The 121,896-nt window shown below is 47.6% G+C and overlaps 7 protein-coding genes and 2 long non-coding RNA genes across 13 annotated transcripts; 6 read left to right on the forward strand and 3 right to left on the reverse strand.

Moving 5' to 3' along the window:
* Positions 1 to 7,140: 7,140 nt before the first annotated feature.
* On the reverse strand, positions 7,141 to 8,825 carry PVRIG (PVR related immunoglobulin domain containing). The gene is made up of 5 exons (XM_070362197.1): positions 8,678 to 8,825; positions 8,239 to 8,592; positions 8,030 to 8,153; positions 7,871 to 7,931; positions 7,141 to 7,769 (listed from the first exon to the last, which is right to left on the reverse strand). The coding sequence occupies exons 1-5, from the start codon at positions 8,736 to 8,738 to the stop codon at positions 7,431 to 7,433; spliced, it is 939 nt and encodes a 312-aa protein (XP_070218298.1). The 5' UTR covers positions 8,739 to 8,825; the 3' UTR covers positions 7,141 to 7,430.
* An 11,166-nt stretch (positions 8,826 to 19,991) lies between these two features.
* On the reverse strand, positions 19,992 to 50,837 carry STAG3 (STAG3 cohesin complex component). 5 transcript variants are annotated; one of them, XM_070362158.1, is made up of 34 exons: positions 50,613 to 50,837; positions 48,966 to 49,154; positions 47,591 to 47,693; positions 47,097 to 47,210; positions 44,241 to 44,337; positions 43,481 to 43,557; positions 42,997 to 43,201; positions 42,428 to 42,579; positions 36,184 to 36,257; positions 35,134 to 35,257; positions 34,545 to 34,643; positions 34,258 to 34,337; positions 33,828 to 33,935; positions 33,467 to 33,581; positions 33,209 to 33,314; positions 32,923 to 33,026; positions 32,592 to 32,684; positions 32,393 to 32,482; positions 31,936 to 32,136; positions 31,746 to 31,816; positions 31,566 to 31,653; positions 31,027 to 31,107; positions 30,849 to 30,956; positions 30,536 to 30,704; positions 30,291 to 30,427; positions 29,266 to 29,367; positions 28,601 to 28,749; positions 28,228 to 28,356; positions 27,971 to 28,128; positions 22,575 to 22,749; positions 22,223 to 22,324; positions 21,839 to 21,917; positions 20,739 to 20,798; positions 19,992 to 20,508 (listed from the first exon to the last, which is right to left on the reverse strand). In XM_070362158.1, the coding sequence occupies exons 2-34, from the start codon at positions 49,142 to 49,144 to the stop codon at positions 20,464 to 20,466; spliced, it is 3,774 nt and encodes a 1,257-aa protein (XP_070218259.1). In that variant the 5' UTR covers positions 49,145 to 49,154; positions 50,613 to 50,837; the 3' UTR covers positions 19,992 to 20,463. The 5 variants fall into 5 exon arrangements, with proteins under 5 accessions (XP_070218259.1, XP_070218257.1, XP_070218256.1 ...); XM_070362156.1 differs by lacking the exon at positions 50,613 to 50,837 and having other exon boundaries at positions 30,849 to 30,941; positions 48,966 to 49,379; XM_070362155.1 differs by lacking the exon at positions 50,613 to 50,837 and having other exon boundaries at positions 30,539 to 30,704; positions 48,966 to 49,379.
* Positions 50,838 to 51,225: 388 nt separating this feature from the next.
* Positions 51,226 to 57,241, forward strand: GPC2 (glypican 2). Its single transcript, XM_070362490.1, is given in 11 exon segments — positions 51,226 to 51,619; positions 52,282 to 52,440; positions 52,767 to 53,089; positions 53,866 to 53,946; positions 54,679 to 54,841; positions 55,097 to 55,227; positions 55,462 to 55,614; positions 55,705 to 55,844; positions 55,941 to 56,044; positions 56,047 to 56,112; positions 56,858 to 57,241. Coding segments are annotated over 11 exon segments (1,734 nt in total). The 5' UTR covers positions 51,226 to 51,453; the 3' UTR covers positions 57,106 to 57,241.
* Positions 57,242 to 58,285: 1,044 nt separating this feature from the next.
* Positions 58,286 to 64,031, forward strand: GAL3ST4 (galactose-3-O-sulfotransferase 4). The gene is made up of 4 exons (XM_005893146.2): positions 58,286 to 58,389; positions 59,567 to 59,879; positions 60,054 to 60,357; positions 62,557 to 64,031. Exons 2-4 carry the CDS (start codon positions 59,755 to 59,757, stop codon positions 63,577 to 63,579), a joined length of 1,452 nt encoding a protein of 483 aa, XP_005893208.1. The 5' UTR covers positions 58,286 to 58,389; positions 59,567 to 59,754; the 3' UTR covers positions 63,580 to 64,031.
* A 212-nt stretch (positions 64,032 to 64,243) lies between these two features.
* TRAPPC14 (trafficking protein particle complex subunit 14) lies at positions 64,244 to 68,642 on the forward strand. Its single transcript, XM_070362153.1, has 11 exons — positions 64,244 to 64,839; positions 65,053 to 65,148; positions 65,245 to 65,374; positions 65,540 to 65,626; positions 65,770 to 65,890; positions 65,995 to 66,142; positions 66,289 to 66,371; positions 66,482 to 66,645; positions 67,172 to 67,326; positions 67,538 to 67,731; positions 67,845 to 68,642. Exons 1-11 carry the CDS (start codon positions 64,429 to 64,431, stop codon positions 67,996 to 67,998), a joined length of 1,743 nt encoding a protein of 580 aa, XP_070218254.1. The 5' UTR covers positions 64,244 to 64,428; the 3' UTR covers positions 67,999 to 68,642.
* A 204-nt stretch (positions 68,643 to 68,846) lies between these two features.
* LAMTOR4 (late endosomal/lysosomal adaptor, MAPK and MTOR activator 4) lies at positions 68,847 to 72,187 on the reverse strand. The gene is made up of 4 exons (XM_005893145.3): positions 72,084 to 72,187; positions 71,515 to 71,595; positions 69,525 to 69,642; positions 68,847 to 69,176 (listed from the first exon to the last, which is right to left on the reverse strand). Exons 1-4 carry the CDS (start codon positions 72,084 to 72,086, stop codon positions 69,079 to 69,081), a joined length of 300 nt encoding a protein of 99 aa, XP_005893207.1. The 5' UTR covers positions 72,087 to 72,187; the 3' UTR covers positions 68,847 to 69,078.
* A 75-nt stretch (positions 72,188 to 72,262) lies between these two features.
* On the forward strand, positions 72,263 to 83,152 carry LOC138985539 (uncharacterized). Its single transcript, XR_011462569.1, has 3 exons — positions 72,263 to 72,346; positions 77,943 to 79,951; positions 82,119 to 83,152. It is a non-coding gene; the product is annotated as an uncharacterized lncRNA (long non-coding RNA).
* Positions 83,153 to 83,990: 838 nt separating this feature from the next.
* LOC138985538 (uncharacterized) lies at positions 83,991 to 93,613 on the forward strand. The gene is made up of 3 exons (XR_011462568.1): positions 83,991 to 84,252; positions 90,693 to 90,807; positions 93,378 to 93,613. It is a non-coding gene; the product is annotated as an uncharacterized lncRNA (long non-coding RNA).
* Positions 93,614 to 94,879: 1,266 nt separating this feature from the next.
* On the forward strand, positions 94,880 to 101,618 carry LOC102268328 (NXPE family member 3). The gene is made up of 6 exons (XM_070363100.1): positions 94,880 to 94,901; positions 95,358 to 96,051; positions 98,352 to 98,425; positions 98,531 to 98,740; positions 99,085 to 99,098; positions 99,612 to 101,618. The coding sequence occupies exons 1-6, from the start codon at positions 94,880 to 94,882 to the stop codon at positions 100,134 to 100,136; spliced, it is 1,539 nt and encodes a 512-aa protein (XP_070219201.1). The 3' UTR covers positions 100,137 to 101,618.
* Positions 101,619 to 121,896: the final 20,278 nt, after the last annotated feature.

The following is a 121,896-nucleotide window of genomic DNA, read 5'->3' on the forward strand; positions in this document are numbered from 1 at the left end:
GGTGCTCGTAGGCTAGAGGGAGGATTCCGACATGGTGCCCGCCAGTGCGGGTGTTACCCCGATGGAGTGAACTCCAGAAAAGGCGGCTGCCAGCATCTCTGTCCTTAGGGGGAGACCCAGTTGCCTTCGGCCTCTCTAGGAGGCTCGCCAAGATAAGCGCGTGGGACTGACCCAGGCTCCTTTCGAGCTGGGTCAGTTGTTTTCTGGTTGTTCCTTGTTTTCTGGTTGTTTTTGTGGTTCTTCTTTTAGTTTCTTCCCCATTGGCTGATTTTCTTTAGTGGTGTGGTTGTATTCCTTTCTAGTTTTTGTGTGTCTGTTGTAGATTTTTGTGTATCTGCCTCTCTACTGGGACTCTGTGTGAGATTTTGCACTTGCCCTTTAAGAATGGAGTCTGTTTCCTACAGCCTTCATGCTCTCCTGAACGTAAGTCCACTGGTTTTCAAAGCCAGCTGTTCGGGGGGACTCATCTTCCCGGTGTAGGACCTCTGGGACTGGGGAGCCTGATGTGGGGCTTGGACCTCTCACTCCCTGGGGAGGACCTCTAGGATTGTGGTATTCCCTCCATAGGTGGGTTGTCAACCTGGGGTGTGGGTCCTGACTGCACTGCATGTCTGCCCCTCCTAGCCATCTGTGTGGTTCCTTCTTTGTCTTTAGTTGTGGGGAATCTTTTCTGCTCATTTTCAGGTCATTCTCATAGATAGTGGCTCTGTAGGTAATTTTAATTTTGGTGTATTCATGGGTGGAGGTGAGTTCAGGGTCTTCCTTCTCCACCATCTTGGTCACCTCTCTCCTGTATAGTTTATTTTTAAAAATTTTTATTGTGATAATTTCAGATGTATAGCAAAGTGAGTGATTCAATTATATGTGTAAATAAATACCTATATTCTTCTTTTACAGTCTCTTCCATCAGAGGTTAGTCTAAGATGTTTCACATAGTTCCCTGTGTTATACAGCAGGTTCTTGTTGATTATCTGTTTTATATATATAATGTATATCTGTTAACCCCAAACTCCTAATGTATCTTTCTCTACCCTTCCCCTGTGGTAACCATAAGCTTATCTTCTGAGTCTGTTTTATAAATGAGTCCATTTATATCATTTTTTTTGATTCCACATACAAGCAGTATCGTATGATATTTGTCTTTCTCTGTTTGACTTCACTTAGTGTGATAATCTCTAGGTCTATCAAGGTTGCTGCAAATGGCATTATTTCATTCTTTTTATGGCTGAGTAATATTCCATTGTATACATGTATGCATCTTTATCCATTCGTCGTTGATGGGCATTTACTTCGGTTGCCTCCGTGTCTTGGCTATTGTGAATAGTGTTGCAGTGAACACAGGGGTGCATGTGTCTTTAAAAGCGTGGTTTTCTCCAGATGTATGCCCAGGAGTAGGATTGAAGGATCATATGGTAGCTCTATTTTTAGTTTTTTAAGGAAGCTTCATAATGTTCTCGAATTTACACTCCCACCAACAGTGTAGGAGGGTTCTTTTTCTCCACATCCTTTCCAGCATTTATTATTTGTAGATTCTTTGCTGTTCTATACTTTCTTCTCAACCATCTTGGCCACCTCCCTCCTGTACACTTTAAATTACCTCTGGATCACTTATAATACCTTATACAATATAAATGTTATGTAAAGAGTTGTGAACATGTGGCTAATTCAACTTTTGCTTTGTGGAAATTTCTGAAAATTTTTTGCTAAATACCTTTGATCCACAGTTAGTTGAATCTGCAGATGTGGAGGGCTGACTGTAAATATACACGTGCGGGGGTCTATTTAAGACTATTCTGTTCCATTAATCTACATCTATTCTTCTCCCAATACTCCTCACTGGCTTGATTACTTTAGCTTTACATAAGTTTTGAATTCAATAATATGAGTCTCCAACTTCGTTTTTTTCAGAATTGTTTTACTTTTCCAAATAAAGATATAATTGCCATATGATATAGGAATTTTACTTCTATATTTCCAAATACATTTTAAGTTTTAAAATCAGCTGGGCAGTTTCTACAATGCAGCCTGCTGGAGTATCAATTCAGAATGCTTTGACTCTGTAGATACATTGCATGCTATGCTCAGTCACTTCAGTCGTGTCCAACTCTGTGCGACCCCATGGACAGCAGCCCACCAGGCTCCTCTGTCCATGGGACTCTCCAGGCAAGAACACTGGAGTGGGTTGCCATTTCCTGCTCTGGTAGATACATTAGGTAGAAATAATCTTTAAACAATGAGTCTTCTGATCTATAAACATAGTATGTCTTACCATTTACTTAGAACTTTTATTTCTTTCCAATATTTTGCATATTATTCTTGTCCCTTCCAAAGACGCTGCCTGGGCTGTTAGGAGGCACTGACATAGCCGCACGTCATTCGAGCTCAGGCATCTCAGCTCTCTCAACTCAAGCGTTTATTGGCCCCTTATCGCCTTTTCCCTGGGACGTGCTGCTGTTAGTCTTCCATCTCAGTGAATGGCATCTCCCCCTACCTAGTTGTTCAAGCTGGAAAACTGGGCTTTACCCATAACACCATCCTGATCCCTTCTTTCCACAGCCGGGAACAACCCTCTGCCTCCAAAAAACATTTTTAATCCATCCACTTCTTTCCATCTACTTTTCACCATCCTTTACTCAGACACTCCATCTCCTGCCTGGATTATGAGGTAGCTTCCTAACTGTTCTCTATTCTCCCTCTCATGCAAGTGTTCTCTACCCAGCACCAGAATGATATTTGTATAATGTAACTCTGATCATCTCACTGTTCTGCTTAAAACCCAGCAAGAGTGACTCCTGCCCTAACAATAAAATCCAGATCCCTTTTTTGGGCTTTGCTTACTGCTCTCTCTTTCGCCTTGTTTCCTGACCTTCCTTGGGCCATGCTAGTGCCAAGCTCTTCTTAACCATGGCGCCTTTGTACGTACTTTTTCCTGCCTGGAACGATCTCGCCACAATCTTTGCATAGAGAACTACCACTCGTGTTCAGGTTTAATTTTAATTTGGGGGGCAGGTGCTGCACCGTGTGACATGTAGGATTCTAGTTCCCTAACCAGGGATCGGGCTTCCCTGGTGGCTCAGAGGGTAAAGCATCTGCCTGATGTGGAAGACCCAGGTTCGATCCCTGGGTCGGGAAGATCCCCTGGAGAAGGGCATGGCAACCCACTCCAGTATTCTTGCCTGGAGAATCCCATGGTCAGAGGAGCCTGGTGGGCTACAGTCCATGGGGTCGCAAAGAGTCGGGCACGACTGAGCAACTACACTTACTTACACTTAACCAGGGATCGAACTTGTGCCCTCTTCCTGGGAATCGTGGAGTCCCAACCAGGGACCAGGGAAGTCCCTCAGGTTTTATTTTAAATGTCATCTTGCAAAGGAAAATGACTATGAGATACCACCTTAATGCCTGTCAGAATGACTGTCACCAAAAGGACGGAAAATAGCAAATGTTGGCAAGGATGTGGAGAGAAGGGAACACTTAGGCACTGTTGGTAGGAATGTAAATTGGTGCAACCACTGTGCAAACCAGTATGGAGGATCCTCAAAAAATTAAAGATATAATTGCCATATGCCCTCAATCTTTCCCAGCATCAGGGTCTTTTCAAATGAGTCAGCTCTTCGCATCAGGTGGCCAAAGTATTGGAGTTTCAGCCTCAACATCAGTCCTTCCAATGAACACCCAGGACTGATCTCCTTTAGGATGGACTGGTTGGATATCCTTGCAGTGCAAAGGACTCTCAAAAGTCTTCTCCAACACCACAGTTCAAAGTATCAATTAGTACACCTGGAATTACCATAATATTGTTCCTCAACTGCATTTCAACTTTTCCCTTAAAAATGACTCATGTGGTAAGTTTTGTATATTTTGCTACAAGAAAAAAAATTGGGGAAAAAAGGTCATCCCAGAGGAGCCCTACTCCTCCTCCTCAGAGCACCCTAATCTTTTGTAATGTCTGTTTATTTTATCCAAATAGCTTTCTGACCCATTTCATGGATGCTGAAATGAAGCTGTTGAGGGGTCACTAATGGAAATTCCAGACGTCATGCCCACCCTCAGCAGGGTTTGAGTGGAACCTGAGGTTGGAGGGCCTTCCCACCCCTGGCTTTGCCAGCAGACATAGTGTCCTGTGCTTTGGGGAATCCCCGTGTTGGGGATGGGGCACAGCCTGTGCTTTCTCTCTGGAGAGTCGCTCCCCCAGGGCCTGGGAGAGGCCCAGAGACCAGCAGGGAGGCCAGAGGCTCCCTGGCTCCGCAACTCTGGCCCCTTCCAGCCCCCGGCTCATCCAGGCCAGCCCTTCTCTCTGGAGGTGCTGGGGCTGGTTAAGCCCTCAGACACCACGTCTGATTTCTGCTCCCTAGGTCCCAGACCCCTCCCTTCCTTTGCTAAGGTCAACCCCAGGTGGTGGGCTCCTGGACTGGACTGGGGGTGAGGCCACGACGTTGCCCAGCCCCTACAGCTAACCAGCAAGGGTGTGAGGCTCCCCGGACCCACAGGAAGCCCGAGGTCACACCAGCAGGTGGTGGTGATGCCCAGGGTCCAGCGCTCAGTCTGGGTGGGCAGCAGCACTGGGCACTGGCAGCCGAGAGTCGGAAGCCTAGAAAAGCCGTGGGCTCCCCGGAGGGAGGGTGGGAGCTGCGGCCCACCGGGACAGGTGGCAGACCGGGTGGGGAGGAGGGCTCCTGAGCGCTGGGGACTGGGGGTGGTCTCAGGGCGGGGCCGCGGGGCGAGCCCGAGGGTGGGTAGGGGCTGAACTGCAGAAGGGGAGCTTGTGGGTCGCCGAGGGGGGAGCAGGTTGGGGTGCGTCTTCAGGGGCCCCCTGGCCTCGCTGCGGTGGGATGGGAGAGGGAGGAGGAGCAGGTGGCCGGGGGTGGCAGGCAGTCACGGGGAGGAAGGGTCCCCAGGGCTGTCTGAGGGTTGGGCTGGGGTCACAGGCTCTGGGGCGGGCTCCTGGGCCAGGTGAGGGGGGCGGGGATGCGGGGCTGGTTAGAGAGGATGGGGGTCCCGGGTGGGGGCTGGGCCCACAGCTCTGTCGCGCCTTGAGTTCGTTCTTCGCTCCCGCTGGCTGGGCTGGCGGCTTCTGTGGAGGGGCCTCCGGACCGCCTCGCGGGGCCGCACAGTCGTGTCGGTGGCGCCACCTGGTGGCCCCCGCACGCCCGGCCGGCGTCTCCGCCGCGGTCTCTTTCTGCCACTCCCCGAGCCCAGCGGCGAGCGTCTCCCCTCCTTCCCACTAAGAACGCCTCTGCCTCCCAGCTGTGGGACCTGGGGCTCTGGCTCCACATCTCTTAAGTGGGCTGTTAAACACCCCGAGTGGCAGGTGTTTTCAAAGTAGTAAATAGGATGCTCCGGGCGGAGTTGCTTAGTGCCTGGGCCTGGTTCACCATCTCCTCATGCCCCTCGGGCCTTACCTCCCTCCCGGGAGGCGCAAAGTGAGCCTCTTGGAGTTGAAGTGAGCCCCCCGGGTCTCCCAGGTGGGGCGCGGCGCCTGGGATCAGAACCCAAGCCTTATGCCGCCGGATCGGCTGAGGGCATGTCCCTGATGCCCAGGGGAAGTTCTGGGGCTGGCTAAGTCCTGTCCCTTGGCGCCAGTCCTCGCCCCTTTGGGCCTCAGGGACCCCAACTGTTGAACGAAGGCTGGGTTTTGAGGGGGCTGTGCGCAGCCACACCTCGGCTCTCAGCCGGGCCCCTCACCACCCCTGGCTCTGACTTGGGGCCGGCTAGGAACAGGCCCGCGGCGGCGGCGACCTCCTGGCTCCGGAGGATGAGGGTTTCATGGCCTCCTGAGCTGGCGGAAGGCCGGCTCAGGCCGCGGGTGGCGGGCTCTCCCGACTCTGATGGGCCGGTGGCCTGGCTGGGGGCCCAGGAGCCCTCAGAGCGGTCCCCTCCTCCCATGAACAGTCTCTTCTAGGCAAGTGAACCTTCCTTCAAGGCCTTTCCTCAGCCCCACTGCCCACCCCTCTGTCCTTGGTCTTGACGTGGTCCCACGGCTGCCCGGCCCCAGGCTATTGCCTTGCTTACATCTCTATCTTGGTTTACCATCAGGGCCCTCCTCAGCACCCCCACCTCTTTCCCATGAGCCCCCAATCCTACATGGACCACTGAGCTGACAAGCCAGTGCTGAGGGCTCCTCAGAGGATGCCAATGACCCTCAACCACCCCCTCGCCCTATCTGGTTCACCCTCTCCCCTGTGTGGTGTAGAGCTGCTGGCTGGTGGGGCTCCCATGGGTTCATTGAACAATGCCTGCAGGAGTAAGTGAGGTTTCTGGAAGATTCTGTGGTTGGACGTAGTCTCTGAGCAGACCCTCCCTGAGCCAGGCAGAGGAGGCAGTTCCTGGGATAGAGGTGGCACTCCTGGGGTTTCCCACAGGCAGGACCCAGGAAGGGGCCAAGAGCAGCAGGTGCCCCCGCCTGGCTGGGTGCTGTCCGAGCCCGGCTCCAGGCCCATTCTGCGGCCCCCACCCCACCACCCAGAATCCTTCACGGCCCGTGGGTCCTTGCAGTTACAGGGTTCTCACCATGTCTCCTGTGGCAAAGGTGTGAGGAGGCCCGGGCCCAGCTGAGGGCCGCTGGGCCTGTTTACAGGAGGAAAACTGCTCCCGGGGGGTGGGGGGCGATCGTGGGTTCAGGCCGGGTCTGAGCGGCCCCTGCCTGCCCCCACCACCCTTCAAGGTGGCCAGTGGGGAGCAATCCTGGTGCCCAGGTAACAGAGAGGAGCCGGAGGAAGCCGGTGTGGGCAGAGCTGAGGTGGGTCCCCTGCCTCCGAATGTCAGCTCTGGAGGGAGGGCATCAGGGCCCCACCCCCAGGCCATCTCGGGGAGCCCCTGACCTGGGCACTTTTCTGAGGTTGAAGCCCCAGAAGCCTTTGCTGCGGTCCAAAACATAGTGGGATTTGCGGTTGGGCCACCAGACCCCCAACCTGTCTTTGCACCTGGCGTTCCTCAGCCAGACCTGCAGGGCCAGGACACCCCCACCCCCTACCTCCGCCAGGGGTGGGGCAGAGGACAGGTCCCCATGCTGACGCCCCCTCCCCTCCGGTCCTAACCTGGCCCCTCCCAGGGGTTGAAACGCCGCTAAGCTCTTACAAACCTGCCCCCCCGCCCCCCACCGCCCGCACCCCCAAAGAAGAAAAGGCCAGGTCAGAGAAACCATTTTTGTTGACAGTTATCGCCCTCACCTGGGGAGCTGAGGACTTGAAAACAGGAAACCACCTGGGATGGGGTTTTGTCGCCTCACACATACACCCGGGTGCCCACGCTTGCACACGTGCTGCCCACATCCGCAGCCCGCGGGGTCTGTGTGGAGACGCTCGCTGGAAGCCTAAGGATAAAACAAGCTGTGCAAAGACTGTGGCCCCCAGAACGCGGACATCCAACAGGGGGGGGGGTGGTTCCCAGAGGCCCGGAGAGGAGAAAGGCAGAGTGACCCGGGGTCCCTCTCATCGCACTCCTGAAGGCCCCAAAGCGGCTTTGCGCCCCAGACGGTCCGGGAGCGAGATGTGGTCGGCGCCGGCGTGGAGCGGCCGCTTTTCCGCCTGAGCGTAGAGTCGGTTCTCCACCGAGACGAAGCTGCTGCGTGCGGAGGCCGGCGGGGGCGCCCAGGGGCCGGGGCTCTGGGGTCGGCGCGCGGCGTGGGTGAGGGGCGGCACCCACCCGGGCAGTGGCTGGGGTGCGGGGACCGGGTGCAGGGTTGCCGGGCTGAAGTAGTTGGAGGTCGTGGCGGCGGCGGCGGTGGCGTAGGGAACGTGGAAGGAGGTCAGGGAGGCTTGGCCGGCTGCCTGCAAGGATGATGGGGACGGAGGCCCGAGTGAGGCTCCATCTCCTGGCCCCCCAGCTGCAGTTCCCTCCGTTCCCCTCCGAAACCAGCCCCCATCCTCACACTGGTTCTCCCGTCTGTCTGGGGACTGCCGTGTCTCGGCGGCTGAAGCTTCATGACGGACCTGGGGAGAGTGAGGATGGTCAGAGGCAAAGCGTGTGGCCGGCCTGGGATGGGGGGAGATGGGGGGGTGGACTGGGCTCAGCGGGGGCTGCATCTCACCAGTGCCTCTGCCGACGCAGGAGGTAGAGAAGGTAGATGCAGCCAGAGAGGAGGACCCCCGAGACCCCCAGGATCCCGGCCAGGTCGGCCCGCAGCACGGAGGCTGGACTGGGAGCAGGGAGCTCTGTGCACAGAGAGACATACCAGTCAGGTGGCTGGCGTCCCAAGTCCCTCCCTGTCCCCCCAGCTTCCCTCCTCATCCGCCCCACCTTGGTCTGTGCTGGTGGACAGTTTCCCACAGGCCTCCTGGGAGCCCTCAGGGAAGGACGTGAACTTGCAGCAGAAGGTGGTGTTGGGACTGGAGTCCCCTGCTGCGGTGGGAGCCCTTTCCAAGGTGAGGGAGATGCTGGTACTGGTTTCCCAGCGGGCCCGGCAGGCAGCTGTCCAGTTCTTGGTGCCGAGTGTGGGGTGCAGCACAGCCAGCGTGGTCCCCCCAGCACTGTCGGGGCCCCCATAGCTCACAGTCACCAGGGAGATGGAGCCCGAGCCCAGGAATCCACAGCGGACGGTGAAGGAGGCCTCGGTGGCCTCCCTCTGAACCTGCAGCCACACCTCCGGAGTCCCTGCGGGAGAAGGTGCAGGGACGAGGTCCGGGCCTGGGTCTCCACCCGCACCCAGGGCCTCTGCTCCTCTGCGGCCCCCACTCACCAGCAGTGAGGCAGAGAGTCAGCAGCGCCCAGAGCAGGCCCAGGGCCCGGGGCCTGTCCATGGCTCCCCTCTGGCCCGGGCTCCAGGGGGCTGTGGTCGTGGGGACAGCACTTGTATTTCCGGTGTCATCGCAGGAAGTTTTACGTATGAGGATGAGCGGTCCTGGGAGCAGCTGCTGGGTACTCTCAGCAAATCTGCCCCACTTCCTTCTCTGAATCTGGGGTCGAGAAACAACGCCCCCCAAGAAATTTAAAGTGATAGTGACGAGGTTTTCCCTGTTCCCACGCTGCGCTCCAGTGTGAGCGGGACGGTGGCTCAGGTTCCCAGCCCTGCCCTGCCTGTGCGTACCAGCCCTGGGGTGGGGGCGGCTCTGAGGGGAGATATGCTGCAGGGGGACCTGAGACGATGTCCTTCCCTGGAGAGGGACAGACCCCCTGGTTTGTCTTTAGGAAGAAGGCTGAGACACACACAACCCCCCCAACCTCCCTGAAGGGAATGTGGCAGAACCTGGGGAGAGGAAGCGGAGCCTGCCAGGCACAGCTGGGCTGTGACCTGCCTGCAGAGCTCTGCTCCATCTGCACCTTCCTCCCCACAGCTGAGGGCAACTGGCTTCCAGCTGCTAAGGCCAAAGGCACAGTCATCTAAACTCTTCACTCATCTCAGCCCGTCAGGAAATTCTGAAGGCTTCCCATCCTGACCACCTGGCCTCTCTTTAACCACCCTCACCCCCACCTCTCGGGCTCAAGCTGTCTCTCCCCCTAGGAATCACTCTAAATCGCTTTCCTGTGTACCTTCATTTACAGACCACACACTGACCAGAGTGCTGCTGTCAGCAGTGACAAGTGCTCAGGATGCTTTGCGTCCTGTCTTGTCTTCCGCTGAACTTGCATCTGGGCTGAGAGTGGCTTGTTGAGCTTAGGGGATAGAGCAACGGGTCTGTGTGGAGGACTCCTGTCCGGGGTGTGGTGAGAACTCAGAGGGCAGTGCTGCCGAGGCCTGCCCTGGCCATATGCCCCTGATTCAGCATCTCTTCAGACTCCGTGGTGCCAGCCATCAGCCTGTCAGTCTCAAGTGAACCATCCACACCCAAGAGCCAGAATAAGCAGGGCCTCCGGGCCAGTCACTTCAGGGCGCCCAGCCCAGGTGGCGTGCATTCTCTTACTCCTCGACCTTCTCTCAGGCTGGGTGCTGGTCTCCAAACCTGACTCAGACCTGCTCTCACCCGCCTTCTCCCCTCCTGTTCCCCTGAGGTGAGGGAGACCTGTGCAGAGCTCGGCCACTCCACGGAGGCCCAGCCCAGCGCGGGTGCCGAGCGCCAGGGCGCACGGGGCCATCGATTTCAGCCTCTCTAGCTGGGAGGACCCTTTTCTTCTCCCCGCTTTGCGAGGCCCAGGTCAGACCCCACCCACTCTAGGAAGCTGTCTCTCCAGAGTGCTTTTCCTTCATGGATAACCTCCCGCCCAGATGGCGGGCCCTGGTGGTGGCTCTTTTATTAACCTCCACACGGTCCAAGTACGTAGAGGAGCTCAACACTGGGTGACCGGTGAATGAAAAGCCACGGCACAAAGTTAACTATTCAGCATTTTGGGTTTTTTTCAGTCTTGTAAGTCACGTCGTCCCCAGTAAGTTCTCATCGTATGAGATTCAGACGCCAGTGTGGTGTTTGTTGTTGTGTTGGAAGAGCAGAAAACATTACTGTTCTCAGCCGCCCGCTCCCTTTCCCTCTGCATTTTAATCTTCAGTAAGGTTAAGAATGTCCATCTTCTATTGATTCTGGATTTTGTGTGTTGCTTAGGAGGGCCAAATTATAACTTCATAGCTTTGTTTTTATGCTTAACTCTTATGAGGCTTTACGTTTGATCCATGAAGAATTTTGATTTGGAGCTGGTGTTATTTTACAATTTAGGATGCCAGCCAATGTCTCCAAACCCCCGTTGAATAGTCACTTGCCATCTTTTAAAATTATTATTGGTAGTTGAGTTATAACATTAGTTTCAGGTATACAGCATAGTGATTTACATTTTTTAGAGATTTTACTCCAGAGGGATGGTACGGGGAGGGAGGAGGGTTCAGGATGGGGAACACGTGTATACCTGTGGCGGATTCATGTTGATATATGGCAAAACGATACAATATTGTAAAGTTAAAAAAATAAAATAGTAAAAAAAATAATATTGTAAGCTAAAAAAAATAAATAAAGTTACAAAACATTGGCTATATTCCCTGTGCTGTACAAACCTTGGAGCCTTATTTTTTTAAATTGAGGTATAGTTTATGTACAATATTATATGTTCCAGGTGACAACATAGTGATTCACAATTTTAAAAGGTTCTATTCCATTTATAATTATAAACTATTGGCTATATTCCCTGTATTACATACTAATATCATTCTGGCTTATTTAATTCATAGTAGTTTGTACCCCTTAATCACCCGCCCCTATCTTGCCCCTCTACCATCCCTCTCCCCACTGGTCACCACTAATTTTTTCTCCATGAGTGCTTTTTTGGTATATTCAGTAGTCTGTTGTATTTTTAAAATTCCATTTATAAGTGATGTACAGTGTTTGACTTTCTCTGACTCTTATTTCACTAAGCATCAATACCCTCCAGATTCATCTATTGTGTTGCTGTCAACTTCCCCCTTTATGTCGGTTAATATTCAGTTCAGTTCAGTTCAGTCGCTCAGTCGTGTCTGACTCTTTGCGACCCCATGAATCGCAGCACGCCAGGCCTCCCTGTCCATCACCACCTCCCAGAGTTCACTCAGACTCACGTCCATCGAGTCAGTGATGCCATCCAGCCATCTCATCCTCTGTCGTCCCCTTCTCCTCCTGCCCCCAATCCCTCCCAGCATCAGAGTCTTTTCCAATGAGTCAACTCTTCGCATGAGGTAGCCAAAGTACTGGAGTTTCAGCTTTAGCATCATTCCTTCCAAAGAAATCCCAGGGTTGATCTCCTTCAGAATGGACTGGTTGGATCTCCTTGCAGTCCAAGAGTCTTCTCCAACACCACAGTTCAAAAGCATCAATTCTTCGGCGCTCAGCCTTCTTCACAGTCCAACTCTCACATCCATACATGACCACTGGCAAAACCATAGCCTTGACTAGACGGACCTTAGTTGGCAAAGTAATGTCTCTGCTTTTGAATATGCTATCTAGGTTGGTCATAACTTTTCTTCCAAGGAGTAAGCGTCTTTTAATTTCATGGCTGCACTCACCATCTGCAGTGATTTTGGAGCCCAAAAAAATAAAGTCTGACACTGTTTCCACTGTTTCCCCATCTATTTGCCATAAAGTGATGGGACCAAATGCCATGATCTTTGTTTTCTGAATGTTGAGCTTTAAGCCCTTTTTCACTCTCCTCTTTCATCAAGAGGCTTAGTTTATGTATTGAGGTGTTCTGTGGTGGGTGCATATATACCTTTAATTATTGTTCTTGGAGTGACCCCTTGGTCGTTACATAATGTCCTCCTTTGTCTCCTATTCTGTCTTTGTTGTAAAGTTGGTTTTGTCTGATATTAAGTGTTGGTGCCTCAGCTTTCTTTTGATTTCCATTTGCATGGATACCTTTTTCCATCCCCTCTCTTGGTCTCTGTCTCTTCAGATTAGAAGTGAGTCTCTTGTAGGCAGCACATATATGAGTCTTGTATCCATTTAGCCACTCTATGTCTTTTGATTCAAACATTTAGTCTATTGACATTAAAGTAATTACTGATAGGTATGCACTTATTGCTGTTTTATTAACACATTACTGACTGGGGAATTTCTGCAGAAACTAACACCCATGGTGTTAATGTTGACTGGGGGATTTTTGCAGAAACTAACACCTGTGGCATTAATGTGTCTCCAGTCCAAGTGTTGTTTTCTGCTTGTTTTTGTAGTTCTTTTGTTCTTTTTTTGCCTTATTCCCTTGTGAACTGATGCCTATCTTTAGTATTTGAATTTCTGTGTGTGTGTTATAGATTTTTGGTTTGTTGTTACCATGAGGTTTACACATAGCAGTCTATATATATATGTGATTAACTTGCTGATCTCTTGATTTCAAACACATTTTAATATCTTTTTGTTGTATATCTCTTAACTACTTGTTATGAGTATAGATGATTTTTACTACTTTTGTCTTTTAATCTTACTAGTAGCTTTGTATGTGGCTAACTTCCTACTTTTCCTGTATATCTGCCTTTACTAATGAGGTTTTTCCTTTTGTAATGTTCATGTTTCTAGTGTTACCTTTTTCTCGCTTGGGTAAATCCCTTTAAGGTTTCTTGGTTTGGTAGTGCTGAACTCTTCCAGCTTTTGCTTGTCTATAAAACTTTTGATCTCTCCATCAAATCTGAACAAAAACCTCGCCGGGTAAAGCATTCTTAGTTGTAGGTTTTCTCTTTTATCACCATTTCACGCATCTCCCTTCTGGCCCGCAAAACTTCTGAAAACTCAGCTGATAGCCTTACGAGAGTTCCCTTGTATGAATCTGGTTCCTTTTCCCTTACTGCTTTCAGTATTCTCCAGTTTTGCCATTTTAATTACAATGTATCCTGGTTGATCCTGTTTGGGACTCTGTGTTTCTTGAACCTGAATGTCTGTTGCTATCCCCAGATTATGGATGTTTTCAGCTCTTATGTCTTCAAATATGTTTCCTGCCCCTTTCTCTCTCTCTCCCCACCTTCTGGGACCTCTGTAACGTGCATGGTAGCGTGCTCAGTGTTCTCCTGGAGGTCTCTTAAAACTGTCCTCATTTTTTATTTTCTGTTCAGCTGTAGCAGTTTCCACTGCTGTCTTCCAGCTCACTGATCCATTCCTCTGTATCATTTAATCTGTTGATTTTTTTCTAGTGTATTTTTCTCTTTATTATTCAGTTTATATTTTCTAACTCTTCCTTAAAACTTCTTCTTACTCTGTTTTTCTATTTTTCTCTGAAGTTCTTTTTTATGACCATTACCTTCAACTTTTTATCGAGTAGACTGACTGTCTCCACTTCAGGTAGTTCTGCAACTTTGTCTTTTTCCTTCTTTTGTAACGTTTCTCTGTCACCTCACTCTGCTTAATTTGCTGTTTTTATTTCTATGTAGGGCCAGACTCTTTTTTATGAATGTATTGGAATTCCTGGGCTTCCCTGGTGGCTCAGACAGTAAAGAATATGCCTGCACTGCAGGAGACCTGGGTTTGATCCCTAAGTTGGGAGGATCCCTTGGAGAAGGGAATAGCAACCCACTCCAGTATTTTTGCCTGGAGAAGTCCATGGACAGAGGAACCCGGTGGGCTACAGCCCATGGAGTCACAGAGTTGGACATGACTTGAGTGACCAGCACACTATCTGGTAGATTGGTTACATTTCCTGGTCTTGGAGAAATGGCCTTTTGTAGGAGACGTCCTATGTATCCCAGCAGTGCACTCCCCTCTGGTCACCAGGGATACACGCTCTAGGGGTGGCCCTGTGTGGGTTATGGTGGCAGGCTAATCACTGTGGGCAGTCTGGTGAGCATAGCTGGCCCCTCGTTGGGCTGGCTTCTAGGCCCTGTCTTGTGCAAAGCCTACCAGCTTCTAGTTGGGGCCTGATCACAAGGCTGCTAGCTGACTGCAGAACCCCAGGGATCCTGGGCTAGTGCTGGTTTACTGGTGAGTGGAGATGGGTCCCAGGGTCTCCAGTTACTGGGCCCTGTGGATCCTGACATTGGTGTCAGCCTGCTTGCTGGGTGGTGCTAAATCCCAAGTTCTCTGGCCAAGGGCCCAAGGTGTCCTAGAACTGGTGAGCAGGGCTCAGGGGGACGCCAGGGCTGTGCCTATCTGCCTGCTGATGGGTGGGCTGGGTCCCACTATGGCAGGCTATGGGGCTGCAATGGTCTGGGGCTAACATCTACCTGTTGGCAGGTGGGGCTAGGGCCTGCCAGCTCGCTACTAGCTGGACCCAGAGCCCAGGGGTATTGGGGCTGGTACTTGCCGACTGATGGGCGGAGTTGCATCCCAGAGTTGGAGTGTGAGGTGAAGTCGGGTCCTGCGCCCTTCAGTGGACAGTGACTGTGGGCTCTGGGGGTCTTAAGGCAGCCTGCCAGGTGCTGGGGGTGGGGTGCCCTGGACCCCCGTCCAGCCCACCAGTGGGCAGACACCAGTTCCAGGACCACAACCCTGCAGCTTGCTATGCCAGGACCCCATGAGCCCTGGCAGTTGCCTGGCCTGAGGCTCCCAGCGCTGGTGCCTGCAGGCTGTCGGGGGTGGGGGCAGTGGTGGGGCCAAGTCCCAAGGCTGATGAACTAGAGGGAGGAGTCCACGTGGAACTTGCCAGCGCCAGTGTCCTTGTGGTAGAACAAGCTCTTCTGCCAGCACTTATGTCCCCAAGGTGGATGCCTGTTGCCACCTGCTTCTCTGGGAGGCTCTCCGAGGTGGCTCTGCCTCAGACTCTTCTGCCCGGAGTCCCCCACCATGTGTCTGTATGTGCCCTTTAAGAGTGGAGTCCATTTCCCACAGCCCTCTGGCTCTCCCTCAAGCAAGCCCCATTAGCCTTCAAGGCCATTCTGCAGGCCCATCTTCCCAATGGCTTTGGCGCCTGATGTGGGCTGCCAATCCCACCCTCCATGGGGAGAACCTCTGCAACTATAATTACTTTTGTATTTGAGGGTTGCTTACTCTGGGTCGACTCTGTCCTAACTCTGCCCCTCTTATCCATTTTGGGGTTCCTTCTTTATATCTTTAGTTGTAGAAGATCTTTTCTGGTAGATTCTGATCTTTCTCATTAATTCTTCTGTAAATAGTGGTAATTTTGGTGTGCCCATGAGAAGAGGTAAACTGAGGGTCTTACTACTCCATCTTGGCCAAGTCCCCTCAGTCTCTTGGTGTCCTAATTATTAATTCTCACAAAGGGGCCTACTTCTAGATTCTTTCCTAATCTATCCATTGATTTATTTGGTTATTCCAGTGTCAATATCACATGGTCCTAAGTAGAATGCTTTTATGTTCTGATGTATGTGAAGGTGCTCATCCTTTCTCAGAACTTTCTTGGCTATTCCTGAACAGTCTCCAGAATTTTGAGCTCTGGAGACACAAAGGTCATTAAAATCTTTTAAGTACAGTGAGCCCTGTATTCACCACTGTTGGCCTTTGCCCTCTGGCCTGGAGGTACAGGTTAGATAACACAGGTCTGGTACTGGCCACCTCCTGCTCTGACACCTCTTGGTGAAAGCCCTGTGGCCACAGCCCTAGTCCTCCTGCAGAGCAAGCACCACCTATGGTCAGTCTCTGGAAACCTCGAGGGTTTGAACTGGGGCTAGGATTTCCCAGGTCTTCATGATCAGGCAAAGCAGCGGGAAAGCTGCTGGAGTGTGACTGGAGGACCAGGTAAATGGCGCGGGGGCAGCACTCTGCCCACGACAGGCTCCAGACCTCTCAGTGGATCCTCATTTTGAGTTGGTAGAGACAGACTCATTTTTACATCTGTTTTAAATGTGTGTAATAGGCCACTTAAGTTCTTACATCAAAATAATGTAAAAGATTATATCTGAGTGTATACTATGTGCTAAATTTGTAACTATGAAACTAACGTATGTGAATTGCTCACAACTACCTGAAGAGCAAATACTTTATCCAGCGTCACAAAGCTAGCAGTACACAGCGAACAGAAGTTGCAGCTCCCAAATTCACTCTACTAACCACTATGCTCAGCAGCTTGTCCCAGTGAAAAATTTAAGTGGAATTATAAGGTTTTTGTCACAAAAGCCACAGCATCTGCCACCTCAGCAGAGAACCTGTGCTGAGTTCCCGCCTCAGGCGCCCTCGCCATCCTGATGGGGGGGCCAACACACGATCCTGTTTTTCCGCTTCTACCACCCCACTCAGCCCATGACCAGGTCTAATCTACTCAAGTAAATGGACTGTCCTTTGGGTCTCCCCCAGCATTCTGAGCCCTGCCCTCTAGTTTCCTGAGGTTCCTGGGTTCATCTCTGGTGAGTTTGCTGGGCTTTCCATTTCTCCCCTCCTGCCTGAGCACTCTTCAGGGCCTATTTCTCAGCAATCCCACTCAACACACAGGGTTTTCAGGGAATCTGTGCTAGAGAGTGAATTGCTTTGTGGCTTCTTCTCAGGATCCTGATGTTCCCCTCCTTTTCCCTGGGAAGGAACTACAGAGAAGGCCTTAAAATGTATTTATGAAAATACCACCCCATTCTCTCACGTCATCCAAGCACAAATTCTTTCATCCTGTAACCCCCAGGGTCAGTGCTGCCTGGAGTTCAAAGGACAAAATGAAAATTTTAAATGTTTCTTAGCAGAAGGCTTTTCTCAACAAACTGGAAAAACCCTCTTCACTTTAGGAGAGAACACCAACTCCTCCAGGGCTTCCCTGGTGGCTCAGATAGTAAAGAATTTGCCCGCAGTTTAGGAGACCTGGGTTCGATCTCTGGGTTGGGAAGATCCCCTGGAGGGAGGGCATGGCAACCCACTCCAGTATTCTTGCCTGGAGAATCCCATGGACAGAGGAGCCTGTACAGTCCATGGGGTCGCAAAGAGCCAGACATAACTAACACTTTACTTTTTTTTCAGCAACTCACCTTCTGACAGAGCTCATGGTTGCAAGGGAAGAAAAAGTCTTACTGAAAAATATTTAAAATGATTTAAGCAGTGATTCAGCAGCCAGGACAGGCACAGCAACGCCAGTCCCCTGCAAACATTCCTATCAACACGGGAAGGTTCAGCCGTGCAGAGGCCTCCACCTCTCCTGCCGGGACTGGCCTCAGCTGTGGTTCCATCCTGACCTGGGCCTGACTGACCCGAGCTGCTGCTTAGGAAGCCCCAGTCCTGCCTCTGCCAGCTCAGGGCTTACTGGCACAGAACCCTCCAGAGCTGCTGCTGTCAAGGGCGGTGCCTGCAACTCAGGTGGTACAAAATATCCACTGGTGTCATGCAGGAAAAATGAAGATTTCTAAAGATAACTAATAAAAAGTTAAGTTCACTGTATTTTCAAGTGACCCTGGTGCCCTCACTTGGTTACACGTGCCATGGTTCACGGCTAACAAGGTCAGTGTCATAAGGTCAGAGAAGTAAACTCAGCTTGCGTGACCAACTGCAACTTAACGTGCTGCAGGATGTAGTGGGTTTTTTGTCCCAGTGTGTTTCTCCCTCTAAGAACGCTGTTGTTTCAACTTGGAAATCACTTTCTCACCTGTTGACAAGTCTTCCAAATGAAGAATCTCAGTGCGTTCTGACTCATCAAATGCAGCCGAAGCAGCACTTGTTCCATTCGGATTTAAATGTTTGAAAGATAATCTTTTCAGTTAAGAAGTTCAGTTTATTTTGATAGTTTTAAACACACTTTTAACTAGAACTTCAGAAAATAAGCGGATTTTAAAAATGTTTCTCAAAATAGGGGCGGAGATAAGATGGTGAAGGACATGAACTGACTTCCTCTCATAAAAACGCCAAAATCACAGTGAACTGCTGAACAACCACTGGCAAATGCCGGGACCTGCCGAGGAAAGATGCCCTACGTCCAAAGGCCAAGTGACCGCAGGAGCCGGCAGGAGCGGCACAAGCACAACAATGTTCTCTCGTGTTTCTCACTTTGCTCTCAGTATAATGCTTCTTTTAGAGCAAAAAAGGGGTTTTTGTACTGTTAACCAATAAAATATTTTAAAACATTCCCTCATAAATTCATCCATTACGTGTGAATGCATAGAAGAGATGGTAAATTTTCATTTAATATGTAAGTAATTTTTAAACTGACAAATATGCCCAAAGCATCTTATGACTAAGGTTCTGTTTCAGTTACTGATGCTACATAATGAACCCCCAAAGTGGTGTAAACACCATCGTTCAGTTATGCTCTTGGATTTGTGGGTCAGGAATCTGGAAAAGGTACTGGGAAGATGGCTCGTCTCTGTTCCCCGATGGCTGGGACCTTAACTAGAAGACTCAAAAGCTGAGCATTAGAATCACCTGATTCACATCTGAACCACGCCTGGCAGTTGGTGCTCAGTACAGGCCAGGACCTCGGCTAGGGCTGCTGGAGGGACACCTCCACGTGACCTTGCCACATGGCTGCTGGGGCACCAAGAGTGAGTGTCTCAAGAAACAGGATGTGGAAGCTGCCAGTTTCTTCAAGGTCTGGGCTCAGAAATTGGCCCAGCATCACCCCACCGCATCGTGTTTACCTAGCACTCACAGAACCCGTGTTCAAAGGCAAAGGACTGAGACCCAAAGTCTCAATATATGAAGAGTGGCAAAGAATTTGGGGATCATGATGTAAAACACACACAGATTCTAAGGTTGGGACTCAACCTCCTACACCAGTCTGTCGGCTGCATAAAGATCTCCACATTTCCAGAGCTTCCGACTTTCTTTTGATCTCATGAACTACCAGCTTAATGGGTATTCAAGTAACTTGGGATTCTTTCTCCTCCTAGACCCCTAGTGACCTCTGTGTCTTCACCTTGGTCTTCCCACTCTGCTCCCAGACCCACAGAAAAGGCTCCTCTCTGGAACTGCTCCACTGATTACAGGTGAAGGTGCCCGGGGCACTGGCACTCTGCCTCTCTAAAATGGGACTCACAAACCCAACTTCTAGCTTTTATCTGGAGGGAGGGAGGAGGAGGAAGAAATGAGTTTGGTTGAGTGACCTCATCACAGGAAACCATGCATCCTTCTGCAGAAACCACTAGACCGGCTGGGCAGCCTGGGACACCACACAGCGAGAACTTGAGATTACAGCAGATGCCCAGGACAGGGAAGAACTGAAGTTGTATCTAAAAGGAGAGGCTGAAGAGTTCCTTAAACCACACAAGGAAGCAGTCACAGCAGAAAGGTGACAACAGTTTCAGGTATTTGATTACTTGTTAGAGGGAACAGAGAACAGTGTTTTAAGAAGCAAAATGAGAACAAGTCAGTTTCAAGAAGTCCAGTAGCCAGAGGCTATTCTATGGAGTCTGGGTGTGAGATGACGGCAGCACTGACAGGAAAGAGATCAGAGAAATTTTGGAGAATGACTTGCCAGGGCTTGGTGAGGAACTAGCTGGGGAATGAAAGGACGAGGAGAGGGCGGTGGTGAGGGTTTGGGGTTGGACATTCAGAATATCTTCTGAGTTTCTTCCCAACTCTCAGATACTGAGATTCTGTAATGAAGTTCAAGTTACAACAGCTGTCTCTGGGATGAGAGCGTGAAATTATCCCTAGAAAGCAGCACATGGGTGAAGCCTGCCAAGACACGGGAACTGGCCTGGTCTCAGTGGAGGCACATGGTCCGCCCTTCGGGACGCTTCCCCTACCTTCCCTCTTTGACCTAAACTCGTTCCACCAGACAAACTATTCGGGGGCAGCCAGTATCCCATTGACTAAGCAACACATCCCCGAGAGCCAGTGCACAAAGCATCTGCCGGGGGCGGGGGCAATGCCAGCACCTGTACATGGGACCACAGGGCTGGGCAGAGCTGCTTAAGGCTCCAGCAAAGAACCTGACCTCCCATCAGTTTAACAGTCTCAAGCCACATCCTGCAACTGACTCATACGTGTTTATTGAGCTAAATCAATAGGGCACAAAAGCGGCTCAGAAACTTTCCTACAATACAGAAAAAATTATGGGCTCCTTATTTTCAACACAGGTGTGCGGTGCCCCTCTCCACGACTGAGGTGATGCCCCCAACTCCAAACAGCAGAAAATAGGCACTCTGCTCAAACAGAGGGATGGAGCCCCAAGGACAGGGGCTTCTGACTGCCCCAGCCTAGCATCGTCAGAGAAGGCCAGGGAGCAAGGCACAGCCCAGCTCTTCCCCCTCAGAGACCAGGGGTGGGGAAGCAACGATTCCTTTCATTCCATCTTCTGCTGGGTCATGTCGTGGAGATGGGGGAGGACCTAGGGTTACATCAGAAATCCCGTAATGAGAAAGATTAAAGTAAAATACAGAGACCTAACAATGGACCAGGGGTCAAAGAGATGACTGCAGTGTCCTCCAGGTGACACTCTCCTCCTCTTCCCGTACTGCCCCTCCCCCAGGACACGCTAAAGCCCCAGGTGACTGAGACGGCAGCCCGGGGCTGAGGCCTCTTAACCTGCCTTCTGCAGTCTGTTCTGGGGACACTCACCTCAGTGTTCAGCTCTGTAGAATCTAAAAGGTCCAGCCTGTGCTCACTGGAGGAGGAGGACTAGAGAGAACGGGGTCTAATGTCAGAACAGTCCTCCCCACTCCCATCACCTGCAGACAACAGAGGGCCCTTTCCCTCTCACGTGGCAAATTTGAGGCCGAGTGGGTCCCTGAAGCAGCCAGGAAGGGCAGAGGAGCAAAGTGAGAGTCATCAGGGCAGTGCCCCCTCTCCTGGCCTGCCGACGGAGACCTCCATTTGCTCAGCGCTGGAACCAGAGGTCGGGTCTTCCTGGGGGAACTTTAGTACTAAACACCTAACAGAGGTCCTGCTGTCTAGGCTCTGGGTGAACATTTTGTCTGGTTTTGCCTTCAAGCACAAGACAGCACAAGACCCCCAAGCCCCACCCCGCTCCGCTGTGCCCGTTCCTCCTCAAAGAGCAGAGCAGGGAGCGAACAGCCGCAGAAACACAATACTCTTCTGTTTATACGGTTCCTTTTCTCTGTATCTTGCGTAAAAGGTCCATTTTAAAGATGAGGCCGAGAGGGGTTATGGAGTTAACTTGATAAAGTAGGGGAACCTAGGACTCCTACGAGACATCTCATTTGAATTCAATGTGTTTCCTACTGAACTGGCAGCATTTCCTCCTGTGGAAGCAGGCAGGCAAGGGCAGAGGAGTGAGTGGAGGAGGGGCTCGGGCAGCCCTCTCAGGAGAGGAGGTCAATTGAGCCTGCGCTGGGACAGGAGAGACTTGCTGCCAGGCTCTAAGCACTGGGTAACTGCCCATCTCTCTCTAGCTTGAGGGCTCTCTTTAGTTCTGGGGCAATTAACAAACAAAATACTTACATGGGGATTGGGAATGGGAGTGTGGTTCCAGTCCTTTTTGGTACTTTACTTTTTTAAGAGGATAGGGGAGAAAAATTTTAAGTCCAAGCAAAGTGAATAGAAACTTACAAACCGTTACTCTTTTATGACTCTTTGAAAACGTCTGGGGCAGCTTCCAGGGACAAGGCATCATCAAGACAAAGGAGAATCACTCTAGGTTCTTTCCCTTGCATCTGCTTCCAGTTCTAAAGGGAGAAGGGACTGTTGGGTCCACTCACCTTGCCTGAACCTTGCCAATCTTCACTCAAGTCGTCGTGAATTTCTAATTCTTCCTCATCCTCTTCCATCAAGCTGAGCCTGGAAGCAGTGGCCAAGAGTAGAGGTTTTCAAGGACCCAGAGTTTCTTGGCACCCCAGGGGAATGGGGGAGCGGGGGCAGGGCAGTAAGCAGACCAGGGGTCCAGATTCGCACCCCTGCTCCCATCAGAGCAGCTCTACTTCCATCCGTTTTATACACTAGGGCTCCACATTACACTGGAAGGAAGTGCTGTGTGGTTAAGAACAGTCTAGAAAGCACCAGCACAGCAGCACTGATCAGGGAGAATCCCCTCATAACGGGGGACAAACTTGAAGTGAAGACAGAAGATGATAAGAAAAGCTCACCGGGTCAGCTGCTTGCCCAGACCAGGACCTGAAGGGTTGAGCGGAGTCTGGAAATGCTGTGGACTCAAGGACCTTGACCTTGGGTTGCCTAAAAGGTACAGGCTGTTGGGAATGAAGTTGGATCAGTGACAAGGGATAAAAATATAGGGTAAAAAGAGGAGGTAAAGTGGCCAGCATTAAAGCCAGCAGAAAGTTCAGAGTGGAGGGAAAAAGAGAAAATGAAAAGCTGAAAAAAGGGGAAAGGACCTGAGAAGAACCAAGAATGAGGGGATCCTGTGGCAGGGAACAACACAACAGAAACGGGGAGACACCAGACTGGGAAATCAGAGCCAGGTTTCCCCGGGGGACGCACCCTTGGGGAAATGCCAGTTCTGAGCTGCCGCCTTCTTCCATCTCCTCTGATGCCCCAAGGGGCTGCCCACTCTTCACAGCTGTGGAGGTGAGCATAGGTGTGGCTGGGATGCTGTTTGGCTGTAGGCTTTCCTCCTGGGATGCAGAGACGTCTTCTCTGTGCTGCCTGGAGGGCCCTGCAAAGCAGCAGAGGCACATGCTTACTGGCGACCAGGTACCACCAGACACTTCAGTTTTTCAAGATCTGCTCAGTCAGGATTTGGTAACAAAAAGTTAAATAAGAAGGCAATAAAAAAAAAAAAAGGCAGTGGAAAATCTAGATGGTCTCATTACGACATGACTAAAACTGAGCACAGCCCTACGTACTAAAAAGTAGGGTTTATAGAATTGTATCAAGGGCTTGTCCAGGAGAAATTCATACATAGCTTAGAAAACAAGATGGAAAGAGACATACATTCCACAGATAAACGTAATATACAAATGTGAGAGAAGGCTGGAGTCGCTGAGACTGAGAGGTCTCAGTTAATCAATGGAGAAATCTGAGATTCCATTCATTCAAGGTTTCTGTAGTGAGAAAAAGTTTAGAATGGCCTGAAATGAGGCAGGAAGCATGAGAGTTAAGGAGAAACAGAAAAGTGAAAGACTGGGTTTTCTAAAAGCCAGAAAAAAAATGAAATGACCGTAATGTCAGCATAGTTCTAATATGAAGGGTAAGAGGAAAACCTGGGGCTCAAAATATTAAGGACTGTCTATAAGAGATTGAGGAAGACAAAGGAGAAAGAAGCCAAAATGTTAAAAAAAAAAAACCCAGGTAAAGCTATTTTAAAACATAAGTCAAATTGATATTAGTATTTATCAACTGGAAACACTCATACACCCATTGTCTCCCTCCTCACAGCCTTGTTTGCACTCTGAAACCAGTAACTGGAGAGTGAGCTGCTTCTGGTGTAAGCATTAGAACATTCCCTAAACAGGGAAGAGCCACACCTGTGAGCTTGTCTTCCCAGAGAATAAACCTGAGCCCCCAGGTGACTCCTAATCTTCCAGCCTATTTAACTGGTGTCATGTCCAAGGATTCAGTCCTAGGACCTCTCCCCATCTCCATCCTCAGTGGCTTTCTTAGCCCTTCAGGTTCATGACTTTAAGTACCAACTCGAACATCTATCTCAAGCTTCTCCCTCCCCCCACCCTGCACTCCAGACTCCTGTCTCCAGCATCTCCACCTGTAACATACCAAAGTCCCGGTCTCACTTCTTACAGACTTCCCCATCTCAGCTGCTATCAACTCCAGTCTTCCAATTGTCAGGCCAAAACCCATGGAGTCATCCGCAACTCCTCTCTCTCTCATATTTTACATTCTCTCCTATTATGAGGCCCTATTAGTGACAGCTTGGAAATATATCCCGAGTCTGGTCACTTCTCACATCTGCCTCTCCCCAGTTCACCCGCTCCCGCCTGTCTGGGCCCCTATAGCAGCCTCCTCAGCAGTTCTTTGCCTTCAAGCCCTGCCTCTCCGTCAGTCAGTTCTACACACAGCACCCAGGAACCCCTTAAAATGTGAGGCGGATCCTGTCACTCCTCTGCTCAAATCCCTCAGTGTTTACCCATTTCACTCTGAGTAGAAGCCAGAGTTTTTATTCTGACTTATGCTTGGGACCCCGACAACCTCTTTGGTCCTGTATCCTACACAATCTCCACTCAGCAATACTGGCCTTCTTAGCTATTCCTTGAACAAGCCAGAGACACCCTGCCATGGCCTCTGAACCACTCGCACCCGCCTGTCTGCTATTCCCTTAGCTGCCCCCTTTTCAAATTTTTGGCTGTGTTGTATGTGGGATCTTAGTTCTTCGACCAGGGATTGAACCCACAGCCCCTGCATTGAAAGCACAGAGTCTTAACCACTGGACCTCCAGGTTAAGTCCTCATCTGCTATTCTGATATACACCAGGCACCCCCTCTTTCTCCAGTTTTTGCCCTGCATTCATACTCTCTGTGGCTTTCCCTGATCACTTTTTGTAAGACTTTCTCCACCCTCTTCCACAGCACATCGCTATCTGACACTATTCCAAAGAAAGCTCACTCCTGCATTCCAAGCACAACTGAAGGCAAGGAGCTCAGTAAGTATGATGAACAATGGAACCAATTTTTTCAGTTTTATCCTAACTTTACAAACCCTCTGTTTTAGGCAAACCAATCTATGTATTCATGTGCTTTGGCAAACACTGACCTGTTTTGCTTGTGCTGTTCTGCTTGTCCGTGGTACTTATTCTTCTTCTGTTCAGCTTATATAAATCTTACCCATTTCTCAAGATCTAGCTTAAATACCATCTTCTTGATAAAGCCTTCATAAGATCAACGGAACATGAAAGGATACCTTTCTTCTCTGAATTCTGTAGCAGTCATCTGTCCAACCCCGGGGAAGTTATCACTTACTGGTGACTTCACAGCTCAGATTTTCTATAAATGTATTTTCTTTCTTTTCTATTAGATGGTAAGCTGCTTGAGAATCTATCATGGCCTCTAAAACACCTAATACAGTATCTTGCATATGGTGGGTCCTTAACAAGTATTACTTTACTGGTTAAAAGCAGAGTTTCCTGGTGGTATGAAAGATAACTTTAGGTGGCATACAGAAGACCTTAAAAATAATTCACACCACACACAAAAATTAACTCAAAATGGACCATAGACCTAAATGTATTAGCTAAAATTAGAGAACTCTCAGAAGAAAACACAGGAATAGATTTTTGTGACTTTAGATGAGGAAAGTTTAAGATATGACATCAAAAGCACAAACAACAAAAAAACAGGTAAGGTGAATTTCATCAAAATTAAGAACTTTTGTATTTCAAGGACACCATCAAGAAAATGAAAAGACAACAAAAAATGGGAGGAAATTTTTTCTGTATATCTGGTAAGAGACAACTCAACAATAAAAAGACAACCCTATTTTTAAATGAGCAAAGAATTTGAATAGATATTTCTCTAAAGAAGATATACAAATAGCAAATAAGCATGTGCAAAGATGCTCAACAGTACTTAAAGAAATACAAATTTAAGCTATAATAGATGAGATACCAATTTAGTCACTAAGAGATGGATAAAATAAAAGATAGACAATAACAAGTTTGAACGTGTAGAGAAACTGGGGCCCTTGTCAACTGCCGTAGGAACTGCACAACAATGCAGGCACTTTGGAAACTAGTTTGGTAGTTCCTCATAAAGTTACACATAGTCACCATACAATCCAGCAATTTCATTCCTACATATATCTAAAGAGAAGTGAAATCCTACATCCATGTGAAAACTTACACATGAATGTTCACAGGAGCATCACGTGTTAACAGTCAGAAAGTTGAAACAATCTAAATGTCAAGTAACTGATGAATGGATAAAATGACATATCCATACAAATGGATTATTCAGCCATGAAAAGTTATGAGGTACTGACAGATGCTAAGAATGGATGAGCCCTAAAAACATGCTCATTAAAAGAAGACACAGGCCACAGACTATGATTCCAGTTACATAAAATGTCTAAAATAAGCAAATCCGGAGACAAGAAATAGGTAAGTATACTACCTAGACCTGGGGGAATGGGGTATGACTACTAGTATTTTAAAATGTACACCAGAAAACTAACTTACACCTCAAGTTTGTGATTTCTGGGGTATTATCACAAAACGAGACTATATCTAACACCATATACAAAAATAAACTCAAAGTGGATTAAAGATCTCAACGTAAGACCAGAAACTATAAAACTCCTAGAGGAGAACATAGGCAAAACTCTCTCTGACATACATCACAGCAGGATCCTCTATGACCCACCTCCCAGAATATTGGAAATAAAAGCAAAAATAAACAAATGGGACCTAATTAAACTTAAAAGCTTCTGCACATCAAAGGAAACTATTAGCAAGGTGAAAAGACAGCCTTCAGAATGGGAGAAAATAATAGCAAATGAAGCAACCGACAAACAACTAATCTCAAAAATATACAAGCAACTCCTACAGCTCAACTCCAGAAAAATAAATGACCCAATCAAAAAATGGGCCAAAGATCTAAATAGACATTTCTCCAAAGAAGACATACAGATGGCTAACAAACACATGAAAAGATGCTCAACATCACTCATTATCAGAGAAATGCAAATCAAAACCACTATGAGGTACCATTTCACACCAGTCAGAATGGCTGCAATCCAAAAGTCTACAAATAATAAATGCTGGAGAGGGTGTGGAGAAAAGGGAACCCTCTTACACTATTGGTGGAATGCAAACTAGTACAGCCACTATGGAGAACAGTGTGGAGATTCCTTAAAAACTGGAAACAGAACTGCCTTATGATCCAGCAATCCCACTGCTGGGCATACACACTGAGGAAACCAGAAGGAAAGAGACACGTGTACCCCAATGTTCATCGCAGCACTGTTTATAATAGCCAGGTCATGGAAGCAACCTAGATGTCCATCAGCAGATGAATGGATAAGAAAGCTGTGGTACATATACACAATGGAGTATTACTCAGCCATTAAAAAGAATACATTTGAATCAGTTCTAATGAGGTGGATGAAACTGGAGCCTATTATACAGAGTGAAGTAAGCCAGAAGGAAAAACACCAATACAGTATACTAACGCATATATATGGAATTTAGAAAGATGGTAACGATAACCCTGTATACGAGACAGCAAAAGAGACACTGACGTATAAAACAGTCTTATGGACTTTGTGGGAGAGGGAGAGGGTGGGAAGAATTGGGAGAATGGCATTGAAACATGTAAAATATCATGTATGAAACGAGATGCCAGTCCAGGTTCAATGCACGATACTGGATGCTTGGGGCTAGTGCACTGGGACGACCCAGAGGGATAGTATGGGGAGGGAGGAGGAGGAGGAGGGTTCAGGATGGGGAACACATGTATACCTGTGGTGGATTCATTTTGATGTTTGGCAAAGCTAATACAATTATGTGGAGTTTGAAAATAAAATAAAATTAATTAAAATTAAAAAAAATCACTTTAAAGAAAAAACATATGTAAATATGACAGGTATGATCTGAAGACTATAAAAATCATGAAGACCGTATAAAATTTTTAAAAATTGCAAAATAATATGTCAACAAGAGGCATCATAAATGTACAGATTCTTTAGTTCAATCTTTGGTTTTATCATTAGTTTCTATTTAATTTTTCATAGAAGTTGGCTATTTTTACTTGGCTAGATAAACCTTGGAAGAAAATGAGTAGCCTTAATGATAGTAGGGGCTACATGAATATTTATTTGACCAAATGCAAGACTCTGAAAGGGGCAAAGACCACATGCTGCTTCCCTAAGCAGTGGCTATCAAGGCAGTAGCGCTGAGCACCCCGATACCCACACTCATTGCACTTTACCTTCAACTCGCCTCTTCTTGGAGCGGGGGTAGCCCTGAGGGCTGACCTCTGCCGTGTTCTCTCCGGGGCTGAGGGAGTGGCAGTAGGTGGTGACTGGACCCCAGGGACGACCAGGTGCCTGGGAGACACGCTGCAGACACTTTTCCAGGTAGGACAGTCTGAGAGAGAGGCGGGATGGAGCCTGTCTGAAGTGGTCACAGCCCTCACCAGACCCTTCCTCTCTCACCCACGTCTTTATCCACCCACCCCTAACTTACAGCAGCTGCTTGTCCTGATGGAAGAGTCGGGGGGAGAACTCCGCGAGGAGCTCCAGGAATGCCAGATTTGGGGGCTGACTGGAGGAGCCAGCTGGAGGAAGCTCAGACAAGGAGAACTTGATGCCTTCCCTTGGTTGAGCAGAATCATTTTAGGAAGACAGGCCCCTCCCAACTATCTCCCAGGGCTGAGGCATCCTGTCCCAGTGCTTCTTCCTCCCCCTGGACCCAGCCTGTCGCCCAGGGATACCCGCTCACCCACGTGACCGCTACTCCCGGACCTCATGACCCTCCCTCTGAGACCTCACTCCCAGCTGGTCCTGTACACAGAGTCTGGAAGAGTCAAGTACCTTGCCTTCTACCAATACTTCCTTACTTGTGTAGCATGACCACAAGGTCACGGTTCTGTAGCTGCTGGGGTCCAAAGCTCAAGGCAAATCTCCTGGCCAGGTCCCTCATCTCGATGAAAGCTGGAAGCTCATTCAGGCCCTGGGGCCCTTGTTCCTGCAGCAGTTCTGTGTATAACTGTCCAGGAGACATGGCACACGGGAAAGGGGGAACAAGACAGAACAAGCAAGTACAGCATTCCTTTCTCTGTCCTTTAGAAATTCTAAAGGGCTTGGGACACCATCTGCTGTTTTTACTTTCTTTCCTCTGAGGACACTGACCCTATTCCTGACTGCCTTGCACCAGAGAAGGCTTCACTGTGCTCTGTAAAAATAAATTAAAATGCCTGTAGTAACAGAAGGATCTGAGAGACGACAGCCAGAAGAAAATTAGGAATTCCCTGTCACTTTATTGTGGTGCTCCCATGTGCTAATTCACACAGGAGATCTATGGGATTGGGGTAGAAACTGCCCTGACGGTTAAAATAAATTACTTTTTATGGATCTACTAGTTACGAAGGAGACTGTCACGTGAAATAAAAGTCAAAATAAGTTAGAAACGTCCTGCTCTGAAAGAGCTCACGTTCTGAACAGCTGGGGGTGGGCTGCAGTGGGGGACACAGAAGGCCTGAGGCCCCCCAGGCAGAAGGGGTACCTGCTTGAGGCTCAGCAGCAGGATTCGGGAACAGTGGCTTCGGTCAATCTGCCTTGCTCTTGTTAATGTTTCCTTGATAATATCACCATAGTCATTGTAGAACTGATGGGAAGGAAGTAGACAAAATGATGTTGACCACAGAAAGGGACTGTTTCTATTTTGATTTTTTCTTCCCTTTTTTTTCTTTTCTGGGTGAGCAGGTATCCCTGGGCGACAGGCTGGGTCCAGGGGGAGGAAGAAGCACTGGGACAGGATGCCTCAGCCCTGGGAGATAGTTGGGAGGGGCCTGTCTTCCTAAAATGATTCTGCTCAACCAAGGGAAGGCATCAAGATTTTTTCTTTCCTTTTCCTTCCAAAAGGACCTGAGGTAGGGAATATGAATCTACGCATGAAACAACTCATACTAGACCATATCTCCGGCCAGCAGAGACAAAGCCCCAGAGAAATCACGGTTTAGGCAAATAACGAAGGGAAGAAACCCTGCCTGGAGTCCATTTCTCAGAGAAGAGTAGGAACCTGCCAGAACACACTGCCACTGCACTGAAACCTTCGCTGTTTGTCTCCCCCAGAACAGAAGCTCCAAGGAGCAGGAACAGTTGACTGTTGTTCACTGAGGAGCCCTTAGTGCCTGGGATACTGGGTACTCAATAAATAGAAATCAACACGATGGTGGGTTGAGGAGACCAAGGTAGGTATCTAGGTACCTTGGAAGGACTGAACCCTCTTCTGTTCTTTTTATTCCCCTTCTTACATTACCCCATTCCACAGACTAGGCTCACAGAAAGAAAAAAAAAAAATTCTGGACAGGAAGATTAAGGCATTTTCCCTCCAATGAATTTCTTCCTAACAGCTTTTCCTCCACAGTTGTTTTCTAAGGCTCTTTTCTTTGTCCCTTTATTCCAAACCACAGGCCTTCCCCTGACTTTTCCTTTAAGCTTGGTACTATCATTTCCCCCACCCTTTCTATAGTGCTACAGGGTCTGAGGTCATGAGTCAGCCATACTCAGCCTGGCGCCCCGCTGTACCTTGCTGTAGTGCTTGAAAACATCCGAGGCCGCGTCCATCTCCAGCACCCCATAGAGCAACAGCTTGCAGAACCCAGCCAGGAGGCGGCGCCGCTGGTGCAGCTGCTCAATCTGTAAGTGATCCTCCTGGGAATGACCTGGCTCCCCCCAAGCACAGAGTGGAAGTGTCAGAATCACAATTCAGGCCCCCTGCCCTCCAAGCCCAAAGCAGGCCTGAGCCCCAAACCCTTCCCGAGCCCTGGTACCACCGCTCAGCTCCCCAGGCTGGATGAAGACATGGTCCATGAGGAAGCTGGCCAGCTCAGACTGCAGAGTGGCTTCAGGAATAAAGACAAGGGGCCTGAGGAACTCTCGTCCCCCTATAATCATCTGAGGGCTGAAGATGAGAAGCAGATCACTTAACAAGACAAAAGCCTGTTGGGGGAAAAAAGAGAATGCTTAAAAAGGACAGAAAAGTGACCATGACAGAAATTATATTGCTAATTTCCCCTCAGAATGGGTTTCCCCAGACCATGGGAGCCGGGCTACAGACGATGTGCGTCCTTGACGAACGCTCACCTGCTCCTGGATCTCAGAATCCACATCTGACAGGCAGCTCTGGCAGAGTTCGCAGAAGGCTACCATCCTGCCCTTCAAATCCAACAGCTGCTTCTGTGGAGACAACGACTTCAGGGGAAGGAATGAAGGAAGACACTGGTACTCCATTCCTGTTCCCCCTCCTCAGGCCCATATTCACCTGGGAAGCATCTGACCCAGAAATGTGGGTTAGTGTCCAAAGAATGGAAAAATAGACAAGAGTCAAGGCTGGCAGGGTCACCTGTAAGAACCACATGTTAAAAAGCAAAGATCAGTAGAGTAACGGGCAGGCGGGGAGACACAGACAGGCAGATACACATGAAGGAAAGAAGAAAAAAGCAGACCAGAAGAGAGAGAATGAGATGAGGAGACACCTACTTCCTTTTCTGGTGAGGAAAAAAGTGATTCTCGACAGTCTTCAGAGAATTCTGCCCTGAGCAGGAATGCCATCTCTTCCTGATTTAAAGTCTCCTATAATCCCTCAATATTATCCTTGACTCCCCAGAAGCCAGAGAGAATGACTGTTTTCAGGTGCTGGGAAAGTACATTCACTTCCGAGAGTGGGACAGAAGGAACGACACGCACGCTGGAGCTCTCATTCACTCCACACCCCTGGGACTGGAACCACCTGCAAGGCGGCCACCTGGGACACGGGGCCCCTAAGACTCCTGCTTCCACATTTCCAACTTGTCTACTTGCCTGGTGAGGAACTTCTCCTGTGTCCACAGCCTTTCGGAGGAGTTGGTAGCAGGGCTCATAAAGCTCCCAGCGGGTTAGGTCGTGGGCACTTTGTGGGGGGTGGGGGGCGGAAGAGGGAAATGTTACACTGGAACGGACACCGGCAGGAATAGAAGAGGGAGCAGGCAGGGAGTTGCTCACTTGTAGAAGGCAGAGAGGCGCTTCAGAGTGGCTGCCAGACTGTACACCTCATCTTCATCTAGGAAGGACGACTGAGGAAGAAAGGAAGTCCATGTGGCATTTCCCGAGAACTCGCGGATCCACACCCCCATATCTCATGGCCTCTCCCACACAGGTCTGGGGAGTCCTGTCACATAGCCCTACTTCCAACCTGAAGCAGTTCTTCAAGCTCCTGCTGGAAGCGGTCGGTCAGGAGATCCACCAGCTGGCTGCGGGCAAAGTCCACGCGGGTGAAAAATGTGAACTCAGGATTACACAGCAGATAGAGGGCATGAGCGCCTGCCTCAAGCACCGCAGGCTCCGCATGCTTCACCACCACCTCCTGGAGCTGCTGCAGGAGCAGCTCCAGGTGCTGAGAAAGAAAGGTGGGAGAAGACAGTGTCGTGGGGGAGCTGGGGAAGAGAACGCCTCCTGAGGGGACTAGACACGGGGAGAAAGAAACAGCATTGACAACATTAAACTTCAAGGATAAGATGCCTAGGAGAAGGAAGGCTTATTGGTTTTTCTAGAATCCATGTCCTTAAGAAAAAGCAGGTACTGGCAGTAGAATCTTTGGCTCTGGGACAAAAGCAGCAAGCAAGAGGGAATGTGTCGTCCTCTCCCCTCACTTTCTCCAAGCGCCTGGTACAGTAGATGTTGAGGTCGAAGTAGTTGAGAAGCTGCAGCAGGGGAGCCACCTTCTCTGCATCAGCTGAGAACTGCGGTGATTCAGAGGGAAGCCTACTTACAACCTGCCACACTGCTAATTTGGAGGCCACTTCCTTCCACCCGCTCTTTCCCAGAGGCTGAGCGATGAGGCACCTCTACCTTGGCCAGGAGCTGGGGGAGCAGGGGGATGAGGTGCTCAGTCAGCTTCACCTTGTCATCGGCTTGGATCTTACGTTCTTTTGGGGTTAAGCCCTGAAATTAATCATTTGGGGATGGGGGAAAGGTGTATGTATGTGTATTCCTCTGCCTGATAATCTTATCTTCCTAGGAAGATAAGCAGCTCCCTTGAGATTTCTTTTGCTAGAAATGGAATTCTTCGACAGGCTGAGGAGGGAGCACCCTAACCTAAGACTTGAGGGTAAGGACAGACAGTACCTGCCTGGATTTAACATTGCCAACAACCCTCACCCCCGCACCCCTCACGCTGTACCTTCTTCCCTGTGACCCGTCCCACAGGTGGGTGGCCCTCTGAAGCTTGCCGGACACTGGATACAAGGATTTCTATCAGCGTACTCTCTTGTACATCGCCCAGGTCTGGGTTGGCAGGCGGATGGAAAACACAGATTCATAGATTATCCACACCTGATCCCTAAGAACCCCCTCCATCACCCCCATCACCCATTACCTATGCCTTCTACAAGTCAGGAGAGAAATCTCTCCTGGTTTCCTACAAGGAGGGGAGAGGGCCCCTTCCCTGGCTACCAGCTGGCACATACTCTGGTCCTTCTCCAGCAGCAGGCTTGTCAGACTCTCCCAGTCCTTCAGCAGAGGCCCTGCACAGTCCCACAGGCTGTCAACTAAGTACGCGGCGTGGTCATGGAGCTGTGGGAGGAGGCAGATGTTAAGTCACCGAAGCCATATGTTAACACACTAGAAGTGGCTCCCGATGAATCATTTCTCCACCGCGTGTAGAGCCAGCTCCCATCCTTCTCTACCTGCACATCTTAGCACAACAGCTCCTTTCCATACGTCACCTCACTCTCCACGAAAAAGGACAGCAGAAGGTAGAAGAAAGTCCTCTGGGGGCGTGGACTTCGGCGACGCTCTCTCCCACCCACTGCTCTTGTCTCACACTCAGGGTAGAAGAGCCTGGTCGAAGGGGCACAGGGAAAGGGCACAGCACAGGAGAAAGGAAGGAGTACAAGTTACCTTGGAGGGAGAGGATTAAAGGAGAAAGAGACAGAGCTAAGGAAAGTCTCCAGGGATTGAGGTGGGAAGGAGACACCAAGGGAGACTAATGGGTTGGGGAGGGGAGCTTAGAACAGCAGCAGATGATGGAGAGAAACCAAGAGAAGACGGCGTTATAAAGAAACAAACAAAAGGAGCCCCACTCACTTCCAGTACAGAAACTCCCCTGCAGCAGAGGCCAGGGCTCTGTTAGAGGCGTACACGACAGGGTAGATGCTCTCGCAGTCTGCATCCGTCAGCACCCCATCCATGCTCCTGCCGGGAGAAAAGCAGAACGAGCACGTGGATGTGGATGTCGTCCTCTGGCACAACCAAGGTTAGAAACATGGCAAAGCCAACAAGGATTAACTCACAAAGAACTTGCAAATAGAAGATTGGGAGACAGAGGGATATGGAGTTAGAGAAGATGGGAAATTTCCCCCCGGAGCTCTTGCAACTTGGGAATGATCTCGGTCTTTCAACCTGTACAGACAAGAGTCAACCTACAATGCGTGAAGGGAGAGAGACTCTGGAAGGGCCTGTCTGATACTGAAAAGATAACCCTGAGATCCCTGTCTCTCCACTGCCCAGGACTCACTTGAGTATAACTATCAGCAACCTAACGGCCTCCACTGCCACATCATACTCTCGGTCCATGACCATGGAAACCATCCGGTCCTGTAAGAAGGAGAACATCACTTAGTACCTCCTTGCATCCATCCCCAAACACCAACCTCTTAGAATCTGAGAGATTCCTAAAGAGGGGGTGTAGAAGCAGATACTGGGATAGCCACAGATACATAAAAGCAATACAAGTGGGAAAATGAGGTGCGGAAATGGGAACCACAGACTGGGCCAAGCACAGGAGCACGGTCCTGATTCTACCTTAAAGCGGCTGGTAAAGAGCTCCAGGCGCGAAGTCAAGTCTTGGTTGCCATACAGCCCTTTCAGAGCCTTCAAGCACTTCAGACGCACGTCTCGATGCTACTGAGGAGAATGGAAATATGAATGACTCCTCCTCTACTTACCCCTACTGGATCTCCATACTTCCCTCTCAGGTTGCTCATCCTGGGCCTGGGTATCCTCTATATTGAAGACTCTGAGATGCCTCAAAAAGAATGAATGACTGTCTTCTCACTTAAAATCCCAAATTCTCCTTTTCAGCAGAATTAAGCAATCCTGCTAAGAGGATCTTTTGGCTACCACCCCAGCACTTGTATCACCACCCTATCAGTAACTGTCTTGCCTTTTCCTAGGGAAAGTCTTTCTTCCCTCAACTCTGTTTTAAGGCATTTACTCCCCTAAATATATCCTTCTCTCCCCTAACTTCTCTTACCCTCCCCAGGACTAGGGGAGTTTTGAGGTTCAGTGCCTTGATGAGTTCATCACTGATCACTAGTGAAACACCTAAGTGGCAAGACCAGGAAAAGCTGAAGCACCCTGGGGCAGGGAAGAGGACTGAGTCAACTCTCACCTTATCATGCAGGGTCCAGCCAATGTATTTTAAGTAGCTGTCAGTGAGGAAAGAGGTGCTGTAGCTCTGCATCCAAGACCCAATCTCCTCGATGCAGATAGCACGGATCTCAGGAAGGACATCCCTAGGCACAGAGAGAAAGCTGACCCTTTTCACCTTCTCTCCAAACTGACTTTCTATCCTAGCAGATATCTGTTTGTCACAGAAGAGTCTATTTTCTTGGCTAAACATCAAGTACTAGCCCTTTCACTTCCTCGTCCCAATGTAAATAAAATACATTAAAAAGTGAACAGTTCCCTTCTGTAACCAATCATTAAAACTTATCCTCTATGCCCCTTTTAAAAACTGATTTTGGAATCTTAACTATCGGCCAAACTGTGTGTGTGGTGAACTGAGATACAGCTGATGTACAACATAAGTTTCAGGTGTACAACAGTGATTCATAATTCTTAAAGATTATGTTTCATTTATCATAAGACGATCATTTATATTCCCTATGTTGTACAACATATCCACGTGTGTGTGTTGATTCCACTTCAAGAAAAGATTAAATCAGCTGAAGGGTTCTGAAAAGGCAGAGCCTGAAATCTAGGTAAGAGTGAGACACAAACATGGACACTCTTTAACTTAATTCTACCAGCTATTTACCCAGTATAAAACTCCCCTGCCTTTAGCACAGTGAAAGGCAGGGTAAAGTGGGCTGGGGAAAGGCCTGAAGAACTGTAAACCCTCAGAAAGGCCCTGCTTTTGGCTCTCTCCTCTTGTCCTCTCAAGGCTCAAGCCCCATGAAGATGGGGGAGGGGAGGTCTTGGGCAAAGGTGGAGCAGAATAATACTCATCAATGCCTGATGCTCTTATCTTCCCTCCCAGAAGAGTTTATGCAATCCTTTGTAGGCAGGAATAAATTAAACCCAATTTGGAACATTTGTTAAAGAGTTTTTTCCGAGCTGTGGGACTACAGATAACAGGGTTAGGAGGGGACCTTGTTATTTCTATAGACTCCGTAACTGAGGACCCAGCTGCTTCAATGAAAGGAGCCCAGTAACTCACCTGTACCGATGTACAAAGACACCCCTGAAAAGGGCATTCATCATCCCTTCAATCTCCTCTTGATGCTCTTGAAGCTGGAGGATGGGGAGGAACAGGTCAATCTCTCATGTCCCCCAGCAGTATAAGGCCACAAAAATATTAGAAAAATATGACATTCACCTGTTTCCTATTAATTACAGGGCACAGTCTGAACCTCCTGTATCCTATGTTCCCTTTTAAACCTTTTTTTATTTTCAGGTCATGTGGCTTTATTTCCCACATGTTCACAATACTTCTATCTCCCCAAATCACTTTTTTCTCCATGTGAAAAATACACATCTATAAATAAGGTATGAAAGCTACAAGCCACTCTCCCTCTTTCCTTTGAGGGTATGGATTAGATACCTTAGAAAAGAATACCACCTACTCATCCACATGTGATACTGGATAGCCCGGTGAAGTTAGGCAGTCAGTAAGATACCTCTAAAATACAAAGCTGATGAGAAAGCTGGAGTTGGCAAATGAAAGTAATTAAGCTAATCAGTCTAAAGCAGAGAAAAAGAAAATGAAGCCAATAAGTTATCAGAATAGAAAAAGGTTAAACCTTCTAATTCTAAAAGAAGCTGTATAGTCAACTAATGCTTCAGAGATTTGTTTTGAAAAAATATCCCTTCTGTGTCTTGTTATTTTGACCATCTTTGGCTATTCAGAGGTCCTAGCTGGTAGTTATACAAGTTTTTTACGAACATCAACTGGGGAAATTTTTTAAATAAATGCAATTTGTTTGATAAAAGAAATTGAACAAAAAAAGAGAAGGAAGCAATTAGATTCAGTTCAGTCGCTCAGTCGTGTCTGACTCTTTGCAACCCCATGAATTGCAGGATGCCAGGCCTCCCTGTCCATCACCAACTCCCGGAGTTCACTCAAACTCACATCCATCGAGTCAGTGATGCCATCCAGCCATCTCATCCTCTGACAGAATGTGGTCCACTGGAGAAGGGAATGGCAAACCACTTCAGTATTCTTGCCTTGAGAACCCCATGAACAGTATGAAAAGGCAAAATGATAGGATACTGAAAGAGGAACTCCCCAGGTCGGTAGGTGCCCAATGCTACTGGAGATCAGTGGAGAAATAACTCCAGAAACAATGAAGGGATGGAGCCAAAGCAAAAACAATACCCAGCTATGGATGTGACTGGTGATAGAAGCAAGGTCCAATGCTGTAAAGAGCAATACTGCATAGGAACCTGGAATGTTAGGTCCATGAATCAAGGCAAATTGGAAGTGATCAAACAGGAGATGGCAAGCGTGAATGTCGACATTTTAGGAATCAGCGATCTAAAATGGACTGGAATGGGTGAATTTAACTCAGATGACCATTATATGTACTACTCTGGGCAGGAATCCCTTAGAAATGGAGTGGCCATCATGGTCAACAAGAGTCCAAAATGCAGTACTTGGATGCAATCTCAAAAATGACAGAATGATCTCTGTTCGTTTCCAAGGCAAACCATTCAATATCACAGTAATCCAAGTCTATGCCCCAACCAGTAACACTGAAGCAGCTGAAGCTGAATAGTTCTATGAAGACCTACAAACCTTTTAGAACTAACACCCAAAAAGATGTCCTTTTCATTATAGGGGACTGGAATGCAAAAGTAGAAAGTCAAGAAACACCTGGAGTAACAGGCAAATTTGGCCTTGGAATACAGAATGAAGCAGGGCAAAGACAAGAGTTTTGCCAAAAGAACACACTGGTCATAGCAAACACCCTCTTCCAACAACACAAGAGAAGACTACATGGACATCACCAGATGGTCAACACCGAAATCAGATTGATTATATTCTTTGCAGCCTAAGATGGAGAAGCTCTATATAGTCAGCAAAAACAAGACTGGGAGCTGACTATGGCTCAGATCATGAACTCCTTACTGCCAAATTCAGACTTAAATTGAAAAAAGTAGGGAAAACCACTAGACCATTCAGGTATGACCTAAATAAAATCCCTTATGATTATACAGTGGAAGTGAGAAATAGATTTAAGGGACTATATCTGATAGACAGAGTGCCTGATGAACTATGGACAGAGGTTTGTAATACTGTACAGGAGACAGGGATCAAGACCATTTCCATGGAAAAGAAATGCAAAAAAGCAAAATGGCTGTCTGGGGAGGCCTTACAAATAGCTGTGAAAAGAAGAGAACCAAAAAGCAAAGGAGAAAAGGAAAGATATAAGCATCTGAATGCAGAGTTCCAAAGAATAGCAAGAAGAAATAAGAAAGCTTTCCTCAGCGATCAATGCAAAGAAATAGAGGAAAACAACAAAATGGGAAAGACTAGAGATCTCTTCTGGAGAAGGCAATGGCACCCCACTCCAGTACTCTTGCCTGGAAAATCCCATGGACGGAGAAGCCTGGTAGGCTGCAGTCCATGGGGTCGCGAAGAGTCAGACACAACTGAGCGACTTCACTTTCACGCATTGGAGAAGAAAACGGCAACCCACTCCAGTGTTCTTGCCTGGAGAATCCCAGGGACGGGGGAGCCTGGTGGGCTGCCGTCTATGGGGTCGCACAGAGTCGGACATGACTGAAGCGACTTAGCAGCAGCAGCAGCAGCATCAGAGATCTCTTCAAGAAAATCAGAGATACCAAGGGGACATTTCATGCAAAGATGGGCTCGATAAAGGACAAAAATGGTATGGACCTAACAGAAGCAGAAGATATTAAGAGGTGGCAAGAATACACAAAAGAACTGTACAAAAAAGATCTTCACAACCAAGATAATCATGATGGTATGATCACTCACCTAAAGCCAGACATCCTGGAATATGAAGTCAAGTGGGCCTTAGAAAGCATCACTACGAAGAAAGCTAGTGGAGGTGATGGAATTCCAGTTGAGCTATTTCAAATCCTAAAAGATGATGCTGTGAAAGTGCTGCACTCAATATGCCAGCAAATTTGGAAAACTCAGCAGTGGCCACAGGACTGGAAAAGGTCAGTTTTCATTCCAATCCCAAAGAAAGGCAATGCCAAAGAATGCTCAAACTACCACACAATTGCACTCATCTCACACGCTAGTAAAGTAATGCTCAAAATTCTCCAAGCCAGGCTTCAGCAATACATGAACCGTGAACTTCCAGATGTTCAAGCTGGTTTTAGAAAAGGCAGAGGAACCAGAGATCAAATTGCCAACATCTGCTGGATCATGGAAAAAGCAAGAGAGTTCCAGAAAAACATCTATAAATGACTATGCCAAAGCAATTAGAATAGTGATTCTCAGTTTGGGGTTCCCACAGGACTTTAGCAAAGTCTGAAGACAGTTTTGTTTATTACGACCTGGGTACTACCGCCACCTAGTGGATACAGGCCAGGGATGCTGTGGCTTTGATCCCTGGGATGGGACGATCCCCTGGGGGAGGAAATGGCAACCCACTCCAGTATTCTTGCCTGAAAAATCCCATGGACAGAGAAGTCTGGGAGGCTACAATCCATGGTGTTACAAGGAGTTGGACACAATTGAGCACATCTGCTGAAACAATGCCAGGACAGCCTCCTAAATGGCATTGTTGAGAAACGCTAGACTAGATGTTACCTGTTACCCTAACAGGTAACAGGGAAGCAGAATTGCAAGGTGACATTCTTGAAGACAACTGACCCAACTCAATAAATCAATATCCTGAGGGGAAAGTGGAGGCCGGGGCAGAGGTTCTGTACAAGATTAAAAGAGACTTAAGAAACACAAAAGACCAAATGAAATGCACAATCCTTAACTAAGCCACAGTCTGGCTGGAATTAACCAGATATAAAAGACATGGAAACAGTGAGAGATTTTATTTTCTTGGGCTCCAAAATCACTGCAGATGGTGACTGCAGCCATGAAATTAAAAGATGCTTGCTCCTTGGAAGACTAGCTATGACCAACCTATACAGCATATTAAAAAGCAGAGACATTACTTTGCCAACAAAGGTCCATCTAGTCAAAGCTATAGTTTTTCCAGTAGTCATGTATGGATATGAGAGTTGGATTATAATGAAAGCTGAGCGCCAAAGAATTGATGCTTTTTAACTGTGGTGTTGGAGAAGACTATTGAGAGTCCCTTGAACTGCAAGAAGATCCAACCAGTCCATCCTAAAGGAGATCAGTCCTGAGTGTTCATTGGAAGGACTGATGCTGAAGCTGAAACTCCAATACTGTGGCCACCTGATACAAAGAACTGACTCACTGGAAAAGACCCTGATGCTGGGAAAGACTGAAGAAAGGAGAAGGGGACAACAGAGGATGAGATGGTTGGATGGCATCACTGACTTGATGGTCATGAGTTTGAGCAAACTCTGAGAGTTGGTGATGGAGAAGTCTGGAGTGCTGCAGTCCATAGGGCTGCAAAGAGTTGGACATGACCGAGCAACTGAACTGAAAAGGCATTTTGGGGACAAATGGAAATTTTTAAATGGGAGTTGGGATTAGAAAATATTAGGGAATCACTGTTAATGTTTTTGGATAGGAAAACAGTATAATACAGGAACATGTTTTTTTAGAGGACATATTCAAATCTTTAGGTTAAAATATCCCCAGGTGGCACTAGTGGTAAAGAATCTGCCTGCCAATTCAGGAGGTGCAAGAGATGCGGTTCGATCTCTGGGTTGGGAAGATGCCCTGACGTTAAGAAATGGAAGCCGGCTCCAGTATTCTTGCCTGGAGAATTCCATGGACAGAGGAGCCTGGAGGGCTACAGTCCATGGGGTCGCAAAGAATCGGACATGACTGAGCACACACATACACATCCACAATTTAGTAAAAAATACCAGGGAAAAAAAAGTAGATGAAGTATAGTGAAATATACGACTGAGTGATTGAACGAAATAATAGTTGTTAAATCTAGATAGTTCATATGTTGTGTTCATTCTACCAATATATCTTTTTGAACATTTGAATATTTTCAAAATTAAAGAAAAAGGCAAAGAGAGGAAAGGAAGAAAGGTGGGTCTATCAATACCAAATTTTACGTTAAGTCAAAAAGGGAGACTGATAAAAGGCCATTGGCTATAGGGATTAAGAAGTTACTGGTTTGGAGAGAAAAATTGGAAAGGAAAAAATGGGTATAGAAGCTAGGTAGCAAAAAGGATTCAGCTGGATATTAAGGAAGGAAGGAAATACTAAAAGGATAGAAATGGAGTAACTGATAGAGAAGGATTAAGGATAGATTCAAACGCTTATATACAGTTATAACTGGAAAGAGGAAACCATTGGGGAGGGAGAAATTAAAGACAGAAAAGTAAAACTACAACTGATGAAGCAAGAGCCAGAGAAGTCCCAATAAAACAATCACACGAGTGTATATAAGATTTGAGACAGACTTAATACATATACTGTTTAAGATCACACTGACAGTGAAAATAGCAAAAGAGAATCCGGGAAGTAGAACATTCCCTCCTCTAATGATTTAGCATGGAAGAGATCTTTGATGAGAGCTGGAAAACAGTCAGTTGGCACAGTTAGACATGGTGAGTCCTGCCAACCTCATAGCTGGGGAGGTCTCAGATACTCTGGAGAAGTAAGGGGAAAATCAGTGTTAAGTTTCATGACATACACAGCTGTTTGAAGGTTTACACAGTGTAAGAGATTTTGCTGGGGGTTATGTCCTCTGGTGGTGGTCTTCAGGTTTAAAAGGAATCAAAGCAAGTACCTACTATGTGCCTGGGTAGGCAATTTACTCGTCTCATTTAGTCATCACAAAAACAATTACCTCCTTTTGAAAAGAAAGGACGCTGAAGCTTAGAGGTTACATAAGGCCATGGAGCTAGTAGCTAACTGGAACAGAATTTAAATCCAGGAGTGAACGACAGGCCTGTGTCCTTTCCATTCCTTGAAAACTTGGCCTCCTCCACCAGCAGTTGGCCTCCCAGCACTCCTGCATACCATACACTTGAGATGAAAGTCAATGCTTAATTCCTTGCACAAGATGCAGGCACAACACTTAAATACTTGTGATAATGAACGCAGACAATAGAAACCGAGCAAAAGTGGAATTACAGAGAACTTTTAAAATTTACTCTAACTAGAAATGCTCTCTTGAGCCCAAATCCCAGAAACAAGCTGAACATACAATGACCTCTAACAGGATGGGTCTATTAAACTACTGCCAAACTCCATCATCACAGTCTGAAAGCTTGCCTGGGAGAGAGAAGCTTGGGGGCTGATAAGGCGGTGTGATAAGCAGCTGTGATGGAAGCGCGGGAGCGGAGCAGGAGGCAGGGAAACAGCTCACCTCTCTGCGTTTCTCCAGCAGGCTCTCGAGGCGCTCAGGCGCTCTCTGTCCCGGCCCCTTGTTCCGTTCAGCCTCGTACTGACGCTGATTGTTGTCCTTGTGCAGACTCAGCTGGAGGGCAACTCTTACCAGGGAGGTCATCAGCTTCATGGCTTTGAGTCAGTAAAAACAAGGTAAGAAAATAATTAAGTCAGAGGAGGGATGGTATGTTCAAAAAAGAAGGAAAAAGGAGCAGTGAAAAAGAAAAGCTAGAGCAGGGTGACCCTAAAATCCTAAGACTCACTGTTCTGGAGTGGGCTTTTTCTCTCCCTCTTTTGGGCTGCTTTTAATCCTTAGCCTGTTCTCAGTGAGCTCTGAGAAACATGTTAAAGCTGGAAACTGTCACTGTGATCCACCCCTTTTAACAATCCCACTAGTGAGAAACTGGATGAAGGTTCAGGACAAAATAAGCATGACCCTGAAGTAAACAGCTAGAATGCAGGCAGGAAAGATGACCCAGGACTAGAGAACAGAGGGAAGTTCTACCAACCCCCATGAGAACACTTACAGAGTTAACAGTGACTGCTTACCAGCCAGGGTGCTGGTGTGACGGAAGGCACGGACCTGGGAGTCTGAGAGGCCAGTGAGCAGGGAGATGAGGTTGTCCATGGGGAAGCCATCGTAGAGGAGGCCGTACTGGCACTGGTAGACCAATGTCCTCACAAATTCACAGAAGCTTCCCTGGAACTTCTTCCAGGATGGGCCTGAAGCTGTCAGAGGATAGTCTCCTGAATCCTAAAGAAGAGTTCATGAAAAAGATGGGAGAGTTACTACCAGATCCATAGAGTCACAGAGACTGGATGTCAAAACCCAACCATATAGTAAAAAAATATATATCTTATTCTCAACTCTGTAGGCATATTCGGATAATGTGTATAGGTCCCTTTTGCTCCCAAGAGATTAAATCCCTCCTTCCAAAAGCTATCCTATTTCCCAGAATCGAAAAGAAGAGGGTAATGGGCCTTGTATTTTGCAATAACGGTGGCTAGAGAATCCTGGATAGTCTTCCTCCACCTCATTAAACTGTTCAGTTAGGTGCCGGATGATCTCTGAGTTAGACATCTTCTTGAACATCTCAGGGGTCACAGTGCCTGAGGAATGGAGATGAGATACTTAGAAGGGAAATAACAGATACCATGACCATTTACATAAACATTTGAAGATGATCTTAAAAATATACTGAAAAGAGCTCAGGTGGGGAATCAGAAGACCAGAATCCTAGTCATAAATGTGCTACCATCTAACTGGAATATCTGATATAAGGCAACCTGTCTAGAAAACCCCAGGGAATCAAACAGCAGAAAACTACAGTTAAAAAGAAATATTCCAAACAAAAAGAAAGCAAGAAAACTATGCCAGGTCCTTATAATACAACCTGCAGTCTTATAAGACTATCTGCCCCAGTAAATTAGGTCATGGCCTTTGGGGACCTGGGGCCACAGTTTCAGTAGAGAAATATGAGATGAAATGGCTTAGAAATAAGGGATAAGAAAAGATTATTTAGAGGAAAGAAAGGTCTGATGGTCCAAATCTGTAAACATCATCACTTTAGTATGTTTATTTTTCTCCAAAGGATTCTGTCTCCAAACCAATACATTCCATTACTGGATCACTTCCCTGTTTACCAATCAACAGTGTAGTTGATACTAGTTAAATAAAGGAAACTTTTCTTACACTTTACCCTCTCTTTTTAGGAATGCCTAATCCTACTCATATTCACAAAGAAAAAGTTTTATGAGAAAGGCTGGGGGTTAGAAAAGGGTAGTTTCCTCACCTTTACATCCACAAGACCGGATGAAAAAGTTAACGAGCTCCAGGAACGCTGCATCCTGGTCTTGCTTGTAGCTATCCAGCCACTCATCAACCAAAGACTAGGAAAACAGTGTGGGTAATTTCTATTTCTGGCAATATGATAGACTAGAAATTCTGTATAAGCTTCCTAACTGAAACATCTAAACTTCTGATTAAAATATTAAAAACATCTTTTGAAATGATGCACTACTAAACAAGAATGAAAGGTAGAATCCCATAAAACCAAAAACGGAAGTGAAGGTAGCAATTCTGGGAGATAAGCAAGCTGACTTTTGCTGAGGGTCTACTAAACCCCGGGAACCCTAACTTTCTGTCCAGATGGATGCATAGAATGTAGAGCACAGGAGACAAAGGCTAAAGGGCTTCCAAAGAGAGTAGTCCAAAAGGAGGCTCCTGCAAAGAGGCATACCTTCATGAAAGCAAGAATGAGAAATAGATTTACAGGTCTGAAGGGAAGCAAGACAACTAGCTTGTTATGACCTTAGTGTGGGGTAGAAGAAAAAAAGAATTCTTCCTTCAGAATTCATAACCATAAGCCAGTCCTCACATCTGGATTTGCAGTCCAGATCCACCTTACCAATAAAATCAAAATAATTTCAATCAGAATTTAATTAAAAGTGATTCTTCAGACTTCCCTGGTGGTCCAGTGGTTAAGAATCCACCTGCCAATGCAGGGGACACGGATTCAGTCCCTAGTCTGGGAATATTCCACATGCCATGGGGCGAATAAACCTATGCATGCCACAACTACAGAAACCTGCACTCCACGGCCCGTGCTCTGCAACCAGAGAAGGCACCACAATGAAAAGCCTGCGCACTGCAACTAGAGAGCAGCCTCTGCTTGCCACCACTAGAGAAAGCCTGCACCCAGCAACAAAGACCCCAACAAAGAAACAAGCACTAAAACTAACAACTAGCCGAAAAACAGACAGAATTACACTCACAGGCTTCAAACACTGAAGTTACCACAGATTATAAAATTATTATTTCCATGATTAAATAAAAGAGAAGCTTGAAAATACAAGAAAGAACAATTAACTTTGGAAAGGGGTCAAAAAAATGTGTAGAAGTGCATGATATAATAAATAAAATTTGAAATTTCAATGAATGGATTAAAAACAGATTGGATACAGCACAACATGAGTGAAGTAGAAAATTAAGTCAAAGACTTAATATAGCCCAGAGAGACAAATAAAAATAAGGAAAAAAGTTATTAAGACATGGAAAAGAGCAAGAATTTCTAATGATGTCTAATTGAATTCCAGAAGGGGATTAACAGAATGAGAAAGAGGCAACATTGAAAAAGAATTCTGCATAGTTGTCAAAAGACACCAGTCCTCAGAGCCTGGAACCTAACTGACCTCAAGCATGAAAAGAAAAGTTTATACCTCTGAACATCTGATAATACATAAAAACACAAAAGCAAAACAGTCTTGAAAACTGTTAAAGTAAAAAAAATTACTTACAAAGGACATGCATTTAACATTTACAAACAAAAGCACTTACAAGTTAGATGTGCACAAAAACAGTCCCAGCTGTATATGGTTATTAAATTAAATCAAACATTAAAAATGTAGTTCCTCAGTCACACCAGCCACATATCAAAAATCCATATGTGGCTGGTGGAATACTGTACCAGACAACAGTGATACAGACATCTCCAGCATTAGAGACTGTTGCATTAGACAGCACTTAGACTGATTGCTGATGTTCAATAGCAATACAGGAAGTTAGAAGGCAGTGGAATAATCTTTTTAATGTGCCGAAAGAAAAGTCATCTTAGAATTTGATACCCAGCAACCTTTTGAGAACAAGGGTAAAAGACATTTATACAAGCAAACAATGAGTTTGTTAATAAACTCTATCTAAAAGAAATTTTAAAACATAAAACTTTGGACAGCAAGAGAATGATTCTGTGTGGAAGATTTCTGATTTGAAAGGAAATGATGCAACTAAGAGTTTGCATACTGCAATGAAGATTGAAGATCCTGAGAGCCACAACTAAGAGCCAGCACAGTCAAATAAATATTTTTTAAAAGAAATGATGAACAAAAAATGATTAAAATGTAGATAAGTATAAACAAACATTATTTAAAACAATGATGTCTACTTGGAAGAGAAGGACAGGACAGAACTAAAACACTGTACAACAAACAGCATGTAAGGGGACTTCCCTGGCAGTCCAGTCATTAGGATTCTGCACTTCCACTGTATGGGGCACGGGTTCAGTCCCTGGTCAGGGAACTAAGATCCCGAAAGTCATTTGGCACTGCCAAAAAAAAAAAACCCAAACAGTATGTAAACTGTAAGGTCTAACTGGAATTAAAATGTGCTTAGGTTCTTGTATGAGATAAAACATTCAAAAGGAAAAAAGAGAAGAGGAAAGAGAAACAGAAAAGGCAAGATAAAGTGAAACCACTTAAGATGGTAGAAATAAATTGAAAAATATCAGTACTGACAATAAATATGAATCAATCTCTCTTATTAAAGGAGACACAGGCAGAGTGGATAGGTATAATTGTCAAAGTGGAGCTAAAAGTGACAGGGGTGAACACGTTGCCACCCCAATCCAAACTGCTTCTCTAAATTATCCAATGCCTTTCCTTGCCCCTCCCATCAATCAATAAAGGCAAGACCTACCCTCATCTGTGATAGTGTTAGGAAAGGAACATTCCCCCTCATGCAAGATCTCCCTTACATCACTCTACGGATTCACCCTGTGGCCTAATCTGCCTCTCTTGATACCAGTTATGTTCACTAAATCAAGTTTGTAGCATCTGTTCTTATCACTCCACCAGCGTGAGATACTCTGTTTTACCTGCATGTCACTTTTGGCACCTTTCACAGCATCAAAGAGATCACTGGCTGGTGGCTCTGACTCTTTCTGACCATTAGCACGTACTGTTTGGGACCTCTTCTTTGGAAGTTTTGCCTAGTTAGTAATAAGAAATCATGAATGTTTTTAAAAAGTAAAAGTGACATTAACACTTACTCTCATCAAAATCACAGTTAGGCTTAAGCTGCTAATTCCACAGCAGAGTTTGAGTTACTGTCTCAGCTTAGAAATCAAGGATTTTTATATTGTAAACTTTATTATTTCTAGCCTTATCTCCTTTTAAAAGTTCCTTAACTCCATTCCTGTTCCTCTATACCCTAATACTGTATTCTCTGCTCTTCAAAATCTGCCTTCTTTCTACTCCTGTCCCTTAATACTGTTTAAGCCCTGTCCTTTCATCAAGCATGTCACCTGAGCCTCTTCTAGGTTTTCTTTAGCTGCCTCCCAGACCAGGTTCAAAAACAAAACTGACTCACTGGGGTTGGTTTGAGTTGACGTTTTGCTGCTCTCTTCTTCCCATTTCGTCTCAAGCTGTCTTCGAAATCACTGCCTTCACCAGCTGACAAAGATTCACTATCCCTATGAAGGAGTGTGGTTCTGCTTAAATACAACACCCTAGTCCCTATATATAAAAGGATAAATGAATTATAATTTCTCTAACTATACACCCCTCTCCATGAGAAAAATATATTCAGATTTTAAGGAGAGATGAGCTGACTGTTGCCAGGAAGTAGAGACAATGTCTTAAAGGAAAACTTTCACTTAAAGAAAGCATTGGAAATGAAGAATGAGGCACTGAGGGAGATGAAGCACAACTCTTTCCTGCTGCTGCTGCTAAGTCGCTTCAGTCGTGTCCTACTCTGTGTGACCCTATGGACAGCAGCCCACCAGGCTCCTCTGCCCACAGGATTCTCTAGGCAAGAACACTGGAGTGGGTTGCCATTTCCTTCTCCAAACTCTTTCCTAATATCCACAATAAAAAAAAAAAATATTCACGTAGGCAGTCAGGGGGATAACTGCTGTGCAGAGAAAAATTAGCATGGGTCAGGAAATCGTGTTTGATTAATACTAATACACAAACAGGAGATTAATATGTGCCTGGTGTTAAATTTCAGCCCTTAAAACAAATTCACCTCTTACTGATTAAAATGTACAAAATATATATAACCTGGTCCTAAACAGCACAATGATTTACAAGAGACTAATTAAAATTACCAGGAGATATATTTATAACTGAAATATAAACTTTAAAAATAGTGAATCATTATGCTGTATATCTGAAACTTATATAATATCATGCATCAACTATACCTCAATAAAAAAAAAATTACCAGGGGATAAATTAGACCTTGTATGAGACTTTTTTTTTCTGGAAAAATTAAAAAAACAATTTTTTTAACCCAGGATGTACTCTTATAACTGTCACAGAATAAGCTCATAAATGCTAACAGGTGATGACTTGTTTCTATAACCCTAAATGAAGGAATTACAGGACACCAACTAAAAAGGATATACTAGTTTTCTGGCACCAAATAAAGAACTCTTTTCCCTTTCCCCCATGTCTGGGCCCTTACCAGAGGCTGCCCCTGTTGAACATACAAACGTGTTCAAGAAAAGTTTAGACAAGATGGATGATGGATTTATAACAGGATGGATTATTCTCGAGGCTTCCAACACCTAGGGCAGCAGAAAGGCACCCAGCAGAGCTGGCGGCAGGCGTGGGTCACAGTTCTGAACCAGCACAGCATCTCCTAGCGTTTCACAGTCACACATGTGTTGCCAGTTTGCTCGTTTGGAAAATGAAAATGGGAAAAACCTGAGGACGACGCATTTCTCACCAACTCCACTCACCCCTCTGAAGTCTGCTTCGAGTCCCCGTCATCGCAGGGCATAGCGACAGACACAGAAGAACTAGAAGCAGCAGACACGCTCCTCCGTCCACCCGCTACCGCTCTGCGCAGCGGCGAGGACGTGCTGCTCGGGGAGGAGGAGCTGTGGTACCGGGAGGACGACGACCGAAGGGTGGGCATGGTGGTCCAGCTTCGGGAAAAAGGGAAAAGGGAGGAAGGCGTCCTGACCCACCACGTCTCCATTCCCAGCTCCAACGATCCCCCTTCTTTACATGGGAATGGCTCTGGAACTCAGGGAGTGGGGGTAGGGGGCGCAAAATTAGAGGGATAATACACTGTAGATCAACTATACGTCAATTAAAAAAAAAAACAGAAAAGCACAGCTTTATAGATAAACCATAAAGGAAAAGAATAAAAAAAAATTTTTAATGTGTATGTTTTGGACTTTCCCGCCGGGTCCAGTGGTTAAAACTTCACCTGCCGATGGGGGTCAGGGGTGGGCGGGCAGCGGTTCTATCCCTGGTCAGGGACCTAAGATACCACATGCCTCCCAGCCAAAAAACCAAAACATAAAACAGAAGCAATACTGTTACCAATAAACACTTTTAAAATGGGGCTTCCCTGGTAGCTCAGTGATAAAGAATCCGCCAGCCAGTGCAGGTGGCATGGGTTCCATCCCTGGTCCAGGAAGACCCCACATGCTGTTGGGCAGCTAAGCCCATGCGCCACAATTAAGGAACCTGTGCTCTAGATCCCAGGAGCCGCAACTACTAAAGCCCACTTGGCCTAGGGCCTGTGCTCCCCAACAAAAGAAGCCACCGCAATGAGAAGCCTTGGTACCGCAACTAAAAAGTAGCGCCTACTCGCGACAACTAGAGAAAAGCCTTGGCAGAAACGAAGGCCCAGCCAAAAATATATAACGAATTATTTTTTAAAGACTTCAAAAATAATCCACAGCAAAAATAAAATGCATGTCTGTGTATAACTGAGTCACTTTGCTGTACAGCAGAGATTGGCACAAGTTTTTTTTTAAAAATACGTCAATTAAAAAAAAAAAAAGCCTAAAAAACAACCGAGAGGGTCCTGACCCAAGGCATCAGGAAGTTAAAGACGCCACCGTCCCAACGCCATCCTTGGGTTTGAAGGTGCTCCCCAAGCGTCGACCAAGGCACACACCAGGGTAGTTTAACACACCCTTCTCTCCCCACAATTCAGAGGAGAGAATCATGTGAAACGGAACCAGCTCCCACGGGGCAAACAAAAGACAAGAAAAACAAGAAAATAACCCCCCATCCCCCTACAAAGGCACATAAACTTCCATTCCTGCAACGTTAGAACCTGCCCCCGACAAGGACCAGACTGGGACGCGCTTAACGATTTGGGGCTGGAGGCGCCATCAAAACCGGGCCGGAAACGCTGAAGGAGTCACGGAAAGCTCTCGTTCTCCACTTCTCCAGAAGAGAGGCTCTGTAGCCCAGCCTGGGCTAGTTTATTTGGGTTACAGAGCCGTCTAACCGCTCGAGTGATTATCTGTCTTCCGGGGCTGGGATTCCTGGCCTCTGTGGAAGAAGCCATGGGGGAGGGAGGGTCTTCTCTCAGGACTGGAGAGCGGGGGACGGGGAACGCCTGGGTGAAAGGGGAGCCTCACTGTGACAGCCCGGGACAGCGACTTCTGGCCGAGCAGCGTTGAGGAGAAGTCACCGTCTCGGGTCCCTTTAGTTCCTGTGGTCACGCCCCCGTCCCTTTGGGTGGCAGACGAATCCAGAAAAACGCGGGAAGGCGCGAAGCCTGTCGTGCGCAGGCGCGAGCCCAACGGCTCGTCCTAGGGTTGCAAGTTGTCGCGAGACTTGAGCGTGTGCCAGCTCGTGCTCACCACGTTCTAGCCACGCCACTCCAGCAGCCTCGTGCGGCCACGAGCTCTCTAGATTGCAGCCGTATCACGTGGGCTCCCGCGCGCTGGCCACCTGCTTTAACTCGGCTCCTCCTGGCTCCGCCCCAGCCCGGCCCCCAAATTCCCCCTCTATTGGCTGGGCTTCACACTGCCCTAGTAGTAACTCCTTTAATCTGGCTTCTCAACTACCATAGGCTGGGTTCCACCTAGGCCCCGCCTTTAGATGTAGATAGCCACGCCTCAGAGGAAGACCACACCCCTCCCCTAACCTCCTAGTCCTGCCGAGTCCCGCCCCGCGGCCGAGCTTCCCCAGTACATTGGCTTCATTTCTCCTTGACCCCGCCCCTAAACTCGGCTCCTTACCATTATTGGCGGGGCCCCGCCCCGGGCCCCGCCTCCTGCCCGGCTCCCCGCTCCCATTGTCTCGGCAGATGCCGCCTTGGTCCAGCGATCGTGGTCCCGGTCCACTTTTCGGAGGTCGCGCTCTTTCTCTGGCCGGCGGGACAGTCCTGTGGCAGAGAACCGGCTTTTTGAGTTCGGGCGGCTCTTCTTTCCTCCTTACGACCCACTTTGCGGTCCCAAGGTGGCAGCAGCAGCTATGTACGCGCTGCGCTCTCTTCTGCTTCTGCTGTTGCCCCTCTGTCCCGGTCCTGGTCCTGGACCCGGTATCGAGGCAAAGGTCACCCGGAGTTGCACTGAGACCCGGCAGATTCTGGGGGCCCGGGGATATAGCTTAAGCGTACTCCCTCCCGCCCTGATCTCAGGTGAGGAGAAAGAGGGAGACTAGAGAATTGGGGGCGAGGGAGGGGGCGGGGGCCGGTCCTCCCCATCTCACAATAACTCTCTTCCCTTTCAGAGTGGCCGTTATAATAATCTTTTCCTCTCACGGTAATAATGTGTATTCTCCTCCGGAACTTCTTTATCAGGATCACAATAACACTCCCCTTCACATAACAGCTCTCTTACTCCACCCTCACCCCAGGAATCCCTTTCTAATAATTAGCAACCCCTCTGTGTTTTTTTCTTCACAGCCTAATTTGTTTCCCTCGCTATTTCCATGAGTCCCTTGTATGATAATACTTGCTTTCTTACCAGATAACCCCACCCCTCCAAACCCCATTCTTCCCATTGAAACCATCTGTATGTCCTTAGAGGCCTGGAGTGTGTGATGTTAGGCAGGCTACCTGAGGACCCTCTGATCACTAAATTGACCCACTCCTATTTGATCCCATGCCTAAAGGCAGTGAACTTGGGATGGGTGAGGGGACAATAAGGAGGGGGTAGGACCAGGTAGGAATGAGGTGGCAGACAATAGAAAAGAAACCAGACAGCTGGAAGAGAAAGGATGGCCCCCAGAGATGGGCAGGAGAAGGAAGGAATTTCATGACATCACTTTCCACCTTTCCTTCGTGTCTCCTCTGTCTAGGTGAACACCTCCGGATTTGTCCTCAGGAGTACACTTGCTGTTCCAGTGAGATAGAGCAGAGGCTGACCTGGGAAACTGAGGCCACCTTCCGAGGCCTGGTGGAGGAGAATGGTTCCTTCTTGGTTCACACACTGGCTGCCCGACACAGAAAATTTGATGGTGAGGACCTGGCACCCCCAAACCTGGCTTTATACCTTCTCTCTGAGCTCATGACCCCCACAAGCATCCTGTACCTACTCCTGACTCATCCCAAAGGCACTCCAGCCCTGGTTTAGCCCCCACATCCCCACCCTATGCTCTCACAGGGTCCTGCCCCACCCCCCCACCCCCAGTCTGCCCAGACCGCTAAGGGTTGCTTAATTTCTAACTCACTTGTCTTTTCTTTTTTCTCCCCATGCCCATTTCTTCTTGCCTCTGCCTTTTTACTTTTCCACCCTTCTCTGGCTTCATCCCACCTCACACCTCTTTTTCTGCACTTGCCACAGAGGTTTTTCGGGAGATGCTCTCCTCAGCCGAGCACTCCCTGTCCATGCTCTTCCACCGCTCCTTCGGCCGCCTGTATACCCAGCACACCCCCTTGTTCAGTGGTCTGTTCTCTCGGCTACGGGACTACTATGAGAGGTCCGGTGAGGGGTTAGATGATGCCTTGGTGGATTTCTGGGCTCAGCTCCTGGAGAAAATGTTCCCCCTGCTGCACCCACAGTACATCTTCTCCCCCGACTACCTGTTCTGCCTCACACGACTGGCCTCTTCTGCTGATGACTCTCTGAAGCCTTTTGGGGACTCACCCCGCCGCCTCCGCCTGCAGGTGAGGGGCCCCAAGGCCTGAGCTTCAGCCACCTTTGACCTAGTGACCTCTGAACTGTGTACCACTCACCTCCAACTCAGTGACCCCCTTTTCATGCCCCAGTCGCCCCAGTCACCTCTGCCTGACCCAGCTCTCCTTGTTTCCTTTGACTGGAGCCCTGCCCCCCAATTCTGTGTCCTAGTCTCATCCTAGTGGCTCACCCACTCATCTGCTTTTGCTCCCTGCCCCCCCTTTCTGACAACTCATCCCTATTCCCAATATCTTGACTTCCTCTGGTTCAGCTGTGTAGTGTGAGTGTGAGTTGTGACTGTACTGAACGCTGGTTCAACACTATTAAAGGATTTTCACTTATAGTATCTCATTTAATTGTCATAACTCTATGAAGTAGATGTTCACATTCCTATTTTACAGATGAGAAGACTGAACCTTGAAGAGGTTAAGGTCTCACAGCCAGTAAGGGGTGGAGCTAGGCTTCACACCCAGGTCTCCTGGCTTCAGGTTCAGCATTTGTTCCAATATAAGTCCCTCTATCTCCAAGTCCTGTAAAATGTAACCCTTCCACTTCTTCCCAAGCCCAGTTCCCCTTGGTCCTGCCAGACTCTGAATTCGTTGATCTTCTTGAACCTGCCTCCCGGAACCACCTGACATTCCTAATCACCCCAAGATAACCTGCAAACCTTATCCCCACTGCTCATCCCTTTGGTGCGGTCTCTTGGCCCCAGTGTTGACTGACCTTCAACAGTCTGGTGGTTTTTCTCCCCTTTCCCTTCCTCCAGATAACCCGGGCCCTGGTGGCGGCCCGGGCCTTTGTCCAGGGCCTGGAGACTGGAAGAAATGTGGTCAGCGAAACACTTAAGGTTAGAAGGGCCTTGAGTATGGGTGGGGCCCAGGGAGGGAGAGGAAGTGGGAAAGGCCCCGTGAAGAAGAGTCAGGTGTCAGCTGGCAGGAGAGGCCTGGCCTTCCCTTATCAGCCATGAAACCCTGGCATCCTGGGTAAATCAGGAAGACTGGAGTCTTTCTTGTGTCATGACCCATGACTCTTCCCACCTCTGACCCTCTTCTGCCCTCTGATGACTCTTACCCTCTGCCAGCCTCTCAGGACCTGCTCATCTCCATAGCCTCTCTGAGATTGGCCCATTGGCCCCCCTGGTTTTCTCCAGGGCCCCTCCGTGGCTCCCTCCTAGAGGCCAGATTCCTGGCTTGGGCTTCAAGGCCCTCTCGACTGCCCATTCTTTCCTTGGCCTCCCAGCCTTACTTCCTGTATCCTCATTCTCCTCTCAACCATGATGGGCTCACTCTTGTCCTTGAACCTATTCTCAGGCCCCTCACTGCCCCTCTGGTCCATTTCTCCCAAGAAGCAGGATGTGCAGCCCGGCCCCTAGAAGCCTCCCTCCTCAGATCTGGCGCAGTCCTGGGGTCACTCCTGCTGCTGCGTGGGGTCATCAACCCTAGAGATTCACATCCAGCTTCACACTTAGAGCCTAGGAAAGGTGGGATGGGGTATTTGATTTCTCTCTGTGCCCAGCACCAGGCTTGGCTGAGGGCAGCCAAGTGTTTGTGGATGACACAGCCCTGCTCTCTGCTCCCAGATGCCGCTGTCCGAAGGCTGCAAGCGGGCTGTGATGCGTCTGACAGGCTGCCCCCTTTGCCGGGGGGTGCCCTCGCTGCCACCCTGCCGGGGCTTCTGCCTCAACGTGGCCTATGGCTGTATCGGCAGCCAAGGACTGGATCCTGACTGGGGGCCCTATCTGGGTGAGGGGATTCAGGACAGCCTGAGATGGCTGTCTGTGTGGGGTGGGCAGGGTGGACTGGGGAGGGAGTGTTCAGCAGTGCTGAGTGGAGAGGATGAGGGGGGCTCTTCTCATGTCAGTCCTCCCCCCAATCTAAGATCCGCAGCTCCCCTCCAAGGCCTGGGTCAGGATCTGTGGGAACATCCCACTTCAGTGAGTATCTATCTCCCTGTACAGCCCCTCATTTAACCCTTTCTCCGTCTTACCCTCTTTCAAGATGGTCTCCTGTTCCTAGCCGACAAGATCCAAGGCCCCTTTTCTTTTGAGCTGGCAGCCCAGTCCATCGGGGTGAAGATCTCAGAAGGCTTGATGCATTTGCAGGAGAACAGTGTAGGGGTGTCAGCCCAGGTACAGGGGCCACAGGAAGGGTGAGAGTGTCAGATTGGGAGTTGGCGGGAGGGGAGGGAGTTGACAGGAGGGAGAAGCATAGAGGGGAGGCCCTGGGGTGGGAGGACAGTGTGGGGTGTTAGGGAGACACTGTAGGGTCTCTGGATAAACTGGGGTATCAAGGACGTTTGGCGTGTTGGGGTGTGGGTTTTACCGCGGGATGACTGTGTGTGGGGTCTCTTCCCGGTGCCGAAGGTATTCCAGGAATGCGGGAGCCCCCAGCCAGCGCGGGCTCGCGCCCGCCGTGCCCCAGCCCCAAGGGAGGAGGTGGGTCGCTTCTGGTCCGCGGCGGCGGCGGCGGAGGAGGAGCGGCCGACGACGGCTGCAGGCGCTAGCCTGCCCCGGCTGGTGAGTGGCGGGTGGCCGCGGCAGGGGCGCAAGCGCGGGGGACAGGGGCGCGCGCTCCATCTCTGCCCGGCCGGCTCTCTTTACGTCCAGGTGTGGGAGCTCCGCGAGCGTCTGGGCCGGGTGAGGGGCATCTGGGCCGGGCTGCCCCAGACTGTGTGCGGGGACCCCCGCGTGGCGGCGGACCTCTCGCAGGAGGCGGCGCCTTGCTGGACCGGAGCTGGACCGGGCCGGTGAGAGCCGGGCGGTGGGCTGCGGGGGCGCGGGCGGGCGAGGCTGACTCCTGGGGCGGGGTGGGGCGGGAGCCTCCGGGGCTGCTCTGCTCGCAGGTACTTGTCGCCCGTGGTCGGCTTCCAGGCCGGGAAGCTCGACAACCCAGAGCTGGATGCAGAAGCCTCAAGCCCCGACCTCCAGACGCGGAGGCGGCGGCTGCAGCTCGGGCCACCACAACCAGGATGAAAGCGGCCGCCCTGGGACGCGACCTGGAGCTGGAGGACTGGGGTGAGACCCGCGGACGCCGCGAGGACCTCGCTCCGCCCCGCTTTCCGCGATTGGACTCAGGCCAACCCGCAGCCCCGCCCCCTGCGTCTGTTGTCCCTCCCCTCGTGTCTCAGTTACCATTCATTCGTTCACTCACGCAGTTCACACGCCTGTATTGAGCGCTTACCTCAAAGGTAGGGAGTGGAAGACCAAGGAGAAGATCTCTACCCTTGATTTCACGGTCCCTTGGGGGAGACACCAAAATATTCTTACAGAGCGATGGGAAGCTCCCGAGGGTGGGCTGTGGGAAGAGTCTGGGGGCAGGGAAGTGGGGTGCGGGTGCCACGGGGCTGGCTCCCCAAAGTAGAATTTGCCAGAGATGCAAGGCACTGACATACATTTTTTCCCCTCACTCCCACCGTCTCTCTTTGTCTCTCCTCCCCCACTCCTCTTTCCGTCTGCTCGCTGCTTCTGTTGTCTGTTTTCTCTGTCTTTTCCTGTTTATCCTCTCTCCCCATCTGTCGCTCTTTTTTGTCTCTGTCTCGTCTCTTCCTGTGTCTCGTTGCCTTATTTCCATGTCTGTCTGATCTCTCTCTTCGCCTTCCTGTCACTCACTTTCTCCCTCCTCTCATCCTGCCTGCCCCTGCCCCAACCTTTCACTGTTTCTGTGTCGAGTTCTTTTCCTCCTTGCCTTTGGCTGTTTCTTGCACCTTCTCACGCTACTTCCCTTCACCATCCCTGTTTCCGATCCTCCCCCTCCTTCCAGAGGACGCTAGCGGCTCTGGAGAGGGACAACACTATGCAGATGACTGGATGGCTGGCGCAGCAGCTGTGGCCCCCCCAGCGCGAGCTCCTCGCCCTCCTCGAAGGGAAGGTGCTGGGGGCAAAGGAGGAGGTGTCATTATCCGCCACAGCCAGGACCGGAGCAGGACTGGAGGGACGTCTGTTGGTTTTCACACACAACCCCTCCTCATTCTCTTCCTCTTAGCCCTAGCCCTGCTTGGACCTCGATAACAGGGGAGGGGTGCCCTGGCATCGGAAGGGTTCATGGCCCTTCCCCTCTCCCCCATCAGCTGGGTCGGGAGAGGAGTCGAAGGCGGCTGCAGAGAGGGTAGAGAGGGACGTTTTGGGTGAATGGCTGGGGCCCCAAATCCAGGAGATTTCCATTGGTGGGTTGGGGGGTGGGTGTTCACAATATTTATTTTTTCATTTGGTATCTGGGGAGGAAGGGCTGGGGGGGTATTTATTTAGGAAGGAGGTATGGTCTCTCCAACCCAGCCTCTATGGTTAGGTTGTTGGTGAGCCCCAACAGGGAGAAAGGGAGGAGTTTCAGAGTTGCAGTTGGTGGGGTGGGGTTTGAAAGAAGTTGAGAGTGGGGTGGGTGGGGCACCCGGTCTCAGAAACTCAGAAATAGACAAAGCTGGGCGCTTATGGGGTGCAGGGCAGGGGACTAGGATGTCAGGATCTATGGGGCTGGATTCTGTTGAGTTTTTCAGTATCACTTTCTTAAACTAAAATATCAAAAAAACCCGCATTTCATGGTCTCTGCCATCCACATCCTTCACAAGTATCCCCATTTCATGTTTCAGTGTTCAACTCAGTGTTTATTCTGTAAAATAAATGGCTAATTTGTTGGACTCGGTGTGTGACTTTCTGTACCTTTAGCCCCAGAGTCTCTGTGACCAGCAGTTCATTTTCTGCCTCCTTGAAACCTGTCCCCTGGGATTGAATTGGGCAAGCTGTCCACCCTCTGGGTCTGAATACCTATCTGCAAAATGGGGAGAATTCTGGAGACTAGCAAAACTTTTGGACCCAAGGCATCATTAATATCACCATACTACTGCTCTCTGCCTTCAGGGTGGGTGGGCCCCCTCGGCCCCCACCTCCTTCTTCTCTGTGAAGGTTCCTCTGGCTACCTTGTCATATCCTCGATAATGTCTGCTTTCAACTCTGTTACCGTCTTTTCTTTTTTCTTTCAGTCGCCTGAATGAGTCTTCTGTTCTGCAGAAAGCTGAAAGAAAAAGTACAACAGCGAAAGGAGGGTAGAAGTGTCTTCTAAGGGCAGGCTGGGTGCCCTGAAAGAGAAGGAAAGATGCGGGGAAGGAGAGACCCAGAGACGCCGAATTCGGTCAAAGCCGAATCAGCTGCACGGACTGGCGGGACAAAGGGAGGGAGGGGGAGGAGCCTGGGCGCTGAGAAAGTTTATGGGGAAAGTTGAGCTGAGCGAGGAACCGGGCGGTGGCTGGGGCAGGCGGGAGGGCCAGACCCCGATTTCCCAGCTGCTCCTCAGGTGGCCTGGTGAGTCGGCAAGCGAAGCTGAGGCCTAGATCAGTGGAAGGACCCTAGAATTGATGGGAGGAGTCATGAGGGGTTTCACAGAGAACCCCAGAGGGAGCCAACCCAGGGCTGGCAACAGACTGAGCAATCCCCAAAGCTGGAGGGGTCCGAGGGCTGGAATTGGAGGTAATGGGAGGAGACAGAGATGGATGGAAGGAAGACAAGAAATTTAAGCATGGGCGGGGGCGCGGTGCCGGTCAGGACCCTGGGGCTGGGTTGGGGGAGGAAACCAGGGGGTGATGCCAGAGGGGGCAGGTCTCTGGGTAGCAAGTGTGCGTTCTCTGCCTGGGGTCGCTTTGGGCTCATCCTGGAAGGGGGCTGTCAGGGCTTGTTTGAAAGACGGACTGCGGCCAGTGGCTGTGGGTTGGAATGAAGGGGCAGGTCCGGACTCCCAATTGATTGGGAAGCTGGGGCCTGAGAAGGAATTCCAAAGCTCAGCGTCCACTTTTCTTGTCTTGTTATCTTTGTGTCACAGAGTTTCTCTCCCCAGCCCCACCCTCTCAATCCCCTCTGAGTGCACTGCTGGGATTGGAAAGTGGGAACGGGGGTGTGTTTTGGCGGAGGGGGTTATGGCTGAGATCTGGGCTTCGTAAGCAACCCTACACCCCCCAGGCCGCTCTCACACACTGGGGTCTGCCCGCGCGCGCCGCCGTGCGAGGGAAAGGATGCCTGAGCTTAAATGAGCCGGTCTACTCTTACTCCTTACAAAATCGCTCCTGCGGTCTCACTTCCCTGGGTTTCTAAGCCGTGTGCCCCGTCAGGCCCTCCTTAAGGCTTCCCCTCTCAGCCTCGGGGGTGGGAGGGGGGGCGCCACATCCAGATTTGTCACAGGCAGAGGGGCAGAGGAGGTGGCCCGGGGCCTGGAGATGTCCATCTCCCTGGTAAGAGTGGACTGGTCTGATCTTCCTCCCTTTCACTTCCAAATCCCTGGGGCTTGGGGCAAAACTGTCCTTGGAGGTTGGAGGGAGCTGCAGCTGACAGCAGAGCCGCAGTCATGGGGCACCTGGAAGCTCTGGGTGTAGAGAGGGCTCCCCTCCCACCCCCCTGCCTGCAATGAGGTCGTGGCTGCCCGGCAGCACGAGCAAAGGCTCTTACCCGCTCCTTAGATTCCCCTCCTTCCCCCTCATTTCCCTTCTAGACGCTGACGGAGGCAAAAATCTGCTAACTCAGGGGGCAGACTCAACCAGGGCTGCGAGCAGGCCTGGGGAATGAACCCCCGAACTCGAACGAGCGCCTTCCGCGGCTGCACGGCGGTCTCCAGCTGTCTCTGCCTCTGTGCCTGGCCCTTGCCCTGTCCCTCTCTAGTGTCACCCTCCCCTGTGCCACATGGGCGTTCTGTCTCCCACCAGGACCATGCGCCTCTGGGGGCCCCGGAGCCTAGGGGTGGCTCTGGGAGTCTTCATGACCATTGGATTTGCCCTCCAGCTCTTGGGGGGTCCCTTTCAGAGGAGGTGAGTTCCCATCTTGTCCCAACGGCCCCCAGATGCCCCACGTGCTCTTGTCTGTCCCACCTGGGGCTGTGACTCTTGGGGACTCAGAGGACACTCCATGCCTTTCTGGCTCCACGAGACACCCATCCACCTGCTGGTGAGGGACAGGACACTTCCCCTCCCGTCTCTCCCCAGGCTACCCGGGCTGCAGCTCCGACATTCCTGGGCCTCATCCCTGGGACCAGCTGCTCCATCCTGTCCACCTCGGCAGCACCTTGTGTTCCTGAAGACACATAAATCCGGGAGCAGCTCTGTGCTGAGTCTGCTTCACCGCTATGGGGACCGACACGGGCTGCGCTTTGCCCTCCCTGCCCGCTACCAGTTTGGCTACCCAAGACTTTTCCAGGCCTCTCGGGTCAAAGGCTACCGGCCTCAGAGTGGAGGCACCCAGCCCCCTTTCCACATTCTCTGTCATCACATGAGGTTCAACCTGAAAGAGGTGAGGAGTGTGAGGGGGTGGGAGGGACTGGGGAGAAATGGGCTCGGGCCTGTAGCCAAGACCACCAGGAGAGGAGACCCCAGGCATCTCCTTACCCAAAAGTTGGGCTGGGGGGGCCCACAAAGGTGGGAGTCCTGTTCTCTTCTCTTCAGCTGTCCCTGCCTCAGAATTTTCTAGCACCTGAAGTTCTGCCTTCTCCCATCTAGAATTTACTAGAGTCTCTTTCCTTGATCCATTTAGCCTGCTGGCATCAGTGCTCTGCCAACTCTCCCTCCAGGTGCCGCTGGCCTTTCCTGGCCTCTCCCACTGACACCACCAGGGTCCCTGCACAGACACTGCCTTCGGACCCATCTTCCTCTCACTCCCTTCACCAAGTCTGCCAGATTCTGAGGATCAGCTATATGCCAAGCTCTAGCCCAGTCCCAGTCTCCCTTCCCTGCCCCTAGCCTCATTTCTAAATAGGGAGATAAGTGCACGCACTCACGTGTCATCCGTGCACACACACACAGGAACCTGAGAGCTCTTGGAGGAGGAAAATCAATGGGCAAATGAAAACACCCAGGGAAAGAGAGAACTTTCACTGAACACGTCGAGTGCTGGGTAGTCATCTTATCATCACCCTGCCAGGAAGGCATGTGTCCCCACTACACAGATGAGTAGATGCACTCTCAGAAAGGCTAAGGGACTGGCCTCTGTTAACAGAAAGCTGCAGACTAGCATTTGAACCCAGGCCCAGCTGCTCCAAAGTGCCTTCTGTTGCACGTGTGTGTGCATATGTGTATTTGTTTTTTGGAACTGCGGTGAGAATATTCATCAAAAGAGGTGGGGTTTTTCTCAAGAAGTGGGTTTTATAGCGAAGGATGGACGTCACTTTGTAGTAAGGGAAATATCGGGTGTTCTCAGAGCAAAACATCTCAGAGACACAGTGGCGGTGGGGTGTGTGTGTATGTGTGTGTGTATAAGTGATAGTACTTCAGCGGTGGCTGCAAAGACAGTCCTGTTGGAGCTGGAGCTGAAGAAAGCAGCAGCAGCACGAACTGATCTAACGGGCAGTGAGGGGCACTGTTGAGAGTAAAGCGAGGAGAGGAATCACTGAGGCAGGTGTCTCTGGAGTTTAGGATGACTGTCACCACCATTCACTGCCTACCTCCCATGTTCCATGCACTTCCACATTCTTCAGAGTGAGTATTAACCCAGATTTATTGATGGAGGAATAAAGGCTCTGAGAAGTACAATAACCTGCCCAAAGTTACACCAGTTGGTAAATGGCTGAATTGGAATTTTATTCCAGGTCCCTCTGATGCCATGGACTGTTCTCTGCCCTCTTCCCCTATGCCTTCAAAGACACACAGTTCACAGGCTTGTCCTTCAGGCATGCCCACATCCATCGAACAGATTGGAGGACTTGTCAGGGAGTCACGGTCAATGACCACAGTCACATTCAGATGCAGAAATCCTGCAGGGAGTCCCAGAGCTGGACTCTGGTGTGGAACTGCCTGCCGGACCACACTAGGGTGTGGCTCAGCCCAATGCCCACCTTCCTTCTTGCCAAGAAGTGGGATCTTATGTCCCAAGACTCAGAACAGCTCCTTACTGAGTGGCCATGGCGCCCCAGTGCCCATTTCAGGGATGTCTCTTGCTTTCCAAGATGCCAAGGAGCCTCCCAAGTGCCCTGACTTTCAGCCATTCTGGGCTTGGCCTGCCCACATGACACCTGTATCTGAGATAGAATTATGGTTGCTATCTACTTGCTGCCAGTGATCCTCCTGAGGAGGCCTGAAGCCAGTTCCCTTCTTGGAGCTGTGACCAAGAATCCCAGAGTAGACATGTTATAGGTTTTTGTTGGACAAGTGAACACAAGGTTTGATTCCTAGAGTGTTACCAAAGCAGACAGAAAGCCCTGAGGAAATGTTCTCTAGGAGCTCCCCATATTCCGGGTTCCTTCCTATCCTTATCTCATGTAACCTCCATAATCGTCTGGGAAGGAAGGTATGATGGTCCCCATTTTGCAGATATGTAAATGGAGTCTCGGAGATGTCAAGTACCTTACCAAGCTCTGTGCAGCTAATGAAGGAAGCTGGGGGTTCCCAGCAGAGCCGCCAGAAGGAGGCAGGAAGAGGCTGGGGGGCCGGTGTGCACTGGTTGCTCTTAGTCTCTTCCTCCCTGGTTCACTCCATGCCCGCTTCCTCTCCTCCCCAGGTACTTCAGGTCATGCCTTCTGACAGCTTCTTCTTTTCCATTGTCCGAGACCCAGCGGCTCTGGCCCGTTCTGCCTTCTCCTACTATAAATCCACATCATCGGCCTTCCGCAAAGCACCATCCTTGGCTGCCTTCTTGGCCAATCCTCGAGCCTTCTACCGACCCGGGGCCCGGGGGGACCACTATGCACGCAACTTGCTATGGTTTGACTTTGGCCTCCCCTTCCCCCCAGAGATGAGGACCAAGAGAGGGAATCCGCATGTCTCCAGAGACCCCAACCCTCCCCAGTTGCCTTCTGGCGCTGGCCCTCCAGCCCACACCCTGGATCCCAATGCTCTCTTCCATCCTGTTCCCACTGTTGCTGATGGTCACAGCCAGATGTCCAGCCCTGCCTCTTTAGATTTGGGGTCTTCATCCTTCATCCAGTGGAATCTGGCCTGGCTGGACTCTGTCTTTGACCTGGTCTTGGTGGCCGAGTACTTTGACGAGTCACTGGTCCTGCTGGCAGATGCGCTGTGCTGGGGTCTAGATGATGTGGTAGGCTTTATGCACAACGCCCAGGCTGGAGGTGGGCAGGACAGAAGCACCATTGACGATGGTGGACTGACCACTGAGGAAAGGCAGCTGACTGCCCGGGCACGAGCCTGGAACAACCTGGACTGGGCTCTCTATGTTCATTTCAACCGAAGTCTATGGGCCCGGATAAAGCAATATGGCCAGAGCCGGCTGGACAGTGCTGTGGCAGAGCTCCGGGCTCGCCGAGAAGCCCTGGCTAAACACTGTCTGGTGGGGGGTGAGGCTTTAGACCCCAAGTACATCACTGACCGGCGATTCCGCCCTTTCCAGTTTGGGTCAGGTAAGGTTTTGGGTTATGTGCTCCGAAGTGGGCTGAGCCTCCAAGACCAGGAGGAGTGTGAGCGCCTGGCTACCCCGGAGCTGCAGTACAAGGATAAGCTAGATGCCAAGCAGTTCCCCCCAACAGTCTCTCTGCCCCTCAAGACTTCAAGGCGACCCTCCCCCTAGGCATCAAACCACTGTCTTAGGCTGAAGAGCAGCTAAGCCATAGGGCGCCAGTGATGAGTGTGAGGCAGCCAGATGCCCTTTTGGCTTCCCTCAGAAAGCATGTCAGCTCCCCAGAGGACCAGTGGAACTTTTATAAGAATGTTGGTCGTACATCCTCCAGCCCGTGCCAAGGAATCCCAGACCGAGCAGCAGGCTCCCTCCCATTTTTGCCCCTTCCCTTTCCCACCCCCGACCCCACCCCCATCCCTGAAGGTCCAAGCTGCACTTTCGAAGGCCTTCTGGAGGAGCAAACCATGGAGTACGACAGAGAAAGTCTGGGACACAAGGGATCGGAATACGTCCATCTCTCTATGAAACACTTGTTATTGAGCTATGCTCATTTCACTACGAATGAAATGTTCAGTGAATAAATAATTTGAAACTTCGACCTGCTCTAGAGCGGCAAGGGAAAGGGATGGAGCATCTTCCTGGGAGAAACGGGGTTGGCGGGGAGTGGGGGGGGTCCTTTTCGTAGTCCAAGAAGTCTAGCCTTCTGCAGCAGCCTAACCCCGGCCGCACCCTCCTCTCTCCTCCAAAGTCCAGTCACCTACAAATTCCGGCGCCTCCGAGGCCACGCCCCTCCCCTTCCGCTTCCGGTTTCTCACCAGTCATTCGGTCCTGCACCCCGGTTCCGGCCCCGTGGGGTCTCGGTTCCGGGTTCGTTGTCCCGGTTCCCGGCCCCAGCTGGTCTGTCGGGCCGGCCCGGCCGCGCGCAGCACCAGTCGGGACTCGGGGCTCCCGGGACCACCCTAGCGGCCCCTCTACCCTCCGCCGGCCCCGGCCCACCTCGCCCCCCGGCCCGCGCCGCCCATGGAGTCCCAGTGCGATTACTCGATGTACTTCCCGGCCGTGCCGCTGCCGCCGCGCGCGGAGCTGGCGGGGGACCCGGGCCGGTACCGGGCGCTGCCCCGGCGCAACCACCTCTACCTAGGGGAGACGGTTCGCTTCCTGCTGGTGCTGCGCTGCCGGGGCGGTGCGGGGTCCGGCGCCGGGGGCGGCCCAGGCTTGGGCTCCCGAGGGGCCTGGGCGGAACTGGCGACCGCCCTGGCCGCCCTGGCCTCGGTCAGCGCCGGAGGCGGGGCGCCCGCGGGCGGTGGCTCGGGCGACCAGGATCCCGAACCCCCGGGGGGCGGGGACCCTGGCGGTGGGGGGTTGTTTCGAGGCTGCAGCCCCCTCCTCACCCACGGCCCGGGCCCTGCTACCTCAGGGGGAGCGACCACGGTGAGGAGCCCGGAGCGCCACGACACAGGGCGGAGGGGCGGTTTGCGGGGCTCCCAAGACCGGAGGGGAGAGGGACGCCTGCGGGAAGCTGGAGGCCTATGACGGATGAGGAGAGGGGAGGGCGAGAACCACGTACCGTAGATCTTAAAGGGGACGCGGGCGCGGCGGGTGGCCTTGACTCTCCTGACCTCTTCAACCCCTCTGGCAACCCAGCTGCCTGTGGAGGAACCAATTGTGTCCACAGATGAGGTCATCTTCCCACTCACCGTTTCACTGGATAGACTGCCCCCAGGGACACCTAAGGCCAAGGTAAGGTTGGCACGGAGTGGAGCTCTGTCTTAATTGAGACGCCCTTTCTGAGGCTGTTTCTCCTCTTGACTGTGGTCCCGTGTCCCCTGTGCTCAGATTGTAGTGACCGTGTGGAAGCGGGAGGTTGAGGCACCAGAGGTCAGAGATCAAGGCTACCTGCGCTTGCTGCAGACCCGATCTCCTGGGGAGACCTTCAGGGGCGAACAGAGCGCTTTCAAGGCCCAAGGTGGGGAGGAGAATGCAGACAGGAAATGCTAGTGTCTGGATTTTGTGGGGACAGCGGAGGGGTGACACCAGCAAGTGCCCGATCCGGGGAAAGGAAGACTGGACCTGAGGGTTGGAGGTGAGGTGCGCCCAGCCGGTCATCTCCAGCCTCCGCCCTCTCCTGCAGTGAGCACCCTGCTGACTCTGCTGCCCCCTCCAGTTCTGAAGTGCCGCCAGTTCACTGTGGCTGGAAAACACTTGACCGTGCTCAAGGGTGAGCAGACTGGAGGCTCTGGTCTTGGGTGGCAATGTGGCCCTGGACAATACGGTGGGGATAGATCCATTTTGGTGGCGGGGGAGGATTGGTGTGGTCTGAGGAGTTCAGATTCTCTGAGCTGAGCTGGTTACCTCCCACAGTGCTGAACAGCTCCTCCCAGGAGGAAATTTCTGTCTGGGATATCCGCATTCTCCCAAACTTCAATGCCAGTTATCTACCTGTCATGCCCGACGGCTCTGTGCTGCTGGTGGACAACGTCTGGTGAGGTCCTGGGAGGGGCAGGGCTGCAGAGTGTTGGGCATTGCTGCAGGGCCCAGAGCTCTGGCAGGGAAAGGTCCAGCTCTGATCCCTTTCTTCTCAACTAGTCACCAATCTGGTGAAGTCTCCATGGGCTCCTTCTGCCGGCTCCCTGGTACCTCTGGCTGCTTCCCCTGCCCACTTAGTGCCCTGGAGGAACATAACTTCCTGTTTCAGCTCAGAGCGGGTGAGCAGCCCCCTCCAGGGGCCAAGGAGGTGAGTACAATGGACTGGTGTGTTTAAGGACAAAGGCTGAGAAAATGCACTGGGAAGAGAGAGGCCAGGGAGTTGACTAACAGGAGAGGAAACCTCTCCTTCAGGTCATTACACACAGGTAATGTTTCTGCTTGTCCCTCTGACAGGGCCTAGAGGTTCCCCTGATTGCTGTGGTTCAGTGGTCTACGCCGAAGTTGCCCTTCACCCAGAGCATCTATACCCACTACCGGTGAGTTTGTGGGACACACCTCAATGCCCCCCCACCCTGCTGGACACCATCCTGTTCATCTCTGTTTCGAAACACACACATCCTGCTTCCCTGTCTCTCACTGCTTCTAGCCTGCCCAGCATCCGCCTGGACCGCCCGTGCTTTGTGATGACTGCTTCTTGTGAGTCCCCTGTTCGGACCTATGAGCGTTTCACTGTTACCTATACGCTGCTCAACAATCTCCAAGACTTCCTTGCTGTAAGGCTCGTGTGGACCCCGGAGCATGCCCAGGCTGGTAGGTAGCTGCCAGGCTTGTCCTCAAGGAGGGGAGGGGAAAGGAAGATGTCATGGAGGCAGGTGACTTGTGCCAGGCTGCTTCAGCTGTGTACCTGGATGGTCTCCACGGTGTCATAATGCAGAGTTTAGAGAGGCCATGGGCAGAGTGATTTTAAGGGCACTGACACTTGAGCTGGGTTCCCCGTTTGACTTGTACATCTCCCATTTCTTAGCTGTGTGACCTTTAGTAGGTTTCTTAACCTCTCTGAGCCTCAGATTTCTCATTTCTAAAATGGAGGAAATACTACTTCATGGGGCTGTTACAGTAATTTAGTAAGTTAATATGTGTGAAGTGGTTAGAATAGATCTCAGTACATGATAACTATTAGCTACTGTTGTTTATAAAGTTCAGCAAAAAATAGCATATACTTAGTTTACTCCACAGAGTGGCTCTGAGCATCAAGCAAGACTGTGCTGATGAAAGCCCTCTGCAGACTGAGAAAGGCCGCACAGATGTGTTTCCCGGCCCTGTTTCTGCCCCTCAGGAAAGCAGCTGTGTGAGGAGGAGCGCCGGGCCATGCAGGCAGCCCTGGACTCCATCGTCTGCCACACACCCCTCAACAACCTCGGCTTCTCCCGGAAGGGCAGCGCGCTCACCTTCAGCGTGGCCTTCCAGGCTCTGCGGACCGGGCTCTTCGAGGTGGGCTGGGTGAGGCCTAGCGTCGGGTGGGAGGAGTCAGAGCTGCTGGCTTCTATGGCTGAAGCATAAATGGGTGGGTGCTACGAAGCCGGGGGGAGGGAAGGTGGGCTTTAGATCCAACTTTGGCCTGTCCAGTGGGGAAGATGACCTGAAAGGGGGTCGGGGGCCTGGCAGCTGAGCTGGCCGGCTGATCTGTGTCTCCCCACCCCAGCTGAGCCAGCACATGAAGCTGAAGCTGCAGTTCACTGCCAGCGTGTCCCACCCGCCGCCCGAGGCCCGGCCCCTCTCTCGCAAGAGCAGCCCCAGCAGCCCTGCCGTCCGGGACTTGGTGGAGAGGCACCAGGCCAGCCTGGGCCGCTCGCAGTCCTTCTCCCACCAACAGCCCTCCCGCAGCCACCTCATGAGGTATGGAACCGCGTGGGGAGGAGCCCGCAGGCTTGGTAGAGGCCGGGATCGGGAAGGGAGCAGCACAGGACCCTGGGGTCCGGCCAGGGCCCACAGCCTCTACCTTCCTCCAGGTCGGGCAGCGTGATGGAGCGCCGGGCCATCACTCCCCCCGTGGCCTCCCCTGTTGGCCGCCCCCTCTACCTGCCTCCGGACAAGGCTGTGCTCTCTCTGGACAAGATCGCCAAACGCGAGTGCAAGGTCCTGGTGGTGGAGCCGGTCAAGTAGACCATCCGGCCGCCTCCCTCTCACACTCCCGGAAATGGACAGCCCCCAGTGTGGGTGCTCCCTTCCAGGCTGTGCCTCCCCGGGGAGCCTCCCACCAAGGGTGAGGGGGCCCCCGCAGGGCCGCCTGTCTGTGTTTACTGATGAGGGACGAGGAAGAAGCTGTGAAATGGCCGGGGATGGCTGCAGCGTGAAGCCGACAGTATTTCCCGGACTTCCTGGGGGGGCTGGCCCCACCCCTTGGCCAGGGCAGGGGCTCCAGGAGCTCCCTTGCCCACCGCCTTGCACCCTGGTTCTAAGTTTACAAAGTGTTTTCCTTGTTCCTCTTATGTTGTCTTCCCCGCCTCTGACATTCCCTCCCTCCCTCCCACCCGTAGGGCTGAGATCAGAGGGTGGTGACGGTAAAGGGACCCGACAATGACACGACCCTCCTGTCTCAGGTCAGGGGAGAGAGCTAGGTGGCCTCCCCTCGTCCTCATGTTTACGTTTGCAGCCTGAAGCACTTTAAGTTGTGTGGGATTTTTGGTTTGGGTTTTGTTTTTTTTTTCGGTCTGTCTGTCCCTGTAACTTATTCTCCGACTACTGCTTCCAACTGAAATAAGACTATTAAATGCCTGTTCAGGAGGGAGAAAAAGACTGTTACTTGGGTGTTGGTGGCAGCAGCAGAGACCTAAGGGCTCAGAAAGATTCCCTCCAACCTGTACACCAAATAGCTCCCTTCCATCCTGTTTTTTTTTCTTCTGATTCCCAGTTTTATCTGTCCACCCCACTCCTCTGGTATGAGGGCCCGGAAGCTGAAAGACACATGGGGTATGACTCTCCTCCCCCAATACACACAACACATCCCCGGGCCCAGGAACATCATACTCATGTTTATTAGGGAGGCTGAGAAGAAGGGAGGTCCCCTCACCTTCACTCTCCTTAACAGAGTACAAAGTCCCCGAGCCTCTGCCCTTCCAGGTTGGGGTGGGGAAGCGGGTGAGCAGACAGCTTTAGTTCTAGTGGCACCAAGAGAGAGGCCGCGGAGGTTCCCGTCTTTCTCATCACAGAGGTTCCTCCTCTGCCCCTCGCCCTCGGGCAGGCTCACACGTCAATGGGCTCCCGGCCTCGGTTCTGCCTCTTCACCACAAACACCCTCTGTCCCGACACGGTCACAAGCAGTGTGTGTTCTCCAAAGACCACTGGAGGGGAGACGCACCTTCCCCCAGCCCAGAAGAGGGAAGGGAGCAGAGAGTTAGTGGGTTGTGGGGGCCTCCGTGGGGGTTGCACACAAACCGGCTAGGATCCAAAGCCAAAGGAATTCAACAGTTCAAAGCTCAGAGATTAGAAGATGGGAGGTCTCCATTAAATCCCCTCCCTCCTCTTGCTTTTCTCATAGTTCTGATACAGGGGTAAATACCAAGGGGAAGACAGGGATTCCAGAAGAGATGGTGGGCAGCTGGTAGGGGACAGGTGTCTTTCCCTGAGAAGAGTGGCCTTGGGGAGCAGCACCCCCGCTCCCTTCCCCACCACCAGAGGCCGGGGCTCACCCGACAGACGCTTGAAGGGTACGCTCATGCCTTGGTGCAGTCGGAAACCGCAGGCCGTGCTGACGAGCTCAGAGATGGCGCTGGCAGCCTGCTCGTCATTCTCCAGATCCCCAGATGACTGCACACAGAGGGAGGGGGGCAGGAATCAGGGAACAGACTGGGAGGCAATTCCAAGAACACTTTGGTGGTAGCATGTATAACCTCTCTGTCTCCACTTTCCGATATCCCAACATCACCCCTAGTTTTGGAAAAACCTAAAACTTTCCTATGACATTGTTGCCCCTCTTGATGCCATCTTGTTCCAAAATACTGGGCTTCCCGAGGAAGCAGGAACTTTCATCCATCTCTTTACTGACCCTGTTTCCCTAATCCCTGAATCTTGGTTTCTCTCCCTGTCTCCACTTATTTGAAGAAAACCACATTCTCACAGATCAGTGCCCACCCACCACAGCTAGAGTCCCAGGCTCCATCTTCTCCCATTCCCCATTTGTCACCCTGTCTGCAGAACCTGAAACATAAACATCCCTTTTGTCTCTGAACCCCTTCGGACTACCTAGCCCTTGAGTAATGACGTCACAGTGGCCTGGGCTTCCTCTTTTCTGGTAATGATCTCAACTTCTTACCTCCTCAGTGTGGCCCTCCTGCTGGATTCTATACGTTTCCTCATCTGTAAATTGGGGACATCAGTACCTATCCTACGTGCTTGTGAGTGTCACAAGAGTACTGGGGCAAGATGCTCACACTAGCTCCTGGCATTATCTATTTAACTGCTATTCAGTTCAGTTCAGTCGCTCAGTTGTGTCTGACTCTTTGCAACCCCATGGACCGCAGCATGCCAGGCCTCCCTGTCCATCACCAACTCCTGGAGTTTACCCTATTTTTCTATATCAAACTCAGTATTTAAAGCTGCACTATCAAAATCCCCCTTACCTCTTCCCCTCCCCAATCAACTTCCTTTCTTAAGTCCTTGCTGGTTAAGGGACCATCATTCTAGACTTGAGTTCAAAGTCTTACAGGATGGAAAAGTATCCCCTTTATTACTGAACTCAAGTCATTACAAAGACAAATTGATTCTTCCTTTAAAAACCCCTTCTCTCCTTGCTCCTCCTCATTGCAACCAGAGGTTTCATACTTACATTTTGGCAATAGCATCCCTGCTTTTGAATCCCACCCCTTCTGGCTTACCTTTAGCTTTACCTAACAGAACAATGCCACTCAATCACTTCATCAGCTTGTTTCTGTTCAAAAATCCTTCAAGATTAATCCAAATGTGTTAACCCCCAAGAGAGCCAAATGTGTTAACCTAGCCTTGAAAGTCCTTCACAATCGGACCTTTCCTCACCATATCCTCTTCTTCCCCCAATGTTTCCAAATCTTTTCAACATAACCCCATCACCAATTCAGACAGGCTGGTGTTACACTCCTGCAAAATGTCCACCTCCCAACCCTGAATATTCTTTCTTTCCTGTCATCTATCCATCTTTTAAGCCCAGATGAATTCTTACCTCGTCCAAGGAAGGTTCCTTGCCAAAACACAAGTTATAATATGAAGGGCTGAATCCTTCACTTTCTGGACTCCTTCAGCTGGGTTAACCACACGCACTACTTTAAACTTTTAGCTTTAAGCCTTCTCTCTCTAGCTAAATTGAAAACTTCCAGAGCTGACACTGTATTGTACTACAGAACAAAATACCAAACCTCTTCAATACATACCAAATAAAGACATACTCAAGAGTACCTTGAGTATTGTCAGTTATCAACAAATCTGTAACTTGCCTGCCTTTGGTAAAGTCGGTAAATCTCTTTTACCTCAGGACAGTTACAAGACTAAGAGTCCAGAGATTGATTAATTGATTTAATTCCTACATGCCAGGCGTGATACCAGGTAAAGACCAAGAACAGAAACCAATCGGGCCAAACAGGGCAACATTAGAAGGCATCCTAGGGTCGTGTGTACTTGGAGCACGCCCCTCCCGTTTCCAGAACGCACCGCCAGCACCGCGCCTTCACTCAGCACCAGGTAGCCAAGCTGGTCGGGGATTCGCTCCAGCCCCTGGGTCAGTGCCGAAGTCTGGTGGGTAAAGATGCAATTAGTGAGCAGCGGGCCGAAAGGATGGCCCTTGGGCAACCCGAGTGTCTCTCTTGACAGTGCCCCCTGCCCCTGCTCCAGGCCTCTTTACCCAGCCAGGGCCCTTCCAGACCCTCTTCCCTCTACACTTCAACACTGATGCTCCTGAGCCTCCGTCAGTCCTCTCCTTCACCCGGGCTCCACCAGCTTTCCACACGTCACCTTTGCTACCCCACGGGCCCCCTCCCCAAACCCACCTGTGGCCTGCGCCTCCCCCTCAGACTAATCCCCAGCTTCTACACACCCTCCCAGCGACTTCTCCTTGGCCTTCTACGTCGCCACCCCTCCCTTCTCCATTTCCTTCCAGTCCCGGGGAGAACAGGAGGTGAGGCCGGAGGGCACGCTCAGGACCCGGCAACCAAAGAGATTGGGGGACAGGGGTAAGGAACCCCCGGCGCGGCGCGTAACTCCGCGCATGCGTCCTCACTCACCATCGCAGCTCTAGGTGCTAGGGGCGCCTGCAGCCAAACCTTGCTTCCGGCTCCAGGCCGCGGTCACGTGCTTCCCCCGGCGGTCTCCTCCTCCAGCCCTGCCCTGCCCGACTTTAGTCCCGCCCCCAAGATGCCGATTGGAGAGTGGCTACGTCATCAGACTTACTCTGCCAGTGCGGAGCGCCGCTTCCGAGACGCTCGCGCATTGGCCGCACATCCTCCTGAACATTAATCTCCCTTCCCCTTAGCCCCGGAGCACGAAGGTAGGGGGCGTGTTGGCGGTGGGCGGGTCTGGAGGCGGGGCCGGAGGGAGGCCGGGCTGAGAGTTTGCGCCTGTGCACACGGGGATGGCGGGGGGCAGATTCCGACAAAGCTAGGCGGCTCACAAGTGGAATCCTGACAAAGCCAAAAGACGTAGATAAAGAGCTATTCAGATGCTACTCTTGTGCGTACTTCAGGCAGCTCTCTGACAGGCATTTGTTCCAAAGATATTTTTCGTCCCGGGATTCTGTAAGAAACTGTGTGATAGAGCATTATCCTTCCCTAGCCAAGGGAGCTGCAATACTGAATATTCTCTGCCAGGAATAATTAGAAAATGACCTTGGGGTAACTTTTTAAATATATGAGTGTCATTTAGAAATTTTTTGTTTTAATTTAAGTAGTTTTTAGACCTGCTGCAATATTAATGTGAGGCAAAATGATGATAAACAGTAATAAAAAAGCTTGATGAGGATTTGGAGACATTGGAGCCCTCATACATTGCTGGTAGGGATGTAAAATAGTGCAGTTGCAGTGGGAAACAGATTGGTGCTTCCTCTGAAAGTTAAATAGAGTTACTATATTTATAAATGAAAATTAAATGGGACCTAAAAATTCCACTCCTAAATACATACCTAAGAGAACTGAAAACTGTATGTTTACACAAAAACTTGTACACGGATGTTTATGGCAGCATCACTCATAATTGCCCCCAAATGGAAAGCAACCCAAATATTCATAAACTGAAGACCAGATAAAGCAATGTGGCATATCCATACAGTGGAATATTATCCAGTTGTAAAAAGGAATGAGGTACTGATCTATGCTATCACACGGATAAACTTTGAAAACATCATGCTAAGTGATGGAACTCAGACCATCCAGGCCACATATCATCTGGGTGTATCTGTGAGATGTCTACACTGGGCAAATTCATAGAGACAGAAAGCAGATTAGTGGTTGCGGGGGGCTGAGCAGAGGGGGAAATGGGGAGTGACCGCTAATAGGTGTGTTGGATGATGAAAATGTCTTGGAATTACAGAGTTATGATGGTTTCACAACCTTGTGGATGTAATGAAAACCACTGAATTGTACAGTTTAAAAGGGTGAATTTTACAGTATGTGAATCATATCAATAAAATAAAACTGCTGTTGCTTGAGGAGAAAACCAGTTAGAGAAGATGGATGCCTTTTTAAAAATCAGGTACGATTATAATATAAAATTTAAATTGGAGGGGGATGTAGAGAGAGAAAATTCTGTGGAGATGCTTGGTCTGCAAAACCTTCTGTGGCCTTGTGGAATCTTTTTTTTTTTTTTAGCACACACTGGTTCCAAGCATTTTCATCTATACACTGGCCAAATCCTCATTAACCATCTTTGTAATAATATCCCCAGATACTATATAGATGAGGAAGTGGAAACTTGAGAGAGATTGAGCCTTGCTCACGGCACACAGCTGGCAAGTGACAGAGCCAGATTCCAGTCTAAGTCTGCTGTTGCTGAGGCTGAGGCTTTTTCCACTGCTCCACTGGCCAACTTTTTTTTTTTGAAGTTACACTTGATTTTACCTCAGAAATTGCCAGTTCTCATTGTTCTTGACACAGAGGAACCTCTCACAGGACAATGCTCAGCAGCCATCGCTAGAATTGTTTCATTTTCACAAACAGCTTGAAACATGCTACTTATGAAGGAAGCGAAGCCTTTCATTCATCCGGTGTTTATTGAGTGCCTTCTATGTACCACACACACACTGTTCTTGAAACTGGAGATACAGCATTGAATACAAATGAAACATATTTTTTTATTGTTTTCAAGGAGCCCTGGGGCAGAGGGTGAGCCAGATAATAAATTAATAAATAAGAAAATAAGTATATTGAGCAGTGAGAAATGCTATGCAGAGCAGAGTTCTGCATAAAGCAGAGTTCCATTTCCAGGACTTAGAGCTAGAGAATTCTCTAAAACAGACCTTATTAAAATTTCTGTCTTTCCTTAGGCTCCCCACAGCTTAGTCACTTTTCCTCAGTTGCCTCTTTTTCCTCTACCTGCTATAAAAAGCACGTAGATTTGTCCATTTCATTGGGTCTTCATTTCCTTGTGAGGGCTCCCATGTCATATAAAACTTGTATTAAGTAAATTTGTATGCTTTTCTCCTGCTAATCTGACTTCTGTCAAGTTAATTCTTAGGCCCAGCTGAAAACCCTAAGAGGGTAGAGGTAAAAAAAAAAAAAAATGCCTCCCCTACACTGTGAAGGTGCTTCTAAGGTAGGAAAAATATTCAGTTTTGAATAAAGCACATTAGCTTCCATGATGTGGATGGCCTTCATCCAATCGACGGAAGGTCTTAAGAGAAAAGGCTGAGGTTTCCGGAGAAGAAGGAATTCTCATCAAGAATTTAATTACATAGAAATGTTAGGGGAAGCACACTGATTGAAACTGCCCACCCTGGCCAGGCACCATAGTAACTATTTGCATGAGTACAGAAACGCTCCTGAGTTCCAGGCTGTTGCCCAGCAGATTTCAGACTCAAAACTGCAACATCAGCCCTTCCCTGAATTTCCAGTCTGCTGGCCTAGCCTACAGATTCAAGACTTACCAGTCCCCACATATTGTGAGCTAATTCCTCAAAATAAATATGCTCTCTCCCACCAACCCCATCCCCTTATTCTCTTGAGAACGCTGACTAACACAGTGGTTAACTCATGGCTGGTTCCTGTGGGTTTGGCATCTTTGCTGCCTCCCTTTGCATTCTTTTTCTTTTTGATTCTGATTTTTGGGGGTCGTTGTTTGCTTTGAAACTAGACCTCCTTGCCTGTCACACACAACCTCCTTTTCTCTTATTTTCCTAGAACCAATTATTACCCTATCAAACAGCCATCAACAGACTCCCCATTTCCAACTCTGCCCTTCTTGGTTCTCTTCACCCTGATGACACCAGTTCAACCAGCACTTTTCAAGGACTACAGGATAAGCATCATGTGCTTTGGGAATAAAATGGTGAAAACACACAGCCCTGAGCCGTGAGTGCTCAGCTTGTAAGTGAACAAGGCAGGCGTGGAGTCACGTGAAGTGTATTAAGAGTAACACTTGAGAGATGAGCCCCTTCAATCCCCTGGGACAAGCCGTGTGCACTGGGAGGGGTTGAGTTAAGGGTGAATAAAAGGATGCGTGGTTTCCAGTCAGGAGGCTCTACTAGGCTGAGGGGTGGCGGGGGTGGGGGGGTGGGGGGTATTGGGATCTTTTGGCAACAGACTCAGACAGGAAGGAGCAGGCCAGCTCTGCCTCTGGGATGGATGAAAACATGTTATTTTACATGTCTGGATTTGTTCCTCCTTTTCAAAAGAAGGAAGGGCAAAGAGCAGAGTTAGAGATCCAGAGGCCAAAATAAAAACGTCTCTAAAAACTAGAAGGAAGTCTTGGGAGAAAAGCTGGGACAATGTAGGAAAAAATCATTAATTCGCAACTTAGCATAGATTCTGGGGATCTAGAGGTGAATGCTTAAATGGAAAGTGTTGAATTCTCCAAGTCCTAATTAAAGGAATGGCATTATTTAAAATCAAGAAAATGGTGCCCCAAATTATACACACCTTTCTAAGTCTTGGAAACATGTTTATCCTTGGCAATTAATAAATTACAATTTGGCATATAGGAAAAAAGTTTTGTAGGTAGCAGTGTGCTAGGTTTTGAGGTAGACACTGGAATTTCAAAGGTGGACTAGGTCCTCATCTTCAAGGAACTCACTGTCAAGAAGCTCAGTGAGCACTCACTGGATATTCTTTTTTTATATGTATTTACATTTTTGAAAAATTAAATCGTGGATATTACAAATGCTATGTGCCGTCCCTTTGGGCTCTGCCAGTGCCGCCTGGTGTGAGTGGAGCACCAGTTCTCACGGCCTTGTTGCCTCCAGATGAAGGTGCAAGTTCAGGTCCACACTTTGCCCTACTGATGTCAGGTGGGGGCGTGCAGTGCCAGCCAGTGTTTCTTCATGCCATTTTTTCCTGCTGTTTTGCTGCCATGTGGGAACAGACACTTAGATCCCTCCTGGAGTCAATTTCATTTTGAATAGCTTGTATGTTACTCTGCATTGTTTACACCCTACAGAGAACCCATTAGCTAGCTTGCAAATGGAAATATTCTTTAAGAATACTCAGTGGATGGAATACATAGCAGAAGGGATACCACTTGAGAGTGAATTAGTAAGGTGAAGAATTACTCCAGAACTCACTACTGTTCTTTAGAACTCTCTTTACTCTGTTACAGTTAATAATTCTTTATATTAACTTTCCCTGTTCAGATTAACATGTGATTTCTTTTTCTCCTGATTGAACACTAGTAATTCCTAATAAATCACCTTTTGACATTTCTATTTTTCTCAGTAATACAAATAGCCCTGGAATTTCAGTGGCTGTTTGACACAAGTAAAGTTTATTTTCAACTCACCTGAAGTCCCGCCAGTGTCTGGGAGCAGGCTTTTACACTGCTGTCCTCCAAGCTGCCACATCGGAACCCAGGCCCCTTTCATCCTACAACTCCACTGACCCTTGGGCCTCCCCAGAGGTCACTACTGGGTCCTCTGCACTCAGCACACTGGTGAGCTGAGAGAGACAGAGACAGAGAACAAAGGATTGCATGAGATGTTTTGAAGCCAGGCATGAAAATGGTGTGCATCTTCCCTGCCCAAGTTCCAATGACCACAACCTACTCGTGGTCCAAACAGGGAATTTGGGAAGCATTGTCTTCAGGAAAAGAAGATGCAACTAGCTAGCTCCTCCTTCCCATCTTTCTAATGTATTTACAATAATTTTGTGTTGTTATTGTTCAGTTGCTAAGTTGTATCTGACTCTTTGCAACCTGCGTGGACTGCAGCATGCCAGGCTCCTCTGACCTCTATTATCTCCTTTGCAAATTCAAATTCATGTCCATTGAGTCAGTGATGCTATCTAACCATCCCAGCCTCTTAGACGTAGTAATCTGTGTTTATATTTTATAATTATATAAATATTTTCCTCTTCGTAGTCAAAACAAATACTATCATTTAGTTTCTTGTGTTTCCTTGGCTCTCTCTCTTTTTTCCTCTCCCTTCCTTCCTTTCTTTCTTTTTTTTCTTTCTTTCTACTTTTCATGAGTAAATAGCACCTGTGGTGTCCAGGCATTCTTCTAGGTTCTAGGAACATAGCAGTGACCACCACCAACAAGAAAAGATTCCTGTTTTGTGGTGCACACACTCCAGTGAAAAGACTCAGAAACAGGTAACAAAATAAATATACATAAGATTCTGAAGAATGAAAATTTTTCTGCAAGAAAAAAATAATGTGAAAGTGCAAGATGGTGAGGAGGCGGAAGATAGATTAGATGGTCAGGAAAGATGCTTCTGAGGCAGTTTCATTTGGGCTGGGCCCAGAGATAAAAGGGCTTTCCTGGTGGCTCAGAAGGTAAAGAATTCATCTGCAATGCAGGAGACCTGGGTTCGATCCCTGGGTTGAGAAGATCCCCTGGAGGAGGGCATGGCAACCCACTCCAGTGTTCTTTTTTTTTTTTTTTTATAATCTCTGCCATATTTAATTTCTTTTTTTTTTTGTTTTTTTTTTTTTTGCCTGGAGAATCCCCATGGACAGAGGAGCCTGGCGGGCTACAGTCCGTGGGGTCACAAAGAATCGGACTCAACTGAGTGACAAAGCACACACACACATTCAGATAAGAAGCAGCCAGCTCTGTGATGATCTTGGTGATCATCTCTGGTTCATTCAACCCTCTGCCTCTTTTCAACTGCACCTGTGTATCGGAACACGCTTGGAGAAAAAGTTGTCTCTGAACTTTCTCACTGACCGTTCTCACTTTAGAGTCTGACCACAAACCTCAGGGAGGCCCTACTGCTGCACAGCAATCACAGTGGTTCTCAGAATGTGATCCCCAGGCCGGCAGCATCAGCATCACCTGCAGCTTGTAAGATATACAGCTTCTCGGGCCCCACCCCAAACCTACAGAACCAGGAGTTCTGGAATCAGGACCGCCAGATTCAGGAGGAGCTCAGGCTTCCCAGGTGACTTGTGGTAAAAGAATCCTGCCAATGTGGGAGATGCAGGTTCCATTCCTGGGTCTGGAAGATCCCCTGGAGGAGGAGATGGCAACCCACTCTAGTATCCGGTGAGCTACAGTCCAGGGGGTCTCAAAGAGTTGGACATGACTGATCGACTGAGAACGCACACACAGGGAGCTCAGTCTGTTTCAAAAAGTCCTCCAGGTGATTCTGACGTGCACTGAAGTTTGAGCCACCGCCCTGGTGCCCCTGTATTTCTCCTCTCTCCTGAAACCTTCTGCATCCCCACACTCAGCTGATGACCTAACCTACTTTCTTGAACAAAATGAAGCAATAACTTTCCACACTCCCATCTGCAACTTCATCTCTACACCTTATCCCCTGTGCCCACTCAAGAGCATCACTCAGCCAATTTCTCCCTCTTCCTCCTAAATCATCTTTCCTCTCAACAGCCTTCTTTTCATCACATTCCCATCAGCATATAAACATGTTACTTTTTACTTTATTTGCATGTGCTTAAGTATTTTTGAGTGAATTTCACACATCATGATGTTCCACTCCCAAATATTTCAGTATAAACCTTTAAAAATCAGGATATCTCTTTAACAAGTGGTGCTGGGAAAACTGGTCAAGCACTTGTAAAAGAATGAAACTAGAACACTTTATAACACCATACACAAAAATAAACTCAAAATGGATTAAAGATCTAAACATAAGACCAGAAACTATAAAACTCCTAGAGGAGAACATAGGCAAAACACTCTCCGACATACATCACAGCAGGATCCTGTATGACCCACCTCCCAGAATATTGGAAATAAAAGCAAAAATAAACAAATGGGACCTAATTAAACTTAAAAGCTTCTGTACAACAAAGGAGACTATAAGCAAGGTGAAAATACAGCCTTCAGAATGGGAGAAAATAATAGCAAATGAAGCAACTGACAAACAACTAATCTCAAAAATATACAAGCAACTCCTACAGCTCAATTCCAGAAAAATAAATGACCCAATCAAAAAATGGGAAAAGAACTAAAAAGACATTTCTCCAAAGAAGACATACAGATGGCTAACAAACACATGAAAAGATGCTCAACATCACTTATTATCAGAGAAATGCAAATCAAAACCACTATGAGGTACCATTTCACGCCAGGCAGAATGGCTGCGATCCAAAAGTCTACAAGCAATAAATGCTGGAGAGGGTGTGGAGAAAAGGGAACCCTCTTACACTATTGGTGGGAATGCAAACTAGTACAGCCACTATGGAGAACAGTGTGGAGATTCCTTAACAAACTGGAAATAGAACTGCCATATGACCCAGCAATCCCACTACTGGGCATACACACCGAGGAAACTAGAATTGAAAGAGACACATGTACCCCAATGTTCATCACAGCACTGTTTATAATAGCCAGGACATGGAAGCAACCTAGATGTCCATCAGCAGATGAATGGATAAGAAAGCAGTGGTACATATACACAATGGAGTATTATTCAGCCATTAAAAAGAATGCATTTGAATCAGTTCTAATGAGGTGGATGAAAGTGGAGCCTATTATACAGAGTGAGGTAAGCAAGAAAGAAAAACACCAATACAGTATACTAACGCATATATATGGAATTTAGAAACATGGTAACAATAACCTTGTATATGAGACAGCAAAAGAGACACAGATGTATAGAACAGTCTTTTGGACTCTGTGGGAGAGGGAGAGGGTGGGATGATTTGGGAGAATGGCATGGAAACGTGTATATCATATATGAAACGAGTCGCTAGTCCAGGTTCGATGCATGATACTGGATGCTTGGGGCTGGTGCACTGGGACGACCCAGAGGGATGGTACAGGGAGGGAGGAGGGAGGAGGGTTCAGGATGGGGAACACGTGTATACCTGTGGTGGATTCATGTTGATATATGGCAAAACCAATACAATATTGTGAAGTTAAAAAAAAAAAATCGGGTTAACCAAAAGTAGATTCTACATAACCAAAACTAGATTCTTTTCATCTAGTATCCAGTTCATAATCGAGTTTCTTCAATTGTCCTTCAAGAGTTTATGCAATTGTTTTTTCAAAGCCAAATCCATTCTGGGATCTGGCTGTTTTGTCCCTTGATTTTTAAAATTTATTTTTATTTACTCATTATGTGACTGTGCTATAAGCTCCCAGCATGTGGGAGCTTAGTTCCCTGACCAGGGATTCAACTCATGTCCTCTGCACTGCAGGTGGATTCTTAACCACTGGACCACCAGGGAGGTCGCTAGTTTGTGCTTTTTAATGAATTGTTTAATTCATCAGTTCAGTTCAATTCAGTCACTCAGTCATGTCCGGCTCTTTGCAACCCCATGGACTGCAGCACGCCAGGCCTTCCTGTCCATCACCAACTCCCAGAGTTCACTCAAACTCATGTCCATTGAGTCGGTGATGCCATCCAACCATCTCATCCTCTGTCATCCCCTTCTCCTCCTGCCCTCAATCTTTCCCAGCATCAGGGTCTTTTCAAATGAGTCAGCTCTTCGCATCAGGTGGCCAAAGTACTGGAGTTTCAGCTTTAGCATCAGTCCTTCCAAAGAAATCCCAGGGCTGATCTTCTTCAGAATGGACTGGTTGGATCTCCTTGCAGTCCAAGGGACTCTCTAGAGTCTTCTCCAACACCATAGTTCAAAAGCATCAATTCTTTGGTGCTCAGCTTCCTTTATAATCCAACTCTCACATCCACACATGACTACTGGAAAAACCATAGCCTTGACTAGATGGACCTTTGTTGGCAAAATAATATCTCTGCTTTTTAATATGCTGTCTAGGTTGGTCATAATTTTCCTTCCAAGGAGTAAGTAAGTGTCTTTTAATTTCATGGCTGAAATCACCATCTGCAGTGATTTTGGAGCCCCCCAAAATAAAGTCTGCCACTGTTTCCCCATCTATTTGCCATCAAGTGGTGGGACCGGATGCCATGATCTTAGTTTTCTGAATGTTGAGCTTTAAGCCAACGTTTTCACTCTCCTCTTTCACTTTCATCAAGAAGCTCTTTAGTTCTTCACTTTCTGCCATAAGTGTGGTGTCATCTGCATAATTGAGGTTATTGATATTTCTCCCAGCAATCTTGATTCCAGCTTGTGCTTCATCCAGCCCAGCATTTCTTATGAGGTACTCTGCATATAAGTTAAATAAGCAGGATGACAATATACAGCCTTGATGTACTCCTTTTCCTATTTGAAACCAGTCTGTTGTTCCATGACCAGTTCTAACTGTTGCTTCCTGACCTGCATGTAGATTTCTCAAGAGGCAGGTCAGGTGGTCTGGTATTCCCATCTCTTTCAGAATTTTCCACAGTTTATTGTGATCCACACAGTCAAAGGCTTTGGTATAGTCAAAAAGCAGAAATAGATCTCAGATGTCAAATTTATGTGCATGGAGCTGTTTGCAATATTCCCTTATTTTAATGTCTGCAGAGCCTGTAGCCATAGCCTCTGTTTCCTTCCTGGCATTGGTTATTTTTGTCTTCTCTGTTTTTTCATTTGATTTTCCTATATTTTCAATCAAATGTGATTAGGTATGGATTTCTCAAAAATTTCTGTTTTGGCTTTGTTGAGATATTTGCGACAGTAGATCCATGCCCCTCATTGTGTCTATTTCAGGGAAATTCTCAGCCATTATCTCTTCAAATTTTTTTTCTCACTGTTTTCTCCAAGCTCAATTAGATGCTATTTGTTTATTTTTGGTTTTATTTTCTTTAGGAGATGGATCCAAAAAACTCTTGTGATTTATGTCAAAGAATGTTTGTCTAAGTTTTTATGAATGAAGAGACAACCTACTGAATGGGGGAAAATATTTGCAAATCATATGACAATAATAAATTAATATTCAACATATCTAAACTGATCATACAACTCAACACCAAACAAACAACCCGATTAAAAAATGGGCAGAACTGAATAGACACTTTTCCAAAGAGGAACTGCAGATGGCTAACAAGCATATGAAAAGATCCTCAACATTGCTTATCATCAGGGAAATGAAAATAAAACCACAATGAGATATCATCTCACACCTGTCAGAATGACTACCATCAAAAATAACACAAATAACCAATGTTGGCAAGGATGTTGAGAAAAGGGAACCCTCATACACTGTTGGGATGTGAACTGGTGCAGCCACTGTGGAAAACAGTATGGAGATCTCTCAAAAACAAAAAATAGAACTACTCCATGACCCAGCAATTCTCCTGGGTATATATCTGGAAAAAAAAGGCACTAATTTGAAAAGATATACACAACCCCTGTGTTCATAGCAACATTATTTACAATCACCAAGATATGGAAAAGCCTAAGTGTCCCTCAACAGATGAATGGATAAAGAAGATACGCTGTGTATATACACAACAGAACACGACTCAGCCATAGAAATAATGAAAACGTTGCCATCTGCAGTGATGGATGGACTTGCAGGGCATCACACGAAGTGCTCAGCTGGTAAATAACCTGCCTGCAGTTTGGGAGGCCTGGGTCCCCTCCCTGGGTTGGGAAGACCCCCTGAAGAAGGGAAAGGCTACCCACTCCAGTATTCTTGCCAGGAGAATTCCATGGAGTCCATGGGTCACAAAGAGTCAGAGGTGACTGAGTGACTTTCACTTCACTCACTTCACACTAAGTGAAATAAGTCAGATAGAGAAAGATAAGTACTGTATGCTGTCATCTATATGTGAAATCTAAAAAATACAACAAACTGGTGAATATAACAAAAAAGAACGGGACTCACAGGTGTAGAGAACAAACCAGTGGTTACCAGAGGTGGGGGTGGGTAGCATTGTGGAGGCAGGTAGGGGAGTGGGAGGTATAAATTATTGGCTGTAAGATAGGCTACAAGGATGTATTATATAACACGGGAAATATAGCCTGTATTTTGTAATGGCTGTTAACTGAAGCGTACGCTTTAAAAATTGTACTAAAAATAAAACCAAAATATAATGCTGTTGGAAAAATGGCACCAACAGACTTGCTTGACACAGGGTTCCACCAATCTTTAACTTGTAATAAATACAGTATCTGCAAAGTGCAATAAAATGAGGTATGCCTGTGTACGACCCTCTCTGCTCTCCAAGCCTTTTCTTTGTAAATCGTTCTTATCTGGTCTAATCAAATAATTTGCATAATATCTTTTGGAAATAGAATCGAAATAATGTTTCCTCTGTGAACCTTGAAATTTTAAATGTCTCTTTTCTCCCAACCTCTCCCCCATTTCCTGCAGCCATGGCTTCCTGCTTGAGCCACCTCTCTCCTCTTAGTACTGAGTGCTACGTAGAAGACAATGAAAATTGGTGGGGAAAGCACTCAGTCTTCAAGCAAGAGCACTATATCTCATCCCGTGCACTTCCCTCATCCACTTAGGTATGGATTTCAAGTCTAGTTTCCTTCTAGAAAGGAGAGATGTATGGCTCTCTCCCAGGGCATTGCTTTGTTCCTCAGACATCAATAGAAAAGGCTCCCCGGTGAGTGGGAAGAGGAAGTCATTCTTCTTTGTCTGGGGTTTGGACCGCAGTGTTCTATGGTGATTAATTTCCTCCTGCTGCACCTTATTCCCACGTTCCTTTTTGACTGTGTGTTCTCAGCCTCTGCCTTTATTCTGCTAAGGAGCATGGCTATGGCTCTCTCTTTCCTACTGCAGCTGCCCTTGCTCTACATTTGACCTCATTCTGGGGGCCTGACTGGCCATGTCATCCACTTGTGTGGCGATGCCGTACTTTGCCAGTGGCCGCAGCATCAACAGGATGTTATCCTGTGAGGTACTGTGAAGAGAGGAAACAAGACTTTGGGGGTTTTGCAGAGGACGGAGAGAAAGAACAAGAAGAGTCGAGGGGTATCCTGCGATGAGGTAAGAGGGCTTAGGCTTCAGAAAGGAAATGTGAGTTGGGGGAGTAGACTCCTGGGCAGACGCAGGTTTAGGAAACAGGGCACTTAGCCTATCTGTCGTGCAACCAGTATGGACTGAAATCACAATCCGGGCAAATTACTGTCCTTGGTGTTGTGTGGGATACAAAGAAGGTCACAAGATGTGGTGCCTGATTTTGACAGTGATATGTACAGGGCTTAACAAAGAGGACACGGGGTCATATCCACAGATGAGTGGTCAGGAAGACAGGAGACTCAGGTGCTCATGAAAACCAGAACTGGGCAGGGCTTCAGGTTGGAGAAAGTGGTCAACAGTTTAAAATAGTGCTGAGAATTCGAGAAAGATACTGCAGAAAGAGACCTCAGAGATGACAGTTAACACAGGTAAACCTGAGGAGAACTGGAAGTAGATTTGTGGTTGGGAGTGGGGTAGGATGGATCTTTTGTTTCTAGAAGATTTGGAATATCTGGGAATTTAGGGATTTCCAGGTGGTGCTAGTGGTAAAGAGCCTACCTGCCAATGCAGGAGACTTAAGGGACGAAGGTTTGATCCCTGGGTTAGGAAGATCCCCAGGAGGAGGAAATGGCAACCCACTCCAGTATTCTTGCCAGGAGAATCCCATGGACAGAGGAGCCTGGTGGGCTACAGTCCATGTGGTTGCAAAGAGTCAGACATGACTGAAGCAGTGTAACACGCATGCACGTAGGATAGGATACTGGGTGTCTGCCTGCCAAAGCCACTCGCCAGTGCTCAACTGCGTAGAGTCAGGAATGATGGCAAGGCATCATCCCTGACTTGGGGCTGTACCAACAGGCCCACAGCTGACCCTTGGTTCTGTAGGCCATGCCATGATATTCCTGTGTGCTCATTCTTATACGTGAACTAGGCCACAAGGAAGAGGAAGGTGACGTTGGGTGGTGGTAGGGCACCCAGACACGACGGTTCCCTTTTCCCTTTTTGCTGCTAGTGACCACTGCCTGACGTACAGCAATGTCTGGATGGTCCTGAATACAGCGCTGGCTGGGGAACCACGCACACTGATTGCCACCAAAATTCCAACAGTGAGCTCAGGTCTACATAAGGCAGTGACTTCATCCCTCAGTGGAACAGGCTTCCCTGAGATGGCTCTCTTTGCTGGTAACCCTTTGTGGTTTGCGTTATGGTATCAAATTGATTCTGTCCTGACCATCACATAACTATGCAGTCTTCTCTAGCTGAATGTACCTACCTCGGTCCTGGGGCTGTGCTGGGGTGAAAATGAGGCCTGCGTCCTAATCCTAGGGGTGAAAAGGGTTAACTGAGTGGTAGGATGGCTAGAATTTCTAAGGGAGGATGGTTTGGATTACTGGGTTCTTCCCCAAGAAGTAAGTGCTGAGGAGGACCTAAGCTTCCTACTCGAAGAGGGGCTGAAAAGGGAAAAATAATAGGTAGCAGTTGCTTTATGAACCTGGAGAAGAGACCACTGGCTCTGTCCCAGGTTAAATTCTCTCACTAGTATTTGCCTTAGGTTTGTTAGGATGTTGAATAAACATGATGCTGTAATTCTGGAAGCAGACAGTGTAGGAAGACCGGATTTACTAGAGCACTGTGGGCAGCTTTCTTACTCTAAGGAAGTCTGTCCAACATTACAGGTACAAGGAAGCACAGGTAGAATTTCTAGGTGCTTAAATGGAGGTGAGGGAGGTGAGTAGGTGGGTGGAACTTAGGAGCTAAGATTCCTGTGTTTCAAGACAAGAAGGAAAATGGGAGCCTATTTGGAGTTTGTAATAGCAGCTGGGGGATTGGATCTCTTTCATACACTTCTCCCTGCCTTCCATCCTCATTTGGGTGGAAGCTAAAATCTGCCCAGGTGCCTTGTATTGCTGCTACTACTGTATTACTGCTGTTGCTCTTGCTTTACGTTTTTATGGGACCTCATAATTTTAATTGTGCTGGCATATGGGGAAGATCCCCTGGAGGAGGGCATGGCAACCCACTCCAGTATTCTTGCCTAGAGAATCCCACGGACTGAGCCTGGAAGGCTATAGTCCATAAGGTTGCAAAGAATCGGACACGACTGAGGAGACTGAGCATGCACGCATGCATCTTATACTTACTCAGTACCCACAGGGACATTGTTGGAATCAATAATATGGATAATTACAGTGACATTGGTGACACTACTTAATTGCTGTATGACCCTCTGGCCCAGAGTTCTTTGATGCTTTGGATTAGAGGATAGGCAGAAATGAATGCAGAAGGTCAAGGAGTCTTGGTCTATTCTCCAGCTTGCTGGTCCTCATCCTCATAAATATCCAGGTTGTCATCGAATCTGGCAGCTCTTTGCCACTCCCAGGATTCAGGGTGAGCAATGGAAGGCCTGCTTCTCAAGCTCCAGGCCAGGATTCCAATGGATATATATATATATATATATATCCATATATATATATATATATATATATATTCAGTTCAGTTCAGTTCAGTTGCTCAGTCGTGTCCGACTCTTTGCGACCCCATGAATCGCAGCACGCCAGGCCTCCCTGTCCATCACCAACTCCCAGAGTTCACTCAGACTCATGTCCATTGAGTCAGTGATGCCATCCAGCCATCTCATCCTCTGTTGTCCCCTTCTCCTCCTGCCTCCAATCCCTCCCAGCATCAGAGTCTTTTCCAATGAGTCAACTCTTCGCATGAGGTGGCCAAAGTACTGGAGTTTCAGCTTTAGCATCATTCCTTCCAAAGAACACCCAGGATTGATCTCCTTTAGAATGCACTGGTTGGATCTCCTTGCAGTCCAAGAGTCTTCTCCAACACCACAGTTCAAAAGCATCAATTCTTCGGCGCTCAACTTTCTTCACAGTCCAACTTTCACATCCATACACGACCACTGGAAAAACCATAGCCTTGACTAGACGGACCTTTGTTGGCAAAGTAATGTCTCTGCTTTGGAATATGCTCTCTAGGTTGGTCATAACTTTCCTTCCAAGGAGTAAGCGTCTTTTAATTTCATGGCTGCAATCACCATCTGCAGTGATTTTGGAGCCCAAAAAGATAAAGTCTGACACTGTTTCCACTGTTTCCCCATCTATTTCCCATGAAGTGATGGGACCGGATGCCATGATCTTCGTTTTCTGAATGTTGAGCTTTAAGCCAACTTTTTCACTCTCCTCTTTCATCAAGAGGCTTTTTAGTTCCTCTTCACTTTCTGCCATAAGGGTGGTGTCATCTGCATATCTGAGGTTATTGATATTTCTCCCGGCAATCTTGACTCCAGCTTGTGCTTCTTCCAGCCCAGCGTTTCTCATGATGTACTCTGCATATATATATATATATATATCCATTTATGTATATCCACATATGTATCTATATATCTAGTTCTAGACAATCTTAAAGAGCCCTCACCCCCATATGCTGCATGTAAGTAGCCCTCTGAACTCTCCCTCAGCCTTGCTCCTAGGCCCTCAGGTCCTTCTCCAGCTCCTTCCTCAAGTACTTGGTCCTCCCCTACTTAAACATGTCACCAGCCACCAAGGCAGGACATAGGGTTATGCTTGTCTTTGTCCCCACTTAATTCTGCCCTTCTCTGGGATCCAGCCTCAAAGAAGGAAGAAAACAATTCCTTCATGAAAGTATACTTTTTAGTGTGAGAGGTTGGATGTGGTAAACCCAGCTCTTTCTCTGTGTTTTCTGGGGAAGTGAGATGTTCACTGAGGGCATATGTTCTTTTATTTTTTTTCAAATTTTATTTTTGGCTGTGCCTTGAGGCATGTGGGAACTTAGTTCCCTGACCAGGGTCACGTCCCTGCAGTGGAAACACAGAGTCTTAACCACTGGACCGCTAGGCAAGTCCCAAGAGTATATGTTCTTGCTTGCATTCTGACTAATTGGTTAGTTTAACTTATTTACATTAACAAAAATTTACTGGAATACAATTGCTTTACAATGTTGTGTTAGTTTCTGTAGTACAAGGAAGTAAATCAGCAGTGCATATATCCTCTCCCTCTCAAACCTCCCTCCCGCCTCTCCAGCTAGAGCACCTCGCTGGGCTCCCTGCGCCTCACAGCAGCTTCCCACCTGCTGTCTATTTGACACACGGTGGTGTGTATATCGGAGAGGGCAATGGCACCCCACTCCAGCATTCTTGCCTGGAAAATCCCAGGGACAGAGGAGCCTCGTGGGCTGCCGTCTAGGGGGTTGCACAGAGTCGGACACGACTGAAGCGACTTAGCAGCAGCAGCAGCAGCAGTGTGTATATATCAATGCTACTCTCCTAACGTCACACCCTTTTCTTCCCCCTAAACCTATTTATATTTATTGCAATGATAGTTTCTTGTTTCTTCCAACTTGTTTCAAGTTCCCCATTTATTGTACTTTCTTTTTTCCTCTTTCCGTACTTTTCAATAGGTGAATGCAATATTTTTCAGATTTAAACATTTTACATTCTGTTTTTAGTCTTATATTGGTTTCTTATGTTTACTTAGACCTGTTGATTTATCTTATCAATATCTCTCTATTTCTCCCTGAACCCATAAGAGTACTTGAACAGACTCTCACATCTCTTAATCTTACCCAATGCACCACCTCTAGATGTTGATATTGCCTGGAGTTTAGTCAATAGTTTTATGAATGTACTTATTTGTCTTTTCTATTATCCTGTTTTTTAATCCTTTTTATTGTAGTATAATTTATATAAAGTCACATGCACAGATCTTAAGAGTATAATTAATTCGGACAAATGTATATACCCATATCACCATCACCCAATTAAAGATAAAGGGCTTTCCAGAACCCCATAAGTTTCTCTCATGCCCCCTTCCAGTCAACCCCCTCCACCAGTGTCAAGTGCTCTTCTGATTTCTATCACCATAGATTGATTGATCTCTTCTAGAATTTCTTATTAAAGGAATCATATAACACGAACCTTTTGTTTGTTTTTTTCCACTCAACCTGATTTTTTTCTGTGAATGATTCACATTGTTGAATTTATCAGTAATTGTTTTCTTTTTATTGCTAAGTGGTATTCAATGGCACGGATCTCCCAGACTTGCCATCTATTCTTCCACTGGCATATATTTTTCTTTTATTAAATTTGGAAATATTATGAATAAGGCTGCTATTGATAGGGACGAGTAGGTGATTAAATAGTTAATCCCACTAGGGGATTATAAGTAGGAAAAATTATGGGAGACCCCTGTAAGTTAATGATTATTAACGATTAATAATAATAATGATGATGATTAATGATTATTCAAGAAAGTAGGTTTGCTTAACCACAAAACCAAGCAGGCTTGGAATTCCCTGGTGGTCCGGTGGAAAAGAGTCTCTCTTTACCAGGGTTAGTTAGTAGCAATAACCCTGTGCACTGCAACCAATGAAGCCCGCACACTCTAGAGCCCGTGCTCCGCAGCAAGAGAGGCCGACGCAGTGAGGAACCTGAGCGCTGCCACCAGAGGGTAGCCCCACTCGCTGCAACTAGAGAAGGTCCGTGTGCAGCAGTCAAGGCCCAGTGCAGCCAAAAAAAAAAAACAGCGAATTTTCATAGCGACAAAACCACGCAACGGAAGCAAGGGACATGGCCCCAAATAATGAAACATGTGGCGGCATGAGCCCCACGTGCCCAGGAAGTTAATGATCCTTAGGGCATGTTCTCTAAGCACATGACCACAGTAATTTATGGGGACTCCCCTGGGGGTTCAGTGGCTAAGACTCCATGCTCCCAATGCAGGGCGCCTAGATTTGATCCCCGATCAGGGAACTATGAATAGATCCCACATGCCACAACCAAAGACCTTGCATGCCTCAACTAAGACCTGGCACAGCCAAATAAATAATAACTTAAAAAAACACAATAATTTATGAAAGGTGACATTTCAAAATGAGGGGCGCTCATTGTACTGAGACCTGAAATGATTTTTCCACAGCACCATGAAAACAAAAACAGGACAAAAACACTCCCCTCCTCACCTGGAAGAGGAGTTGATGATGGAAGCATGATGTCTACCCAAAAATGAGGAAGAAAGTGGTTTTCGCCTCTTGCACACTTTTCCTCTGATTTTAAAACTGTAGCCCACTAAGTTCTCTGGGTGACACCCTCTCACTCGCCCACCTGTAAGCCTCACAAGAGTCCTATTCTAATAATTCACTTCTTATCTATCACTTTGCATCTCACTGAGTTTTTTCTGCATTGAGACATAAAGGATCAGAGCTCTTCAGAGGCCCCCAGAAACGCCAGTTGGGCTGTTTCACTATGGACATTCTGGATTATAATTGCCCCAAGTGTGTGCTGGAACTTCTTCACTGAACACCCAAACTTCTGCAAAAGCCCTCTCAGCCATATGGGTGACGTTAAAGAACTTGTTTTTTGGTGGGGAAATGGTAGGAAGCTCACACTGCATCATGCTTATGATCTCACTCCTTTTACTTCTACACTTTTATCTACCTAGGGTCTTGGTCACATACCAGATGTCTAATAAACAACTCCGAGCTTCCACAAACCTATTCATCAGACAGTTCAAGTGGCCCAGGATTGTGGCTGTGGCATCAGTCATTGCAATTTGTGTAAGTATAGTTCTTTCCGCCTGTCCTATCCATCCACAGAACCTGAACCAGTTACTTTCATCTAGAAGGAGAAGGCTGTCCCCTAGACAAACTAATCAGGAAAACAGAATAAAAACACAAATTATCAATATCAGGAATGCATGAGGTGTCATCAATACATACCTTACAGATGTTACGATAATAATGAGAGACGATGAACAAATTTAAGCCAACAAATTATAAATCTTTGATGCAGTTAACAAATTTCTTGAAAGACAAAAAAAAAAAACAATTAAAAATGACTCAAAAAGAAATATACTTCATGAATAGTCCTGTATCCATTGTGGGAACTGAATTTGTAGTTAAAAAATCTTCCAGAGAGAATACAGCATTATCAAGTGGTTTACCCTAGGTGTACAGGGCTGATGCAACATTCAAACATCAACAGGGATTGTAAGTATATTCCACCATATTAAAAACAAATGATCATCTCAACAGATGCAAAAAAAGCATTTGATGAGTCTCAACATCTATTCATGATTAAAAATCTTAGCAAACTATAAATAGAAGGGAATATACTTGAGATAATAGAAGGAATCTACTTAATCATTCTTAATAGTGAAAGACTGAAAGCTATCCCCAAAGATCAGGAACACAGCAAGGATGTCTGCTCTCAAAACTTCCCTTCAGTGTTGTACTAGAAGTCTTAGCCAGTGCAATAAGACAAGGGGAAAAAAAGTATACAGTTTGGGAAGGAAGTAATAAAACTTTCTACTCATGGAAGATATTATTTTCTACATAGAAAACCCCAAGAAACCTACCAAAAGACTCCTAGAATTAATAAATATGCTTAACCCTTGATGTTCTATTTCAGACATGTTGTCATGTGAGAAAAATAAGATCATCATTCTTAAGTCACTGTGTGTGGGCTTTTCTTTAATTTGCAGCTAAAGTATTCCTAGATCATATAACATAGTTGAGCATTTTTTTCCTGATGTTTATTTTATCTTTATAGTCCTGTTTCTGTGAGTTGTCTGTTCATACACTATGCGTATTTTTCTATTGAACTATTTTTTTCATGTTGACTTGTGACAATCCTTCCTATTTTCTGAGTCCTTTGGTTATAATATATGTTGCAAATACCATATTTGATCAATTCTAAGACGAACATCACATTTCATTGATCAATTCTAAAATCAATTCACATTTGAACATCTCTGAAATTGAGACGTTGTCTTATGAATTATAGTATATCACATCGCAGTCAGCTGGGGGCAGAGTTGGCATTGCTGTGATTACAACCTGAGGCATATTTGCCAAGAGGCTCATGGTTCAGAGTCCTTCCCTTGAAAAGACCCCTTCTGAGGCCCTGGGAGAGGCACTTGTGTCAATGTGTTTTTGTAAAATTTACAACAGTAAAATATTTTAACCTTGTTGTGTTAAGGTTATGTATCTTTCTATTACAACTTCCTCCATGTCAGATGACGTTGGAGTGGTCACAGGCACTTTTTTTAGAGCCTGATAAGGGGAATTTGAGTTGAGGAATATTTAGTTTTGACTTAACATGGTTTTCAGTCATTCCTGTGTATAGTTCGGTGACAGCTAAATGTCTCAGTATAGGAACAGCTTCCAGGAACACTCCTATGCCACACAGTGCCAACTCAGCATCATGACCTGAAGAGACAGCCAGAGGTCCCATCACAATATGTATGTTTCCTCTGACACCCAGCACCAGAAGTATGTGGGCAGTGGAGGAGAAACCAGGTTTGAAATGGCCTTTCCCTTCTTATCTTGAGAAGGTTGACGCATTGCTACACAATGAATCCACATCCCAGGTGGAAATAAAATAGTTCCAGCTTCATTGGTCTTTTTTATTAGGTGAGTGAAAGTTGGCCCTGGTATTTCTCATCAGACCCCTCCTTATGCCTTATTGGAACTCAGAAACTCCTAAAGATTGGGAAAGTGTGGGATGTGGATGCCATGACTGACTGAGACCAATAATAATATATTACATGATAATAATGTGTCACCTGTGGCTACATTCTGCTCCAAACCGAAATGAGGTCTTGGATAGGCAACAACAGTGTCTGACATAAACAGCTCCCCCGAGTCTAGACCCCAGGAAACCTGCATGAGAGCCTGGATTCGCACAAGAGACACACTTATAGAGAATCACAGTCTCACGTACACTAGCCCTGAGGGTTCAGAGATGGAACAAGAGAGAGAAGGACAAAACGAGTTGCAGAGTCGGCAGGACTCTACAATCGTCATTGCACCAGGCCCACACTTCGTGAAGTCAGAGAATGATAGCAAATTCCCATCCCTCTGAGCAGTCAGCCCAAAAAACAATGTCCCCAGAGCCCAGTACTCATCACAACTCAGTCTCTGGTTTTGCCAAAGAGGGAAGCTGAACTTCAGAGGGAGCTGAAGCCAGGTGAGGAGCAAAGAAGAGAAAAGCTTCTCAGGTTCAGCCTCATCCGATCACCAGTTGGCCTGCACTGGTTGTCCAACACCTACAACTTATGAACCTGAATTTCACTGGGAGGACTTCCCTGGGGGTGCAGTGGGTAAGAATTTGCCTGTCAATGCAGGGGACACGGGTTCGATCCCTGGTCAGAGACCATGCTGCGGGCAACTAAAGCCAGTGCGCCACAACTACTGAGCCCACTTGTTGAGTCCCCAAGTCGCAACTACTGAAGCCCACGTGCGGCAACTGATGAAGCCTGTGCGCCTAGAGCCCGTGCTCCGCCATAGAGCCTGTGCTCCGCCACAAGAGACACCACCGCGATGAGAAGTCTGCGCGCTGCAATGAAGAGCAGCCCCTGTTCGCCCCGACTAGAGAAAGCCTGAGCGCAGCAACAGAGACCCAGTGCAATCAAATAAATGAATAAACGTCATTGGAAAATTTCTCCCACCGAGAGTGATTGTTTCCTGCGTGTAGAGTCATAGAGGAAACCCACATCTGTGTGCTGCCTCCTTCACAAGAGAATGGGGTGTGGGACATTCCTTTCTTTTTGAAAAATGTGGAAATGTGCATTAACAAAACCCTCATCATCAGATCTCACTTGAGGGGCCCGTCGTCCCCTACCGTCATGTCTGTTTAAAGTATTTCGATTTCCTGTTCCCCATCAACTTCCATGGTCCAGACATTCAATTGCTGCATAAGGTGTGGGTTCTGCAAATAGCGCAACAGAGACACATATTACCGTACCTTGTGTGTAGGCATCACACAAGCACACACAAACCTCTGTGCTCGGTTCAAAGGCTGTGGCCTCTTCTTCGCTTCCATGTTTCACGTGACAGAGCATTGCTTTTTCACGTGAAACATGCCTCCTGGCTGTAGTTTCTCTCTCAGCCCCGACTGATTTCACTTTCAGCAGATCTCTAAATTACTTCTTGTAGCTTCACGGCTTTTGCCTCATTTTAGCATTTAGAGATATGCTCCCATTCTTCCTTACTAGCAGGGAAAAGGGGGAGGGCTCTACATCTAGACTCCATCGCAGGCACAAGGGGGCCAATGATTTACAAACAAAAGTTGTTGGGTGGGATTTTGAAAGCTGTTTTGGTGCTCTGCTTTTCCTCTTCCTGCTGCTCCAAAAGTAAATATGATGGCTGGTGCTCCAGCAGTCTTCTTGGGACCATGAGAGGAATGCCAAGAGAATCACAGAGACCTTGCCTTGACTTCCTTAAGAAACTGAACCAGACACTCATTGTGAGAAAAGTAAGCCTTTCTTTGCTCACACCACTGAAGTCCTATAGTATCTGTTACTACCGGCCAAAAGCAATTCCTAACTAACACGTATGCTTTTCTTCTGCTTTTGAATTTTCCAGTGTTGGAGTAACATGTGTTATTTCTCTGTGTCACATCTTTCTTTGTAGAAGAGGGTTTATCTCTGGTGTTGTCTTCCTCTCTGTTGTTCCCTAATCATTTCAAAAAGCTTCAAATAAGTTTCTAATATTCTAACATGCTTATAAGATTAGTCCATTTTCCTCTCCTTCATCACAGCCTTTACATGTCATCTTTTCCTTTGCATTCTTTTTTAACAAATCCTGATTTCCCCCTAAAAGCAGGATCTGGAATCTTTGTTGCAGCATGCAGGATCTCTTAATCACAGGTATGTGAAGTCCTAGTTGCAGCATGTGGGATCTAGTTCCCTGACCAAGGGTGAGCCCAGGCCCCTGCATTGGGAGTGTAGTTTTTTGTCACTGGATCACCAGGGAAGTCCCTATAATACCTTTAAATGGAGTATAATCTATAAATATACAGAATCACCATGCTGTACATCTGAAACTAATATAACATTGTAAATCAACTAGAGTTCAATAAAAATTATTAAAAAGTACAAAATAAACATGAGGTGGTGTCTGCAGATGTGTGTGATAGTGGCTCAGACACCAGCTTCGGGTCAGAGCAGCACGAAGCAGGGCAGATGGGATTTCTGCCTGAGACCACCAGGCACTAAGTCTGGTGAACCGAGAACTTCTTCCCAGAAGGAGAAGAGACACAAACCACTGATGGGCTCCTCTTTCTCTGCCCACAGATCTTCTACATCGGGGTTTCCTGGCCTGAGCGCGCTGTCCCTCTGCCGCCAGGGCCCCGCCTGCCCACAAGTCTTCTGGCTCTCTCCCCCAGGGGTTCTCAGGCCTGACCCATCTTCTGCACTGGCCTCTGACCCCAGGAGATGGGGGGGACCTTCTGGCTTCCACCAGCCCCCAGACTTCCACCTACCACCTGAGGAGTCCTGCTCAGACTAGCTACACCCTGGGAGGCTACCTGGAGGCCATCCTCATCGCCAGAGACCACCAGGGCAGGCCCAAGGCCCATGGTGGGGATCTGTTTCGGGCACAGCTGCTGGGTCCTGACCTGAAGGCAGGTGTCCCTGGAGATGTCACAGACCTGGAGAACGGCACATACCTGCTGACGCTCCCCCTGCTCTGGGCTGGGCAGGCCCAGGTGCAAGTGCGGCTGATCCACTCCAGCGAGGCAGTCAGGGTTCTGCGGGGCATCTGGAGAGACCAATGGGCCACGGTTGATTTCACGGGCTATTTCCGGGGGCCCACAGGATACGAAGAAACTGTGACTTGCAATGTTAACCCCCTGTTAATTGGGGAGGAAGAGGGCACCTGTCACTACAGGGATGAAGATTCAGGTGAGCTCTGGTTCTGTGCTCGACCTCCGACCCTGCCCTGTGACTCACTGGTAGGACATTCAAGTGGACGCTACTGGAACGTGACCACACCACACGAGGAGGCCCTGCTGGCACGGTAGGAGACCCAGTGTCATCTGGGTGTCTGCCCCAACCCCTGAACCCAGTCCCTGTGGTCATTCTGCCTGAGCCCGTACCCTTATCATTCATTTACTCACTTCTATTAAACATGTTTCCGAGAACCTACTATATACCAGGTCTGATGCTAAGTGCTGAAAACTTTTATGTAATGGTTGGCATCCCTGCCCTCTAGTTTTCAGTGAGGGGACATGGGACCTTTTAAAACATGCACTGGAGTGAGTGCTTAACTGCAGCATGCACTGAGGGGTGAGGGGTCTAAGGATACGGAACAGGGCGCCCCACCTGGTGTAGGATGGTCAGAGCAGGTGACAGGTGAGCTGAAGCTTGAAGGAGACCTGCAGATCTCCCGCCACAGAGCAGTGTCCTGGCCCCTCTGCCATGCTGATGGCCTGCAGGGAGAAGTGTCCATTGAAAATTACCAGCAGGTGTGGTCAGGGAGCAGGGGGGATGGATGCGAGCCCACTGAGTGAGAGTGGAGCAGAGGTTGCAGCCTAGAAACCAAGTGAAATCAAAGCTGAGAATCGTCCTCGGTCCCAGGGGACGATTGGGACCAGCAAGACTGGGAGTGATGGGGAGGAGACAGTAAAACTGGACTGGCTTCTGCCCCTGGGATCCGAGGCTGGGACTGGGCTAGAGAGACCCCAGAGAGGAAAGAAGCATTTTTAAAGATAGGAGCAGCTGGGCATCTGGTCTCTGGGAGAGACAGTAGGGGAAGGAGGCAAAAACAGGGTCTGAGAGGAAGGTTGGGGCCGGGGCAGATGGGGAGGGACACCCACTCTGGAGGCAGAGGGGGGAGAAGGAGCTGTGGGAGAGGCGGAGGTGGGCAGGTGGGAGGAGGTGCAGCTCTGAGACCCAGGGAGCATGGAGTTTCCCACTGGCTCTATGAGGACGGGAGAGGCAGGTGGGCTTGAAGCACTGAGGCAGCTGAGCTGGAGACCCCAGAGGCACCAGCTCCATCAGACCCCCATTGCTAGAGGCTCTCTGCATTGATTAGTGACTTCCCACAGCATTTGGGACTTCGCTCATAGCTCAGTTGGTAAAGAATCTGCCTGCAATGCAGGAGACTTGAGTTCGATTCCTGGGTTGTGAAGATCCCCTGGAGAAGGAAATGGCAATCCACTCCAGTATTCTTGCCTGGAAAATCCCATGGACAGAGGAGCCTGGTGGGCTACAGTCCATGGGGTCACAAGAGTCGGACACGACTTAGCGACTAAACCACCACCAACCACAGCATTTAGGATTCTGCACCAGGAAACCTGGTTCTTCCCAGACCAAATTTTGTACTCCCTTTGGTCAGAAGAAAATAACCACACATCCTTTTTTGCATTGATCGGTGGGAAATAAGTCTAAGATTCAATACAGGAGCCATCTCAGGACATCTTTTGAGGTAAAGACCAGCCATCTCTGGAGTGAGACTGCCTGGGTTCAAATTCCTGCTCCACCTGTTACTATACTCCAGCTTCTATTCGTGGGATCTCTGGCAAGCTACTTAACCTGTCTGCACCTCCAGTCTCTCACTGGTAGAGGGGATAACTTTAGTACCTCCCCTGTTGAGTTGTGGTGAGGTTCAAATAAGTTACTGTATGCTGTGTGCTTAGATCAGGGACAGCACAGCAGGCTCTGTCGGCTCTGAGAACCTGCTCTCAGGCATTTGCTGCTTTTGAGCGGCACCCCTGAAACTGCCTCTGTACCAGACACTGTCCAGGGTCCTGGGGGTCCTGGACAGGAGAGCAGGGCATCAGGGCCCCGTCCCTCAGGAGCCAACACTGGGCCCATTGAAGACGGCATTCAACAGACAACCACACATGTGCAAGTGTGTAGTGGACATGGATTTGCAACCCCAAGGTCAGGTGTTTTCTTTACAACAACTTTTTAAAAAGTATTTATTTATGTATTTGGCTGTGCTGGGTCTTAGTCGCAGCATGTGGGATCACCAGTTGCAGCATGACTGGGGATCGAACCTGAGCCCCGTGCATTGGGAGCAGCATGGTCTTAGCCACGGGATCACCAGGGAAGTCCCCAGGGTACATGTTTAAACAATTCTGCTTTCTGCACAGATGCAATCCCTGAGGTCCTGAAATTCAAAGAACCTGGATGTCTGACCTCCAGCTTCCAGTCCCTCCCCAGGCCCCTAACTCGCTGTGTCCCAGGAGCCCTGACACTGGACAGATGACCTTCACCCTTGAGAACTTCCTTTCCTCCAAGGACCCCTCCTTCACCTCAGCCCAGGATTCCTTCTCATCACACACTCCCCTCTGCCCACTGGTTTCTCTTCAGGAATGTGACAAACAAGACCCTCCCTCAGGGCATTCCTCCAATCTGGGTGGCCCAGGAGAACAACAGAAGTCTGGGTGAGTGGCTCCGGGGCTGGTGGGAAGGGCAGCCCTGATTCAGGGCCATGGCCTTAGCTTCCTGTGTTCTCACTGATTGTTTCGCTCCTGAACAATGGCTTACAGTCCTGTCCCCTCCGCAACCCTGCCACCCTGGAATCCCAGCCCCGAGGCCCTCTGGATTCTACCACCAAAACGTGTGGCACTCACTGTCCTGCTCCAGCCGCTCCTTCTCCACCGCCGACAGCATCCTGCGCTGCCTGGCTGGCCGCGTCGTCCACATGATGGGGGACTCCACGCTCCGGCAGTGGTGGGAGTACCACATGATGGGGACTGGTCTGCTGTCCCTGAGCTAGAATGCTGCCGGCAGTGGTGGGAGTACCCAGTCTGCTTTGCACCATTGACTTTTCTTTGGGAACTGCCGGGGACCAGCCCCGGCTGATCCAGGGTATTCGGTGAGCAGCGAGGATCAGAGGGGGCAGGGCAGCACTGGTCTGCTGTCCCTGAGCTAGAATGCTGCCAGGGACTTCCTGGCTACCGAGTCTGAGGACCCAGTCCTAGCTCTTGGGCTCCCCGGCCCCCTGGAGCACTTTGCACCATTGACTTTTATTTAATGGGAACCATCTTCCTTTCTTTGCAAAAAGTTTAGTGTCTGGTCCTCTTCTGCTTTTTTTCTGAAGGTGATTATTCTAAAGTCAGCACCTCCAAAAAGCATTGATTCATCTTAAAGACTGGCCTCAGGCTAGAGATTCTTGTTGCCCAGTTTATGCACTTTGCCAGTGGTGACCAGGCTCAGACCAGGCCAGAGGGTCCAGAGACCCAGTGTGTTCACTCAGCTGTGTGCTCTGACCCGAAAGGGAGAGGAAAATGTGACAGGGATGATGTAGTGTGACAGGAGGCAAGAAAGGAAGGTTTCAGGAGAAAGGCAACCAGCATAGGGAATTAAACGCCAAAGAATTAAAAGCAAACTGAATAGGAGTTTGGATAGATAATAGGGAGATCCTTGGCAACTCTGAAAACTTGAGCCGGGGGGCAGCCCTAGGGCTTGGGGGGAGAAGGTTTATGTCCTGGGAAGTTAAAAGGCAAACTGAATAGGATCGGATTAGATCATTCCATCCAAGAGGATGGTGGAGAAGGGTCCAAGTGGGCTATTCACCATCCAAAGCCTCCTCTATTCCCCTCCTCCTCTCGCCTCCTCCCCCTGAAGCCGGTGGATCTACACGCCACGTATCACACGGGGCCGCTGATGGCCGTGGACACCACCCGGGCCATAGTGCTGCAGTGGCGCACACACAGCTGGCCCCTGCGTTCTCTTCGCACCCCTGTGGCTGCCCTGCACTCCGTGGTCCGGGAACTGGGGGGCCTGGCTGGGGGCCCCCACACTGTGGTGGTGCTGAGCCTGGGCGCCCACTTCACCACCTTCCCTCCGTCCGTCTTCGTGCAACGACTGGCAGGGGTCCGGGCTGCTGTGGCTGCGCTGCTGGCCCGGGAGCCCGACACCCTGGTGGTCATCAAACTGGCCAACACCGGCTACAAGTCTGTGTACGGCAGCGACTGGTTCACCCTCCAGGTGAACCGGCTCCTCCGAGCTGCCTTTGTCGACCTCCGCGTGGCCTTTGTGGACGCCTGGGAAATGACCTCCAGCCTGGCCCTGCCCGACAGCATCCACCCGGGGAGGTGCGTCGTCCGAAACGAGGTGGACCTCCTGCTCTCCCATGTCTGCCCCACCTGAGCGCTCCTGCCGGTCCTGGGGCTGTGGATGAAGAAACTGGTGCGATGATCAAGCCTGGAAGCCCTTCCCCTCAGCTGTCGGAATGTCTTCTCTCACCACCTTCCGATGCAGGAAGCCTGGCAGTCCTTCAGTGCGTCTTAAGAGCTTCTGTCCCTATGTGAAAAGCCGCGTGGAGGGGATGAGAGTCCGGGGGCAGAAGCCACACCTGCTCCCTCAGTGAGCATGTGCACTGTGATGGTCCGTTTTGGGCTTTCTGTTTAGAGCGTCAAGGAGCCTTGCAAAGATAGGAGATGGGTTCCATTTCAGTTATCAGAGGCCACCCAAGTGGAAAGCCTGACTCTGTATATAAAGACTTTTATAGATTGATTTGTAAAATAAAATATGTCTCCTAACTGTAAATAGTAACATATGCTCTTTGTAGAAAAACTGAAAAAGTACCAAAAAATGAACAAGGAAACCTGTGATTGCCATCTAGAGAGTGATTGCTCAGGTTGGGTAAATGAACAGCCAGAACACAGCCCTGCTTTTTTGTGTGAGGATGTTAGTGCTAATAAAAGATGAACGCTGTTTTCCTTACAGGGAATCCATAGATGATGTATTGACAACCCTTGTTGCTCCAGTGAACCACACAGCCGCTATTTTCTAATAGATATGGATGAAACGTTGAAGAATCAGATTACAGAAGAATCCCTAGGGTGTGCTGGCTCCTGTTCCCTGCCTAAGCATTAAAATCTAGGCATTTTATAATACTAGAGAAAGAAACAGAGAAATGGATCCCATATTTTTACATTCACTAAAAAAAGTTTTTTTGGCTACATCACACAGCATATGGGATCTTAGTTCCGTGAAAGTGAAGTTGCTCGGTCCTATCTGACTCTTTGTGACCCCATGGACTGTAGCCTACAGGCTCCTCCAGGCAAGAATACAGGAGTGGGTTACCATTTCCTTCTCCAGATCTTAGTTCCATGACCAGGGCTCAAACCCACATCCCCAGCAGTGGAAGCGCAGAGCCTTAACCACTGGACCATCAGGGAAGTCCCCTACATTCACTAAAGTTTTTGCTGTGGAGCCACTGCGTCCATATAGCCCCAGTGTGAATCCGATTAAGGATGATCAAGGCTTCCTGAGAATCTGCCCTGTGATGAATCAAGGCATCGCCAGTCAACCAACGAATCCTGGGCAAAGCAAATGAAACTGACTACAGAAATATTTATAGAAAGTCTCTGTGCACACAGGGTAGCTAGGAGCTTTTCTGCTTGTTACACGAATGGTACAGAATCGTATTGCAGCAGAAAATTAAGGAACGGTTCATGAATCATAAACAGGAATTAATTACATTAGGGAAAATTACATTTCCAAAGTTAAGCATTCTTACGGTTGTTTCCTTAGGGACTGTATTTCTGGTCTAATTATTATGTTCCTTCTTTCAGATCATTTTATAAATTCACATATTTTTATTTTCTGTAAGATGAACCTAGTGTGTTATGGAGGCTAGAAAGTAAATAAAGTCTGCACGTGAATCCCCTCAAAAAAGTACTTGGTGTAAAAGCTGCATTTGCCAGACTTGCTGACAACTAGGGGTTACGCCATGTGACATACTTCAGCCAGTGACATTTCTGAGCTGGGCTTCAGGAAGGCTCTTTAACAGGCAGAGAGACTTGGCTGGTGGGTCTTTTGCCCTTTTCTCTTTCTCTTCTTGACCTTCTAAGATGCAGTTATGGTGCTGGGAGGGAGCAGACATCTTGTGACCTAGGAAACAAAGCAACACTAACCCCCAACTGCTTCATGGTGGGTCCCTCAGTCCCATCCCCGCCACTGCAGCTGGCCCGGACAGACAGTGTATGATATTACTTATATGTGGAATCTAAAAAGATGATACCAATGAACTTGTTTGCAGAAGAAAACCAGTTTCTCAGACATAGAAAACAAGTTTATGGTTAACAAAGGGGAAAGATGGGGGAGAGACAAATTAGGGGTTTGGAATTAGCAGATACAAACTGCTGCTAAGTCACTTCAGTTGTGTCCGACTCTGTGTGACCCCATAGACGGCAGTCCACCAGGCTCCCCCATCCCTAGGATTCTCCAGGCAAGAACACTGGAGTGGGTTGCCATTTCCTTCTCCAATGCATGAAAGTGAAAAGTGAAAGTGAAGTCGCTCAGTCGTGTCTGACCCTCAGCGACCCCATGGACTGCAGCCTTCCAGGCTCCTCCATCCATGGGATTTTCTAGGCAAGAGTACTGGAGTGGGGTGCCATTGCCTTCTCCGAGATACAAACTACTATATATAAAATAGATAAACAACAAGGGCTTACTGTATAGCGCAGGGAACTAAATTCAGTATCTTGTAGGGCTTCCCTGACGGCTCAGTGGTAAAGAATCTGCCTGCCAATGCAGGAGACATGGGTTTGATCGTTGATCCAGGAAGATCCCACATGCCGCAGAACAACTAAGCCCGAGTGCCACAACTACTGAGCCTGTGCTCTAGAGCCCAGGGGGCCGTGACTACTGAGCTCACATGGCGCGACTACTGAAGCCTGAGCGTGGAGAGCCCGTGCTCTGCAGCAAGAGAAGTCACCACGATGAGAAGCCCACGCATTGCAACCAGAGAGTAGCCCCCATTTGCTGCAACTAAAGTCCGTGCAGGAACAAAGACCCAGCACAGCCAGAAATAAGCACGTCAATAATTTTTTAAAAATCTTGTAATAAAGTATAATGGAAAAGAATCTGAAAAAGAATACATGTATAACTGAATCACTTTGCTGTACACCAGAAACTAACATAACGTTATAAACTAACTATACTTCAAGGAAAAAAAGGTAAATTGCGATCAATGTTAAGTACATCACCAAGTGCATAACCAGGTACACTGATCGGGTTTGGGGGATCAGGAAAACTTCCCTGAGGTGGTGATATTTGTGTTAAGGTCTAAAGAAACCACAGGAGTTAGTAGCAGGAGAAAGTGGATTAGAGAGGAGAGGCATTTCAGGTAATGCAAACATCAGACAAGTACCTTGTGGCAGGAAGCGGCATCAAAGTGTGAAGAAGTGGAAGAGCAGGCGGCCTGGACCCAGAGAACAAGGGGAAGGATGGGGAGATGAAGGGAGGGGTGAGGAAGGTGAAACAAGCACGGACGCCGAAGGCCATGGCTTTAAAGGCCTGGTCTTTCACGTCATAGGAAACCCTTAAAGAGTTTTTAGCAGGGGAAGTTGAGGCTCATGCTCAGAACTCTGTATTTGGGGATAACTTTTGGTAAACCTAAAACTGCTCTTTAAAGAAGTCTGTTAAGGGCTTCCCTGGTGGTTCAGTGGTAAAGAATCCTCAAACCAATGCGGGAGACATGGGTTCAATCCCTGATCCAGGAAGATCCTCATATGCCTCAAAGTGACTAAGTCTGTGCACCACAACTGTTGAACCTGTGCTCCAGAGCCTGGGGAACCACAATTACTGAAGCCTTCATGCCCTAGAGCCTGTGCAAGGCAACAAAAGAAGCCACAGGAAACCCAAGCACCGCAACTACAGAGTAGCCCCCACTCGCTGCAACTAGAGAAAAGCCCAGGCAGCAACGAAGACCTAGCACAGCCAAAAAAATAAAGTCTATTAAACTGCTTTAATTAAGGAGGAAAAAAATGCTAAGATTGCCATTTGCTTCTTCTCCCACCCATCCACTCTCCCAACTTTGCCACCTTACACTCCCCAGGAGACTGATTCCTATGGACCACATCACCCAGGTGCCCTCGCCCTCTGGCTTCCTACTGGGACCTGCCAGTGGAAGGCACCTGCTGATCAAGGGGAGAAGACCACCCTCCTCACTGAATCACCCTGGGTTGCTGTTCTCCTCCACCAATGTCCCTCTCACTATAACTAGGGCTACTCATTCCCCGTTCTGGTAATTGTTCCCTCTCTTTGCTCCTTCAAGCATATGGGCAACAGGGACTCCACGATTGCCCTTCCAAAGTGCTCCACCTCCCCTGCCGGCATCCCACAATCCTTCCCACTCCTTTGGAAATGATCCCTTTATTAAACTCTCCTCCATTTGAGAATGTCATCTGTCTGCTCCCCTGACACAAATATAGAAACTAATTTCCCAGAATTTACTAAAGTCACTTTATTTAATTAAAAAGAAAAATGACTTGATTGCATGGCCTTGTTGAATACCAACTAGGAGAAGTAAGAGAAACGTGTAGATGCATTATAACAAAAGATAAGCACATCAAAGAAAACTCTTAAGAACTTTCCAAGTGAGAGCAGGTCATGTACATAGAAATAAGATTAAAATTGTTATCACAGCAGTGACAATGACATAGAGTATTTTTTACATGTATTTTAGACTATGGATATGATGTTAGACAAAAAGCACATTTGAGCGATTTTCTTATTCGAGTTCAAAATGGGTCATAAAACAGTGGAGACATCTCACAACATCAACAACGCAATTGGCTCAGGAACAACACAGTGGTGGTTCAAGAAGTATTGCAAAGGAGACCAGAACCTGGGAGACGAGCAGTGTCGTGGCCAGCCATCGGAAGTTGACAGTGACCAATTAGAGCAATCATTGAAAGTTATCCTCTTACAACTACATGAGAAGTTGGCGAAGAACTTGACATTGACCATTCTATGGTCATTCTGCATTTGAAGCAAATTGGCAAAGTGGAAAAGCTCAATAAGTGCGTGCATCATGAGCTGAACAAAAATTGAAAAAATCATTTAGAAGTGTCATCTTCTCTTATTCTGTGCAACAACAATGAACCACTGCTCAATCAGATTGTGATTGAGCAGTCTGCAACGAAAAGTGGATTTTACACAACTGGTGACGACCAGCTCGGTGGCTAGACTGAGAAGAAGCTACAAATCACTGCCCAAAGCTAAACTTGCACCAAAAGAAAAGGTCATGGTCACTGATGGTGGGCTGCTGCCTGTCTGATCCACTCTAGCTTTCTGAATCCCAGTGAAACCATTACATCTGAGAAGTATGCTAAACAGATCGATGAGATGCACCAAAAACTGCAACACATGCAGTCAGCATTGGCCAACAGAATGGCCCCAGTTCTTCTCCACGACAATGCCTGACCACACGTCGCACACATGTCGCACAACCAATGCTTCAAAAGTTGAACGAGTTGGGCTACGAAGTTTAGACTCATCCATCATACTCACCTGACCCCTTGCCAACCAATTACCACTTCTTCAAGCATCTCGACAACTTTTTGCAGGTAAAACACTTCCACAACCAGCAGGAGGCAGAAAATGCTTTACAAGAGTTTGTCGAATCCCAAAGCATGGATTTTTACGCTACAGGAATAAATCACTTTATTTCTCGTTTGCAAAAATGTGTTGACTTTAATGGGTCCTATTTTGATTAATAAATATGTGTTTGAGTCTAGTTATAATAATTAAAAATTCAAGGTCTGAAATCACAATTACTTTGCAACCAACCTAATTAAGAAGAATCTTGAACCGGGTGCCCAGAGCCAGCCGTGGGGCACCACTAGGTGGCGCCACTGACACCCGCCAGGAAGTAGTCTCTTGGGGCAGGCACCCAAGGGTTCCCTGGAGGTCCCTCTGCAGAGGACGCTGGCTCCGCCGTGGGTGAGAAGAGCATCCTGGGAGCCACAATGGGGGTCGTGGGGTTGGGGGTTAGGCCAAAACTTACAATGGCTGTTGAAAAATATAAGCCAAAAATGTCATTTAAAGTGACCCTAGATGGGTGGACACTTGCACCCAGCAGATGTCAATAAAGATCACCTCTGGAGGAGGGCACTTACACCAAGGTCTCAAAGAATTCACATGGAATAGTTCCAAGTAAGATGAAATATAAATTTAAAAAATCATCGAACACAACAAAACGAGTGATCATGAGCAAAAGAACTATAGAAACAATTAACTGCAGACTTAGACCTTTAAAGGCTGCTAATATTAGTATTATCTGACACTGTTCATAAATCAATATGTGTGAAGAAATAAGATATTGGAAGTATGATGAAACGAGAGAATGTAAAACTGACCAGGCAGGTTTGGGGGTGGGGGGAAGCACAAATAGAAACTCTTCAAATGTAAAATATAAAAATTGAAATAAAACTGAAATAATAATAGGCAAATTAAATACAGTGGGAGATAAAATTGTCAGAAGGCAGCCTGGATGCACAGAGAAGGAAAATACAAAGAAAAAAAAAGTCAAATATAAAGGACAGATATAAAATAAAAAGCTATGGTTTTTCTAGTAGTCATGTAGAGATGTTATAATTGGACCATAAAGAAGGTTGAGTGTCAAAGAATTGATGTTTTTGAATTGTGGTGCTGGAGAAGACTCTTGAGAGTCCCTTGGACAGTAAGGGGATCAAACCAGTCGATTCTAAAGGCAATCAACCCCGAACATTCACTGGAAGGACTGATGCTGAAGCTCCAAAATGTTGGAGCTTCCTGATGGGAAGAGCCGACTCACTGGAAAAGACCTTCACGGTGGGAAAGATTGAAGGCAGGATTGAGCCAGGGGCAACAGAGGATGAGATGGTTGGATAACATCACTGACTCAGTGAGTCATGAGTTGGAGCAAATTCCGGGAGATAGTGAAGGACAGGGAAGCCTGGTGTGCTGCAGTCCATGGGATTGCAAGAGTCAGACACAACTTAGCAACTGAATAACAACAACAACAAGAGACAGAGTGAAAAAGTTCTGATGTGTCAAATAACACGACCTCAGAAATACGGACTTGAGAAACTGGGAAATAAACAGTATTTGATGAGAAAATAGATTTTCTAGTATTGACTCAGGAAGCCAAATAAATTCCAAGCATAATAAATAAAAAAAGTCACAACCAGAAACATTCTAGTTTAACGGTAAAATACCAAAGACAAAGAGGAGATGTTAACAGTAGGCAAAATAAACCCAGTATCTACAGAAGCACCACAAACAGACAACTAACTTCTCACCGGAAAGTGCAAAATTATCTTCCAAGTGTTGAGAAAAAAAAACTATGTCAACCTTGAATTATGTACCCAAATAAGCTATTTTCAAGAACATTAGCAAAATAAAGATATTTCTAAACAAAATAAGAAACAACAGAAAGAAGTAAGCTCTGAGGTACAAAAGAGAATAGTGAGAAAGAAGAAGCAAGTTCAGTTCAGTTCAGTTCAGTTCAGTCGCTCAGTCGTGTCCGACTCTTTGCGACCCCATGAATCGCAGCACGCCAGGCCTCCCTGTCCATCACCAACTCCTGGAGTTCACTCAGACTCACATCCATCGAGTCAGTGATGCCATCCAGCCATCTCATCCTCTGTCGTCCCCTTCTCCTCCGGCCCCCAATCCCTCCCAGCATCAGAGTCTTTTCCAATGAGTCAACTCTTCCCATGAGGTGGCCAAAGTATTGGAGTTTCAGCTTTAGCATCAGTCCTTCCAAAGAACACCCAGGACTGATCTCCTTTAGAATGCACTGGTTGGATCTCCTTGCAGTCCAAGGGACTCACAAAAGTCTTCTCCAACACCACAGTTCAAAAGCATCAATTCTTCGGCACTCAACTTTCTTCACAGTCCAACTCTCATATCCATGCATGACCACTGGAAAAACCATACCCGTGACTAGACGGACCTTTGTTGGCAAAGTAATGTCTCTGCTTTTGAATATGCTATCTAGGTTGGTCATAACTTTCCCTCCAAGGAGTAAGCGTCTTTTAATTTCATGGCTGCAATCACCATCTGCAGTGATTTTGGAGCCCCCAAAAATAAAGTCTGACACTGTTTCCACTGTTTCCCCATCTATTTCCCATAAAGTGATGGGACCGGATGCCGTGATCTTCGTTTTCTGAATGTTGAGCTTTAAGCCAACTTTTTCACTCTCCTCTTTCACTTTCATCAAGAGGCTCTTTAGTTCCTCTTCACTTTCTCCCATGAGGGTGGTGTCATCTGCATATCTGAGGTTATTGATATTTCTCCCGGCAATCTTGATTCCAGCTTGTGTTTCTTCCAGCCCAGCATTTCTCATGATGTACTCTGCATGTAAGTTAGCATGCAGGTAAATCAAAAGTAATACTGAGCTTATAAAACAGTAACATGATATCTAGCTTGTGTGATTGAAAATACCAAGGTAGGAGTCCCAGGTCTAGTTAGGTGAGTAAACACACTCCACCCTGTCTCTCCCCCACTGATTACCGCTAAAGCCCTGGACAGAATACATGAAATTATTGGAGGACTCTGAAAATCAGTTACAGGAGACTGGGAGAGAGAAATCAGAACTCATGGAAAGGTATGGCGGTGAGTTTATGGTTTGGTTTTGTTTTATCCTCCTGTGTCTCTCATCCCAGATTCAGAGCATCCTGAATCCCAGAACTGCACAGCAGACACAGGAAGAAAAACTCCAACAGAAACCCTCCTTTACTGATCAGAGGACTAGGACAGACTAGAAGGAAAACCATGGTTTTATTTGTAATCGCACCCCGCCCTGCCCTGGGGTAAGACCCAAAGAAGCACACTCATGCAGTAGTGGCGACCCAGTCACAGAGCAGCCGTGGCCACTGAGAAAAACTAGGAGAAGGAAAGGTGTTAGCTCTTCTCTAAATTTTTGGTAGAATTCAGCTGTGAAGCCGTCTGGACCTGGGCTTTTGTTTGCTGGAAGATTTCTGATTACAGTTTCAATTTCCGTGCTTACGATGGGTCTGTTAAGATTTTCTATTTCTTCCTGGTTCAGTTTTGGAAAGTTGTACTTTTCTAAGAATTTGTCCATTTCTTCCAAGTTGTCCATTTTATTGGCATATAGTTGCTGATAGTAGTCTCTTATGATCCTTTGTATTTCTGTGTTGTCTGTTGTGATCTCTCCATTTTCATTTCTAGTTTTGTTGATTTGATTCTTCTCCCTTTGTTTCTTGATGAGTCTGGCTAATGGTTTGTCAATTTTATTTATCTTCTCAAAGAACCAGCTTTTGGCTTTGTTGATTTTTGCTATGGTCTCTTTTGTTTCTTTTGCATTTATTTCTGCCCTAATTTTTAAGATTTCTTTCCTTCTACTAACCCTGGGGTTCTTCATTTCTTCCTTTTCTAGTTGCTTTAGGTGTAGAGTTAGGTTATTTATTTGACTTTTTTCTTGTTTCTTGAGGTAAGCCTGTATTGCTATGAACTTTCCCCTTAGGACTGCTTTTACAGTGTCCCACAGGTTTGGGGTTGTTGTGTTTTCATTTTCATTCATTTCTATGCATATTTTGATTTCTTTTTTGATTTCTTCTGTGATTTGTTGGTTATTCAGCAGCGTGTTGTTCAGCCTCCATATGTTGGAATTTTTAATAGTTTTTCTCCTGTAATTGACATCTAATCTTACTGCATGGTGGTCAGAAAAGATCCTTGGAATTATTTCAATTTTTTTGAATTTACCAAGGCTAGATTTATGGCCCAGGATGTGATCTATCCTGGAGAAGGTTCCGTGTGCACTTGAGAAAAATGTGAAATTCATTGTTTTGGGGTGAAATGTCCTATAGATATCAATTAGGTCTAACTGGTCTACTGTATCATTTAAAGTTTGTGTTTCCTTGTTAATTTTCTGTTTAGTTGATCTATCCATAGGTGTGAGTGGGGTATTAAAGTCTCCCACTATTATTGTGTTATTGTTAATTTCCCCTTTCATACTTGTTAGCATTTGCCTTACATATTGTGGTGCTTCTATGTTGGGTGTATATATATTTATAATTGTTATATCTTCTTCTTGGATTGATCCTTTGATCATTATGTAGTGACCATCTTTGTCTCTTTTCACAGCCTTTGTTTTAAAGTCTATTTTATCTGATATGAGTATTGCTACTCCTGCTTTCTTTTGGTCTCTATTTGCATGGAATATCTTTTTCCAGCCCTTCACTTTCAGTCTGTATGTGTCCCTTGTTTCAAGGTGGGTCTCTTGTAGACAACATATATGGGGGTCTTCTTTTTGTATCCACTCAGCCAGTCTTTGGTTGGGGCATTCAACCCATTTACATTTAAGGTAATTATTGATAAGTATGAACCCACTGCCATTTATTTTGTTTTGGGTTCAAGTTTATACATCCTTTCTGTGTTTCCTGTCTAGAGAAGATCCTTTAGCATTTGTTGGAGAGCTGGTTTGGTGGTGCTAAATTCTCTCAGCTTTTGCTTGTCTGTAAAATTTTGGTTTCTCCTTCATATTTGAATGAGATCCTTGCTGGGTACAGTAATTTGGGCTGTAGGATTTTCACTTTCATCACTTTAAGTATGTCCTGCCATTCCCTTCTGGTCTGAAGAGTTTCTATTGAAAGATCAGCTGTTATCCTTATGGGAATCCCCTTGTGTGTTATTTGTTGTTTTTCTCTTGCAGCTTTTAATATTTGTTCTTTGTGTTTGATCTTTGTTAATTTGATTAATATGTGTCTTGGGGTGTTTTGCCTTGGGCTTATCCTGTTTGGGACTCTCTGGGTTTCTTGGACTTGGGTGACTGTTCCTTCCCCATTTTAGGAAGTTTTCAACTATTATCTCCTCAAGTATTTTCTCATGGTCTTTCTTTTTATCTTCTTCTTCTGGGACTCCTATGATTCGAATGTTGGGGCGTTTAACATTGTCCCAGAGGTCTCTGAGGTTGTTCTCATTTCTTTTAATTCTTTTTTCCTCTCTGCTTCATTTATTTCTACTATTCTACCTTCTACCTCACTTATCCTATCTTTTGCCTCTGTTATTCTACTGTTGATTCCCTCCAGAGTGTGTTTGATCTCATTTAATGCATCATTCATTATATATTGACTTTTTTATTTCTTCTAGGTCCTTGTTAAACATTTCTTGCATCTGCTCAATCCTTGTCTCCAGGCTATTTATCTGTAACTCCATTTTGTTTTCAAGGTTTTGGATCATTTTCACTATCATTATTTGGAATTCTTTATCAGGTAGATTCCCTATCTGTTCCTCTTTGGTTTGGTTTGGTGGGCATTTATCCTGTTCCTTTACCTGCTGAGTGTTTCTCTGCCTTTTCATCTTGTTTATATTGCCGTGTTTGGGGTGGCCTTTCCGTATTCTTGCAGTTTGTGGTTCCTCTTTATTGTGGAGGTTCCTTGCTGTGGGTGGGGTTGGATGGGTGGCTTCTCAAGATTTCCTGGTTATGGAAGCTTGTGTCAGTGTTCTGGTGAGTGGAACTGGATTTCTTCTCTCTGGAGTGCAATGAAGTGTCCAGTAGTGAGTTTTGAGACGTCAGTGGGTTTGGTGTGACTTTGGGCAGCCTGTATATTGAAGCTCAGGGCTATGTTCCTGCTCAAACTCTTCCAGAAAATCCAGAGGAAGGTAAACTTCCAAACTCATTCTATGAGGCCACCATTACCCTAATACCAAAACCAGACAAAGATGCCACAAAAAAAGAAAACTACAGGCCAATATCACTGATGAACATAGATGCAAAAATCCTTAACAAAATTCTAGCAAACAGAATCCAACAACATATTAAAAAGATCATACATCATGACCAAGTGGGCCTTATCCCAGGGATGCAGGATTTTTCAATATCCATAAATCAATCAATGTAATACATCACATTAACAAATTGAAAGATAAAAACCATATGATTATCTCAATAGATGCAGAGAAAGCCTTTGACAAAATTCAACATCCATTTATGATAAAAACCCTCCAGAAAGCAGGAATAGAAGGAACATACCTCAACATAATAAAAGCTATATATGACAGACCCACAGCAAACATTATCCTTAAAGGTGAAAAATGGAAAGCATTTCCTCTAAAGTCAGGAACAAGACAAGGGTGCTCACTCTCACCATTACTATTCAACATAGTTTTGGAAGTTTTGGCCACGGCAATCAGAGCAGAAAAAGAAATAAAAGGAATCCAAACTGGAAAAGAAGAAATAAAACTCTCACTGTTTGCAGATGACATGACCCTCTACATAGAAAACCCTAAAGACTCCACCAGAAAATTACTAGAACTAATCAATGAATATAGTAAAGTTGTGGGATATAAAATTAACACACATAAATCCCTTGCATTCCTATACACTAACAATGAGAAAACAGAAAGAGAAATTAAGGAAACAATTCCATTCACCATTGCAATGAAAAGAATAAAATACTTAGGAATATATCTACCTAAAGAAACAAAAGACCTATATATAGAAAACTATAAAACACTGGTGAAAGAAATCAAAGAGGACACAAATAGATGGAGAAATATACCATGTTCATGGATTGGAAGAATCAATATCATGAAAATAAATATAGTACCCAAAACAATCTATAGATTTAATGCAATCCCTATCAAGCTACCATTGGTATTTTTCATAGAACAAATAATTTCATAATTTGTATGAAAATACAAAAAACCTCAAATAGCCAAAGCAATCTTGAGAAAGAAGACTGGAACTGGAGGAATCAACCTGCCTGACTTCAGGCTCTACTACAAAGCCACAGTCATCAAGACAGTATGGTACTGGCACAAAGACAAAAATATATAGATCAAGGAACAAAATCAAAAGCCCAGAGACAAATCCACGCACCTATGGACAACTTATCTTTGACAAAGGAGGCAAGAATATACAATGGAGAAAAGACAATCTCTTTAACAAGTGGTGCTGGGAAAACTGGTCAACCACTTGTAAAAGAATGAAACTAGAGCACTTTATAACACCATACACAAAAATAAACTCAAAAGGGATTAAAGATCTAAATGTAAGACCAGAAACTATAAAACTCCTAGAGGAAAACATAGGCAAAACACTCTCTGACATAAACCACAGCAGGATCTTCTATGATCCACCTCCCAGAGTACTGGAAATAAAAGCAAAAATAAACAAATGGGACCTAATTAAACTTAAAAGCTTTTGCACAACAAAGGAAACTATAAGCAAGGTGAAAAAACAACCTTTAGAATGGGAGAAAATAATAGCAAATGAAGCAACCGACAAACAACTAATCTCAAAAATATACAAGCAACTCCTGCAGCTCAATTCCAGAAAAATAAACGACCCAATCAAAAAATGGGCCAAAGAACTAAACAGACATTTCTCCAAAGAAGACATACAGATGGCTAACAAACACATGAAAAGATGCTCAACATCACTCATTATCAGAGAAATGCAAATCAAAACCACAATGAGGTACCATTTCATGCCAGGCAGAATGGCTGCTATCCAAAAGTCTACAAGCAATAAATGCTGGAGAGGGTGTGGAGAAAAGGGAACCCTCTTACACTGTTGGTGGAATGCAAACTAGTACAGCCACTATGGAAAACAGTGTGGAGATTCCTTTAAAAACTGGAAATAGAACTGCCATATGACCCAGCAATCCCACTACTGGGCATACACACTGAGGAAACTAGAATTGAAAGAGACACATGTACCCCAATGTTCATCACAGCACTGTTTATAATAGCCAGGACATGGAAGCAACCTAGATGTCCATCAGCAGACGAATGGATAAGAAAGCTGTGGTACATATACACAATGAACTATTACTCAGCCATTAAAAAGAATGCATTTGAGTCAGTTCTAATGAGGTGGATGAAACTGGAGCCTATTATACAGAGTATTATACACAAAAGTAAGCCAGAAAGAAAAACACCAATACAATATACTAATGCACATATATGGAATTTAGAAAGATGGTAATGATAACCCTATATGCGAGACAGCAAAAGAGACACAGATGTATAGAACAGTCTTTTGGACTCTGTGGGAGAGGGCGAGGGTGGGATGATTTGGGAGAATGGCATTGAAACATGTATATTATCATATGTGAAACGAATTGCCAGTCCAGGTTCGATGCATGAGACAGGGTGCTCAGGACTGGTGCACTGGGATGACCCAGAGGGATGGGATGGGGAGGGAGGTGGGAAAGGGGTTCAGGATGCGGAACACATGTACACCCATGGTGGATTCATGTCAATGTACGGCAAAACCACTACAATATTGTATAGTAATTAGCCTCTAATTAAAATAAATAAATTTATATTTTTTATAAAAGAAAAACTAGGAGAGAGAGAGAAAAAAAAAACCAACTCTTCTCCCTGACCACAGAAACTAAGAAAAGGAGACTTTGTGGTTGAAAGAGCCTGGGAGGAACTCCCTTGCTTTTCTCACTCCCCTCCCTCTCACTGTTGCCCTAAAAGGCAGATGAAGTCACAGAAAGTGCATGTAAGAAGTGATGAGGAAGCTAAAACCTGGGCTTTCTATCTCTAAGAGGAAGAAGCTTGAAAGAGGAATTCCATCAGCTGCATATGGAGTCCCAAGTTCTCACCCAAGATAAACATTAATGGAACTGATCCTAAAGAACATACTAAAGGCTTTGAGAACTAAACTGTGATGTAGACCCCCACCCCAGTCCCAGGGTGGCTCGTGGGCGGTGGAGGGGCAAGGGGTGAAGGAGAGGAAGGGGGTGGGTGCACACACAGGACAAACTCCACAGCCAAGTGTTTGAAAATGGAAATGGCTTTGGAACAACAGCCCACAGCAGGCATGCTGGGAATCTGGGCTGAAGACTCAGGGCAACTCATTGCCTAAACAGAAATCAACAGTCTCTGAAAGGTTGTAACAGGACCCAGCGCCTCATAGAACAATAGTTACAATGTCCAGGATATAAAGCAAAATTACTGGAGGTACAAATAAAGAGAAAAATCTCAACAACCCACAAGGCACACCCACCTTGATGATACAGACGTTGGAATTGCTAGACGAAGACTTTAACACAGCGATGACAACCTTGCTCTACAAAATAAAGGTGAACAGTCTTGAAACGAATAGAAAGACAGACATTCTCAGCAGAAAATAAAATCTGTAAGAGCCAAATGAAAACATTCAAGCTGACAAACCTGATCTTGCTGGAACAAAAAGCTAACTTGAGGAGTCCAGTAAGAGAATGGATATAACGGAGGAAAGAGTCAGTAAACTTAAAAATAAATCAAAAGAAACGATCCAACCTGAACAACCAGGAAAAATTAGATTTATAAAAATGAACAGAGCCTATAGACCCAGGGGACAATATAGAAAGATCTAACACATGTGTCACTGGAATTCTGGAAACGAAGGAGAAAGGGATCGATGCAGAAGAAAACACTTGAACAAACAATACAAACTTCTCAAATGCTTGAAAGAGATCAATTTAAAGATGATCTTTTTAAATTTAAAGAGATCAATTTAAAGCTTGGTGAACTCCAGAGAGGACAAACTCAAAGAAAACCATATCCAGACACATCATAATCAAACCAGAGAAAACTAAAGATAGAGAAATCTTGCCAGAGAATCACAAAGCACCACACAAGGGGGACGGTGATTCAAATGCCCGCAGATTTCTCATCAGAAACCACGGAGGACAGAAGACAGCAGAACTGCACGTTCAAAGTGCTGAATGACGAGCGCTATCAACCTAGACTCTACCTCCAGCGAAAACGTCTTTCAGTAATGAAGATGAAATAGGTGTTCTCAAATAGAGAAAAATTGAGCGGACTCATGGCCAGCAAACCTGCTCGAAAAGAGATGCTACAGGAAGTTCTTCACAGGGAAGAGAAATGAAATCAGAGGAAAACTTGGAACTTCAGGGATCCAGGACCAGCGACAAAAATGGTAATTATCCAGGTGAATAGAAGAGGTGGTTTTCTCCTCTTAAGTTCTTTAAAATATATATGACTATTGAAAGCAAAATTACAACATTGTTGGTGGGATTTTCCGTGATTATAGATATAATACACATGATAATTACCACATAAAGTGAATGGTAAAGAAAACTCTTCGGTTGTGAGATGTCTTCGTGTCACTTGAAATGGTAAAATAATTGTAATTTTAACTAAACTGAAAAATTAAGTACACATATTATCATCCTAGAGCAACCACTAAAAACTACACAAGTTTTCTTGGATAAATAGTGCTGGGAGAGCTGGATATCTACATGCAAAAGAAGGAAGTTTCTGTATGGCGTAATGGAAAACTCGTAAGGAGGTAGTGGTGATGGTTGTACAACATTGTGAGTGTGAGAATGCCACTGAGTTGTACACTAAAAAAGGGTTAAAATGTAAAATTTTATGTTGTGTATATTTTACCACAAGTATTAAAACTTACTAATGTAGTACACCAACACCATAGAACTATACACTGTTCATGAGGCTAATTTTTTTTTTTAATGGGACCAAAAAATCTTAACTACATATACTGGGAAACGAAGAGTTGTTTTGTTCTCGTTGTTTATTCACCAAGTCATGTCTGACTCTTTTGTGACCCCCATGGACTGTAGCCTGCCAGGCTCCTCTGTCCACGCGATTTTCCAGGCAAGAATAAATAAAGTGGGGTGCCCTTTCCTCTCCCAGTGGATCTTCCTGATCCAGGGATCAAACCTGTGTCTCTTGCACCTGCCTTGGCAGGTGGATTCTCTACTGCTGAGCCACCAGGGAAGCCAGGAAATGAAGAGACACACTCTTAAATAACTCTGGGATTAAAAAGAAATTAAAAGGGTAATAACAAACCTCTCAGGAAGCAGTAAGAAGGACAACATGTCACCAAGACCTTGACCACAATGAGCGTGTATGCAGAGGAAACTATCCTGGGTTAAAGGCATTTGTGATCAAAGAAGAAAGATGAGGGAATTCCCTGGAAGTCTATTGGTTAAGACTCTGCTTCCAGTGCATGGGGCTCAGGTTCGATCCCTGGACAGGGAACTAAGATCCCACATTTGGTGTGTCGAGGCCAAAAAATAAAAAAGGAGAAAGATGAAATAAGTAAAGGATGAGAATACATTGGGCTCTAGGATGATAATATGTACTTAACTTTTCAGTTTATTTAAAATTAATATTTTACTATTTTAAGTGACACAAAGACACCTCACAACCATAGAGTTTTATTTACCGTTCACTTTTTGTGGTAATTATCATATGTGTTAAATCTATAATCATGGAAAATTCCACCAACAATATTATAATTTTGCTTTCAATAGTCATAAAGTGTGGGGGTTTGGCAGAGACTCTTACATGTTCCTTAAGGTCTAGCTCCCTTTCCTACCAGACACACAGGAGTGTGGGCCTCGAGGTACACGCTTTCATGTGCTTTAAAAAAATATTGTCTTGGACACACCACATGGCAGGTGGCATCTTGGTTCCCCAACCAGGGGTCACACTTGCACCCCCTGCAGGGCAAGCGGGGAGTCTTAACCACAGAGCAGTCAGGGAAGACCATCATGTATATTTAATGGATAACATTTAACAGAATACTGAAGAGTTGAAAAAATATTGAAAAATTGAAAAGATCTATTAAAACTCACATTATTTTAAGTTTAAAGTTTCTATTTATATCAAAACTAGAATTTATTATAATTTGACGCCCTGGCTTTAATGGAAGCAAATTCAGACTCTGTCATGAAGTTGGGGGTGTCCTGGCTGGAACCAGGTGGCTCTCTCAGATGAAGGCAGTTGAAAGAGAGCTGAAGAAAGGGATGCTTAGAGAAGAAGGGGTGGGCAGGGTGTTATTGTTTAGTTGTTAAGTTGTGTCCGACTCTTCTGCGACCCCATGGATGGTAGCCTGCCAGGCTCCTCTGTCCATGGGATTTCCCAGGCAAGAATACTGGAGTGGGCTGCTATTTCCTTCTCCTGGGGATCTTCCTGACTCAGGGATCAAACTTGCATCTCCTGCATAGGCAGGCGGCTTCTTTACCACTGAGCCACCAGCGAACGCTGAGAGACAGGGTGGTGGCCCACGGCCAGTCCAGCAAGTCTGCTCAGGACCTGCAGTCCTGAGGGGGAGGAGGGAGAGCTGTGTGTGGGGCGGGGCGCTACTTCATGGGTCTCTCCCAACGTTCAGACATCATCCCTGGGCTTCGGAGAGGCCTTTCTCTCCCTTGGTCCTTGGTGTTGCTGCCCTCACTCACTCGTCTCTGCAGAAGCAAACTCCCTCGCTGCTCCCCTGGTCTCCTCAGCTGTCGCATGCCTGTGTTGTCTGCAGTTCAGTGTTAACTATTTTCCTCACAATTTCGATTTGCCCTTCAGAGGATCACGCTAGAGCCATTGATCCAGTTTTGTGAACCAGGAATGCAATGAAGCCCAGTCGTGACACTCGGGAGTAGACATGGGGACTTCCCTGGTGGTCCATTGGTTAAGAATCCTCCTGCCAATGCAGGGGACACGTGTTCTATCCCTGGTCTGGGAAGAGCCCACCAGGCGTGAGAGAACTAAGCCTGAGTGCCGCAAATACTTAGCCCGCGCTCTAGAGCCCGAGGACAGCAACTACTGAAACCCGAGCACCTTTCGAGTCCAGAGAAGCCAGTGCCATGAGAAGCCTGTGCACTGCAATTAGAGAGCAGCCCCTGCTCGCTGCAACCAGAAAAAGCCCTCATGCAGCAAGGAAGAGCCTGTGCACCCCAACAGAGACACAGAGCAGTCAAATAATAATACTTTCAAAAAGAGACGTGGGAGATAGAGATTGAAGCGATGCATCTACAAGCCAAGGAATGCTGAGGACGCTGGAAGAACCAGCAGCTGGAAGAGGCTGGGAAGCATCCTCCTCCCATATGCTGTTGGGAGGCGTATGGCACTGCTAGCCTTGTGACTGTGGATTCTGGCCTCCAGAATTGTGACAGAGCAAATTTCTGTTGTCTTAAACCAAAAAACAAATATGAGGACCAGTGACATGCAATAACATGACGTTTTGTGGGCTGAGATGAAACGTATCTGGAGTTCAGGACCTTGACTGAGATCCATTTGCCAATTCAGGCCTTAGAAGCAACTCTCACTCAGCGGTTCAGAATGAGAGTTTACTAAAAAGATATTACAAATAAAGAAGGAGAGGGTGTGAGAGAGGGAGGAAGAAAGGAGGAAGAGGAAGAAAACGGAGGATTTTTATGTTAATCATAATTCATCATAAATTTGAATTACTTGAAATGCACATAAACAAGATCATTTCATGGCTTTTTATCCTAAATTTGTCAACCAACCTGAGGATTGGTGAGGAGACCACATTGACAGGGATGTGCTGGAGCTGATTGTTAAATTTGGGGGAATGTTGCAAGCCAGTTGTTAAAACACAGCCTTATTAAAAATTATATAGTACCTGTACAAAGTGGCTTAATGCCACTTAAATGGTGAAAATGATAAATTTTATGTTAGGTATATTTTACATAATAAAAAAAATCTTAATCAAGAAAAAAATATGAACTTACAGTTAAATGTGTTCATGAGCTAAGTCTTGTCCAACTCTGTGTGACCCCATGGACTGTAGCCCACTGGGCTCCTCTGTCCATGAGATTCTCCAGGCAAGAATACTGGAGTGGGTTGCCATGCCCTCCTCCAGGAGATCTTCCCGACCCAGGGATCAAACCTGTGTCTCTTAAGTCTCCTGCATTGGCAGGCGGGTTCTTTACCACTAGCGCCACCTGGGAAGCCCTACAATTAAATAAATCATATTAGAAATGAAGGACGCTCATCCCTGCCTACTTATTTCATCATATCCCACTACTCTCTGTGCTTTCGAGGTTGCTGTGCTACTTACTGTAGCTGCATGGTGGGAAGGCTGCACGTGGCACACACTGCACATTGCTTCCCGACTCACCTTCAGTGACTTCCCGTTGGTGGCTGTATTACCTGCTTAGGCTGCCAGGGCAAAGTACCACAGACAGGGTGGCTAAAAACGAGACATTGATTTCTACAGTTCTGGAGGGTGGGACCCCAAGATTCCAATGCTCGCAAGGCAGGTCTCACTCTGAGGCCTCTTCCCCTTGGTGTGCAGGCGGCCGCCTTCTTGCCATGTGTTTACATGGCCTCTGAGTGTAGGGGCTGCTCTGGGCTCACTTCTGATGAGGACACTGATCCTATGGGGCCGGGGCCCCCTCCTCATGACCTTATTCAACCTCCAGTATTTCTTTAGGGCCCTCATTTCCAAATACACACTGGGGGGTTAGGGGTTCAACATATGAATTTGGGGTGAGGGGGGACACAGTCAATGCACACAATAGTTAACTTGACTTTGTGAGAGTATTTACACATGGAAACTGTAAAAGCCTACCAATCAGGACACCTCTGAAAACTGTTTGGTGAACACTCACCAGCACACTGCTCTGAGGGGAAGTGCAGACAACAATCCCCTGGTCCCACTCTTGTGATTGTCCTTCACTTCTCCCAGCCCGGAAGCTCAGCAGGTCAGGGGTCAGCCTTTACTCCCCAGTTCTTCGCCCTCTGTTCTCATCTCCTGGAAGCCCAATCAGCATTTGTCAGGTGGATCAGGAGCTGAAACGCATCCTAGTGACGTGAGGAAACCTAGTCACACAAAGATGAACCCTGTGAATGTGGCAGAGGCAGGAACTGCAGATGCAGGCTCTGGAGCCAACTGTGGGGCAGAGGACTTCCCTCCTCCGAGCTTCTGGTTTCTCATCTGCAAAGTGGGGGTGGTAACAGTGCCTCCCTTGGAGGGGCCCAGTGAGGACAGGATGACACAGAGGGCTCTGCACACGGCCTGGATAGCTACATGGATCATCACACCGATACCCATCCCTTCAAGATCTCTCCTTCTTTCCATAAACTTTAGGTCAGCACCAACTACCCCACACCCTGTGCTGGGTGACAAGGACCCAAAGCCCCCTGAGCCACTGTCCCATTAGATCCTCAAGCATCTTCCTGTGTAGCAGGAAGACAATACAGAAAAGGGAAGCATTGGTTGTTAATGCTGCCAGAGGGTTGCTGATCTTTGTCACTGCATGGGGAAGTGGTTGGGAGCATGGGCTCTGGGTTCAGACCCAATGCCACCACCAACATTCACATGCAATGTGACTTCGGTTGAATCTCATAGTCTCACTTGGGGCCCAAGTTTCTTCCCGCACAAAATGAGGATCAAAATAGACCCTGCCTACCTCCTGGGGTAGGTGGGAGAGCTGAGAGAAGTTGTTCATTTTGATGAACTCTAACTTTTAAATATTTTCTTTTATGGATCATACTTTGGGCACTGAATGTAAGAAATCTTTGCCTAACCCAAGATCTAAATGTCTTTCTCCTTTTTTTTTTTCTTCAGTTGTATAATTTTAGGACTTACATTGATATTATTAAAATAATAATATAAAATATTTTTATATTTTAAAATAAAACCTGGATCTGTTTTAATCAGGTATGGTAAGACAAGCACACAAATAACTGTTATGAAGGAAGCAGTTTACATTCACAACTCCTTAAAAATGAGATGCCCATCTCTCGAGTCAGTCAGGAAGCAGAGAGAGGAAGGGGGAATCATGGGCAGGAGCCTTTGCTGTAGGTTCTTTGAGAAAGACAGGCAAGGGTGAGCAGGGAGATTTAGGATTGGCTGGTTTGAACAACGTCTGCAGGCTCTGGGGATTAGGGGCTGTCACTGGTAACCTGGCACCTGGCCCTGGAGTGAATAAGGCAGAAGAATATGGGCCTCGCGGAGCAAAAGAGCCAAATGGAGGAGGTGGTGGGGAATATGGGCTGTGGACTGGTTGGTTTGCATTTGACAGGTGAGCTCCTGCGCACGTCCATTGCTCTTCTAAGAACTGGCAGCCCTGGCAGGGACAGTCTCTCCAAGGTCACTGAGGCCCCAGATGTCAGAGCATCAGGAACACAGTGAATGAGAAAACACAGTCAATGTGAGTACAAGGCTCCCAGCATAAGTGGGAGATGCCATTCCTGCCTGTTTCAACGTTAACTTTGTGGGGCCTGGGTCTCCCTCTGCTTGTTTCATGCTGTGGGTCTTCCCTTCCCAGCTGGACTCTAGGTCCTGGAGGGCTCACTGCATGCCTGCACCCAACCAGGGCAGGACAAGCCTTCTCTGGGCCCCTGCCCCAGGGAAAACAAGAGGAAATAAAGGGTGCTG

Source organism: Bos mutus, chromosome 25, assembly GCF_027580195.1.
Source record: "Bos mutus isolate GX-2022 chromosome 25, NWIPB_WYAK_1.1, whole genome shotgun sequence".
Taxonomy (NCBI): domain Eukaryota; kingdom Metazoa; phylum Chordata; class Mammalia; order Artiodactyla; family Bovidae; genus Bos; species Bos mutus.

What these genes read in the sequence shown, in the direction of transcription:
- PVRIG (XM_070362197.1), bottom strand. Translation starts at nt 8,738, where the DNA reads ATGGACAGGCCCCGGGCCCTGGGCCTGCTCTGGGCGCTGCTGACTCTC. An exon ending in GTCCACCAGCACAGACCAAG is followed by an intron (nt 8,154 to 8,238) that starts GTGGGGCGGATG and finishes CTCTGTGCACAG; the next exon opens with AGCTCCCTGCTCCCAGTCCA. An exon ending in AGACAGACGGGAGAACCAGT is followed by an intron (nt 7,770 to 7,870) that starts GTGAGGATGGGG and finishes TCATCCTTGCAG; the next exon opens with GCAGCCGGCCAAGCCTCCCT.
- STAG3 (XM_070362154.1), bottom strand. Translation starts at nt 49,207, where the DNA reads ATGGAGACGTGGTGGGTCAGGACGCCTTCCTCCCTTTTCCCTTTTTCC. An exon ending in GTACCAGGCGCTTGGAGAAA is followed by an intron (nt 32,137 to 32,392) that starts GTGAGGGGAGAG and finishes TTTCTTTCTCAG; the next exon opens with CACCTGGAGCTGCTCCTGCA. An exon ending in CAGGAGAAGTTCCTCACCAG is followed by an intron (nt 31,108 to 31,565) that starts GCAAGTAGACAA and finishes TGGTTCTTACAG; the next exon opens with GTGACCCTGCCAGCCTTGAC.
- GAL3ST4 (XM_005893146.2), top strand. Translation starts at nt 59,755, where the DNA reads ATGGGCGTTCTGTCTCCCACCAGGACCATGCGCCTCTGGGGGCCCCGG. An exon ending in GGGGGTCCCTTTCAGAGGAG is followed by an intron (nt 59,880 to 60,053) that starts GTGAGTTCCCAT and finishes GTCTCTCCCCAG; the next exon opens with GCTACCCGGGCTGCAGCTCC. An exon ending in TGAGGTTCAACCTGAAAGAG is followed by an intron (nt 60,358 to 62,556) that starts GTGAGGAGTGTG and finishes TCTCCTCCCCAG; the next exon opens with GTACTTCAGGTCATGCCTTC.
- TRAPPC14 (XM_070362153.1), top strand. Translation starts at nt 64,429, where the DNA reads ATGGAGTCCCAGTGCGATTACTCGATGTACTTCCCGGCCGTGCCGCTG. An exon ending in ACACTTGACCGTGCTCAAGG is followed by an intron (nt 65,627 to 65,769) that starts GTGAGCAGACTG and finishes TACCTCCCACAG; the next exon opens with TGCTGAACAGCTCCTCCCAG. An exon ending in CCCCTCCAGGGGCCAAGGAG is followed by an intron (nt 66,143 to 66,288) that starts GTGAGTACAATG and finishes TCCCTCTGACAG; the next exon opens with GGCCTAGAGGTTCCCCTGAT.
- LAMTOR4 (XM_005893145.3), bottom strand. An exon ending in GTGAAGGCGCGGTGCTGGCG is followed by an intron (nt 69,643 to 71,514) that starts GTGCGTTCTGGA and finishes CTCTGTGTGCAG; the next exon opens with TCATCTGGGGATCTGGAGAA. An exon ending in ACCCTTCAAGCGTCTGTCGG is followed by an intron (nt 69,177 to 69,524) that starts GTGAGCCCCGGC and finishes TCTCCCCTCCAG; the next exon opens with TGGTCTTTGGAGAACACACA.
- LOC102268328 (XM_070363100.1), top strand. Translation starts at nt 94,880, where the DNA reads ATGCAGGATCTCTTAATCACAG. An exon ending in GCAGGATCTCTTAATCACAG is followed by an intron (nt 94,902 to 95,357) that starts GTATGTGAAGTC and finishes TCCTGGCCTGAG; the next exon opens with CGCGCTGTCCCTCTGCCGCC. An exon ending in GGAGAACAACAGAAGTCTGG is followed by an intron (nt 98,426 to 98,530) that starts GTGAGTGGCTCC and finishes AATGGCTTACAG; the next exon opens with TCCTGTCCCCTCCGCAACCC.